Raw genomic sequence first — 102,772 nt, forward strand, 5'->3', positions numbered from 1 at the left:
TAGATATGAAAGAATATTTTTGGTAAAAGTAATTATTGATCATTTGTAATAAAAGTCTCGACCCTTACTACAAATCCATTTTCGAAACTTATCTTATATATCTTCTCACAAAAATTTCATTTTTTAGAAATTTAGTATTAAAAGAAACAAAATGTGTTGTAATATAAGAGAATTAATTTGTGTTATTTTTGGATTTCGTTTAATTATTATTATTATTATTATTATTATTATTATTATTATTATGTGGGCGGTAACTTAAGGCCCTTTTTGCTGTTATCCATGTTTATTTCGATATTAATCGTTTTCATTTGCAAGGTCATCCAGGAAGCATGCAGCAACCAAGGTTTTTCTTTTGCTTTAACACAAGTCTTCTTTACACTTTCTTTTAATTTGTGTTATTATTATTATTATTATTATTATTATTATTATCATGTAGGCTTTACCTTAAGCCTCTTTTTGATTATGTAGACATCCGGCCGACAAGAATTTTCTTATGTATCTTTTTTACTTTTCTGAACAATTTGGATATTTGACTTTGAACACTAAATATATTATCCATATTAAATATATTATTATTTGCACATTGATTTTTATTTACATCCACTTTACAAAACAAATAAATATACATGCAAAAGGCTTTGGAAAAGAGCCGTGCGTATCAATAACTAGTTACTATAAAACGTTAAAAAAAAAGACATGAATAACCATAAAGTGAACTTATTACAATACCATATCAATGAAATGAACTCAATACACTTATCTTTTCAAATGATGGGGCCAACCCTAGTGATGTAAAGCTACTATCGGGTAACTTGCTTTGGGTTAAAATTATGTGGCCAATGCTGCAAAGGACATCTCCACCATTCCAATACACTAACATTGTATTTGGATTAGAAATTTCAAAATTTCAATAAATTTAAAATACTTAGAATTTAAATTGTTTTGATTTTAATTTTCTTCATTTTTAAAATATTTTGTTTGAATAAATCAATTCAAATTTCTTCCATTTTGAGTTATTTGTTTGGATAGGGCAATTCAATTTTCTCCATATACAAAATTTCAATTTTATATTTTAAATAGATGAAATTTTAATATTAAACTTCATAGCAAAATAAACACAATCTAATTTTTAAATATTAATAAAAATATATTTAATTTTTAATAATTTATAAATACAAAATATTGATAATTTTATCTAGGATTGTTTTGTCTGATCACAACCAATGATGTTTTTAAACCGACATCAATCAAGACTATTTTTCGATCGACATCAAATAAGATTTTTTTTGTTAAAGTATGCTGGCAATATTTGTCAACTAGCGTCAGTTGGGACTATTTTTTGGCTAACGTTGGTTGAGTCTATTTTTCAGTCGATGTTGGCTAGATTTTTTTACCAACGTTAGCTAGGGTTTGTTTGGTCGACACCGACTAGGGTCTTTTCGAATGACATTAACCAAAGCTATTTTTAACCAATGCCTGCCTAAAAAATCCTAGCAGGCGTTGCCAAAAAATCCACCCAATATTGGCTAAAAAATAGCTTGATCGATGTCGACTAATAGAACCTACTCGATGTTGGCTTAAAAATATCAATGGTCAATGTTGGTCGAAAAATCCCTGGTCAAAGTTGGCTAAAAAATAGCCCAGACCAATGTCAGACAAAAAATCATATCCAACATCGGCTATAAAATAGCCTTGGCTAATGTTGCCTAAAAAGCCAATAAATGTATGATGTACTCCATATTTATCAATGCAACACGTGTTTTCTATCCTATATATTGTCTTTTCTTATTTATATTTCATGCATTACTCATCTTTATATTATGTTAGGGGTTAAATGCTTGACAGAGGGTAACTCTTAATAAAAATATAAAGAAAATATGCATGTATCAGTTTTAGGGATTAGGCGCTCGACAGAGGATAACTTCTAATAAAACAAAAAGAAAATATATCATAATAAAATCATTGCTAGACATAGGATGATAACATTATGCCCATGCATTAAATCACACATCTAGAATCAAAGTTTTATGCATTTTATCTATTGAATCTTTGCAAAGGTATTTGGAAGATAGGTAGGTAAAATAGGCTTGTCATCGTGAGGCATCATGGGCAAATAATCGAATAGATGTGGGTAGGATAAATTCACCTAATTGATAAAGAAAAATCTAAAATCCATACATCCTAGGGAAATAATGCATGTTAGGTCCTAACATTCTCATTCTATTGAATTCTCTAATTAATTATTTTGCTTTCTATTATTTTCTCTACCATTAGTTGTTATCTATTACTATTCTTTTACTTATTTTACAACACTATTTATTTCTTCCCTTACGAATTGAAAATTATACAATAAAAGTACAAAACAAAGTCCCTGTGGAATTTGACACTCGAACTTCCGAGTTTTACTACTTGGACATTTGATGCACTTGCCAAACCGTTAAAAGTTTTTGGCGCCGTTGTCGGGGATTTTGTCTTCGTACATGGTTGCCATACATTTTCAATTTGTAAGCAATAATTCTTTTATTCTTTATTTTACAATTTTTCTTTTCCATTTTTTTCTTCCATAATTTGAACGATAGTGCTTGTTTTTGTGTATGCGAGGTAGAACTTCCGGTGTCCCTGAAACTGCTATACGCCTTAATTTCTTTTCTTTTTCTTTAGCAGGGGAAGAAAAAAGGCGGCTACACTCCTTTAAGGGTAATAGCTTGTGGACTTGGGATGAAGTCATAGAAAACTTCCTAAAGAAATACTTCCTAGAGTCAAAGACTACTGAAGGGAAGATGGAAATATCTTCATTCCATCAATTTCCTTATGTATCCCTCAGTGAGGCGCTTGACCGTTTCCATGGACTACTCAAAAAGACGCCTACACATGGGTACAGTTAGTCAATGCAACTAAACATCTTTATAGATGGCCTACGACCACAATCAAAGCAACTCCTTGACGCATCCGCAAGGGGAAAATCAAGCTGAAGACACCAGAAGAGGTAATGGAGCTTATAGAAAACATGGCAGCCAATGATCACGCCATCCTTTGTGATCGAGCGTACATACCAACAAAGAGATACCTTCTGGAACTCATAGCCCAAGAAGCAACTTTGGCCCAGAACAAGCTATTATCTCAGCAGATAGAGGCCCTAACGGAGACCCTTTGCAAGCTTTCGCAACAACTACAAGTGGTGAGTCCCTCTCACTCTTTAATCATGCAAATAGGGGGATGCCACATCTACGGAAGAGCACATGAGCCAGGGCAATGCATAGCGCAAGAAGATTCTTCTAGGGGGTATAAACTACATGGGAGCTCAAAATTGCCACAAATTCCAAGGCTACAACCAAGGAGGATCATCGGGATTCAACCAAGGGAGAAATTTCACACAGGGCTCAAGCTAAAGGAATCATCCAGGGAACCAATTCAACAAGGAGCATGGAAGTCAACCAGCCCAAAATTCCAACCAAGGGATAGATCTTTATGAGAAGACTAGTAGGCTTGAGGAGACACTGAATCAATTCATGCAGATATCCATGTCCAACCATATGAGCACAGAAGCCTCCATCAAGAACCTAAAAATACAAGTGGGGCAATTAGCCAAACAAATAGCCGAAAGACCCACCAACACCTTTGGAGCAACCACAAAAAAAAAACTTGAAAAAGGAATGTAAGGAGTTTTTGACTAGAAGTTAGAAGAGAGCACAAGGAGAGGAAGAGAAAATTGAAGGAGACCAGTCTGAGGAAGGAAGGGTAGACAAAGAAGGGGAGAAAGAGGAAGAAGAGAAAGAAGAAGAAAATAAGTTCTTAACCTCCAAGACCAAAAACCAACTAGCCTGAAAGGCTAGGAAAAAAGACCCATCAGCCTCTCTAAAGGATCCCCCATATCCTTTGGTGCCATCAAAGAAGAATAAGGAGCATTACTTCAAGCATTTCTTGGAGATATTCAAAGGGCTAGACATGACCATGTCATTTGGGGAAGCCTTACAACAAATGCCTCTCTACACCAAATTCATGAAGGAAATCCTCACCAAGAAGGGGAAGTACATTGATAGTGAAAACATTATGGTGGGAGGCTACTGTAGTGTAGTGACACAGAGGAAGCTGCCCGAGAAATTTAAAGACCCCGGGAGCGTGACAATCCCTTGCACCATAGGGAATGATTCAGTAGGGAAGGCTCTCATTGACTTAGGAGCAAGCATCAACTTGATGCCATTCTCAATGTGTAGGAGAATTGGAAACCTAAAGATAGACCCTACCAAGATGACGCTCCAGCTAGCAGATCGATCAATCACTAAACCATACGGGGTAGTGGAAGATGTCTTGGTCAAAGTCTGCCATTTTACTTTCTCGATAGATTTTGTCATCATAGACATAGAAGAAGATGCAGAAATTCTTTTTATCCTAGGCAAACCCTTCATGCTAACTGCCAACTTTGTGGTAGATATGGGGAATGACAATCTAAAAATGAGTATCGACGACCAAAAGGTAACCTTCAATATTTTTTAAGAAATTAAATGCCCAGGAAAAGATAGGAGGTGCTTCAAGGTGGAGGGGGTAGATAAAGAAGACATCGGTATTCTCCAAACTACACAAACATCATTGGATAAAGCTCTAATCAATGTTATGGATTATCTACCCAGTGAAGAGGAGAAAGATCTAAGGTCTTGCTTGGAAGACTTAGATCACAAAGGAAACATTCTTGCCAAGGGGACCAATTGTGAAGAATTGAAAAGTAGGAATCCATCTGAGAAGACCAAGTTGGTCTCATGAAAATGTCGAGCAGTGCCTACTCAAAAAGGGGATTCCACCTAGGATTTTCCCTCGCTCCACTTCAGAAAATGTCACCCCAACATACTATGCCCCACCACTTGTTGTCCGCCGCCAACCATCCCCCACCTCAATCCTGATGGACCAACATAGTCAGATGCTTCAGTTCATCTACCAAGGCCAACAAATCATTGCCCATGGTCTTTGCAGACTCTCCATACACCTAGGGATGGACCCACCACTGACAACCCCGGAGGCCTTCATCTAGCAAGTTTCTTAGCTAGAAGGCCAGCCATCTACTGATGGGGGGAAGGGGTGAGCCCTCTGAGATCAGAAAGACTACTGAGGCTAGAGTTAGGAATGACATCATGGCAAAATTGGCAGCTGCTGATTGGGGCCCACGGCTAGAATTGGGTTGAGGAAGCAAAAAAATAATAAAAAAGAATAAAAAAATAAAATAAATAATAAAATAAATTAAAATAAAAGTAATTTAATAAATAAAAAAATAAGCTTGATCTGTAGATAATTTTTATTTCAATTCAGTCACTATGTCTTTAGTTTTATTTTCTCTCAAATAATTCCATGATATTTATGAGGCACTGTTGCTAAGGCTTTTTTTTTTAAAGGGCTTAAACACTTGAAATGTTGCATACCAATTTCATGGAAATGCTGGTTCCATGAAGGCCAGCGTCAGTCAAGTAGTGGAGTATGAATCACAACAAAGAGAGAAAATGTTAGTCTGTCTTAAAGAAATCATGGTGTTGTAAGCCAACAATTTTATTTTGTCCCGGTGAGTTGTGTGAACTTATTTGTGAGAGAACGTTTGTTTTTAATTTCCCAATTTTGCATCATCCTTAGATTGTTATATTGATTACATGGAATGGAAATGATCAAGGCCATGTTTCTTATTATTTTTAGCCACCTAGCCAAAAAGCCAACCTTTGATGATAAATTATCCCTTGCACCATAATTGAGCCAAATTTGATAATTATTTTTCTATAAAGACCCTAACCATATTTTTTCCTGATATCCATGACCTTGTTTTAAGGTTCTAAGAGAGCATAAGGGTTTTAGTCATGATATACCCCTAATTTGGGGGAGGGTTAGGATAAATATCATCTTAGGAAGGTAAAAACAATGCTCAATAAGGCACCCTCAAATAAAAAAAAGCTAATAAACCCAACGGTGTTTTCTTAAAAAAAGGGCAGAAAATAAATAGGTGCCATTAGTGCTGAGGCTGAAAGACAAATAAACCTAGGTTGAATAAGTGTAAGTTTTTCTAGGATAAATGCTCTCTTATAACCCTAATTTTTGAAATCCTAGAAAAATTATAGATTCTTGATTAGCTAGTAACCAACTCTATCTCCATGTTGCTTATGCTTCCATTACAAGATCGTGGCCAATGCAAGAAGACCCAACTGAAGGGATTTGAAAAATTGCAACTATTAAAAGTGTTGGAGCATTCAAAGCCCGCTCTTATGTTTATTTTTGCTTGTGGACAAGCAAAGCTTTTAATTTAGGGGATTTTGATAACTGCTAAATAAAATATGTTTTTTTATGAAAATAAAGTTAAAATATCTGTAAAAATAATTATTTAGCAGTTATCCATGCTTAATTGTTAGGAATTGATGTTTTTTGTTTATGGCTGCAGATATAAAAAAATGGAGGGATTAAAAGCAAAAGGATGCAAAAAATAAAAAATAAAAAGATGAAGATTTTAGCATCAGGTCCAGCCCAAGACGCACTCAGCGCACAGCACGCGCTAAGCGCGAAAATAGGAACCTGCACTAAGTGAGCAGAGTGCGCTAAGCGCGAGTACGCAGGCCCAAGTCCACTCTAGCAACTATAAAAAGGGAGTCAAGCCAAAGGGAAAAGACACACCAAGTCTTAGAATACTCTCACACATACCCAAAGCCTGAGAACTCTTCTTTAGGGAATTCTCTTCTCTCTCGTCATTTTTTCTATTCCCTTCTTCCATCCCTTCTCCTCCACTAATTCTTATAACTCCATTTCAGTGTATGGTCCTCAATGGCCATGGGAGGCTAAACTCCTAGTTAGGGCCTGTCAGGCCTAAAAAGCCAAAAGATGTATGATGTACTCCATATTTGTCAATGTAACACGTGTTTTCTATCCTATTTTCTTTTCTTATTTATATTTCATGCATTACTCCTCTTTACATTATGTTAGGGGTTAGATGCTCGACAAAGGGTAACTCTTAATAAAAATTAAAGAAAACATGCATGTATCAGTTTTAGGGGTTAGGCGCTCGACAGAGGATAACTTCTAATAGAACAAAAATAAAATATATCATAATAAAATCATAGCTAGACATAGGATGATAATATTATGCCCATGCATTAAAGCACACATCTAGAATCAAAGCTTCACGCATTTTATCTATTGAATCTTTGCAAAGGCATTGGGAGATTGGTAGGTAAAATAGACTTGTCATCATGACGCATCAAGGGCAAGTAATCGAATAGATATGAGTAGGATAAATTCACCTAATTGATAAAGAAAAATCTAAAAATCATAAATCCTAGGTAAATGAGGCATGCTAGGTCCTAACATTCTCATTCTATTGAATTCTCTAATAAATTATTTTGCTTTCTATTATTTTCTCTACCATTAGTTGTTATCTATTACTATTCTTTTACTTATTTTATATCACTTTTTATTTCTTCCCTAACGAATTGAAAATTATACAATAAAAGTACAAAACAAAATTCCTGTGAAATTCGACACTCGGACTTTCGAGTTTTACTACTTGGACATTTGGTGCACTTGCCAAATCATTAACACATGATAACTTGGATCAACTTCTTTTTCCAACTCAAAAGCCTTCCGAGTAAGTAATTGAAGAGCATGTTTCTCATTCAACTCTCTCACCTTATATGTTATTTTAATGTTGTGAAGTGCTAACAAATGTTCGTCCCGAGTGGTGATGATGACTCTAGTGCCACTACCAAACCAATCAAGGCTGCCAATAATCGCTTGTAATTGTGTCTGTTCATCAACATCATCTAGAATCAATAGAACCTTCTTTCCCTTGAGCTTACGCTTTATTATGTGAATTCCTTCTCTCCAATTCGTTAACTTAATTTCTCCAACTGTTTTGGAAAGAATGATGCTTTGGAGATCTTCTAACCCATTTATCTCGTTGGAAGTTCCTCTCACATTTCCAAGAAAGAAAGAAGCTTCAAAATGGCCACCAATGGAATTATAGACTGCGACAGCAAGTGATCTTTTACCCACTTCATCAAGCCCATGGATCCCCACCATGTGGATGACATCATCACGTCCAACATCCAAAAGCAACTTAACTTCGAGCATCGGTGACTCTAGCCTAACCAGGACATCCGAAACATGTAAATGATCACGATTAACCTTGCTAGACACCCATTCAACTATCTCCTTAATGAACTTGTATTCATATTTGTTCCTGTTCAACAAAGAAATTGTGTGAAGTCAGAGTAAACCCATCATGTCCATTTGTTGATATGTATGATGTTTTTTCAAGTTAACAAGTATTTTGATCCTAAGTTACAGAATTCGCTCACTTCACCATAAAATCGCAAATTGGTTCGTGAATACAAATTCACATGACTCATTTTTGAACTAGTTCGTTAAAATTTGTAAGCAAATTCGTGAAGAAGAACTAGAAACGATGGGGAAAATTTGCATATTATAACTCAAACAAAATAAACTACTTTAGAGGTGAGAAGAAAGAATAACAGATACAAAGAGAAGGGACAAAGCTAAGCTCTGCAGCGTGAAGACATAAGATGTGTAAAACAAAGATGAAACCAAAAAAAAGTAAAAGCAAAACTCAAACTGAGATGTCAAAGATTTGAAAAGGAGAAAATTTCCTTTTTTTTAGGATAAATATTCATTTTCATTCTTAAATGTATAGATGCTGACAAATTTATTCTCAAAAATTTGTCAGTGCTCTACATATTTAGTCACGAAAATAATTATTTATTCAAAATATAATTTAATCTTCATATTTTATTTTTAATTGTTGCAAACATGACATTACACTAAACACTTAAAAATAGAAAAACAACCATAAGTTAAAATAAACATAATAATAAGCATAATATTGATTAGTAAACCAAACATGTTTGTTGTTTTGAAATTTCTATTGAAACAACATTAGATAGTGGAAAAATCAAGTTGAGTCTCATTTTTTTTTGTAAGAATTAACTTAATAGTTATGTATTTTTGTTTGAATCTCATATTTTGAGTAAGGTACGGTCATACTAGATTCGTTCTAACCTATGTTTGCTTTTCTAATTTTTTAAAGTTTTTATTGTAATGTTATACTTACAACGATTAAAAAATGGGAGAAGATGAAGATTAAATTATATTAATAGAAATTTTAGATCAATCATGCTTATTAATCAATATTATGTTTATTATTGTATTTGTTCTAACTTATGTTTGTTTTCCTATTTTTTAAGTGTTTATTGAAATGTTATACTTGCAGCGATTAAAAAATAAGAGCAAATGAAGATTAAATTATATTTGGATAAATAATCATTTTTGTCCATAGATGTGTAGAGCTGAATTCTCCTGAATGCGTAGAGCACTAACAAATTTGTCCCTAAATGTGACATGTAGGCTCTCATTAATGGTAAAGAACGAAAGTTAACATATGTATTAATTTGTCTCAATTAAAAAATGACTATTTAACTTTTTATTTTAACAAATAAATAATTATTGAATTCATGGTTTCGGAAACTGTAACTGTTGGTTTCAAAATATATATTATTGTTTAATTTAGTATTAAAGACTAAAAAGAGAAAATATATATTATGGAGATTCTTTATAAAAAAAAGTTATAGAATATATAAATTTGTCCTAATCAGTAAGATCAAATAAACAATAATATTTTAAAAATAATAATAATTTATTATCTTTCCTTAGTCTTATATCTAGGTATAAAAGATAATATTATTTTTTAAATAAACTTAAAATGATAATAAATCTATCGATTAAAGTGCAACTAATAAATTATCTTAATAAAAAATATATCATAAAATTCAAATAAACTATCACAAATAAATAATATTAAGTCCAATTGTCAGTAATATTAATACTTCAAATATTTTATAAGAATTAAAAAATTTTGGCAGCTTATTAATTTATACATTAGAACATATTATAAATTTAAATAGTGTACCGATTGTATATATACATCCCCAAGGACCAGTTATTGGTAAGGCCGCTACTGCGTACCTAAACCCATGTTTCAAACCGGAGCATATTACAATTTATGTGATTATACTTTTATCTCTTTAAAATTTAACATTAAAGTGTGATTAGACAAGTCAAAATTAAAGAATTTAAAATAAAGTAAGTGAGGAAGGGTACCCATCATCTTGGAAATGATAGCCAGAAATGTTAGAAACTTGGTGCAAAGCCATCTTCCAGGTCTGAAGCTTCTCCGTGTTATTAGAGTTCAACTTCTTTTCATGATTAGCTAGTGCTTCTCCAAAACTACCTCTATGGTGTCGGACATCTGAAGGGTTCACTTTATGAAAAACTGGCAAAACCAACACATCATTCTTCTCCTTAGTAAAGTTAAGGATGTGAGTGAGTTCGTTTAAGCAAAAGGAGGAAGATGCGTAGTTCTCAGAGAGCACGATGATGAAAATCTTGGACTTCTCAATTGCCTCCTCAAGTGCTGTGGTGATCGATTTGGTCCCCTTTCTGGAGCTCGTCGTCATCAATGAAGGTGTGAACTCCCCTTTCCCGGTGAACATTGTAGAGATTGCCAGTGAAACCATAACGAGTATCTTCCCCTCGGAAGCTAAGGAACACATCGTAAGAGAATGATCGCACAGCCATCAGAACTTAGAATAAAGGTTTGTATGACTGTAGATGGAGGAGTGTTGGGTCTCCATAGTAATAAAACAAAGCAAACTTATAGCCTTAAGCTTATAGCGTTTCTGTGAAGCTTCATGTCTTTTTTTTTTTTTTTACTATGGCCCTACGATCTCTAGGAAACTTGGTTTTCTACGAAGCTTCATATGTCTTTTTCTTTCACTATGGCTCTACGCACATACTTATCTTCATGAAATAAAATCCAATTTGATTAATTCAAATATACATACCTAGCTACGCATACACAAGATATATTATTTCATTTTCGTTGTTTCTTTCTAAAATAGTCAATTGTTAAACTTTTATTTTTATTTCTTCATTAAGCTTTTGTGTGATAAATACAAGAACACGAATTCACTGATCTTCATATTATTTTTCTAAGGCAATTTTTTGTCCTTTTTAATTTTCTTTGAATTTTTTCTTATATATTTTGTTATTTTTATTTAGTTTTTATGAAGGGTAAATAAAAGTTACAAACACGAATTTATATTTTCTGATGGGGTGGATTAAGAGTGCTTGTTGTTAATAGATCGGATAAGTGCACCAATTTTAAATCCACAAGGATTTCGTTTGTATTGATTCAAATCCAATTTAAATTTAAAAGCAAACTAGAGATAAGTAAATAAAATAATAGATAAATAAGATAGGAGATAAGATAAATATTTAAAAGAAAAATAAAAGATTTAAAGATAAAAATAGAAGATAAAATATTTAAATTAAAAGATGATAAAGATAAAAGAAAATAGAAGATAAAAAAATATAAGATAAGAAAAATAAAAGATAAGATGAAGATAGAATCATAATGCAATGATGTTGGGACCTAGTATGCCAAAACTACTCATAGTATAATAATTGATTTTCTCTATTTTATAAAATTCTTGTTTCCACCCACATCTGCTGAGTTATCTTATCTTTAGTTTCCTGTATTTTTCAATGTGCATTAACCTCTAAACAATATATAGGTGATTAGACCCTAATAACATAAAAGCAAATAGAAGAATAATAGAAACAAAATTGCATTATAAATAGATAATAGGAAAGAATTATATTATAAGAGTTTGGCCTCTAGCTGACTCCCAACAAAAGAGATTTAGTCTTTCATAGCCATAAAAGATTTTACACGTTAGGGGGTTAATGGAAGAAGGTGATGGATGACTAATAACAAGAAAAAGGGAAATGACTAAAGAGAGAGGATTTTCCCTAAGGGATAGACCTTGTGTGTGGGTTGTGTGACTGTGTGTCTTTTCCTTCTGCTTTCTCCTCCTTATATAGGCACTAAATAGCTTACTTATCACGCTGACTTTGCGATTAGTACGGACTTTCGCGCTAAGCGTGCCTTTGGGCTTCTTCGTGAGCATTATGCGCGCTAAAGCCTGTAACGGGCTAAGTCTGGAGTGCATGCTAAGCCCGGAGTGCATGTTAAGCCTCTAACGCGAGCGCCCGATTCTTCCTACTTTTTCTTCAAGGTTTTTTTTCTTTCAGTTTTTACATCAATTTTTCCTCAAAACACTTGAAATCTTTTTTTTTTAATTCTACTAATCACAAATAACAAAGATGTTAATTTCTTCATTATTTCATTAAAAATAATAATAAAGTAAAGAAATTACAATCATTTTTAACAAAAATTGATTATCAAATTAGCTTATATTTCGCAATTATCACTTGGACATGGTTTATTTGCCATGCTTAGAACATGAGATAGCCAAGTCAACATGGAAATTATCAGCACATTGCGAATGTATCATCACTGCTCCTCATTTTTGTCTTAATTTTTAGTGGAAACAAGATAATACAATTTTCCTTCAGAGTCGTGAAATTTTAAAATAAAACCATTTGTGATATTCTCGATCTAGGCCAAAAATAGTGATGAAGATAGTGACTATTTCTCATGATAACAGCTTTGGAAAATAATTTAATAGAAATGCTGAAGGGTAAAGACTTGTTCTTATAGGGTATATAAAAGTCGTGCACTACATGTGTTGTTTAAAGGAGGGGGAAGAGGAGAGATTTTATTCAATGGGAGGAGAAGAATTTTAATAAAGGGTGGTAAATTCATGAGTGTGATTTTACAGTTCATCACTCACAACTCAATGCACACATCTTAATTGATCTAACAATTTAACCCATACTCAAATTATTACTTACACATAGTTCATCACATTTTCATAATCCCAAGACAACACGTTATCATGCCTTTTGCATCATATACATGTTACACAATAATAATATTAATATGTTATGTTCATATGATTAAACTCCTCAAATAATTTCACATAATCATGTCAAAATTAAAAGAATCACAATCATAGGTTAAAAACACGAAAAACGCTCAATTTTTTCAACCAAGTCACATTATGACATCAATTAGCCCGTCAAACACAACAATCTCGTAATTATCATTGTAAAAGAAGAATTACAACACATTATATATTCCAAAATGAACCTCAATTTAATCATTTAAGGATCTCGTTCTAACCCCAATTACGATCAATTAATCTCTTACCTTTTAATCTTAATATTATAAAATCTATAATATCACATAAATTTAATATTTTATATAAAAATTTAATCTGATGAGTAATTACTTAACATCATTTTGAGTCTACAACTGACTCTACATATTAATATTTTTTTATATTTTTCTATGTGAACTTGAAATATTATTTTATTTGTATGATAAATAAATTAAAATAATAAATATGTAACAATTGAAAAAAAATATTAAAAAAAAAAATACTATAATAGAAAAAAGAATCTCATCATTTATTCAAAGTGTTTTCTTTTATCAGCAAGAAATTACAAGTGATAGTTCTCAGTTCCACAAGTGTGACAAAAAACCCATATGCTGTTGCTGCCCTACAAATTGAGTCTCAACAACTTCACTGCCTACTAATCTTTGTTTTTTCCCCAACCGCAACCTCTGAACTACAAATATTTCTTTTTCTAAAAGGATCAGTGAATCGAATATCCCCCATGCTACTTTGCTGTTTCCATACATGGATTCCGTATTCGTCACACGAATCTTCACACACAATCTCTGCACGGTTCCATTCTTTCTCTAATAGTGTTTCATGTAAATTATCTTTCATTTGAAGACGAAAAACAACCGTACAAGGTTTTCCGTCGAAAAAGTAGCTACATAAAGGTTTATGTTTGTATTCATGTCCATTAATGATCACGCTGGGAACTAGATAACTAGAAAATTTCTTAAAATCTGAGTTAACAACGCAAACAGCTATGGCTGGGAATTCATTACGGAACCAGAAAAAAATTGACGGTCCCCGACTCTGGCATTCAAACCACTCTGGAATCTCTACTCTTGGCAAACTAAAGTTGGTGTCTCCAGCCTCGTGCAGTTCCTGTTAGTCATAAATAATTCATCAAGTTTAGTAACATCAAAATACTCTGTCAATGACCAAATTGAAAACATAAAAAACACTACCTGATTCAGCAACATGCTTATACTTGAGGAAGTCAAGGCTGGGCATCCTATTGCAGAGAATTTTTTCAAGTTTGGAGGAATCCCTCTAAATTCTTGAAGATGATTGCAAAAATCCAAAGTAAGGATAGTTAAAAAGCGGCATTCTTTGATGCATTCGGGAATAACTGTGAATTTACTCCATGATAGATCTAAATTGATCACATTTACAAAACATGAGAAAATTAGCGGAAGAAGCTCATCTCCCAGGTCGCAGTTTGCGAAACAAAGAAATTGAATGCTTGAACACGCGACTGAGGTCAATTTCAAAACATCGTCAGGCAGCCTCCATTGCAATTGGGCAGCTTCAACCCGAAACAGTTCTGGCATCATGCAAATATTCGAAATGAAGGTGGCAGCATCAAAGCCTCTTAACCGGTAAGTTTCCTGTCCCAGGTATAACACTTGAAGCCGAGTAAGATTTCGAAATGAAGGTGGGAGTTTTGTTATGGGACAATCAATCAAGCCAAGTTCTGTTATATTTTCCATCTTTCCTAATATTTCAGGAAAACTCTCGAGACTGACACAATACGAAAGTTCAAACCTTTCAAGAGAGGTTAACTTCAACGGTGGAAAACTCTTAAGCTCTCGGCAACCTTCAGCATCCAAGATTTTAAGCTTTTCCAATAAACCAACTGAATGGTGAATTGTAAATAAATTCCGGCACCTTGCAAATGACAATTTTTCCAATTTTGAGAGACAGGACACATCTGGTATCTCTGTTAAACTATCACACATGCTCAAATTTAAACTTGTCAAATTCACGAACTTCTGCAAAGTAAAAAGGAAATAAAAAAAGAGGTAAATCAATAAACAAGAAGTGATTACTAATATAAAATGAAAAAAAAAAAGAACGCATGAATAACCATAAAGTGAACTCATTAAAATACAATATCAATGAAATGAACTCAATACACTTGCCTTTTCAAACAATGGGGCCAACCCGAGTGATGTAAAGCTATTATCGGGCAACTTGCATATAGCAAGTTGCTTTGGGTTAAAATTATGTGGCCAATCCTGTGAAGGACATCTCCACCATTCCAATACTCTTAAAGTATTAGGAAGATGTTTGGGACCTTTGGAAAAACAATCACTCTTGATAATAAGTGTTTTGAGATTTTTCATCTTCTTGAAGGCATCTCCATCCCATTCTACTTCTTCTCCAAATGAGGAAAAATTCATACATATGATTTCAATCTTACTAGTCCCCTTTTAACACAAAAATCACGAATCAGCCACAATACATACATGAACATACATTCGGAGTTTAACATGCTTATTTAGAGAAATGTACATATGATCAAGCAAAAAATACTTGTCACAAGAGCATGTAATAATTCAAAGAGATAGTTCATGTTTAAAGATGAAAAACCAAACCATTCAATGTATCAATCTTACTGACCTTATTTTCTTGTAAAACTTGATTTATATCATCATGGAACCATAACCTACTACGTTTCCAAGGCTCTGTTGGTGATTCTCTTCGGACAATTTCTTTACCCATGTCTTCTATCAAGTTATGTAATCTGATGACCTTATGTAACCGATGAATGTTTATAAGAGATTTTTTAACCAACACCCCAATATGATATTTCATGCAACGACCATAATGAGCATAAAGTATATCTTGGACCTCTGCCAATTCATAATCTTTGAAGCAACAAGCAATATCAAGAAAAATACTTTTCTCATCTTCATTCAAAGCATCATAGCTTACTTTAAGTATTGCATAGATCTTTATATCAGGAATTCTTTCATATCCATTTAGAGCAGATTCCCATTCTTCTATACTTTTTTCAAATAAGTTGGAACCTATTACTTCTAAAGCTAATGGAAGGCCGGAAGCATAAGTTACCGCTCGATTCAAAATATCATGGTAACTTGGATCAACTTCTTTTTCCAACTCAAAAGCCTTCTGAGTAAGTAATTGAAGAGCATGTTTCTCATTCAACTCTTTCACCTTATATGTTATTTTAACATTATGAAGCGCTAACAAATGTTCGTCTCGAGTTGTGATAATGACTCTACTACCACGACCAAACCAATCAGGATTGCCAATAATCGCTTGTAACTGTTTATGTTCATCAACATCATCTAGAATCAAAAGAACCTTTTTTTGCTTGAGCTTATGCTTTATTATGGGAATTCCTTCTCTCCAATTTGTTAACTTAATTTTCTTCTCTCCAACTGTTTTAGAAAGAAGGATGCTTTGGAGATCTTCTAACCCAATTTTATTGGATGTTTCTCTCACATTTGCAAGAAAACAAGAAGCTTCAAATTGGTCAGCAATGGAATTATAGACTGCGACAGCAAGTGTTGTTTTACCCACTGCGGCGAGTCCATGGATCCCCACCATGTGGACAACATCATCAGATTCAATGTCCAGAAGCGACTTTACTTCTAGCACAGGTGACTCTAGCCCAACTAGGACATCCGGAACATGCAAAAAAGCACGATTAAACTTGCTAGACACCGATTCAACTATCTCCTTTATAAACTTGTATTCATATTTGCCCCTGTTCAATAAAGAAATTGTGTGAAGTCATACTAACACCTCATGTCCATTTTTTTATATGTATAATATTTTTTCAAGTTAACAAGTATTTCGATCCCAAGTTACATCCCCAAGTCACAGAATTCGCTCACTTCACCATAAAACTGTGAATTGGCTTGCGCATACCAATTCACGATTCATTTTCGAACTAGTAAACAAATTCTTGAAGAAGAAGAACCAGAAACGATGGGGGAAAATTGCATATCGTAGCTCAAATAAAATAAACCACTTTAGAGGTGAGAAGAAAGAATAACAAAAACAAAAAGAAGGGGCAAAGCTAAGCTTTGCAGCATGAAGACATAAGATGTGAAAACAAAGATGAGACAAAAAAAAAAAAAAAAGTAAAAGCAAAACTCAAACTTAGAAGTCAAAAGATTTGAAAAGGCAAAAGACAAGAGATAGAGAAATTTCCTTCTTTTTATTGGATAAATATTCATTTTCATTTTTGAATATGTAAGACGTTGATAAATTTGTTCCCGAAAGATGCAAATTAAAAAATTTAATCCCAAATAAAAGAAGTACAAAAAATTAACTCCGTTTTCATATTCATGGACGAAAATGATTATTTATTCAAAATATAATTTAATTTTCATCTCCTTATTTTTTAATTGTTCCAAACATAACATTAAAATAAACATTTTAAAAAATAGGAAAACAAACATAAAAATAAGTATAATATTAATTAATAAGCATAATATTGATTATAAATGGAAGAAAATAAAGATTAAATTATATTTTGACTAAACAGTCATTTTTGTCCTTAAATATGTAACACTAACAAATTCATCTTGAATGTGTTATATAGGTTCTTTCATTCGAGAACTAAAATTTAAATTTTTATTTTTTGAAAATGAATTTGTGAACGTTCTACACATTCAGAAACAAAATGATTATTTATCCTTTTTTTAACAAATAAATAATTGTTGAATTGCTGGTTTTGGGAACTATAACCGTTGGTTTCAAAATATTATTTTTTATTTGATATTAAAGACTTAAAAGAGAAAATATTTATTACGGAGATCGTTTATAAAAAAAAGTGATGGATTATATAAATTTGTGCATCTTAACAAAAAAAAATTCTTTTAATTCTTAACCAAATATCTTAAAGACACGTGTATCCAATAAACAATAATATTTTGAAACCAAAAATTATTTATTATCTTTCCTTAGTCTTATATCTAGTTACAAAGATAATATTTTTTTAAAAATAAGCTTAAAATAATAATAAATCTATTGATTAAAGTGTAACTGATAAATTATATTAATAAATTCAAATAAACTATCACAAATAAATAGTATTAATACCAATTGTCAGTAATATTAAGACTTCAAATATTTTATAAGAATTAATTTTTTTTTACAACTTATTAATTTATACATTAGAACATATTATAAATTTAAATAGTGTACCGGTTGCATATATACATCCCCAAGGACCAGTTCTTATTGGCAAGGCCGCCTATTGCGTAACTAAACCCATGTTTCGTACGGGAGCATATTACCATTCATGTGATTATACTTTTATCTCTTTAAAATTGAACATTAAAGTGTGATTAGACAAGTCAAAATTAAAGAATTTAAAATAAAGTAAGCGAGGAGGGTACGTACCCATCATGTTGGAAATGATGGCCAGAAATGTTAGAAACTTGTTGCAGAGCCATCTTCCAGGTCTCAAGCTTCTCCATGTTATTAGAGTTCAACTTCTTTTCATGATTAGCCAGTGCTTCTCCATAACTACCTCTGTGTTTTCGGACAATTGAAGGATTCACTTTATAAAAAACTGGCAAAACCAACCGATCATTCTTTCCCTCAGTAAAGTTAAGGATGTGAGTTAGTTCGTTTAAGCAAAAGGAGGAAGATGCGTAGTTTTCAGAGAGCACGATGATGAAAATCTTGGACTTCTCAATTGCCTCCTCAAGTGCTGTGGTGATTTCGTCCCCTTTTTGGAGCTCGTCGTCATCAATGAAGGTGTGAATTCCCCTTTCCCGAAGGACATTGTAGAGATTGCCCGTGAAACCATAACGAGTATCTTCCCCTCGGAAGCTGAGGAACACATCATAAGAGAATGATCGCACAGCCATCAGAACTTAGAATAAAGATTTGTATGATTTTATATGGAGGAGTGTTGGGTCTCCATAGTAATAAAACAAGCAAACTTTATAGCCTTAAGCTTCTTGCGTTTCTGTGAAGCTTCATATCTCTTTTTTTTTTTTTACTATGGCCCTACGATGTCTACGAAACTTAAAGAGAGTTTTCTATGAAGCTTCATACGTCTTTTTCTTTCACTATTGCCCTACGCTCATACTTAATTGGTATGACAGTGTCGTTGGATTCTTACAGTGGTTATACTAAACTTAAAAAGACTTTTCACTATGGCCCTACGCTCATACTTAATTTGTATGGGTGTGAAACAAGAGGTACATCATATCATACGATAATCTCATCTTTATTGTATTATCATTTCCAGGGAGGTGTTATTTATGGTACGGTCACTGTTATGGCGGTACTTGATAGTTTGATAGTTAGTCAGTGGCTTTGCTTGTGCATTTTGCGTGTTGCCTTACATTGAAGTTTACAGTAATGTTTTATATATGGAGGACTCTTAGTCTGCCAGTGTATTCTGTGTCTTTTTATTACTGTTTTCACTTGAAGTTTCAACATTTCCAATTTTTTTATTTCACATTATTGTTAATTTCTCTTAACTTTCAATTTTTATAGTCTTCTACATTTAAATGTGCTTCGGACTTAGAAATCAATTATGTCTAAAATTTTATTTAAGCCATCGTATTTTTTAATTTTCCCTGCACAAAGGCACAATTCTTAGATTGTTTATTTAGGGCGTGTTTGGATGAATGTTGATAAAATTAATTTTAAATCATAAAGTAATTTTTGATTAACGTGATTTTATATAATTGATTTTAGGTGATTTTTGTTTGGATAACATTATTAGAAAATTAATTTTTAAAGAGAATAATGTTTGAATATTTTTAGTCATAATTAATTTTGAAAGTAAAATTACTAAAATAGACCTTAAGTCTTTGAATACTTATTTGTTATTATAATTTACTATTTTTTTATATACATAAAAATAAATTAAAATTAAATAGATATATAAACTCATATTCATTGTAAAAAATTAAAATTAACATAAATACACAAATATATTTAAATTAAAAAGTACAAATAAGAAACATATATAAAGTCAATCAAATTCAATAATAAATATAATATTAGTTTTTTTTCTTGTACCGTATAATTTAATCTCGAATATAGTCTCGAATATGATCCATCTCTGATGCAGAAACTATGTTTAGAACTTGGGATTGGTCAAAGCTAGTCTCATTGTGATTATTATAATCTACATCAAGAAATATGTCTTCTTCTTCATAGCGTATAAAATCAAAATCCATTTCAACATTCCTTTATGTATAGTCATTATTGCACAAACTATTGGAACTTGTGTTTCAAATTTGTATTTAGGCATATGACATAAAATTGCAAACCTATTCTTCCACACAACAAAAGTTCTTTCTATTGTGCACCTTAAACTTGAGTGATAAAAATTGAAGACCTGATTATCATTTGCAAATCCAGATTTACGTCTAAAACCAGGGAGATAATAACGTTCACATCTATAAAGACCAAGATACCCCATTGGTGTTGGGTAGCTAACATCCACTAAATAATATTTACCTAATAAAACAATTAAAAAAGTGAATAAACATGATATTTTTATTCAAATTATTAATCATGTATATTATGTCTTTAACTGAGAGAACAAGTAAATATAATAATAAATTTTCAACTATCCAAATAAGTAAAGTCTTAAGAAAATATGAATGTCCAACTATAATATAGTCTATCACGAAGTTAAATAATAATATTTTATAATTTCTTGAATCAATTTAGGTTAAATTGAAAGCTAGCTCCTCCTACCTACTTTGAAGTCACAGTTATTTTGAGGATCGAATATGAAATTATAAAATAACATCCAAACATATTGATATAAAATCAAATCAAGTTTGATCAAAATTATCGTGATTCACAGGTTACACCGTCAAACCAAACATGCTTAGTCAAAATTTGATACCGTGATTCTGTTATATAAGCTTAACTTTTTTTTGCTTTTTAATGATACATTTTTTTGGACACACTTGGCAACACCAAGTGGCGAGTTAACAGAAGATTACTTAATGTTGTGGAGTCCCTCTAGGCTGACGGAGGTAACATTGCAGGTCTGACTGATGATAAAGATGTAAGCATAAACAGTAACAACTTTTGAAGATATCTTTACGTAAGTTCTTTTGACTTGTAGGTTCCTATACCAGAGAGGGGCTACCTTTAGTTCTTTTTTTAAAAAAAAAAAGACGTTACTTCAGTCAAAATGAATAATTTATTCAAAAAATTATTTAGGCACAAATATATAATGAAACTACCGGAACTGAATTGAACCAGCTGGATGAGAAAAAATATAAATAGCTAAAGATTTATTGAGATTTATTTCGTACAATGTAACTACATTACTAATTTATTTGCATCATGTTTCCATTCACAGGGACAACTATACTCATTTACACGTTTCCAATTTTATTAATAGCCACTTTAGCCAGTTTATATTTTCACCTGGAGCAAAAACGTTTTAATCACAATACTACACTATTTTATACCTTGTTTTCTCATCACTTTGAAATTTCACTAATATTTTTAATGCTTGACCAACCAAAAGTATGTTAATTTCTTGTTCTTACCAAGGTAGGCTTCTTAGGATTTGCATCATGGAAAAGACCATTGCTTGGAACTGGTCCTCTTGGGATAATCACTATGACAGAGCTCTCTTTCATTATGATGTTTGTTTTACTATTAATTTGGGTAGTTGATATATGATAGGCTGTGTCTCAGAAACCGGCTTCGAAGGCCAGGACTTCCAAAAGAACAAGGAAGAAGAAGAGAAATTATAGGTAAAAGGGCAATATTATTTCACACCTTGCTTGTTATTTACATAAATACTTGTAGTATTCCTAGTAACAGAATTATGTTCATAGGAATGTTACAAAATAACAGAAATTTGTTATACTTGTCTCCTCTGGACAGACAAGCATCAACCAAGCAAGATTACACTGAGATTGCTCTACCAATTCTACCCTCCACCTTAAACGTAGTCTCTGAGGTATGATGGTTTTGAAATTCTCCTATGGGGCTTTACTTCTTTTTGCACCTTGGTTCCATAAGTATGATGTTGTCGTTTTCTCTGTTTCTGATGCTGTGTTTTCTGCTTTTGGTTCCATATCAATATATATAGACACGGTGATATTTATTCAATGCATTTAAAATTATATTGAAAATTCATAATGCATTCAAATATAGTAATCAAATTATAATGCTTATATATTAATCCAGCTTTGTCTCCTTTAAGAGAAGCTCACGTCCACCTTGTCATGCCCTTTGTATTGTGGTTCAACAGTTCAGCTACAGCCTTTGCATGGAGAAGGAAAAAAGAAACACACCTTCAAGCAATAGTTTCTACACTATGTTCTCACAATTTAGCATGTGTTCTTTTGTCCTTTCTACCTCAGCTGCAATTGTATACACATGTTTAGTTAATGTACACTTGCCTCTTCAAAGTTTCTTTTTTTCCTGCTTGAATTACGTGTTGCGTTATTATTATACGTACCAAGGACCGAATCAGACTTGAATCACAGGGTCCCAAATTATAGAAATTAAAATTTATCTTTTTTGTGGAAAAATTAAAATTTATCTAACAAATATATTAACAAAAAATATGATACAAAAAATTCATAATTGTATTTTTCCAAAATGATAAAAGAATATATTATATAAAACCATAGAGTGCTTGAATCAATTGACAAAAAGATTGTCTCAATTTAATCAATGAGTCATAGAAATACAATTTCATTAAATAATTGCTTTTAGTGAAAGATATTTGTGGTTTGTGAAAAAATATATATAATATAAAATATATTTAAATAGAAAACAAAAAAATATATTTTATTATAAAAATATTTAAGATTACAAATGTTTCACATGTTACAAAGAATCATTATAGATTTATAACAAGAATTTGTATATACTTTAACCATAATTTTTTTAAAAATATCTTATTGATTATGTTATAAAAACTTACTCGATTAAAATAAATTATGTTAGTAAAATGCAATGACCAAAACAGAAAAAAGAAGAAAAAAAACAAAAAAGAATATAAAAATAGTAATAGAAGAGAATATTTGTTGATATATGTACTTAAAAATTTAAGCAATCAATTTCTTACATAGTTTTGTAAGTTTATCTCATTCACAGATGTTAATAAATTGTCTTTAATATGTAATTATCAAATCAATATAAAGGAAAAACTAATCAAATCATTTGAATACAAATGTAGTCATTTATAGATTTTAAAATAACAAATGGATTATAAAAAGAAAAATAAATGATACTTAAATATCTTATCTAAAATGAAAAAATGCAATTATCTTCTCAATAAAAACCATAAAAAGGGATACAATATTTTGTAAAAAAATATAAAACAAATAAATATCACTTAAAAGTTAAAAATTAACCGCCATAATTTTAAAATGGTAAGGAATTTATTTAATTGCACGTTTAGGATTTCAAAATTACAATTTTCGGTTAAAGTTGCATAAAACACTAGCTCACTTAATCAATTTGTTAGCCTCAGCAAATTCTCTCTAGACTGCACGGATAAGTTATGAATTCTGTATATGTTTGAAGGAATTTATATTGAAAAATAAAAAATAAAAATCTGGAGCCAAGGCCTCCACTGCGCACTTGGGTCAAGTGCAATACATCGAGTAGCATATAAATTTAAATATTTTACCTAAAAATTCACTCTAATTCATGATTACTTGACACAATTTTATGTGTATTGACACCATGTATTAGTATTTTTTATATTTTTCTATTTGAACTCAAAATATTGTTTTATTTGTATTATAAATAAAATTAAAATAATAAATATATAACAATTGAAAAAAATATAAAAAATACTACAATTTAGAAAAGAATCTCATCATTTCTTACAGAGACAATATTTGCCAACTTTCCTTTTTAAAAGCTTTACAGTATTTTTTTTAACCAAACCAATTTAAAATAATATTTTTTAAAAAGTAATAAAAGATAGAGCTTTCTGGAAAGAGTGAAAGACCAAGGCCGTTCTTCTTTCTTGTTTTCTATGCCTCACGTTTCAAAAGCTCTCTCATCTAAATTAACCTTTCTTTCACTTTGGTTACTCTATCCTACGGAAATGATCAAATATCAATTAAAAAACCCACATATATATATATATATATATATATATATATATATATATATAATTTTATTAATATTTTAATTTTAATTTTTGCTCTCGTATATTTATTAGTATTGGATGGTGATTGGCTATGCAATAGACATTGCTCCATCTGATGTAATTATTTGGTTTTGGATTCATTTGAATAAAATTCCTTTCTTTTAGTTCTTTAAAAGAGTACTGATTCAGAGGAATGTATTAAGAGATTGGAATGCTCGATCTATTTTCATTGAATCCAAAGCAAAATAGAATATCTAAAACCAAACTTGACTAGACAACAAGAATCAGTAGGGCTACTTACAGTGTTGTCTTTTATCAGCCTTGATACCATACAACTCCTCAACTTGATTCCTCTTTCATCCACACGTGTGAGAAAAAACCCATATGTTGTTGCTGCTCTACAAATTGTGTCTCAACAACTTCACTGCCTACTAATCTTTGCTTTTTCCCCAACCGCAATCTCTGAACTACAAATTTTTCTTTTTCTAAAAGGATCAGTTAATCGAATATCCTCCATGCTGCTTTACTCTTTCAATACATGGATTCCGCATTCGTCCCAAGAATCTTCACATACATATGAGTGATAATCGAATATCCTCCATGGTTCCCGACTCTGGCACTCAAACCACTCTGGAATCTTTAGTATTGGTAAACTAAAGTCGACCTCGTGCAGTTCCTGTTAGTCATAAATAATTGATCAAGTTTAGCTAACATTAAAATACTCTGTCAATGACCAAATTGAAAGCATAAAAAACACTACCTGATTCAGTATCATGCCTATGCTTGAGGAAGTCAAAGCTAGGCATCCTAATGCAGAGAATTCTTTCAAGTTTGGAGGAATCCCTCTAATTTCTTGGAGACGATCGCAATAATCCAAAGTAAGGGTAGTTAAAAAGCGGCATTCTTTGATGCATTCGGGAATAACTGTGAATTTACTCCATGATAGATTTAAATTTCTCACGTTTACAAAACATGAGAGAAATAGCGGAAGAAGCTCATCTGACAGTTCCAAAGAAAGAGATTGAATGCTTGAACACACAACTGAGGTCAATTTCAAAACATCGTCAGGCAATAGCTTCCATTGCAAACTGCTAGCTGAAATATCATATAGTTCTGGCATCATGCAGATGTTCGAAATGAGGGTGGCAGCATCAAAGTCCATTAACGGAGCAGTTTCGGGTCCCAGTCTCAACACTTGAAGCCGAGTAAGATTTCGAAATGAAGGTGGGAGTTTTGTTATGGGACATTCAATCAAGTGAAGTTCTGTTATATTTTCCATTTTTCCTAATATTTCAGGAAAACTCTCGAGACTGAAACAATACGAAAGTTCAAGCCATTCGAGAGAGGTCAACTTCAACGGTGGAAAACTCTTAAGCTCTGGGCAAAATTCAGCATCCAAGATTTTAAGCTTTTCCAATAAACCAACTGAATGGTGAATTGTAAATAAATTCGGACACCCTCTAAATGACAAATTTTCCAAATTTGAGAGACAAGATACATCTGGTATCTCTGTTAAACTATCACACTCGTCCAAAATTAAACTTGTCAAATTCACGAGCCTCTGCAATGTAAAAAGGAAATAAAAAAAAGAAGTAAATCAATAAACAAGAAGTGATTATTACTACAAAACGTAAAAAAAAAAAAACACAAATAACCATAAAGTGAACTTATTACAATAGAATATCAATGAAGTGAACTCAATACACTTGCCTTTTCAAATAATGGGGCCAACCCGAGTGATGTAAAGCTACTATCGGGTAACTTGCATATAGCAAGTTGCTTTGGGTTAAAATTATGTGGCCAATCCTGTGAAGGACATCTCCACCATTCCAATACTCTTAAAGTATTAGGAAGATGTTTGGGACCTTTGGAAAAACAATCACTCTTGATAATTAGTGTTTTGAGATTTTTCATCTTCTTGAAGGCATCTCCATCCCATTCTACTTCTTCTCCAAATGAGGAAGAATTCATACATATGATTTCAATCTTTCTAGTCCCCTTTTAACACAAAAATCATGAATCAACCACAATACATGAATATACATTGGGACTTTAACATGCCTATTTAAAGAAATGTACATATTATAAAGCAAAAAATACTTGTGACAAGAGCATGTACTAACTAAAAGAGATAATCCACGTTTAAAGATGAAAGCCAAACCATTCAGTGTATCAATCTTACTTACCTTATTTTCGTGTAAAACTTGATTTATATCCTCATGGGACCATAACCTGCTACGTTTCCCAGGCTCTGTTGGTGATTCTCTTCGGACAATTTCTTTACCCATGTCTTCTATCAAGTCATGTAATCTCATGAGCTTACCCCACCAATGAATGTTTATGAGAGATTTTTTAACCAACACCCCAATATGATATTTCATACAACGACCATAATGAGCATAAAGTATATCTTGGAGCTCTCCCAATTCATAATCTTTGAAGCAACAAGCAATGTCAAGAAAAATACTTTTCTCATCTTCATTCAAAGCATCATAGCTTACTTTAAGTATCATATAGATGCTTTTATCAGGAATTCTTTCATATCCATTTAGAGCAGATTCCCATTCTTCTATACTTTTTTCAAATAAGTTGGAACCTATCACTTCTAAAGCCAACGGAAGGCCTGAAGCATAAGCTACCGCTCGATTCAAAATATCATGGTAACTTGGATCAACTTCTTTTTCCAATTCAAAAGCCTTCTGACTAAGTAATTGAAGAGCATGTTTCTCATTCAACTCTCTCACCTTATATGTTATTTTAACATTGTGAAGTGCTAACAAATGTTCATCTCGAGTGGTGATGATGACTCTACTTCCACCACCAAACCAATCAGGGCTGCCAATAATTGCTTGTAACTGTTTTTGTTCGTCAACATCATCTAGAATCAAAAGAACCTTCTTTTCCTTGAGCTTACGCTTTATTATGTGAATTCCTTCTCTCCAATTTGTTAACTTAATTTTCTTCTCTCCAACTGTTTTAGAAAGAAGGATGCTTTGGAGATGTTGTAATCCCTTTTTGTTGGAAGTTTCTCTCACATTTTCAAGAAAGCAAGAGGCTTCAAAATGGTCAGCAATGGAATTATAGACTGCGACAGCAAGTGTTGTTTTACCCACTCCGCCAAGTCCATGGATCCCCACCATTTGGACGACATCATCAGATCCAACATCCATAAGTGACTTTACTTCTAGCACCGGTGACTCTAGCCCAACCAGGGCATCCGAAACATGTAAAAGATCACGATTAAACTTGTTAGACACCAATTCAACTATCTCCTTAATAAACTTGTATTCATATTTGTCCCTGTTCAATAAAAAAAATTGTTTGAAGTCAGACTAAATACCTCATGTCCATCTGTTGATATGTATGGTGTTTTCTCAAGTTAACAAGTATTTTGATTCTATGTTACAGAATTCGCTCACTTTACCATAAAACCGCGAATTGGTTCGTGCATACCAATTCATGATTGGTTTTCGAACTAGTTCCTTAAAATTTGTAAACAATTCGTGAACAAAAACGATGAGGAAATTTGTATACAGTAACTCAAACAAAATAAATAGTGTACTAGTTTTATACATCCCCAAGGACCAGTTCTTGGTAAGGCCGCGTAATGCGTACCTAAACCCATGTCTCGTACCGGAGCATATTACTATTTATGTGGTTATAATTTGATCTCTTTAAAATTGAACATTAAAGTGTCATTAGACAAGTCAAAATTAAAGAATTTAAAATAAAGTGAGGAAATGATAGCCATGTCTCGTACCCATCATGTTGGAAATGATAGCCAGAAATGTTAGAAACTTGGTGCAGAGCGATCTTCCATGTCTCAAGGTTCTCCATGTTAGTAGAATTCAACTTCTTTTCATGATTAGCCAGTGCTTCTCCAAAACTACCTCTGTGGTGTCGGACATCTGAAGGATCCACTATATAAAAAACTGGCAAAACCAACAGATCATTCTTCCCCTTAGTAAAGTTAAGGATGTGAGTGAGTTCGTTTAAGCAAAAGGAGGAAGATGCGTAGTTTTCAGAGAGCACGATGATGAAAATCTTGGACTTCTCAATTGCTTCCTGAAGTGCTGACGTGATTTGGTCCCCTTTCTGGAGCTCGTCGTCATCAATGAAGGTGTGAATTCCCCTTTCGCGAAGGACATTGTAGAGATTGCCAGTGAAACAATAACGAGTATCTTCCCCTCGGAAGCTGAGGAACACATCGTAAGAGAATGATCGCACAGCCATCAGAATTTTGAATAAAGGTTTGTGTGAGTTTTCGGTCTCCATTCTAATAAAACAAGCAAACTTATATATAGCCTTAATCTTATTGCGTTTCTGTGAAGTTTCATATCTTTTTTTTTTTTTTTTAGTATGACCCTAGGATCTCTACGAAACTTAAAGAGAGTATTCTATGAAGCTTCATATGTTTTTTTCTTTCACTATGGCCCTACGCGTATACTTAATTGGTTTGACAGTGTCGTTGGATGGTTAGGGTGTTGGGTCTCTACGAAACTTAAAATGACTTTTTCATGAAGCTTCACATATTTCTTTAGTAGAAAATGAAGAGTGATGACATTGGGGTGTGGGCTTCTTCTATTAAGCTTCATCATTTTTTATTAAGTTTGTTCAGATCGATACGTCAAGATGACACATGATTGTGAAATAATCATTAAAACATACATCGAATCTTCTAAATTCAATTCTATATTAAAATATCACATATTTATAATTATGAAGAAGAAAATACTCATATCAAAATTATCATTTGAGTTATAAATACTCATAGAAATAAAATCTAATTTGATTAATTCAAATATACATACCTAGCTACGCATACACAATATTATTTCATTTTCGTTGTTTATTTCTAAAATAGTCAATTGTTAAGCCTTTTTTTATTTATTTATTAAGCTTCTGTGGAGGATAAATACAAGAACACAAATTCTCTGATCTTCATATTATTTTTCTAAGGTAATTTTTGTCCCTTTTAATTTTCTTTGATTTTTTTCTTATATATATTTTTTATTTAGTTTTTATGAAGGGTAAATACAAGTTACAAACGCGAATTTATATTTTCCACTGTGGTGGATTAACAGTGCTTGTATCGAACATGGTTTATTTGTCATGCTTAGAACATGAAATAGCCAAGTCAACATGAAAATTATCAGCACATTGCGAATGCATCATCACTATTTCTCATTTTGTCTTAATTTTTAGCGGAGACAATATAATACAATTTTCCTTCAGAGTCGTAAAATTTTAAAATAAAACCATTTGTGATATTCTTGATCTAGGCCAAAAATAGTGACTATTTTTCATGATAACAGCTTTGAAAAATAATTTAATAGAAATGCTAAAGGGTAAAGACTTATTCTTATAGGGTATACGAAAGAAAGTCGTGCACTGCATGTGTTGTTTAAAGGAGAGGGGAGAGATTTTATTCATTGGCAGGAGAAGAATTCTAATAGAGGGGGCTAAGACTTGTTTAATTCATGAGAAGAAAATATGAAACAATATGGTAAATAATCAGTTTTTTATATAAAAAAATATTTTAAGTTGACAGACAAGAAAAAAATTATTTATTGCTCTTGAGGAACTTGATCTCTCCTTTTATATATACAGGGAACACTTTGCTTTGGACACAGGACGTATAAGCAGCTGGAGTTGTAAAAAGTTAAATTTTGTTAAAAGCATTTCTTGTTCGTTGAGCAGTTGTGCCACTTTGCCTCCACAAATGAACAAGGATATATAGATTTATTTTTTACTGATTCGATCTTCAAACGTTCATATATCATAAATATTCTATAGGTATAAAAAAAAAAACAATTACGAAATCACACAATCTACATGAACTGGTATTAGTTGTTCAGATTAATTTACACAAAGTCGCGGTTAGAAAGCAAGACCAATTCATTAACATTTTTATAGAACTATTTGCCTCGTTCAAACTTAAATTTTCTACTCACCAATTATTAAATTGTGTCAATGCATCATTTTGCAGACATTACAATTTTAAAAGATGGATATACTATTAGAGTGTGTTTTATAAAGAATTTTAATTAAAAAAAGTAATTTAATAAAAAAATTAAATTATTTTAATCTAAAACTCAATGTTTGGATGTTTTTCTATAAAGAATTTAAATTTTTGGAATTTTAAAACAGAATTTTAAACCACTAAAATTGTGAAATTTTAATTTTCTCATAAAAGATGAAAAATTGAAATTCTCTTTTTATAACTTTTATCTTCTCTTTTACATGAAAATTTCCAAAATCTCATTTTGCAGCAGAGATGCTCAACGATGATGAAGGCCTGAATCATGTTTTATGTCGTTGATTGAATGTCATGGTCAGGGTGTGGTGGTGTATGCAGTGTCTCGATTTTCCTACGACTTTTCATGTCACATAAGTATTCTTCTCCTTGAAAGCATCCTAACCATATTTTCTCTTCTCTTTGCATTCATTTTCTTCTACCCTCATAATTTTAATTTTTTTGTCCAAACACAATTTTAAAAATAAAAGAATTTCAATTGAAATATTTAAAATTTTTAAAATCCTTTGGTGCGATAGCCGAGAGACAAATTTGACTGAGAAAATCAAATTGGCATAAAAAAAATGTCGTTTTCAAATATTAGCGGGGAGAGAGAGCTTTTTATCCACCTTCGTGGAAGAGGAAACTTAGTACTTAACAACTTAATAATTGGACAAAATTTTTATAATTGTGGGTACGGCAGAATAGAAATAGTCAACAAAAGTTGCAAAAACTGAATGGTTCCAAATCACACGGTGCAGTAACCATTATTAGTAAATAATTGAGAAACACATGAAGGACCAAAGTCTACTACATAACCAAACTTGACCCCAAAGATGCATATCTAAAGCCCCACACTATGTTGTGCTATCCTCCAATTTATCTCATCTATAATCCCCAGCAACCCTTTTCCTCCACCTCTTTAATTACACTCAATATATCAACAAAGATTCAAAATCTTGTCTTTCACACACAACAAGATCCAACCTTTAGATCAATGACTACTTGGAGGGGGTATGAAATATTAGGTAAAGAATCTGCCACTACTGCACTTTAGCATGAGGGGTTCAAGAGGAGCACTAGTTTGCCTTCTCATGGATCCAATTCTTCAAGAAAAATGGCTCTGGATTCCAACTATGGGGACATCAATCAAAAGAGAAACCCCACAAAGAAGGTCAGTGATAATAATAGGGATAAGAAGAGTCACCCACTTCTAAGCTTCTTGGCTCTTCGATGGAAAAAGAAAACAACAGCAAGGTCTGAATTTGCAAGGTATCTTGAGTATCTCAAGGAAGGAGGCATGCATGTGGGATTTGAATTCCAATAAACCTGTGATGTATTACAAATCATCATAGCTATAGCTTGCTTTGGGTTTGAATGCAAAATTTGTTGGTATAAGAATTTATATAGTACTACTATTTGATTCTTAATTATGTCAAATTACTTTGACAAGATGTAGAGTATGGTTACTTTTACTATCAATTAATCATTCATTTGAATCATGCATTTGCAAACATCAAAAAGTTCATCGGCCTGTTTTCGATAGGTTCTAGTAATATAAAGAGACTACAAGGAAAATGACTTTTACCTACAGTTAAAATCTATCACTAGAAGTCCAAAATCTGTAGATAGATGTATAAAGGACTTTGTCCTACAGACGTTTTTTATGTCAACTTTGAGGGGGTATATAGTGACAACTAATAGTCTGTCACTATAGGCTTTACCTACGGATATATTTTTACCTACAGTCAAATTTAACTATCACTATGTGTAGGTAAAAAATATTAATTTATACATATAATCTCTAACTGTAGGTAAAAGTCAGTTTACTTGTACCTACGGTCTTCTGTAGGTAAATGTTATATAATAATAATAAAACTAGTTCCTAATTACACTCTTTGTTGATTATAATTTTTAATTAAATATACATGAACTTGTTACTATGCTGCACAAAGTTAGAGATCTGCTGCAACATGGCCTTTGAAAAGTTACAACAACCTGCTACATACAATTAAATTTTTGTTAGCCTAATTTGTGATTATACACTTTAATTAATTAAAATTCACAAACTAGAAAAAGAGATATAGTTCTCATAATACCAACTAATTCATCTCAAGGAAAAGAGTAAAAAGAAAATGAACAAAAACATGAAACTTTGAAGGTATGAGGAGTTAAGTTCAAGAAGAAAGGTACCTGTAAAGAGGAATTGCATTGTGGAGTTAGTGTATTTTATAAATTCTATATGATTTCTATAGGTTTTCATAATGGAGGAGAGGTTTGCAAAGATGCAAAAGAGAGTGATTTATTTTGTAAAAGGGAAAGAAAACTATCAGTCTACAGCATCCATTTCTCCTTTGCCTTTGGCTTTATACATTTAGGTAAGAGTTAGGACTATCATGTATAACACAGAAGAAAAGACACATCAAATCTGCTCTTACTGGTTACTACAAATTACATAAATGTTTGGTTTCTTGGAAGAAAATATGTAAACTAGTGGAAGAAAACATACCTTTGGAAGATATGAAAAGTGGTCCACTCTTGAAAATCTGCAAGATATGAAATTACAGGAAATTAATTTAGGTATCAGAGGGGCATGGAAACTTTCGCTTCAAACTAGATAAATTTTATAGTATTTTTTTCTTCCCAAATTTGCAAGCCTCTCATCACCTGGGTAAGGACAATTATGATATGCTCAAACAAAATTCCATGTCTGCAAAGGACAACAATTACCATATTGCCGCTTCCACCTTGAGAACGTAGATTTTGCTCTTGTGGCCCAAACACTAATAAAAAAATTGGCTTTAGATCTCTAAAAATATCATAAAACCATCATAATTATATAAATCCTGTTGACCAATAAATGCTACAACCATGGTCCTAATATTAAATATTAAAATATATTTATTTTATTTAATTAACATTTTTTATTAAAATTAAGCAAAAGTATAACATTGTCTCAGTTTGCTCAATAGTAGTTATATGGTACACCTGAAAATCAATTTATATTAATTAACAAAACAAAAAAATTCACACATTACAAATAAATAAGCTAATAGTAAATTTAATATAGTATGTATAAAACTGTTATGTTATATTAATTTATAATTATTAAGTTATATAAATATCATAAATTTTAGTTATATAACAAATAAATAAATAAGCTAATAGAGGCTGAATAAATCTAGTTGGTGAGCTGTTGATCTAGTTTGTCCACTCCTAACAATGCAAATCAACGGTGAGCTATTGATCTAGTTTCTTAAATAATAGTATTATAATGGGAACACACATAAATAAACAATGATTCTTATACTGTGATATCTGTTATATTACATGATTAAAATTTTATATTACACGATTCAATATTTTGTGCTGAAAATTGTTATATTACATGTATAAAATTTTATCCATATTATTGTCAAATAAACAAAAATATTCATATTGTATATGATTTCAATTAATTACTAGGTATAAATTGCATAACCTATAGTATAATTTTAGAAAAAAATATAATTGATGAATTGTGATTGAATATTAATATAAAATAGTTCTAATTATCATAAAAAATTATATAAGTTATGATTTGTGGTTAAATAATAGTTATTTTATTAAAAAAATTGAATGTAAAAAAAATTAGAACAAGTCAGGCACTTTCATTTAACAAACTACAAACTACGCACTAGACTCGCTTATGGAGAATGTTTGGTACCTACATTATATAAAAATGAATATGAATATGGAAACAGCCTTACAACCAATAGAGTTTTAAAAGTATTTTCAAACATACACTTACTTTTGGGAAGCAAAACAATCACCTCAGGAAAGAAGCGAGAGAAACCAAACTTAGTCAACAAGAGGACATGCTCCATGATTAAAATTGTTGCAAGTCCAGGCTCTATTTTCCATTTTCCCTCCTCATCATATAGCCATGCTAAAATAGCACAGTTGGTGCATATAGACATCAGTATAAGAAACTACAAAATGAAAAAATGTTCTCAAATTAGAGTTGTATACAAATCAAGTGTATAATTCATGGTGTAGAAATCTTTCATATAGTTGGTTATTTGGTGAACATGTTTTCCAATTTATAATTAATATGAAGTGGATTATCAAAAATAATTGACAAGCACCTTCCAAAGTCTGTATATATAAATAAATACCTGAAATATGTTAAGCCAGACTCCTACTGTTGCAGCGGCACGAGGAACATGCCGCCTCAAAATTACTAGCAGCTTCAATGCATCTGTCCTGATCTCCATAAGGTTGTTCTGATCAAGTAAGTTGTCAACGATGTAATATTTTATAAAAGCCCAAAATGAATTAAAGAGCATTTATAGCAATAGTGAAAGCAAGTGCAAAAAAGGGAGGTAGATAAAAGCATTTATACCACAGCAGCAAAAGCAAATGCAGGTGGGAATGCGCAAGCAAACATCAAAATCATTCCAAACTGCAATGCCAATTCTAAGAAATCTGCAAAACAGGTTAGGACAATGTCAGTCTTGGGACGCTTCTCAAACATGATGAGAAATCAAGCCTTTTTAGTTTAGAATGCCACACACATATGTATATCTAAATGCAACTACTTATATTCCATATGTTCAAGAATTAATTAAAAATCATATACAATTTAAAAGTATAATGAATTTGGAAGTACCATCAAATAGCCCATCTTCAAGCTCCTCACCAATGCTAGCAGAGTAAGAGGGGCTTCAGGTATTCTTTTTGTACTCTAGAAGTAAATTGGAACTTTTCTCTTGCTTCTCCTTTCTCATTCTTCTTGTGTCTTGAGAAATAAAAGATAAATTAGCTATTGTATATTGGTAACAGGTAACATGGTTAACAAAATAAACCCAGCATAGTCCATGTCCAAGGGATGAAAAGGCTTACCGAACCCTGTACTTTTTATAGCTATACCTGAGATAAGGCAATGAATTTTCTACCAAGTTTTCCAACACCTGGAAAGATGTTTTCTTTTACTCCACTATTTTAAAGGAAAAGCCCCAAACTAAAGAAAGGGAGAAAAGTAGAAAAGTAACGGGTAAAGGAGAATGGAATAAATTAGCAGTAAATAATACACATTTACATAGCAGTAGGTGACTCAGTGAGAATAGATAATATAAAAAAAAGGAATCTTTGGAAAAGGATTAGCAAAACCAAGAGTAGCACACCATGAAAGCCAAAAGAGCCAATAATGTCTTCAAATCCACATCTCCTAGAACAAAGGTGATCTTTGGTGTGCTTGAATTTGTGTTATCCCTAGAGTGGAAGCATATATAGCAATTTCCTTAGGCAACACAAAGATGCCACCAAAAATTGAGCTCAAGCTGCTTGTTCAGTGAATTCCAAAGATAAAGTTATTCATGAACCTTATGTGGTAATAACTAATGAACAAACACATCAGTAAAACACATGGATAGTTAAGATTGAAGCAACAAAAGAAATTTGTGATAACTGATGATGACTAAGTTAATTTAAAAAAAAAATGCAAAACTTTCATGAAATTTGGGTTCCGGAAAACATTAATGTTATCATATAACCGTGATTCAACTTACAGTCCTCATCCACTTGTCTGCAAGTCCCTTTGCTTAGCACTTTCTGTTTAGTAAGCCTAAAACAAAAAACTTACAACTTTAATGCATAGCCCATTACAGACCCACATGTTACTTGTCCTACTCCAATAGAAATTCTAAAAATCAATATAACCCAAATAGCAGATAATCTCATAACATAACAATCCCTTCTACAAATTCATGGCAGAACTCAATTTTGCTATTCTAAAGCCTTCATTAGGATTTTCCAATTTTGGATGACAAAACTGTATCCCAATATATACCATTTTAGCATCCAGTACCTTCTAGTTACCTAGAGAAACAAGTCAGTTTGAATCTTCAGCATCATATCATAAGATTACACAAAATAAATTATAGAGCAATCTGAAACTAATACTGAGGTCTAAATTACACAGACACACATAGGTTATTAATATAATTATGTTCAAGCCAAGTTATTCTATTTACTTTATCTCCCCTGAGCTTTGACATTATCATTTAGTGGGATCATATCACCAGCCAATCTCTCTCTCTCTCTCTTGAGTTTAATATTATCACTTAGACACTTGTCAGGGACTTTATCTAGTTGAAGGTAAAAATACATTTAAATTTCAAATGATCTAACACTCAACCTGAAATTTAATTAAGGCCTACAGAGTACAGACAATTTCATTTTACCTTTTTAGAGTATAGAAGTTCTTCACACATAATCATAAAATGAAACGAGAAACCATGAACAAACAAGGAAGAAAACAGAATGCAACACCGTTTTAAATAGGCAGATCCCTCCCTCACTTCTTAACATGTAAATTTCTATAATATTTTGTTCCACTTTCAATACAATAGTTTGACTGCATAATAGAATTCATAGTTGACCATTTAATAAAATAAATAGAAAAATAATCAACACTTTTTGATATCTTACCAACATGTCATGTCGTAACAGCCTTGAGTAAGCTCAATCATTCTACAACACTTTTTGATATCAATCATTCTAGGAAGCCTCATTAATTCCTTGTGCATCCCATTTAGACTAGCATTGTTTAAGCCTTTTTCAGGTTGCACTGCTTTCTTTGTTGTGCTCACCTAATAATGTATTACAATTATTCACAAGCACCATACAGACAAAAAAATAGAGAGAGAGAGAGAGAGAGAGAGAGAGAGAGAGAGAGAGAGAGAGAGAAGGGATTGTTATGTTATGAGGAAGTGGACCAGTGATTCTCCTAACTCTTACTCAAGTTCTACATGTTATAGATACCTGGGTGCGAGTATCACTGGTCCACTTCCTCTGGTTTTTAACCTCCACTTCATCAATGCCATACAAAGAAGGATCTTTAGAGGCTATAAAAATTGCTTTGTCCAATTCATCCACCTTTATATCAAAAGAATTATATTTCAATAGTTTGAATAGGTTGCATTGTAGAAGGAAAAACCATAGTTAAGATGTGTGCGCATTTAGAAGAATTAGTTATTAGATATTAGATGATACGAACAATCTTAGAATATGTTTGCGCATTTAAAACATACCTAGAAACTAAAAATTCAATAACATATAATGAGTCGGAAATGTAATTAGGAGAAGTTGGCTAGCCTGTAAATCCATCTCTGCTTGCACTATGCTCCATCCCATTCTGGGAACCAAGAACAGCATGAAAGTCAATTATGCATTTAATATCATATTCCCTGCAACATGATAATTAGGCATATTTTTTGTTAGAAGGAAAAACAAAGTTCCAATTGTGCTATAAACCTTGAAGATAATGCTGCAAAATCAAAAACTATTGTGCCCGTGAAAATGCATTATCTAGAGCTTCAAGACTTCCTCCAATAAATGGACTCGGAGCATCAGGATTATAAGCAATCCACCACCCAACTGGTATCCTCACAGTATTTATTCCATGTTTATATAGAAATTTGAAATCCTCTATGGTGATAAAGCTATTTCTATGTCTTTTCAGTTACAACAATGAATAGGGAACACATTTGTATGTATTATTATGTATGTGATGGCGTTCATGGATGCAAAAGATTTGCACAAACAAAATATATATAAGTTTCATGAAAGGAAGTTACAGAAAAATATATGGAGACTTATTCCTATTCATCAAATGAATGACAAACTAAGTTGAATTCGCGTTCTTTCACACTTGGCTTGTTACAACCATTTTTACTCACAAATTTCATACTCACGCAAAAAAATATAGCCCATACTGCTGCAACATGAGGACTTGACTAGTAGGGCCGTACTCCACTATCAAATTCTCGAGGATTTTGGCTTGCCACATACTACTGCAACATTAGCGCTTCCTCCTCTGCCTGTACAGATATAATAATGCATGCACACACACACAAAGTGAAAATAAAAATAAAGTTGAAACTAGAAATAAATACAGAAATTCACTCCATTTCCAAAATCGATTATACCGAACACAAATTCTTAGGTGAAACACTGAAACCTGCAAGAGTCTGGCCAATTCCTCATCGGATTTCAACAAATCGGCAGCGCTTGGTTCCGGTTCGGAGTCGTTGACCGAGACTAGTCGTAGTTTGTCAGAAATGGCGACGAGATCAGAGTCATTGACCACTGGAGTATCTTGTTCGGCTCCGAAAATCTATGCAAAATTTAAGAAGAGAATCAGAGTCTAGGAAATAAATATATGAAAATTTAGGAGAGGAATTGAAACCTTTTGTTGATGAGGTGGAACGGAAGAGAGGGAATAGAGCTGGAATTGAAAAACCTGCAATAGCGGAAGAATGAATGAATTGGAAAATGAATAGGGAGAAAGATGAGTTATGGAGAAAGAGGCGCACTTCGAAGCCGTCGTCTGTGTCGTAATGGAGATCAAGAAATACCTTTGAAATACCTTTAAAAAATTTCTATAGAAGTTAATCTTTTTATTCATGTCATGGTTTTAAATTGCTGGTGAGTTAGAAAACTTTTATATTACAAAAAAAATATGGTTGTGGTTGTATTGTAATGTGTCAAAAGACATTTAATGTGTCAAGAAAAATATTATCATATAAATTTTTTATAAAAAATAATTTTTTTATATAATAAGAATAGTTTTATCTACACCAAGTAGTTGTATGTATAAGTTTTTTGAAATTTTACCTACACTCACCATTTATATGTAGAAGTCTTTATGATTTTACTTACATTAATTGAGTGTAGGTATATGTTTTTTTTGGAATTTTACCCACACCAAATGACTACAGGTGCAAGGAGATTTTACATACACTCACTATTTGTAGGTTGATTTTTTTTTTTATTGAGTTTTTCTTACACCAAACAATTAAGGTATATGTCTTTGATTTTACCTACCATAAGTATTTGTAGGTAAATGTTTTTCCTAAGTTTTACCTACACTAAATTAAACATGTAGATAAAAGTGTTTGTAGGCATAGGTTTTTTTTTTTTTTTGTAGTGGAAGTTAATTAAGTAGACTCTTTTTTTTTCCACTGAATTATTGGTAGTTGATAGTGATTTTGTTTTTAATAACAAATTCTTTCTATTCGATTTTGGATAAATCAAACTTCATAAATATTTTGGATAAATTACAACACAACTGATGTCTTAAGGTGCAACTGGTTATAATTAGATAGTGGTTTATATTTGATATATGCTAAAGTAATTCATGTTTTTGAAATGTGTATGTTTGGCTATCTATCAGTATATAAAATTTGAATTTTTTTTAATATCATGCTAGCATGTAAGTAAAATTAGTGATATGAAAGAAGAACATCCTACATATATTCCGTTATTGCGTTCTTAAAATTAGTGATTTAGAGGAAGAAAAACATTTTATATTTTGTCATTATACTAATTTAAAGTAGTACGGATCAACAACTATTGAAATATTTTAATAACATCAATAATTTTTCATGTTAATAACAATTTAAATTATTTCTACTATTTAATTTTACATATTGAATTAATATAAAAGAAAAATTATTAAATAAAATAAATGTAAAATTTTACACTAATTTAATATTATTATCTATGCATAATTTATTTATTTTTATAATTAGTTACTTTAAAATATATTTCTGAAAATAATAATATATTAAATTCATGACTTTAAAATTATAAAATAATATAATATAAAAATAAAAAAAATTAAAATTAGATATATATATATATATATATATATAATTAAAATTAAAAATATTTATATTTATATTCAATGTTAATTATTTAAATTATAACTAATTAGATAAATGTAAACTGATGATAGAATACTAATAGTTAGTATAAATATAAGAGTTTTTACATTATTTTTATTGTAAACTTTATTTTGTAAACTAATTTTTAAAAAAACTATAAATGTAATAATTAAATAATAAATATTGTTGTCTTCACTTTTATATAAAAATAGTTATATATAAAAATATAGGTTACAAAATTTATGGTATGATAAAGTTAACAATATTTTTTAATTTTAAATTATGTTTTTTAAAATAACCTTTTGCTCTATGATAAAAAAATTAATTATATTTTAGATTATTTTAACGGTTATATATATTGTAATACTATTGAATCATATTAAACAAGATTAATATCAAACCGTTATATATACACAAATGAGCTTTAGGATTGAATTTTATGTAAAATAAATAAATCTGAAATTTAAATTAATTTATTTGTAAAATATAATTTTTAATTAAGTTCATCTATAGTCATTTAAAGGAATTAACCCTAATTATATAGTTTTGAGACTATTTTAAATAATAATCTTCACATCAATAATAAATTAAACAATATTTGACTATGCTTAATTATATTTTTTTTAAAAATAATGTACATTCAAGTATATATTTCACAAAATAACTAAAAATATTTATAATATAATATACTGCTAAATAATGTATACTAAAATTGTCTAAGTCATTATTATTATATATAATAAAACAGTATACATTATTACTTTTACTACTATTATTATTATTATTATTATTATATATTAATATAACATAATATATTGTTCGTTTCTAGCTTTTTCTTACTTGGTTTTTTATGAGAATTTACTATTGTTTAAAGCTTTTAATAATGAAATTATTTTTAAAATAAATACTATTTATAATCATTAGTTATAATTAAAATTATATGATCATTTTCGCCGTTTATTATCAAATTGATGATTTCATTTTCTATATAAACTCTACTTCAATGAATTGTAAATATCCACCCAATTTTATTCTAGTATACTTTCTATGTTCTTCTTATTCTTTTTATTATAATATCATTTATTTTATTCTTTATTTTTATTTTTATGTATGAAAAATGATACTTGAATATGTTATTGATCATCAACAAAAATGAGGATTTAACTATGTTAGATCAAAGCTATAAGGTGGATTTATATTAATAATTGATAAAAAAAATTCATCTAGTAGCAAAATGAAACGATAACGAACAAGAGAACATCGAAAAGATAAAAGAAAAAATAAACGAAGAAAAAGTCATGATAAAATTACACACTCGATCAAATGGTTAAACTCTGTAACCAGTCCACAGTGGAGTCACTATCTGTCATCACGTAAGTAACAACATGACGACGAAATAAAAAAATAGATAAATCAGATAAATTCTTTCCCAAAAAAAAAAATTGGTGAGTCGCCACCAACGTGTATTTAAAGAAAATGTCGGAAAAACCAGAAAGGATAAGGGATGGTAGATCTACGATTGGAGAAAAAGGATTCGGAAATCGTTTACGCACGGGAAAGGTTTTGCACCTCGCACATCTGTCATGAAAACGATAATATTTAATTGAGTGTGCTAAAAAATAAAGTGACTTTTGATTATTTATCATCCCTTGAAAACATGAATTATATTTTTTTTTAGAAAAGGAAATCAAATTTTTATTTTTAGAAATAGAAGAGATTTTAATTTTTGTTTTTTTGGGTCGACTAGGGATTTACCCTCACTCTTACATATTCCCAGGTGCAATGAGAAAATAAAACTTACGTAGTTCTTTGTAGAAAAAGAACTTGTGTGTTGGTTGATTTTTCTTTTTGAAAGATTTTGATTTTGTGATAAACTTTATGGAAGCAAGTTGGAGACCCAACATGACATTTATAAAATTTACTCACACTTTATGGAAGCACCGCCAATCAGTTCGAGACCCAACATGACATGGCGAGCCTAGTCACCAACCTAAGTGGTAGGGGTAGATATATAAAGGAGGGAGTGTAACCATCAATTTAATTTTACTTCAGACTTCACAAAAATGACCTAAGCCCAAAATAGAAAATATGTGCATGTGTTAAAAATGGGGGTGTAGATAACAAATTTATTTTATATTGTAAATAGCGGTTTTCATTTTATTTCAGACTTCGTAAAATTAGGCTATTCCCAAAATGAAAAAAAAAAAGTGCATGTGTTAAATAAGGGGGCAGATAGTGGTTTCTATTTTATTTTAGACTTCACAAAATTAGACTAGGCACAAAATGAAAAAAAAGGTACATGTGTTAAAAAGGGGATGTAAACAACAATATATTCTTTTTTGCTAGGGTTGGAATCGGATTAGGGTGACCCAGCCCAACCCGTAATTAGCCAATAGAGTTGGAAAACCCTAAATGTCTAAGCCCTCTAAACGGTGCGGGAAAGGAGTCATCACTGCGGAGGGTGATTAGCCTCTCTGGCACCACCAGTGCAAGGCCTGGCAGCGCAAGGCTGCCATGGGGATGACGACGGCACGATAAAGGCACAGGGAACGCAAACAAAAATATAACAAATGGAGGAAACACAAACCACTAACAACGAAATAAAATAAAGCACAAGAAAATCAACAGTGTCGACCTATATGAATCTCGTCGGCGGCCAAGACACCCTCCGCCGAGATGAAACAAACCAAATAGTGGACTACACAAGGAAAAATGAAAAGAATGAAGGAGAAGAAGTAAGAGAGAGCCAAGGAGAGAAGAGGAAAAAAGAATATGAGACACTGAAGGAATGAGGGATACCTTGGAACCCTTCCTTTCTCTGACAGTGCTACCAAATATCACTTCTTTGTTGGTCCCTATGACACCTTCTACCCCTCACATATATACTAATAAGGAATAAAAAATTCAAATATTAATTAAAAGTATTTTTAAAACATTTTTTTACAAGTCTTTCAAAGGGGAAAAATGTTCACATTCATTTTCTTTTACATCATATTCAAACTTGTCCAAATAAATAATAAAGTATTCTCGACTCAACAAGGTCGTCTAAGCTTCATACAATTAATATAGAACATATATCCTAATGTCACATCCTATCAGAGCGTTGTGTTTCCGTGTCCTCTAGCATGAGATTCTTCATAGTCATCCACCTATTTTCTGCTCCCCCGAACACAAGTTCAAAATCATCACAGGATCCAAACACAACAACAAACAGAAAGTGAGTTATCACATTCCTAGCTAATAGAGAAACAAGACAATTAAATATACATATTATATAAATGAGATACCACTTGCTTAAACATAGCTCACGTAACTTCACCACTTCATCATTCAAAATTCACTTTTCAATCATCAATCACATTACACAATAATCTCACACTCCGATCAAGATATAATAACGCATCAATTAGCAAGCATATGCAACAGTTATGCTAAGACTCAATCCTATATGCAATGTGGTACCATGTCAGTGAAAAACCACCCTGGGGCGCTTAGGAGTACATAACAAGACACACCACACCATGGGTTTGTCATGTCACTCTCACTAAGTAAGATCATAGGGAGACCAGTCAGGGTCACGATGTTTTGCGAGAATGCTCAAACCATATGGGATCAGCATAGGCTTAAAGGAGCACTCAAACCCGATGACCCCCAAGGTCTACACTCCGAAGAGTCCGTCAGGGCCTCTCCCTCCTGATTCAGGTCCAACCCCTAAAATAATTTTTGCATGCAGACACTACTCATGAATTATACAATACCCACGACCTTACACTCGTGTTTTAAACACGTTCAACACCATAGCACTACGATTTAACACTGGTTCCTAAATAGGAAACCTACATTTTCTCTTTAACACTGCGCATCAACGCTTTTCTCAAGATAACGCTGGTCGGGTTATTGTACAATTCATAGCTTAAATCCACCATCACATGTTTACACGTATCTCACAAATTAACACATGTTCAACTTTACACTTATACTCAATCTCAATAACAATATTATAATCTCAAAGCAACATGTTATTCTACAATTCATCACATACTCACAATTTGAATCATCATTTCATATCCTCAATATAACAATTTATAATAAAGACTATCACAACATGAGGACTAAAACCCCTCAAATAATATTACACAATTATATCAAAATCATAGGTCGAAATATACAAATATCAAGAGCACAATTTATCAAGCAATTTTCATTAGGACATCAATATTTTATTTATAATCATAAAGGAAAAATTGCAATTTAACAAACATCCCAAAACAAAACCCCAATTTAATCCTCTAAGGATCCCTACACATGTTCTCACTAATCCCCAACTGTGAATAACTCATCCCTTACCTCTAAGCGGACTCACGTGTCTTCAGACAACGATAGCAGCATCTCTAGCGGTTCCCTAAGATTCCTCCAGTTTCCAAACGTCAGAGAAACGTAGAAGGGATTGAAGCCTCAATTTGGACTATCTTCATGAAATTCCTTTTTCTCTCTCCACGAACATCATCTCACAAATCCCAACGGTCAAAGCGTGCACAATTGAATTTCGAACAACATATCCAAATTTTACAACAATCCAACGGTTAACGAAACCGGGATCATAATTTTACCAAGACAGCTCTGGGTTTTTGCGGGAAAGAAAAAGGCTACAATTCGAAGGGTATTTCTCTCAGTTCAGACATGATATCGAAATTCCCAACGGTGAGAATTCTCGGAATTTGGTTGCTAACGTGGTGCTCAAATTTCACGACGATCCAACGGTGAATGAGTCCGAGATCATCGTTTTTCTGAGACAGGTTTGGTGGGCTGCGGGAAAAAAGAAAGGATTTTGAGAGGAGAAGGGAAAAAACGAGAATGAGGGAAGGAAGAGACAGCGTCAGTGTGAAAACTGACCTAACACTATTTATAACTAGGTTTACTCTATTTATTTATTTATTTATTATTTTATAAAATAAACTCTATTTTATTCTCTATCAAACCCTTTTTATTTTCTCTCAAATCATTATTTAAATTAATAATTATATCTCCTTATTTATTTATTTATAGAATCTCATCATTTTTTTAACTCTATTTATTTATAAATAAAAATTATTTTTTTAAATTAGTTTACAGAAAATGGGATGTTACAATCCCTTTCTTCTTTTTGGGATCTATGTCGCTATATCTGTCAAGACCTTTCTCTTTTACTCTTTTATGCATTGTGTTGTTTCTTTTGACCTAATGGACATTCCTTGAGAGCTCAATAGGTCGTACAATGTATTTTTTTTTTTCATTTTCTTTTTTGTTTTTTTTACTGTTTTTTTAATTTTTTTTTTTACAAAAAACAAAGTCACAATTTGTGTTTATTGATACAACGAAAATAAGTGAGTGTTGTTTGTCTGAATTGTATTTATGCATGTGTTGGCTGTGATTGAGTGTTGGAGTGAATTCAAAGAGAAAATAATCATTATTGTATTTTTTTAATCAATTAAGAGTGATTATTATATATATTTTATGTTTTTATGATTTTTATGTCTCATCATACATAAACAAAACGTAACAGAACGATTCATGCGCATTCACGGTTCAAGGATTTCGGTTAAAGTTGCATAAAACACTAGCTCACTTAATCAATTTGTTAACCTCAGCAAATCCTCGCTAGTCTGCACGTACGAATGAGTTATGAATTCTATACATAGGGCAAAGGCCTCCCACGCACTTGGATTAATTCCAATAAACGATTATTTAACCGAGTTCTTAATCTTAATATTATAAAATCTATAATATTACATAAATTTAATATTTTATATAAAAATTCAATCAGATGCGTAATTACTTAACATAATATTGAGTCTACAACTGACTCTACATATTAATATTTTTTTATATTTTTCTATTTGAACTTGAAATATTATTTTATTTGTATTATAAATAAAATTAAAATAATAAATATGTAACAATTAAAAAAATATAAAAATACAACAATTTAGAAAAGAATCTCATCATTTCTTGCAGAAGACAATATTTGCCCACTGTCATTTTTTAAAAGCTTTATAGTATTTTTTTAACCAATTTAAAATAACATTTTTTAAAAAAGTAATAAAACATAGAGCTTTCTTGAAAGAGTGAAAGACCAAGGCCCTTCTTCTTTCTTGCTTTCTCTGCCTAACGTTTCAAGCGCTCTCTCATCTAAATTAACCTTTCTCTAGCTCTATCCTACGGAAATGATCAAATATCAATTGAAAAACCCATTTTTGCATATTTTTTTATTTAAATTTTTGCTCTCGTATCTTTATTAGTATTGGATGGTGATTGACTATGCAATAGACATTGCTCCATCTGATGTAATTATTTGGTTTTTTATTCATTTGCATAAAACTCCTTTCTTTTAGTTCTTTAAAAAAAGTACATTCAGAGGAATGTATTAAGAGATTGAAATGCTCGATCTATTTTCATTGAATCCAAAGCAAAATAGAATATCTAAAACCAAACTTGACTAGACAACAAGAATCAGTAGGGCTACTTACACTGTTGTCTTTTGTCAGCGTTGATACCATACCACTGCTGAACTTGAATTCTCTCTTTCATCCAATTATTGATTGCCGGATCTGCGAGACATTACAAGTGATAGTGTCCAGTTCCACACGTGTGACAAAAAACCCATATGTTGTTGCTGCTCTACAAATTTTGTCTCAACAACTTCACTGCCTACTAATCTTTGCTTTTTTCCCCCAACAGCAACCTCCTCCGAACAACAATTTTTTCTTTTCCTAAAAGGATCAGTGAATCGAATATCCTCCATGCTACTTTGCTCTTTCAATACATGGATTCCGCATTCGTCCCACGACAGGTTACATACAATCTCTGCATGGTTCCATTCACTCTTTGATATTTCTTCATCTAAATTATCTTTCATTTGAAGACGAAAAATAGATGTAGAAGGTGTTTTGCTGAAGCAGCCATCATGGAAACGGTCATGTTTATGTTCATGTTTCTTATTAATGATCACGCTGAGAACCAGCGAATCGGAAGAATATGCCTCAAAATGTGACTTAACAATGCAAAAAGTTATGGCTGGGAATTCGTTACGGAACCAGAAAAAAATTGATGGTCCCCGACTCTGGCACTCAAACCACTCTGGAATCTTTAATATTGGCAAACTAAAGTCAGTGTGTCCAGCCTCATGCAGTTCCTGTTAGTCATAAATAATTGATCAAGTTTAGCAACATTAAAATACTCTGCAATGACCAAATTGAAAACATAAAAAACACTACCTGATTCAGCAACATGCTTATGCTTGAGGAAGTCAAGTCTGGGGATTCTGTTGCGGCGAATCTTTCCAAGTTTGGAGGAATCCCTCTAATTTCTTGAAGACGATCGCAACCACTCAAAATAAGGATAGATAAAAAGCGGCATTCTTTGATGCATTCGGGAATGACTGTGCATTTACTCCCTTCTAGCCGTAAATTCTCCACATTTACAAACCATGAGAGAAATAGCGGAAGAAGCTCATCTGACAGTTCCAAAGTGAGAGAATGAACGCTTGAACACACGACTGAGGTCAATTTCAAAGCATCGTCTGGCAATAGCCTCCATTGCAAACGGCGAGCACTAATATCATATAGTTCTGGCATCATGCAGATGTTCGAAATGAGGGTGGCAGCATCAAAGTCCATTAACTGATCAGCACTTTCGGGTCCATGATCCAACTCCAACTCTTGAAGCCGAGTAAGATTTCGAAATGAAGGTGGGAGTTTTGTTATGGGACATTCGCTCAAGTCAAGTTCTGTTATATTTTCCATCTTTCCTAATATTTCAGGAAAACTCTCGAGACTGGAACAATACGAAAGATCAAGGCTTTCAAGAGAGGTCAACTTCAACGGTGGAAAACTCTTAAGCTCTGGGCAACCTTCAGCATTCAAGATTTTAAGCTTTCCCAATAAACCAACTGAATGGTGAATTCTAAATAAATTCAGACACTCACTAAATGACAAATTTTCCAAATTTGAGAGACAGGATACATCTGGTATCTCTGTTAAACTATCACACTCGTCCAAAATTAAACTTGTCAAATTCACGAGCGTCTGCAACGTAAAAGGGAAATAAAAAAATAAGTAAATCAATAAACAACAAGTGATTATTACTACAAAACGTTAAAAAAAAAAAAAAAAAAAACACATGAATAACCATAAAGTGAACTTATTACAATACAATATCAATGAAATGAACTCAATACACTTGCCTTTTCATAGAATGGATCCAACCCGACTGACGTAAAGCTACTATCCTGTGAAGGACATCTCCGCCTTTGCTTTTTCCAGACCCGCAACCTTTTCTTAGTGAATCGAATATCCTCCATGCTACTTTGCTCTTTCAATACATGGATTGCGTATTCGTCCCACAAATATTCACAACCAATCTCTGCACGGTTCCATTCATTCTTTAATAGTTCTTCATCTAAATAATCTTCCATTTTAAGACGAAAAACAGCTGTAGAAGGACCCATGCAGCATTCGGTAACATCCAAACTTACATGATTACTTTCATCTTCATCATTAATGAACACGTTGACAGCAAGCTCATCAAAGCAAAACTCTGTATCAATGCAAACAATTATGGCTGGGAATTTGTTACGGAACCAGAAAACAATTGACTCTCCCCGACTCTGGCACTCAAACCACTTTGGAATCTTTACTCTTGGCAAATTAACGTAGATGTCTCGAGCCTCATGCAGTTCCTGTTAGTCATAAATAATTCATCAAGTTTAGTAACATTAAAATACTCTGTCAATGACCAAATTGAAAACATAAAAAACACTACCTGATTCAGGAACATGCTTATGCTTGAGGAAGTCAAGGCTGGGCATCCTGTTGCAGAGAATTTTTTCAAGTTTGGAGGAATCCCTCTAATTTCTTGAAGACGAGCGCAACCATCCACAATAAGGGTAGTTAAAAAGCGGCATTCTTCGATGCATTCGGGAATACTCTCGAGATTGACACAATACGAAAGTTTAAGCCATTCAAGAGAGGTCAACTTCAACGGTGGAAAACTCTCAAGCTTTCGGCAACCTTTAGCATCCAAGATTTTAAGCTTTTCCAATAAACCAACTGAAGGGTGAATTGTAAATAAATTCCTACAATCTTTAAATGACAATTTTTCCAATTTTGAGAGACAGGATACATCTGGTATCTCTGTTAAACTATCACACTCGTCCAAAATTAAACTTGTCAAATTCACGACACTCTGCAACGTAAAAAGGAAATAAAAAAAGAAGTAAATCAATAAACAAGAAGTGATTATTACTACAAAACGTAAAATAAAAAACACATATAAATAACCATAAAGTGAACTTGTAACAATACAATATCAATGAAATGAACTGAATACACTTGCCTTATCAAATAATGGAGCCAACCCGAGTGACGTAAAGTTACTATGGGGTAACTTGCATATAGCAAGTTGCTTTGGGTTAAAATTATGTGGCAAATCCTGTGAAGGACATCTCCACCATTCCAATACTCTTAAAGAATTCGGAAGATGTTTGGGACCTTTGGAAAAACAAGCACTCTTGATAATAAGTGTTTTGAGATTTTCCATCTTCTTTAAGGCATCTCCGTCCCATTCTACTTCTTTTCCAAATGAGGAAAAATTCATACATATGATTTCAATCTTTCCAGTCCCCTTTTAACACAAAAATCATGAATCAGCCACAGTACATGGATATGGGACTTTAAAATGCCTATTTAGAGAAATGTACACATTATAAAGCAAAAAATACTTGGGACAAGAGCATATAATAATTAAAAGAGATAATTCACGTTTAAAGATGAAAACCAAACCATTCAGTGTATTAATTTTACTTACCTTTTTTTCTTGTAAAACTTCCTTTATATCCTCATGGGACCATAACCTGCTACGTTTCCCAGGCTCTTTTGGTGATTCTCTTCGGACAATTTCTTTACCCACGTCTTCTATCAAGTCATGCAATCTCATGACCTCCTTATCATACCATGACCTATGAATGTTTATCAGAGATTTTTCAACCAACACCCCAATATCATATTTCATCATAATGAGCATAAAGTATATCTTGAACCTTTGCCAATTCATAATCTTTGAAGCAACAAGCAATATCAAGAAAAATACTTTTCTCATCTTCATTCAAAGCATCATAACTTACTTTAAGTGTCATATAGATACTTTTATCAGGACTTCTTTCATATCCATCTAGAACAGATTCCCATTCTTCTATACTTTTTCCAAATAAGTTGGAACCTATTACTTTTAAAGCCAATGGAAGGCCTGAAGCATAAGTTACCGCTCGATTCAAAATATCATGGTAACTTGGATCAACTTTTTTTTCCAACCCAAAAGCCTTCTGAGTAAGTAATTGAAGAGCATGTTTCTCATTCAACTCTCTCACCTTATATGTTCTTTTAACATTGTGAAGCACTAACAATTGTTCATCTCGAGTGGTGATGATGACTCTACTACCACGACCAAACCAATCAGGGCTGTCAATAATCGCTTGTAACTGTTCATGTTCATTAACATCATCTAGAACCAGAAGAACCTTCTTTTCCTTGAGCTTACGCTTTATTATGTCAGTTCCTTCTCTCGAATTTGTTACTTCAATTTTCATATCTCCAACTGTTTTAGAAAGAAGGATGTTTTGGAGACTTTCTAACCCCTTTTTGTTGGAAGTTTCTCTCACATTTTCAAGAAAGCAACAGGCTTCAAAATGGCAAGCAATGGAATTATAGACTGCGACAGCAAGTGTTGTTTTACCCACTCCGCCAAGTCCATGGATCCCCACCATGTGGACAACATCATCAGCTCCAACATCCAGAAGCGACTTTACTGCTAGCACCGGTGACTTTAGCCCAACCAGGACATCCGAAACATATAAAAGATTACGATTAAACTTGCTAGGCACCGATTCAACTATCTCCTTAATAAAATCGTATTCATATTTGTCCCTGTTCAATAAAAAAATTGTTTGAAGTCAGACTAAACACCTCATGTCCATTTGTTTGAAGTATTTTGATCCTAAGTTACAAAATTCACTCACGTACTTCACCATAAAACCATGAATTGGTTCGTGCATACCAATCACATGACTCATTTTCGAGCTTTTTCGTTAAAATTTGTAAGTAAATTCCTGATGAAGGACCAGAAACGATGGAGAAAATTGCATATTGTAACTCAAACAAAATAAACTACTTTAGAGGTACAAAAGATATATTTTGGAGATTTTTTATAAAAAAAGTTATAGCTCTTGCATATTAAAATGTTTAATATATCCAAAAAAAAGTTATCCCTTTTACCATGTTTTCTAATATTTATATTCTCACTAGAAGATGGGAAAGTGATATTTCTCTAATACACAAGTGACTTTCTTTTTTATTTTAATTACTTTAAATTTTGTTATAAAAAATACTAATTTTTATTTAAATTATTTTAAAATTTAAAAATTATTCTCATGCATATTAAAATGTTTAATATATCTAAAAATGATATTATCATGTTAAATTCCTAAAAATATAAAAAAAAATTCTGTAAAACAAACACACAATTTTATGTAATTAAAATTAATAATATATATTATATTATAATTAGAACTTATAATAAATAAATTTATATAAATTTATTTTTATATTATAAATTAAAATATATAATTTGAAAAGTGGAATTTTCTTCTCTTTACTTTGTGAATTAAATATTCTTAATTTTTTATATATAATATTCTTAATGTTTTTCTCTTCTCTTATTCGAAAGCATACACACCATCTTACAATAAAATATATAACCTTATTTTTTTGGATCACCAACTAATAACCTTATTAATATGTTCTCTAAATACTTAATTGGCAACTATATTTCAACTCCTTCAATAAGAATATTTTAATAGAAAAAATATTGTCATAATAATCAATAATTTGGATAAGTAATAATTTTCTTAAAAACAATGCATATCTCCTTGAAAGACAACATAAAGTAGAGCATCTGCCATCTAAGTATATCATTACAATTGCCCATATTAGGTTTTCTTTTTCTCCATACTACACGCTTTCTCTCTCCAAAATCCTTAAAATACACTTGTTTCAAAACTAATTTCCAAACTACACCCGATTTTTAAGATAGTTAAATGAAATTAAAACATAATAAAAGAAATATAATAAAACAAAAATAACTGAACTAACAATAACGATTCAAACATCAAAATGACAAAACTAAAAAATTACAATGTTAACTAAATTTATTTTAAGTTTTTTATTAATACAAAAATATTATTTAAAAACAAATAAAATGTTAACTAAAAAAATTAAAATTCATTTTTAAAATTACTATAATAAAAAAAATGGTCGTTGAGAAGTCGGATTGTCAGCTCCCGACTTCTCATAGGCTTGAAAATCAGATGTACTTTGGGAATTAATTTTGAAACTAGTATATTTTAAGGATTTTGGAGAGAGAAAGTGTATAGTACTAGAAAAAACCGCTCATATGCCCTGTTTGCACGAATCAGGAAAAAAAAACATTAGATAAATTATAAAATATAATGAAAGACATTTAAATAATTTTAAATTATGAATATTCATAAAATATAAATACCTTTCTATTCATCTTCATCGTGTTAAAAATTGAAATCGTAACGGATTTCACCTAAGGCTTCTAGTTTTCTTGTCATCGCTATATGTGGACCTACTACACCAAGCACCAGCTATACATAGTACATGTTTCATCTACCCAAAATTTGATAAATGAGGGCTACAGCTATAGCTTGTACAATTTACTATTTCCAGTATAAAAAAATATATATTATGGAGATTTTTTTTATAAAAAAAGTTATAGAAAATATAAATTTGTCCTAAAGAGGCTCGTTAGTAAGATCAAATAAACAATAATATTTTAAAAACAATAATAATTATTATCTTTCCTTAGTCTTATATCTAGGTACAAAAGACAATATTATTTTTTAAATAAACTTAAAATGATAATAAATCTATCGATTAAAGTGTAACTGATAAATTATATTAATAAAAAAATATATCATAAAGTTCAAATAAACTATCACAAATAAATAACATTAAGTCCAATTGTCAGTAATATTACCACTTCAAATATTTTATATGAATTAAAATTTTGTTGGCAGCTTATTAATTTATACATTAGAACATATTATAAATTTAAATAGTGTACCGGTTGTACATGATTATAATTTGATCTCTTTAAAATTGAACATTAAAGTGTGATTAGACAAGTCAAAATTAAAGAATTTAAAATAAAGTAAGTGAGGAAGGGTACGTACCCATCAGGTTGGAAATGATGGCCAGAAAAGTTAGAAACTTGTTGCAGAGCCATCTTCCAGATCTGAAGCTTCTCCATGTAATTAGAGTTCAAGTTCTTTTCATGATTAGCCAGTGCTTCTCCAAAACTACCTCTGTGGTATCGGACATCTGAAGGATCCACTTTATAAAAAACTGGCAAAATCGACCGATCACTCTTCCCCTTAGTAAAGTTAAGGATGTGAGTGAGTTCGTTTAAGCAAAAGGAGGAAGATGCGTAGTTTTCAGAGAGCACGATGATGAAAATCTTGGACTTCTCAATTGCCTCCTCAAGTGCTTTTGTGATTTCGTGCCCTTTCTGGAGCTCCTCGTCATCAATGAAGGTGTCAATTCCCCTTTCCCGGAGGACATTGTAGAGATTGCCAGTGAAACCATGACGAGTATCTTCCCCTCGGAAGCTGAGGAATACATCGTAGGAGGATGATCGCACAGCCATTAGAACTTCGAATAAAGGTTTCTAAGATTGTAGATGGAGGAGTGTTGGGGCTCCATTCTAATCAAACAAGAAACTTATAGGCTTAAGCTTATAGCGTTTCTGTGAAGCTTCATATCTTTTTTTTTTTTTTTTTAACTATGACCATGCGTTCTCTACGAAACTTCAAAGAGGTTTCTATGAAGTTTCCTATGTCTTTTTCTTTCACTATTTCCTTGATGGAGGAGTGTTTTTTTTTTAACTATGACCATGCGTTCTCTACGTAATTGGTATGACAGTGACCATCGTTTGGATGAAAATGAAAAGTAAACACAGACATGTCAGCCTTTTTTACTAAATTTTTCCTTTTTTTCTAAATAAACATGTCAAGATCTAGTTAATATATGATAAGATTTTAATATTAATTAAATCTCTCATATTCCATTTCAAATTCAAAATATCGTATATTTATATTTTTATAAGAAGAAAAAAATATATTTAAAATTTAAAATTTCAAATATTTTAATATTTATAGAGATAGTAAAATATATTTTAAACTTTTTTTATTTCATGGATGCAGTGTTGGGTTTGTTCCCATGATCGAAGGGGCCCAAAAAAAATTTAGACAGTTATAGTGTGGAAGAAAGAAAAATTCAATTCCTTTTAACGATAGCTTTATTTTGTTAGTTTTTCTATAAAAAAACTAATTCCTAAATTTTAACTTTTCCAACACTCAAGCTAACAAAATGATTTTTAAAAAAAACTTATACGAATTATTAATTTTTATGACACAAGTTTTTTTTTAAGCCATACAGATTAATAATGCGTATGACTTTCAACTAACAGAAAATACATTTTTTTTTAAAGACTTAAGCCGGCCGGATGGTTAATCTACTTGTGACTTCGACCTCAACTAGAAGATAGTAAATTTCAGTTGACCGTGTAATAAGATAAGATTACGTTAGAAATTCATCTTGTACAAGAAATGAAAATTAAGTTGGCACTTTTGGGTGGGGTGAAGGAAGCCATGATTTTTCATCTTTGGCTGGGACCAAAAGGCTGAAAAAGAGAAAGGTTATCTGGCAGAGCAGTTAATATTGACTAGGGGCAGAAGGCATACAATTTTAAGGTCACTTTCGAAACAAACAAACCCGTGACCAAACACGGAATCATATACCTACTTTACTTTGGATCAAACACCACAAGAAAAAGGCCCTTAATAAGGGAAGGACATTTTTTAACTAGCCTTACTTTCGGCTTTTGTGCAAGTGCAACAACGTTCAGTAGTTGAACTTGAATGCACTAGGATGGATTATCCGGTCAAGAAAAACTATAGCTGGTCAACGTTGTCAGCGAATACGTGCGTGATCGACACTACAGAATTTAGCAATAATTGCCCCTACTAATATATTGGTTTCATAGATTCCTTAAGGATGATGATAATGATCTGGACAGAACCACTGTCGGATCTAGATCTTAAATCTTAATAACTCGAATTTATGACGCGTTCATGAAAGTGACAACCATATCGAACCTAAACCAAACTATTATGTTCACTAGTGGAGAGTCCGTCTAATGCACGGGACGATATTTTACTGTAAATGTTAAAAATACTATTAATCAAGATCCTGTTTGTATATAATAACATAAAAAATGTTTGTAAAAAAAGATGATGATGTCTGAAATATTTTGAAATTGTTGAAAATAATATAAAAGAAACATAGGAGATGAAGGAAAAAATATTGCGGGTTTGCAGTCTAATTATTGGTAATAGTTACTGTTTGATTTCTATTTTAGATGTTGTTCATGATTTTTGAGTATTTACATGTAAGAGGGGTCAAATTTGTATAATTAGTGGGCACATGTGACTGTGATCTGCTATACTAAATTAACCAATCATTTTTTACCACGTTGAAGCAAAAGTTCACAAAATAAATATAAATACAAAAAGATAAACAAAACACTGAACAAAATTAGCAGTACGAAAATGTGGATAATATTTAAATTTTAGTGGTGCAAAAGGGCAGTAGTAGCAAACATATTGTTTGATAACAAAAGGAAAAGTAAAGATATTGTCTGATAAGAGGACGAAACAAAAAAGGCAAATTATTGAAGCTTTTTAAAATTAAAGATGGTTATAAAAGAACTCATTCGTCGAAGTTGATGTCGTCGTTGTCCTATTCAATAACTTTTCTGATGAGCAATTCCCATGCATGCTCGTCAAAACGGTAGTAGAAGGCTACCTAATCTCCGGGTGTCAAATTTTTGTCATGAATAAAGTTGAACCATGATTGTGTGATTGCTGGGATGTCATTGTGGATGTTGAGTTGCCACTGGGTGCGTTTTGGAAGGTCGTGCTGTATGGTAATACTTTTCTTTGAACCATAGATGAATCTGGAAGCTGCTGCGGGAAGTATCTGTATGATCAACACAAAGGATGGGCAAAGAATTTGATGAGGAATGGAAAGAAAAAAGCAACAACAAACTATTATATATTGAAAAAAGTGTAGTAAAACTCACCAAAGGCTGGTTGTTCTGTATCATGTCATCTATGATATCAGTTGTAAAAATGTATGTACATACAACCGGCTTTAGGCGGGACTGGCAGTGTGTAGGTCCGTCAACATGAACCGTGAAAGTTGTATTTTTGTCAGCAACAACGAAACGTAGAATGACACTCTCATTTAGATTGTGTGCCTTTCTAAAATCGTTTAAACCATCAGCAAAGAAACATTTGGTACCAAGTGTCCTTACTCTGATGAAATGTATATTTCCATCAAAGTGGAATAACACATATTTTGGGTAATTGCGAATCCATTGCCTATGATAAGAGTATGGAACTTGTAGAAGGTTCTGCAGGCAAAAGAAGTGAAGCGAAGTAGTTGATAAAAAATGGAAATGAAGTTAAGTAGAAAATAGTTGTGTATGTGAATTGTTACCTTTTGAACACGGAAGGGTGCCATAAATCTGATGTTGTCCATTGGATCGGATGGGAACTACACGAATAATGTGAAAATAGTAAGTAACGAAAGGAACAGAGCAAATAGATATAACAACGATGAAAATGAGAAGCACACGAAATAAGTTACAATTGTGGAGCGGGAACCAGAAGTGGCCATAGTTGTTTGTTTTGGTAAGATGCGAAGAAGTTGAATAGGGAATGTAGTATATACATAGATATATGTGTGTGTGTGTGTGTGTGTGTGTGTGTGTGTGTGTGTGTGTGTGTGTGTGTATATATATATATATATAGTGGATATGTAGTATTTGTTGGGGTTGTAACTGGCGATGGTGTTAGATCGATATAAACACCGATTTAATTAACAAATTAAATGGTGACTCTCCGTTGATGGTTTCAAAAAAGAGTTGTGAAGAGTCACAACTGGTGGATGTATACAGCGCTGACGTCTCCCGTTATTATTATTTTAGAGTACGAATGTATGTTAATGATTACATCTAATGTAGTATATGGAGATACAACTGCAGTAATTGTGCAGTGCATTTATTAGAAAGGTTCCTGAGTGGTATAAGTCTTATTTGGGAGGAGAAAGCAGTTTTTTTTGTAGACAAAGTGGAAGTTCAGAAGGCAAACCAATAGCAGAGTAAGCAGGGATAGAAAGCGTGTATGTAGTGGGAAAAGTAAGCGTTCAGTAGCAATTGTGCAGCGTATTTATTAGGAATGCGGTTTCGCTGCTGATGCTTTGATTTGGAAGTAGATAAGTTGTATTTTTTTGTAGACTCTGGAAGTTTAAAAGGCAATCGAATAGTAGTGTAAGCACGAATAGAAAATATGCAGGGGTGGTCTAGGGAGTTGGAAAACATTATGATTAAATCACATTAAATTTAAAAAGGAGTTTAATTTAATTGACCATAATATGCATTTGTATGTGTAATTCATAAATGATTATGTGATTTGTAATTATATAAATAAATTACTATCAAATACACAATTTGATATTGACCATTTGATATAAATTTTCAAATAAGATTTGTAGTATTGAATAAATTGGTTGAAGTTGCATTGATTTCCCGGAAATCAGCATAGCAATTTTGCAATGCAACAACATACATGGTACATGTGTTATATGTCAGAGTGAATAAAACAATCAAACAGAAAGGTTAAATGAAATTGTATTGTACGATGAAAGAATACATGTTTATAAATTGGCAAAGACTTCCTTGTAAACAACATTAGTGGTAATATTTTTTGGATTACCGTCATTGTCATGTATGAGAATATGAAGTTCGTCTTTGCTTTTAACCCTTGAAAGTGCAACATATAGTTGGCCATGGCTAAAAACTGGGTGTGGCAAATACAGTCCTACGTGTTGTAATGATTATCCCTGAGACTTGTTTATAGTCATAGCATAAGAAACTATGAATGGAAACTGCCTCTTGATAAGTTTGAATGGCCATGGAGATTCAAAAGGAGACATATTTATTATGGGTATGTATGTCCTATTTCCTGTATTAGGCCCAGTAATTACTTCGGCCTCAATCACATTAGATCCAAGTTTTGTGATGATGAGCCTAGTTCCATTGCACAGTCCATCAGTTTGGTCGAGATTTCATATTAGCATGATTGGAGTCCCGACCTTAAGTTTTAATTTATGATTAGGTATACATGATGTTTGCAATGAATACAAGAATTCAGGTGGCAATAATGCGAAAGCAGGATTGAGCAGTTCATCTGATTTATCGATACTATCTGCGCTGCAATACTCCCTTTCGTTATTGGGTATAAGTGATAAGACATAATCATTTATTTTGTCAACAATTTCCTTTTTAGTAGCAAGAACAACTCTTTTTTGCAAGTAATATGTGTTACTATAGTTATCCATCAAGTTGGGATAAGTGGCTTCAACAATAACATGGATAGGATCACCATAATCCATTATAAGAAACTCATATGGGATGGTGATTTCTGAAAATCCGTCATTATGTTGTCCAATTTTTCCATCTCCTATGTCAAGTAGCCATTCTGAAAATTGTTTGAGCTCTTCATTGTTGGCCTATTGGGGAGCAGTTGATAGCAATCTCATGTTTTTTGTGAGCTTAAGAATTTGGCAATGGTCCCAAATGTATGATGCATTTATAGTTGCATGAACGATGTCTGAGTGATTACCGTTTGGAACAATTGGCAAGATCTGTCGGAAATCTCCACCAAAAACAATAATTTTTCCTCCAAAAGGCACATTGTTCTGCATGATGTCTTTAAGACTTTTATCTAGTTCCTTAAATGCAAATTTGTGACACATTGGAGCTTCATCCCAGACTATTAGTTTTGTAACCTTTAATAATTCAGCTAACTCACTGCCTTGATGAATATTGCATGTTGAATTTTGTGTTGCAGGGACTGGTATAGCAAATTTGGAATGTGTTATCTGACCACCAGGCTAGAGTAATGAAGCAATTCCACTTGAAGCAACTGTACAAACAATTCCACCATTGGAGCATATAGCAGATGATAAGGTTGTCCAAACAAATGTTTTGCCAGTTCCACCATATCCATAGAGGAAGTAAACTGCAGCTGATTGAGTGTTAACTACACGCATAATGATATCGACAATAGTTTTTTGCTCATCTGTAATTATATATTGACATATTAAGAAATAGTAATATATGCTACTATGATTAAGGACTTGCTGAATAAAATATGTTATAATTTGTGAATACCTGTGAGCAAATGGTATGCTGTGTTGAATTCTGCTGCTAGCATTTCTTTGTCATATGCCATTTCATTATGGATCAGTTTATTATGATGTTGGTTGGGTGCATATCCTATTGGGTATGGCATGGATGGAAAATCTCGCAAGCTCCTTCTATTGGCTTGTAGCATATTCTCAATCTCAGTCAAGCATAAATGAATTGTTTCCTTTTCAGTAAGGTGGATACCTGTGATTAGTAAAATAAGAAACACAATGATTATGAGTAAACAATAATTATTGAGAATATATAAGATTACCTTGTTTTCTATGATTGAATGTGATATCATCTGCCATCCATTGCCATGTCTGCTACCAAACATATTCTGGTCTGTCCATGGTGTTCATAAATAAAAGCTTGACAAATAATTTTCTTAGGTAGTGTGCAGTACCCCAATTATTAACTTCTTGTAAAGCACTAATAAATTCTTGATCACTACCTAGAAAGCCTTTTGCAAAACATGCTTCCCTAAATGTAGCATATAGGACACCATTGACTGTTCTAATGTCACTGTAAGACTATGCACCTTTGGCAGTGGATAGCATCATTCTAAGGTAAAACAGTTCACCAGCTGAAGGTAGGACCCATATGAGTCTGCTTATTGTATTCCCTTGTTTTCTTGGTTGCCAGCATCTTTTGCGGGCAACATAAACAAATCTTGAGATATATTGATGATATGTAAGATCCCGTCCATAAGAACATACTATGTTAGAATGCATCTAGGCTATGAACATGGATTCTTTGATTGTGTTCTTTGATAGGACTTCACCTATTTGTTGATCATCTGTCCAGTAAACATGTTGTTGATTTTCAAGGTGGAAATATAGCCGCTCTACTGCTGGGGAACGCCCATGCATTGGGAATGCGAAAATTTTCCAACATGCTTCTGGGGGAGATACATATCTAATGATTCAAGTAGCATAGATATATTGTTGAAGATAGAGTCAGACGTTGGTAAGTTTGAGTAAAATATATAACATTTAATAAATGAATTTATGTAAAATGATGTTTTTATTTTAATCAGGTAAGAATAGAAGCATACCTGCAATCAAGATATGGTTGAATTTCATCTTGAATCTGAGAGTGATCACCATTCGTGCTGTGATGATTTTGAAGAGTAGCTCTGATACGGTCAGAACCTTTGTTGATGTATTTGAACAGATATTTAATGGATGTACTTTGATTACACCATTCCACATTTAGGTGTGTTTTATACTTCAATAAGAGTTGTGGATTGTATGGTACAACAAATCTGTTATCTAGTTCAATTCCATTTTTCATTACTGTACGTCCATCATTTCTCCTCCTATAAATTAGGAATCCAGCCTGGTCAACAATTGTTGCTCCATGAAATTTTTTTGGAAAACATCTAATACACTTTCCATTGACCATACATGGTGATCTTTTATTTGCAAACCCACATGGTCCATGCATCATATGGTTGGAGACAATTTCAAATAATTCTGGCTGGGTGCGTTTGTTAGGTATTTTTGCTGAAATGATTTGATCAATATCCTCTGGATTTGGTAATTTGTTTGAAGGGTGCAGAAAGATTAAAATGTGGGCGTGTGGCAATCCTCTTTTTTGCCACTCAATTATATAAATAACTGCAATAAACTTGCATCAGTGATACTATAAACATCAATTTAGAAAGTAGGGAAAAAGTTGCATAATTTTTTATCACTTACATCCAATAATGTTACCAAAGATATTGGCATGTTTTAAGTCATTCATCAAATGATTGAGTTTTATTTTGAAAACTTGTGTGATAATATCAGGGTAATTATTGGGGGTGAGATTGGATTGTGTGACCTTGCATTGTATTTCTGGCCATGTTGGATTACATGTTATTGTTAAGAATAGGTCTGGAAATCCAAGATGTCCACAAATTGTCATGCTATCAAAATGCAGTTGCTCCATATATCTTTGACTACCAACAAAACTACTTGGCAGTATGATTCTCTTTCCTTTGTCCCTACCAAGTGTTTCAGGATGATCATTAGAGGCAGTTAAATTGATGTATTTGTCAACCCTGAGTTGTTGTTGATGTTGTCTCACATAGTTAAGTTTTTGAGACTCAATCATATAATATCCATCAACAATCCATTGCTGAAATAATCTTCTGGAATGAAGTATAGTCTGGGGTTCGTTGGTTCTTGACTGTAGCCTGTAACAAAAATATTTGCGCAATGTGACTTTTTTCCTCTTTGCAGTATGTATATTGGCATGATCTTTGTGAGGTATATCTAGTCTGTAACCATCTTCTCCTTTTGGGTATAAAAGTGGATATTGCAAAGGCAATTATGCAGGATGAAGTTCATGTATTCTCTTCAGAAGTCCGGATTGTTTTTCTATTATGATATCTCTTTTATCAGCTGAGTGTTCATCACCAACAATCAAAGCAGCAACTTCAATGGTTGTTGGTAAGTTATACAACCTTCCGTATGTTTGCCTTTGACTAATCAATTTTATCTTTAGGTCTGGAAGTGTAGCAGATTGCAATTTGTCCCTAGCCATCATAAACTTTTGGGCATAATGATTGTGATGATCGAGCATGTCTTTAATTGCAATGATAATCTGTTCATCAAGCATATCGTGCATGCTGTAAATTAAAAATTAGTCAGAGCAGTATAGGCAGCTATTTGAATATGTAAATTTATATAGGTGTAACATAAGTATAAATACTAACGGATTTTGTGAAAGTCTGTTGATGATTTCATTGTCTGTATCATAAATATATAGTTGTGCAAACTTAGGTGGGTTATTAGGCATAGGGAGGAGGCTGCCAATAAGATGATGTGTTTGGCCATGTATACGGAAAGTTGGAGGTCCCTTTCCAGTGTTATAGGATGTGTCATATTTGATACCACGAGATGTGAAAGCAAACATTAGATTATACATTCGTATGTACTGCTAGAAATTCCTAGCTTTAGGATCCTGGTATTTGAAAAGTAAATAATTCAATGGATGAGGTGGTTCATGCAACAAAGGCAACTGTATTTTTCCATCAGAACAACATAATGAAAACCTTGGTTTCTGGGTTTGTTTGTCTTTATTTATCCTCTCATCATACCACATCATAACTTTACAATGTGGGCATTCCCATACAGGATCTCCAATATCAATGTAAGCACCACCTATAAATAACATATGAATAATAATTATATATATCAAACACATTTGAATACATTTTATAGTTGGAAGATAAAACCTGTATTTTGGTATGCAAATGAGGCAGATAGAAAGCTCTGTTCATCGTAATCATCAAAGATCATCTATTGTTGGGTCATTGAATGAGTATTCTATATATATTGATATAGTATAACACACATCAGCCGAAACTATTTGATTTATTTATTTGATGATGGAAGAAACACAATAAAAATAAATATAAATAATGGATAAATACCTATATTGATGTTTTCCTGTGTGATATTTACATCATCATTGGTGGAATCTGAGATGTCATGGGTGACAAATTGATCATCGTGTGTAGTGTTAGTTGGTGTGTGATGTTCATCTGCATAATAAACAGACAATATGACATCCTATATATAAGTTGACTGTAGAATAAAATTTGAAAAGGATGTAATAATAAACAAAATGTGCGTATGTAGATATTTAATAATAGCATAACAAAAAAAAATACCTATATGAATGTGAGACTGTGTGATATTGGAATAACGATCAGTGGCTTGGCATGTGGATGTACAAGGAGTTGTTATATTTTTTTATTGTCATAACATGACATCAAATTCCTCTGGATGGAAGAAACATTGACTGTATGTTTTTTCGAGCAATGTCCAGAATCATTTATAGATAAAGTTCTGTGTGGTGGTGGTGTACATTGGAAGCTTGTAGCGGGGTTATTATTATCGTTAATGGTTGGACTACATTGTGAGATACACTGCAAGTTGTCTATAACAATATTTTTTGTAAGTATAATATTAATATGAAGAATAATGTACAAATTAGAAATCTATATTAATTGTTACCATTAGTGGCTGAACGTTGTGTTTTTCGTTGTAAAATAGTTTTCCTACGCTTCCTTCGTTCAACATACTTGTCCATGAGTAGTTTGATTTCTGCAACAACTGGCTTATAATTGCCAACCAACACAAAAATCAAACGTTGAAACCGAGTTAAATAAGTTGGTGTAGTAGGTTGATTTTGAAATGATACCAATATTATAGTTATTTGCATTTGTATGACTGAGTAAAGGGGTATCTATTTGCAATCGAAAAAGCACAATAACATAAAATAGTAGAAAAATTTGTATTGAAAGATGCATTAAATTTCATACTCAATGTTTTAGTCTAGTACGAATGGTCCGCTGCTGTAAAATGTTAGGTTTGCAAATTCTCTGCTGTGCGAACATTTATGATCATCTTCTTTCTTTTTGAAGTCGAAAACATGTAGTGTTTGATGAGGGAGGAAACAAAACGTTCGAAATTAAATGGTGCATTTCTGGATGAATTGAAAGTAACAAAATTTTTTAACAATTGTTTTCACAGCACTAATATTGATATTGATTGATGGACATCAATGGGGGATTGACAAAGGCCATCGAATGAGGGAAATAAGTTTATACAGTTGGTGAATCCACCTAACGAATCAAGCTTAGTCAGTGTTGCTGGTAAAGGTGTATCTAAATTTGTTTCATTAAATGCATTGAGTGTGACATCCCAAAAAATAGCCGCCTATAAAACGCAGAACAATCATACCATATGTTTTTATAGCTGTACACATTAAATGCATTTGCAGATAATGAGGTCAGTAACAAAATAATAATAATTGTAAGCATTGAAAAAATCAGAAAGCAATAGACATATATTAGCGCCATTATTGTTAGTGTTTTGTATATATGTGAATAATAATAATAATTTTTGGAAGCCTGGGATACGTTAAGCATGGGATATTCATTTAAAATATGAATAAAATTATTATAATTATTAATATAACTCATGTAATGAATTCATGAATTTTAATTGTGTTGTGTTATAGGCTAAGTAAATAAAAATGATTTTGTGTGTCGGTCCACAATGTTTTACGTAGGTAGATAATAATACTAACACTAATTGAATTAAAATTTAATACTACCAAAAGCAAGACGTTAAACAGCCGATTAAGAAAAATGTTTATTCAACCATATATAATATTGATTCAAGTGGTTCAACAAATATGATATTGTGTAATATGCCAACATATATGAAAGTAAAAAAGAATATCGATTTTGCGATGGACAACCAAAGAAACGAAACACTGTTATAAGTGTTATCCGTCTTATATATAAAAATATAAATATGAATATAAGAATAAGAATAAATAAATAAAAGCATTAAATGAGATAAGCTAATATTTGGATATATCCCAACATTTGGATATATATAATATTAAAACGGTAAATATGACAGGAGGATATTCCATGAAAGGTAGTATTTTGCATGTCATACAGTCAAAGTTGACTTAGTAACATCCAAACAAAGCAAACCAAATCGATTTATATGTTATCGTATCGCAATTTGAACAGTTAATTGATATGGTCCGATGTAATCGATTTAATAATTGTAATGGCATTTGCGATAGTAAAGAGTATGAGACGGATGAATACCAATGAAAAGTCAAAGTTTAAATAAATATTCACATATATATTTGACATTCGATTGTTTATACATCATTGCTATCAAATGATGGTGGACCGCACAAAATATATTGTCATATGTACTCAGTTAGCACATTCAATACGATGGAATTGATGTTAAACAAAACATAGAAGCTGATACCACAAGATTGTGCAACCACTAATTACTCAGCTTTGATATGTTTGTTAGTTGATAACTGATACTGTGTATACTTATCAAAATCAAAATCAGAACTGGTTTGCTGACAACTAATCCTTTTGGTTGGAGTTAAACAGGTCGAGTTCCCCGGATCATAATCAGCGGAATGTGACAACGATGGTTGTGGACAGATTTAGTAATAAATATATTAAGAACAATATGATAACTAAATATTTGGCATCATGCAATAATAGTTAAAAACATCTGCCAATCCCCCACCCATGAAAATATTGAAACAAAAGACTCACCGTGGGAACTAAAATTGGTGGTGAACTTTCTGGCTCAACAACTATTGCTTTTCCCTTACTTGATTGTTCCTGTATGAAAAATATTAACACAGGAAAAACACCATTTATTGTTGTTGACCTTATATTGTGATAAACTTATTTAGTTATTACCTTGAACCCAAGGGTGGCTGTCAATGATTCAATATGATGGAGTTCTTCACTCACATCCAACACAGATGATTGGCGCAATTGCGAACGGAACTTAAATCTAACAGCCCAAGTTTTGGACAGAATTTCATCAACACAGGTTGGAAACACCTTAATATCGTCCCCAGCCTAGACAAGTGAAGTAATTGGTGTCAATGACAAACCACAAAATCAATATTTAATATATGGTTGTATTGTGTATAACATACCGCTATCAATTCATCTCGACATTTTGCAACAATCTTACCGAACAGCTTAATACATGTTGCATCCCAGAGAAGGAAGTTTCCTTTGTCCTCATTATGCTCCATCCTAACATTTAATTTATACCTTGGCATCCATAGAAGTTTCAGGAAAATTTGGTAAAACAGGGAAGCGCGTAAGTAAATAATTAGTGCAAAAAATGATGATGACTAACCGTGGAACTGTATCGATGACAGTGGTATGGAAGGAATGGAAAGCTGAGCCACTTTTTGATGGATCAAATGTGGTGGTACAGTTAGGACAATTGTCATAACTCCATGGAGCATCAATGATGATTTCATCAATTATTCCAATAGTCAAGTAGTAACAATCTTGTAACACGATAAATAATAGATGAGGTAACAAAGATGCGGTAAAGCCCACATTAACAAAAGCATTGTTCAATTATTAACCTGTCTGAGATTGTTGATTTCACCTATACTGACCACCCGAGCATTGTGCAAAAACTTCTCCACCATATTACTCTGGCTAGATTGGGACTGAGAACCACCTTTATCATGGATTATCCTACCACAATGAAATGGGACAGACAAACTGAATGGACGACAATATAAAAAAATAGAATGAGACCATTAAAACGTATAAAAAATGCAAAGAAACAAAAAAAATGAGCGTTGCAGCATCGCAACACTTCCAAAATGTTAAATTAATGACAAACCTTTGACGAAATTGGTGTATCTTTGCAATATCAGCGTTGACATACAATCTAGATCCAAATTTGTTATTTTGCACGCTTAGCGGATACTCGTCTGGAATGATATGCATCAATATCATCAACAACATACGTTTTTATCACCCAAAGTGAATAAATATGCAAAACAAAGACGAACCAATATCAGACGTACCTGTAGCATCCTTGATTTTACCTAGGGTCAACATAACAACCAATGGTTCCTGAAGCAGAAGGTTTTTGTCAATAGCATCATGTAGCTGAATATCAAAGTCCTCCCAAACTGTCATTAAAATGTCGCAGTTACTATGACCACACAATCACAATCAGCATGTTAGTTGTTGCTAACCCATTCATCATATATCATATATCATATATCATATTCATATAAAATAATAAAGAGAAGCTGGAATGGTCTGATTTGGTTAGTGTGAGAAGATATATATATATATATATATATATGTTAAATTAGGACATTTGAATACCTGTTATCTCTGAGCCTGACTGTCATCCTGTGAGGGGGATTAACTATCTTAACATCGATGAGATCAGCAACCACACCAACAATGTCTTGTCAAACATGGCCAGCCAAGACAAACGTTAGTCTGAGACAAAGATGCATATCAAGTTGTTGGTTAAACGAAAAAGTAAACAATCTGACCCACTAAAGTATGGCGGGGTGCCAGGCCAGAGATTATATCAGTAAAAGGAGTAATCAGATAAATATTAGAAGGAATTTTTGGACGGTGGAATTCCTTGACAGATGTAGTTTTCAGGAAATAAACCAAATATGGAACTGGGCTGACTCAGTATTCAGATTGGTTGTCAACAATCCTCAGGTTCTGAATCAAATACGAAGAACCACAATGTAACTTGTCCCGCAACTCAGTGAACAGTTCTTGCTAGAGAGTAGCCCCAATTTTTGAACCCTGAAACACTTAAACCATAAAATGAAGTGACATCACATACAATACAAATGAGTAATAACAACAAACAGAAATAACACAACAATAACCGTTTGGTCCATAAACACCATCTCAATTGCTTGTTTACTATTTTTCTTTCGAGCTTGCCAAAGATCTGTGATACGAACAACTATTTTCTATGTCCCTTTTCTGGTGTGTAAGTCAGATATGAGATTTTCTTTTCGAGACATGGCTACAACACAGATAATAATGACCATTGGGAATGACAATAAGACAGACAAATACAGAGAAAAAAGGATGCACATTAAAGCAGGATCAAATAGTGGGAACAATGCCAACGTCGAAAACCTTTTTGTCTTTTCAAAAAACAGAGTCAAACAGGAGCAAATAAGGGGAACAATACGAACATCGAAAAACTTTATGTTCAGAATAAAACAGAAAAGAACAGGGAAATAGTAGAAGACAAAATAGTATTGACAATGGAAAACATAGTCAAACGCAAACCCAAAAATAGTGTACTTGCATCATTTTGTGAGCAGAGACATTTTTTAAAACCAACAAACAAATGGGCAGAGAATCAAAAGGAACCAAATACAAATTTGGTCAATGAAAGGAATGGAAAAAGAAGAGCAAATGCATAGCTCAAAACGTGGTTAGAACAAAATAACAACAGACATTAGCAAACCTTATTAGCAAAGCTTATTGGTTTTACAAACAGTGGCAAACAGGAGCAATCCGAAAAAGAAAGTTGTAGGAAAATAGAAACCTGGATAGGAGAAGTAAATAGCAACACACGTCACAAAAATCCAAGAAAAAGGTAAAGGGTAACAGAAAAGAAGGATGGAAGAAAAATAGAGGGAATAAAATCAATCAAAACGGACAGAAACACAAAAACCAAATACAAACCTGGAGAAAGAATAACGAAATGACAATTCGAGAGCTGGATATAGAAGAAGTTAAACAGTAGTAAAAAAAATGAGAATGAGACAAAGGTCACATTTGTTTTCAGTCCAAAGCAATATACAACCAAAACAAATGAAAATCAAAATGAGACAAAGGTGATGATTTTTTTTCAGTTTTTCAGTACAAAGCAATATACACAAAAACCAACTACAAAGGTAAAGCTTTAAATAGATGACAACCAACATAAAGGCCAAGAGGAACCAAATACAAACCTGGAAAAAGAAGAAGAAAATCGGAGCCCGAGACCTGGATATAGAAGAAGAAAATAGCATGAGACGTTCGCAAAACCGAAGGATAAAAGATCATCTGTAACCGGAAAATAAATATGCAGAAGAATATAGGGAAACACAAATTTTGATACATGAATAAATACGAACAGAAACGCAAAATGGCAGAGGATGGTTGGTACACAGTCGCGAACTAAAGCATAATCAGACAAAGGCGACGCCTTTTTCAGTTTCCCAGTCCAAAGCAATACACATAAAAAACAAAGAAAAAGGTGAAGGTTTTTAACACATGCATGCAAACGACCATAAAGGCCAAAACGAACCACATACAAACGTCGGAAAAGAAGAACAAAATAGAAACAGTAATAGGCATCAAAACGAACAGAAAGGCATAAACAGTAGCAATGTAAATCAGAATCAGACACAGCTAACACATGTTTTCAATACTTCAGTCCAAAGGAATATACAAAAAAGGGAAAAAGAAATAAAACAATTACATGCAAAGGAGCGACAATGAAAGGGAATGAAAATACAAAAAAAAAAGTGAGGCAGCAGGAAGCAAAACAAAAACCCATGAACAAAAACCGAAACCGAAAAAGGTAAACAGACAATGAACACATAACCGTTTAAAAAAAAGCAAATGCAACGCAAACCGAAAGTTCAGAAAGCAAGCCCAAAGGAGAGAAAGAGTGAACGGAGTGAGAACGACAATAGAAGAAAAGAAGAAGAAATGGGAAAAAACCCAGGAGAGTTGGAGGTACGGAGTAGGAATGGCAAAACAATGACAATATGGGAAAAGAAGAAATCGCAAAAAACCCCGACAGTACAGCTGTAGGTACGGGCAAAAAATTGGAAAGCGATTTATGAGAGGGTTTATGATTTTTTTATTGGACAGGTGTCAACAGGACAAAGATCCGATAGTCAGGGCCTTGTTTGTATAATTATAGAGATTACGAAAACAAAAACTAAAAGAAGAATGGAAGCAATAATTGGAAATAAAAAAAGAGAGAAATTAAATGAACTCACTGAGTAAGCCAACAAAGTTTTTTTAACATCTCATTTTTCATAAGCCAATTTAAAAATAATTTTTATTTTTAAATAAATAGAGTTTTAGAAAAATGATCAGGTTTTTATAAATAAATAAATAAATAATAAGAAATAATGATTTGAAGGAAAAAAAGGAACATTTGATTTATTCATTTGATAGGGAATAAAATAGAGTTCTTTTTTATAAAATATTAAAAACAAATAAATAGAGTAATAATAAGTTGTGTGTGCTCTAGGTATAAATAGTGATATTAGGTCAGTTTACAATGCATCTCTTTCCCTCATTTTCGTTTTTATCTCTTTTTCTCTCAAAATCCTCTCTTTTTCCCGCAGATCACCAAATTTGTCTCAGAAAAACGACGATCTCGGACTCATTCACCGTTGGATTGTCGTGAAATTTGAGCACCACGTTCGCAACCCAATTCCAAGCATTCTCACCAGTGGGAATTTTAATATCATGTTAGAAATACCTTTCGCATCGTAGCTTTTTTCTTTCCCGCTTAAACCTAGAGCTGTCTCGGTAAAAATATGATGCCGGTTTCTCTAACCGTTGGATTGTCTTGAAATTTTGATATGTTGTTCGAAATTCAATTTCTCATGCTTTCACCGTTGGGATTTGCGAGATAATATTCTTGGAGGGAGAAGAAGGAATCGTATGAAGATAATACAAATGAATGCTTCAATCCATTGTCCGTCTCTTTGACGTTTGGGAACTCTATCGAAGCAGTCGAAGGAAAAAACTGGAGGAATTTCAGGGAATCGCTAGAGATGCTGCTATCGCTGGCTGAAGACACATGAGTCCGCTTAGAGGTAAGGGATGTGTTATTCACAGTTGGGGATTAGTGAGAACATGTGTAGGGATCCTTAGAGATATCAATTGGAATGAGTTTTTGGGTGTTTTTGCAATTTTCATTTTATCCTTATAATTATTACAGTGAATTATATATGTTTCATGAATCAATTGATGTCCCAATTAAAAACTGCTGTGAAATTGATGTGTTCTTGTGTTGAGTGTGAATCTCTTAGAAAAATTAAGCTCCTTTTATTAACGTAAATTATATTTTAAATAATATTATTCAATGACTTATTTTATACAAATTATTATTTTGTTCTAATTTTTCTACGATGATGATCAACATGTTATGTGTATATAATCATTGTAATACTAGAATAATAAATTAAAGAAAATTGTAAGGTTAATGCCTAGTAGTAATTTCTTTTGATGTAATATTAAATTAATTGTTATAGAAATTCTTTGATTAACAATAATGTAGTTTAATTTACTATACACATATACATATATATGTTTTGTATCATGCAAATATTATTATGGTGTGATGTGTATATGAGTTATAAGGTGTAATAAGTTATTATAATGGTATTATAATATTATAGTAAAAATTGAGTGGTACAAAATTGAATGTGTCAATTTGTGAGATACATGTAAAAATGAGATGGTTGATGTGATATTATGAGATGTTAAATTGTGGGCATGATATTTGATTGTGAATAAGTGTGTGTGTTTGATACTTAATGTGACAATAATTATATTGTGAGTTATGAATTATACAATAACCCGACCAGTGTTATCTTGAGAAAAGCGTGGATGCGCAGTGTTTAAGAGAAAATGTAGGTTTCCTATTCAGGAACCAGTGTTAAATTGTAACGCAATGTGTTAAACGTGTTTGAAACACGAGTGTGAGGTCGTGGGTATTGTATAATTCATGAGCAGTGCTTATAAATGAAATATGTGATGAATTGTGGAATAATATGTTGCCTTGAGATTATAATATTGTTATTGAGATTGAGTAAAAGTGTAAAGTAGAACAGGTGTTGAATTGTGAGATACGTGAAAACATGTGATGGTGGATTGTGACATTATGAGATGTGAAATTGTGAATGAGTTTTGGTTGTGAATAAGTGTGTGATTAACTCTTAATGTGACATTATTTGTGTTGTAAGCTGTGAATTGTACAATAACCCGACTAGTGTTATCTTGAGAAAAGTGTAAATGCGCAATGTTAAAGAGAAAGTGTGGGTTTCCTATTTAGGAACCAGTGTTAAAGAGAAAGTGTAGGTTTTCTATTTAGGAACCAGTGTTAAATTGTAGCGCAATATGTTGTACATGTTTAAAACACAAGTGTGAGGTCGTGGGTATTGTATAATTCACTAGCAGTGTCTGTGTGCTAAAATGATTTTAGGGGTTGGACCTGAATCAGGAGAAAGAGGCCCTGACGGACTTTTCGGAGTGTAGGCCTTGGGGGTCTCCGGGTTTGAGTGCTCCTTTAAGTCTATGCTGATCCCATATGGTTGGAGCATTCTCGCAAAACATCATGACCCTGACTGGTCTCCCTATGATCTTACTTAGTGAGAGTGACCTAACAAACCCATTGTGTGGTGTGTCTTGTTATGTACTCCTAAGCGCCTCAGGGTGGTTTTTCACTGACTTGATACCGCATTGCATATAGGCTTGAGTCTTAGCATAACTGTCTCATGCGCTTGCTAATTATTTATTATGAAATTGATGTGTTATTATGTCTTGATCAGAGCATGTGATTCTTGTGTAATGTGATTGATGATTGAAAAATGCGATTGATGGATGAAAAGTGAACTTTGAATGACAAAGTGGTGGAATTACGTGAATTACGTGTAAGTAAGTTTTATTTGGTTTATATTATATGTATATCTAGTTGTCTTGTTTCTCTATTAGTTAGGAATGTGATAACTCACTCCCCGTGTGCTGTTTGTGTTTGGATCCTGTGATGATCTTGAACTTTGTGTTCGGGGGAGCAGATGACTAGGTAAATTGCTTTAAGGAATCTTGTGCTGAAGGACGTCGAGACACAATGCTCTGATAGGATGTGACATTGGGGTATAGGGTTTTATATTAATTGTATGAAGTCTTAGATGGTCTTGTTTGAACCGAGATGACTTTATTATATGATGTAGAAGAAAGTGAATGTGAACCTTTTATCCCTTTGAAGGGCTTGTATTTAAAAATGTAAAAAAATACTTTTAATTAATATTTGAATTTTTATTCCTTTGTTAGTATATATGTGAGGGGTAGAGGGTGTCATAGTTTGTGACAGAGGCCATTGAATAGTTATCACTCACAACTCAATGCACACACATTTCAATTGATCTAACAATTTAACACATATTCAATTTGTTACTTACACATAGTTCATCACACTTCCATAATCCCAAGACAACACATTATCACGCCTCTTGCATCATATACATGTTAGACAATAATAATATTAATATGTTATATTCGTATGATTAAATCCCTCAATCAATTTCACATAATTATATCAAAATCAAAAGAATCAAAATCATAGGTCAAAAACACGAAAAATACTAAGAGCACTCAATTTTATTAACCAAGTCATTTTAGAACATCAATTAGTCCGTCAAACACAACAATTTTGTAATTATAATTATAAAGGAAGAATTACAATACAATAAATATTCTAAAATAAACCCCAATTTGATCATTTAAGAATACTTACACATGTTCATTCTAACCCTAGTTGCAATTAATTAATCTCTTACCTCTAAGCGGACTCACATGTGTAATCCGACAGTGATAGCGATGTCTCTAGCAGTTCCCTAATATTTCTTAAGCTTTTTCTTTGGTTTCTCGTCTAGGGTTTTCAATTATTAGAGAGAAGGAGAAGGGATTATAACCTAAAATTTACTGTCTCCGTGCGAGAGACATTTTTTCTCCGTAAACATTATTTCACAAATTCCAACAATGGGGATGTGAGAAAATTTTAGGATGATCCAGCGGTGAACGAGTCTGAGATTGTAGTTATACTCAGACAGGTTTGGGTGTATAGAGAAAAATGAGAGTTTTGAGAGAAAAATAAGAGAAAACAAAGTCAAGAGAAAGAGAAAGCATATAAACATATGGTAAATATAAAAAAACTAACTTAATATGTTTCTATTTATAACTAGGGTACTTATTATTTACTCTAATTTTTTTTATTTTTTATTTTATAAAAATAAACTCTATTTTACTCTTTGTTAAATGAATAAATAAAATATTTTTTATTTTCTAAAAATACATATTTATTTTATTTACCTCAAAAATTATTTTAATTAATAAAATTATTTCTTCTTATTTATTTAATTACAAAAACCTCATTATTTTTCTAAAATTATATTAATTTTTAAATAAAATTCTTTTTTTTATTTTAAGAAAAACAAAGTCACAGTTTGTGTTTATTGATACAAGAAGAATAAATGAGTATTGTTTGTCAGAATTGTGTTTGTACATGTGTTGGCTCTGATTAAGTGTTGGAGTGAATTCAATGAGAAAAGAATAATTATTGTATTTTTTTTCTAATCAATTAAGAATAGTTATTATATATATTTTATATTTTTATCATTTTTATGTCTCATCATAAATATGTAGCATGTATCAATTGCTATTGTAAGAAAAAAAAAGGAGGGGGGAATGACTCTTAGACTAAGAGAAAAAGATCAATCATTATGGGAGTGATTCTTGATCTAATCACAATTTCAATTAAAATAAAATAAAAAATATAACAAAACGTAACAGAACGATTCATGCGCATGCACGGTTCAAGGATTTCGGATAAAGTTGCATAACACACTAGCTCACTTAATCAATTTGTTAACCTCAGCAAATCCTCGCTAGTCTGCACGTACGAATGAGTTATGAATTCTATACATAGGGCCAAGGCCTCCCACGCACTTGAATCAATTCCAATAAACGATTATTTAACCGAGTTCTTAATCTTAATATTATAAAATCTATAATATTACATAAATTTAATATTTTATATAAAAATTCAATCTGATGCGTAATTACTTAACATAATATTGAGTCTACAACTGACTCTACATATTATTATTTTTTTATATTTTTCTATTTGAACTCGAAATATTATTTTATTTGTATTATAAATAAAATTAAAATAATAAATATGTAACAATTGAAAAAATATAAAAATACTACAATTTAGAAAAGAATCTCATCATTTCTTGCAGAAGACAATATTTGCCAACTGTCATTTTTTAAAAGCTTTACAGTATTTTTTTAACCAATTTAAAATAACATTTTTTAAAAAAGTAATAAAACATAGAACTTTCTTGAAAGAGTGAAATGATCAAATATCAATTGAAAAACCCATTTTTGCATATTTTTTATTTAAATTTTTGCTCTCGTATCTTTATTAGTATTGGATGGTGATTGACTATGCAATAGACATTGCTCGATCTGATGTAATTATTTGGTTTTGGATTGATTTGAATAAAATTCCTTTCTTTTAGTTCTTTAAAAAAAGTACATTCAGAGGAATGTATTAAGAGATTGAAATGCTCGATCTATTTTTATTGAATCCAAAACAAAATAGAATATCTAAAACCAAACTTGACTAGACAACAAGAATCAGTAGGGCTACTTACAGTGTTGTCTTTTGTCAGCGTTGATACCATGCCACGTACTGCTGAACTTGAATTCTCTCTTTCATCCAATTATTGATTGCCGGAGCAGCGAGACATTACAAGTGATAGTGCCCAGTTCTACACGTGTGAGAAAAAAACCCATATGTTGTTGCTGCTCTACAAATTGTGTCTCAACAACTTCACTGCCTACTAATCTTTGCTTTTTCCCCAACCCCAACCTCTGAACTACAAATTTTTCTCTTTCTAAAAGGATCAGGATCAGGATCACTGAATCGAATATTTCTCTTTGTTTATGTTTATGTTTCTTATTAATGATCACGCTGAGAACCAGATCATTGGAATATTCCTTAAAATGTGACTCAACAATGCAAACAGTTATGGCTGGGAATTCGTTACGGAACCAGAAAAAAATTGACGGTTCCCGACTCTGGCACTCAAACCACTCTGGAATCTTTACTATTGGCAAACTAAAGTAGGTGTCTCCAGCCTCGTGCAGTTCCTGTTAGTCATAAATAATTGATCAAGTGTAGCAACATTAAAATACTCTGTCAATGACCAAATTGAAAACATAATAAACACTACCTGATTCAGCAACATGCTTATGCTTGAGGAAGTCAAGTCTGGGCATGCTATTGCAGAGAATCTTTTCAAGTTTGGAGGAATCCCTCTAATTTCTTGAAGACGATCGCAACCATTCAATTTAGGGGTAGATAAAAAGCGGCATTCTTTGATGCATTCGGGAATAACTGTTAATTTACTCCCTTTTAGCTCTAAATTTATCACATTTACAAAACATGACAGAAATAGCCGAAGAAGCTCATCTGACAGGTCGCCGTGACAAAGAAATTCAATGCTTGAATTCAGAAGAGAGGTCAATTTCAAAAAATCGTCAGGCCATAGCCTCCATTGCAAACTGTTTGCTGCAATTTCAAACAGTTCTGACATCATGCAGATGTTCGAAATGAGGGTGGCAACATCAAAGTCCATTAACGGAGTAGTTTCGGTTCCCACATATAACACTTTAAGCCGAGTAAGATTTCGAAATGAAGGTGGGAGTTTTCTTATGGAAAATCCAATCAAGTGAAGTCGTGTTATATTTTCCATCTTTCCTAATATTTCAGGAAAACTCTCGAGATTGGAACAATACGAAAGATCAAGGCTTTCAAGAGAGGTCAACTTCAACGGTGGAAAACTCTTAAGCTCTGGGCAACCTTCAGCATCCAAGATTTTAAGCTTTTCCAATAAACCAACTGAATGGTGAATTCTAAATAAATTCCGACGCTCTCTAAATGACAAAATTTCCAAATTTGAGAGACAAGATACATCTGATATCTCTGTTAAACTATCACACTCGTCCAAAATTAAACTTGTCAAATTCACGAGCCTCTGCAACGTCAAAAGGAAATAAAAAAAGAAGTAAATCAATAAACAAGAAGTGATTATTACTACAAAACTAAAAAAAAAACACAAATAACCATAAAGTGAACTTATTACAATACAATATCAATGAAATGAACTGAATACACTTGCCTTTTCAAATAATGAATCAACCACAATACATGAATATACATTGGGACTTTAACATGCCTATTTAGAGAAATGTACATATTATAAAGCAAAAAATACTTGCGACAAGAGCATGTAATAATTAAAAGAGATAATTCACATTTAAAGATGAAAATTAAACCATTCAGTGTATTAATCTTACTTACCTTATTTTCTTGTAAAACTTTCTTTATATCCTCACGGGACCATAACCTGCTCTGTTCCGCAGGCTCTGTCGCTGATTCTCTTCGAACAATTTCTTTATCCATGTCTTCTATCAAGTCATGTAATGTCACGACCTTAGGCAATTAAATGTTTATCAGAGATTTTTTAACCAACACCCATAATGAGCATAAACTATATCTTGGACCTATGCCAATTCATAATCTTTGAAGCAACAAGCAATATCAAGAAAAATACTTTTCTCATCTTCATTCAAAGCATCATAGCTCACTTTAAGTATTTCATAGATATTATTATCAGGAATTCTTTCAAATCCATTTAGAGCAGATTCCGATTCTTCTATACTCTTTCCAAATAAGTTGGAACCTATTATTTCTAGAGCCAATGGAAGGTCGGAAGCATAAGTTACCGCTCGATTCAAAAAATAACAGTATCTTGGATCAACTTCTTTTTCCAACTCAAAAGCCTTGTGAGTAAGTAATAGAAGAGCATGTATCTTATTGAACTCTCTCACCTTATATGTTATTTTAACATTGTGAAGCACTAACAAATTTTCGTCTCGAGTGGTGATGATGACTCTACTACCACGACCAAACCAATCAGGACTGTCAGTAATCGCTTGTAACTGTTTATGTTTATCAACATCATCTAGAATCAAAAGAATCTTCTTTTGCTTGAGCTTACGCTTTATTATGGTAATTCCTTCTCTCCAATTTGTAAACTTAATTTCTCCAACCATTTTAGAAAGAAGGTTGTTTTGGAGTTTTTCTAACCCATCTATCGTGTTGGAAGTTCTTTTCGCATTTCCAAGAAAGCAAGAAGCTTCAAAATGGCCAGCAATGAAATTATAGACCGTGACAACAAGTGTTGTTTTACCCACTCCACCGAGTCCATGGATCCCCACCATGTGGACAACATCATCACGTCCAACATCCAGAAGCGATTAGTGACCCTAGCCCAACCAGCACATCCGAAACATATAAATGATCACGATTAAACTTGTTAGACACTGATTCAACTATCTCCTTAATAAACTTGTATTCATACTTGTTCCTGTTCAACATAGAAATGGCTTGAAATCAGACTAAACACCTCATGTCCATTTGTTGATATATGTATGGTGTTTTTTCAAGTTAACAAGTATTTTGATCCTAAGTTACAAAATTCACTCACTTCACCATAAAATCATGAATAGGTTCGTGCATATCAATTTACACGACTCATTTTCGAACTTGTTCGTTAAAATTTGTAAGTAAATTCCTGATGAAGAACCATAAACATGGAGAAAATTACATATTGTAACTCAAACAAAATAAACTACTTTAGAGGTTCAAAAGATATATTACGGAGATTTTTTATAAAAAAAAGTTATAACTCTTGCATATTAAAATGTTTAATATATCCAAAAATAATATTCTCATGTTAAATTCCTAAAAATATAAAAAAATTCTGTAAAACAAACACACAATTTTATGTAACTAAAATTAATAATATATATTATATTATAATTAGAATTTATAATAAATAAATTTATATAAATTTATTTTTATATTATAAATTAAAATATATAATTTGAAAAGTGGAATTTTCTTCTCTTCACTTTGTGAATTAAATATTCTTAATATTTTTTATATATAATATTCTTAATTTTTTTCTCTTCTCTTATTCGAAAGCATACACACCATCTTACAATAAAATATATAACCTTATTTTTTTTGGATCACCAACTAATAACCTTATTAATACGTTCTCTAAATACTTAATTCGCAACTATATTTCAACTCAGAAAAAATATTGTCATAATAATCAATAATTTGGATAAGTAATAATTTTCTTAAAAAAAATACATATCTCCTTGAAAGACAACATAAAGTATAGCATCTGCTATCTAAGTATATCATTACAATTGCCCATATTACCTATATGCACGAATGAGGTAAAAAAACACTAGATAATTATAAAATATAATGAAAGACATTTAAGTAATTTCAAATTATGAATATTCATAAAATATAGATACCTTGGTATCCACCATGATCGTGTTAAAAATTAAATTCGTAACAGATTTCATCTAAGGGTACTAGTTTTCTTGTCATCGCTATATGTGGACCTACTACACCAAGCACCAGCTATACATAGTTAGGGGTGAGAATAGATCAGACTAGCTTAGACTTTAAAAGGCCTAAGTCTAGTTTATCATGAATTTTTTAGGCTTATCAAATATTTTTATTTTGACTCAGTTTGTCCTTTTTAAAAGCCTAGCCTGACCTTATAATCTTTTTAAAAGTCTTCATCACATTAAAAGGAACAGGAAAATAAGCCAATAAAAAGGATACGATATTTTTGTTTGCTCTACAATTTTTTGTTTACTCTGCAACTTTTCAAAGGAATAAGAAGATGAAACACAAAGTTTTAAAGTTTTACCTCTATAAAAGCTTGAAGTGAAAATGATACGATTTTTGTTTGCTTTTTGTTAGTTGTGTTCTCTATGACAGAGAAAGAAACGTAATAGGAAAGGAAAACGTTAAAAGAAATAGCTAAATAAGCCAATAAAAATGATGAGGAATATAAAAAGAATGAACTGGATCTCTTAAAACTACTAATAAGAATGAAACGACAGTCAGCACATGATTCACACCACTTAAATTGTAATTAAAGTCTTACTTGATATATAGTGTGTAATCAATCAAAGTCTACAAGTTAAAAAAAAAAATATTAATTACACAGTGTTTTGTTCAATGCAATGACACATATATATATTGGTATCCAAAAGAATAATACAAATATATACATATATATAGGCATATCTATCAGACTTACAAGACTATTTAATAAATTTGGCTTATTTAATTTAATAGGTTTTTAAAAAAATTTAAGTCTAACTTTTTTATTAAATAGGTCAATCTAGACCAGACTTTATTAGGTCAGGTCGTAGGATCCTATAGACTGGCCTGACCTATTCACACACCCTTATATAGTAAATGTTTCATCCACCCAAAATTTGATAAATGAGGATCAGAGCTATTACTCGTACAATTTAGTATTTGCAGTTAAAGAAAATATATATTATGGAGATTTTTAATAAAAAAAAGTTATAGAATATATAAATTTGTCCTAACGAGGCTTGTTAGCAAGATTCAATAAACAATAATATTTTAAAAACAATAATAATTTATTATCTTTCCTACAAAAGATAATATTATTTTTTAACTAAACTTTAAATGATAATAAAACTATCGATTAAAGTGTAACTGATAAAATATATTAATAAAAAATATATCACAAAATTCAAATAAACTGTCACAAATAAATAAGATTAACTCCAATTGTCAGTAATATTAACACTTCAAAAATTTTTGAAGAATTAAAATTTTGTTGGCAGCTTATTAATTTATACATTAGAAAATACTATAAATTTAAATAGTGTACCGGTTGTATAATACATCCCCAAGGACCAGTTCTTGGTAAGGCCGCCTACTGCGTACCTAAACCCATGTTTCGTATCGGAGCATATTACGATTTATGTGATTATACTTTAATCTCTTTAAAATTGAACATTAAAGTGTGATTAGACAAGTCAAAATTAAAGAATTTAAAACAAAGTAAGTGAGGAAGGGTACCCATCATCTTGGAAATGATAGCCAGAAATGTTAGAAACTTGGTGCAGAGCCTTCTTCCAGATCTGAAGCTTCTCCATGTTATTAGAGTTCAAGTTCTTTTCATGATTAGCCAGTGCTTCTCCAAAACTACCTCTATGGTGTCGGACATCTGAAGGATCCACTTTATAAAAAACTGGCAAAACCAACACATCATTATTCTCCTTAGTAAAGTTAAGGATGTGAGTGAGTTCGTTTAAGCAAAAGGAGGAAGATGCGTAGTTTTCAGAGAGCACGATGATGAAAATCTTGGACTTCTCAATAGCCTCCTCAAGTGCTGTGGTGATTTGGTCCCCTTCCTGGAGCTCCTCGTCATCAATGAAGGTGTGAATTCCCCTTTCCTGGAGGACTTTGTAGAGATTGCCAGTGAAACCATAACGAGTATCTTCCCCTCGGAAGCTGAGGAACATATCGTAGGAGAATGATCGCAGAGCCATCAGAAGTTAGAATAAAGGTTTGTATGATTGTAGATGGAGGAGTGTTGGGGCTCCATTCTAATCAAACAAGCAAACTTAAGGCTTAAGCTTATAGCGTTTCTGTGAAGCTTCATATGTTTTTTTCTTCACTATTGCCCTACGCCGCGCATACTTAATTGGTATGACATGACAATAGTTGGATGGTTAGAGTGGTCAGCCTTTTTAATATGGTTAGAGTGGTTAGAGTTGGATGGTTAGAGTGGTCACTATTGCCCTATTGCCCTACGCCGCGCATACTTTTCTATGAAGCTTCATATATTTAAGAAAATGAAAAGTAAACACAGGCATGTCAGCCTTTTTTACTAAATTTTTTCTTTTTTTCTCAATAAACACGTCAAGATCTAGTTAATACATGATAAGATTTTAATATTAATCAAATCTCTCAGATTCCATTTCAAATTCAAAATATCGTATATTTATATTTTTATAAGAAGAAAAAATATATATTTAAAATCTTAAATTTCAAATATTTTAATATTTATAGGGATAGTAAAATATATTTTGAACTTTTTTTATTTCATGGATGCAGTGTTGGGTTTGTTCCCCTGAGCGAAGGGCCCCAAAAAAATTTAGACAGTTATAGTGAAAGAAAGAAAAATTCAATTCCTTTTAACGATAGCTTTATTTTTTTAGTTTTTCTAAAAAAAATTAATTCCTAAATTTTAACTTTTCCAACATCCAAGCTAACAAAATTTCAATTTTTTTTAAAAAAAAAATAAATATTCATTTGTATGCAATATTCTAATTTTGTATGTATTTAAGAGCATAAAAAATATTTTATATGTAATAAAATATGTTATTTTTAATAAAAATGTGTGTCTATTTTTTTATGAAATATATATTTATCTTGTATAAAAAATTCTTATCTATTATTTTTTCATGCACCTATAAAAATGTTAGGATTCAACACGGCTGTTGGGTTCTACGAAGCTTTATATATAGTAGGTAAGGCAATGAATTTTGATGAAACAACAGATTCAATAGTTTTATATAGAAAAATAATTTATGAAATTTCTATGTTTTGATAAAAAGAGTGAGTTCCAGCTTCTTCCCGAGTTCCTCAAGGTAGCTAACTTGTCGTGTAGCATATGAATTGCAATTCATGATGATTTGTGAGATAATAAAAATGATTTTTGCATGAAAATCATCTACTGGTTCCTGGATGAACAAGAGTTACATCATATGATAATCTCATCTTTATTGTATTATCATTTCCAGGGAGGTGTTATTTATGGTCACAGTGTCATGGCGGTACTTGATAGTTTGATAGTCATGGATGCTGCTATTCAGATTTTTGCATTTTGCGTGTTGCCTTACATTGAAGTTTACAGTAATGTTTTATATATGGAGGACTCTTAGTCTGCCAGTGCATTTTGTGGGCAAATTTTTCCATTTGGGGTAGTTTTATAAACTATTTTTTCATATGGGATTCTTTTAAAATATTTTTCATTAGGAGGCTCTTTTTGTACGTATTTTGCATGCATGCACCACCCAAACCGTCAGTTCCACTGACGAATTTGGTCTCCGTGAACAAATCGTCATTTCCACTAGTGATATATGCATGTATAGGGAACCACCTGGCGAGTTCCACTAGGTAGGCGCAGGAGGTTCAGCTTTGCAGGTCATGCAGGTGTAGGAGGGAACCGCCAATACGGATGGCGAGTTGTGTGTTGCGAGGTGTGTGTGTGTGTTAGGTTAGCTTTAGTTAATTTGATAATATTATTTTCTTAAAATTTTGTTAATTAGTATGGTATTAATTGTTTTATATATACATATGGTACGTTTGTTGATGTTAGGTGGAACTTTTAAATTTTAAGTAGTGCGTTGGAATATTAATATTATTTGTATTATATGTATATGTTACAAATTTGAGTTGGTATATTATTATTTGTATGTTAGTTGTAGTTGATTTATTAATATGATTTTGTTAAAATTTTTTAAATGTCTGTTATTATTTGTGATAAAATTATTTGTATGTTAATTTTATTTGTTATGATATTATTATTTGGTTTAGATTTATTAGGTTTGTATAATATTATTTGTATTTTATATATGGTATTTTAGGTTTAGTTAGAATGTGAATATTATTTAGTTTACTTATTTATAGTTTTTATTGAAATATATGATACTTTATTAATTTTATATATATACGTTGTTTAACTTTTTTATTCCATAGTAATTTTTGGATTTATTACCATTTTTTTATAATATATGCTATTTAATTTACATTTTAATAATTGGAAAAAAATATGGTCATTTATTTAAATTTATGTAGGTATTTTAATATTTAATTTTATTATTTGTAGAGTATTTTAGTTAGTAAATTAAGTTTTGTTGTGTTAAATTTATGTACGTGTTTTATTTTATAATTTTTTTATGTACGTATTTTAATTTGGTCATTTGTTTAAATTTATATTGGTATGTTAATTTTTAATTTTGTTATTTGTAGAGTATTTTAGGTAGTATTATAAGTTTTTGTGTGTTAAATTTATGTACGTGTTTAAATTTTTAATTTTGTTATGTATTTTAATTTGGTTATTTATTTAAATTTGTGTAGGTATTTAATTTTTAATTTTGTTATTTGCAAAGTATTTTAGGTAGTATTTTAAGTTTTTTGTGTTAAATTTATGTACGTGTTTAAATTTTCAATTTTGTGTTATATATTTTAATTTGTTCATTTATTTAAATTTGTGTAGGTATGTAATTTTTAATTTTGTTATTTGTAGAGTATTTTAGGTAGTATTTTAAGTTTTTTTGTATTAAATTTATGTACGTGTTTAAATTTTTAATTTTGTTATGTATTTTAATTTGGTCATTTTTTTAAATTTATGTAGCTATTTTATTTTTAATTTTGTTATTTGTAGAGTATTTTAGGTAGTATTTTAAGTTTTTTGTATTAAATTTATGTACGTGTTTAAAATTTTAATTTTGTTATGTATTTTAATTTGGTCATTTATTTAAATTTGTGAAGGTATGTAATTTTTAATTTTGTTGTTTGTAGAGTATTTTAAGTTTTGTTGTGTTAAATTTATGTACGTGTTTAAATTTTTAATTTTGTGTTATGTATTTTAGTTTGGTCATTTATTTAAATTTATGTAGGTATTTAATTTTTAATTTTGTTATTTGTAGAGTATTTTAGGTAGTATTTTAAGTTTTTATGTGTTAAATTTATGTACGTGTTTAAATTTTTAATTTTGTTATGTATTTTAATTTGGTCATTTATTTAAATTTGTGTAGGTATTTAATTTTTAATTTTGTTATTTGTAGGGTATTTTAGAGCATTTATTTAAATTTGTGTACGTATTGTTATTTTTAATTTTGTTATTTGTTCAAATTGATGTATTTTGATATTTATTCAGATTTTAATTATGTGGTATGTATATTTAATTGATTTTTTGTAAGTGTAGTTAATTTTTTTAATGTAAAATTTTTGTTGTCAATTTTTTGTATTATATTTTATTTTACAGTATCAATGACATCTTCGTCATGTTCATCTAGTATACACATTAAGTCTGGTCCAATAGATGAAGACGTTTTATGGATGCAAGCTAAACATGTTTCAGAACATGTTTGGAATGAGGAACCAAACAGAAAACTACACATTAGACGAGTTGTCCCCATCTATCAAGGACAAGAAGAAATACCAGAGGAAATTATTCCTTTGCTTCGACAATCTGAATTTTATTGGATAATGAAAATGGGGTACCTCAAAATAAATTCGTCATTAATTACAACCTTGATTGAAAGATGGAGGCCCGAAACACACACGTTTCACTTGAGATGCGGAGAGACTACCGTTACTCTTCAAGATGTGTCAGTTTTATTAGGTCTTCGTACTAACGGGGCACCATTAATTGGTTAGACTAATCTTGATTGGTCTGAATTGTGTGAAGAATTGTTGGGAGTCAGACCACAGGAAGGTGAACTTCAAGACAGTGTGGTCAAATTAAGTTGGCTGGCTCACCATTTTTCACAAATAAATATCCATGACGGTAACGTAGAACAATTACAAAGGTTTACCCGTGCATGGATCCTCAAATTCATAGGAGGTGTTCTATTTGTTGACAAAAGCAGCAGTAAAGTTTCCCTAAGGTACCTCCAATTTTTACGGGACTTTGAACAGTGCAGCACGTATGCATGGGGACCTGCCGTGCTTGCTTATTTATATAGAGAGATGTGCAGCGCCACTTAAATCAATCGGAGGTATGTGCATCTTAATCCAAATGTGGGCATTGGGAATGCTGCACGACTTTGGCTCCAAAGAGGACTCCTCCTGTAATAGAAAATAAACCACTCGGACACAGGTTAGTTGTTTTAAAAATAAGATTTCATTTGAAAATAATCAATAATGTAATGCGTCGTCACTAATTATTTCATATTTTTTTGTAGGTGGCTGCGACGTGGAAACCAACATATTGGAAATGATGATCTAATAGTTTTCCATCACAAATTGGATATCATGAAACAACATGAGGTAAGAAGATCATTATGTATTCGTTACATAATAAGTAAAATGTCATGTTTAAGTCAAGATTAACAATTGTGTTATTGTATGAAGTTTCTGTAGGAGCCTTACAAAGCAACTGTTATGTCGATGTTGCCTCCCATTTGTTTGGTTGGTAGTGTGGCGTGGTGTGCAGTGGTGCCACTCATTTGTTTCCATGTTGTAGAGTGGCACCAACCCGATAGAGTGTTGCGACAATATGGAGTTGATTATGATGAAGTGTTTGCACCGATTGCCCTCATGGAGACCATTCGTCTTCTTATTTCCTTGGCAGCTCAAATGAAGTGGAGAATTTTTCAGCTTGATGTAAAATCGGCATTTCAAATGGCTATCTTGAAGAAAATGTCTATGTTGAACAACCAATGGGTTTTGTCATCAAAGGTCAAGAAGGAAAAGTCTTGAAATTGAACAAGGCATTGTATGGTCTAAAGCAAGCACTGAGGGCATGGAATACTCGCATTGACAAGTACTTCCAAGACAATGGGTTTGTTCGTTGTCAAAATGAGTATGCTCTTTATGTTAAAACTTTTAATAATGGTGATGTCTTATTTATTTGTCTTTATTTGGATGACCTTATCTTTACCGGCAATAACCCAAATTTGTTTGAAGACTTCAAGGAGTCCATGTCTCGTGAATTTGATATGACAGATATGGGACTCATGTCATATTACTTGGGAATGAAAGTGAAGCAAACAGAGAATGGTATCTTTGTCTCACAAGAAAGGTACACAAAAGAAGTGTTGAAGAAATTTAATATGCTTGATTGCAATCCGGTGAACACACCTATGGAAGGTGGCTTGAAGTTATCAAAGTTTGATGAAGAAGAGAAGGTAGACTCCATGATCTTCAAGAGTCTTGTGGGGAGTTTAAGGTATCTAACCAATACAAGGTCCGATATTCTATATGTGGTGGGAATTGTGTGTCGCTTTACGGAGGCTCCTACCTCTCCTCATCTAAAAGCCGCAAAAAGAATTCTTCGTTACTTGAAAGGTACAATTGATTTTGGATTGTTTTATTCTCCCTCCAATAATTATAAGCTTGTGGGATTTTGTGATAGTGATTTTGTCGGAGATGTTGATGATAGAAAAAGTACTACCAGATTTGTATTTTTTATGGGTGATTGTGTTTTTACATGAAGTTCTAAGAAGCAAGGCATTGTGACACTTTCTACTTGTGAAGCCGAGTATGTAGCTGCAACTTCTTGCACATGTCAAGCCATTTGGCTAAGAAGATTGTTGGAGGAACTTCAGTTGTTGCAAAAGAAAAGCACAAAGATCTATGTTGATAATAGATCTGCACAAGAGCTTGCCAAGAATCCGGTGTTCCATGAACGAAGTAAGCATATAGATACAAGGTATCATTTCATTAGAGAGTGCATTACCAAGAAAGAAGTAGAATTCACTCATGTGAAAATTCAAGATCAAGTTGCGGATATTTTCACCAAACCTCTCAAATTTGAAGATTTTCGAAGATTGCGAGCAAGACTTGGTGTGCAGAATAATTTTTCCAATTAAGGGAGGATGTTAGATATTAATTAGAAAAATAATAATAACAAGTTTTATGAGCCTTAAATTGTGGAAGATGAAAGTTGTAAGGTTGTAAGTTACAAAGTCTTGAATAAGCAATTATGTGAGCATTTAGTATTTTTAAATAAGCAAATTATGTGAGTGGTCACTCTATTTTAGTATAAATAAGGGCTCTTGTATTTTGTGTGTCAAATAAAATAAAATCTTCTTCTTCCAATAGGCATGTCAGCCTTTTTTACTATTTTTTTTCTTTTTTTCTCAATAAACACGTCAAGATCTAGTTAATATATGATAAGATTTTAATATTAATCAAATCTCTCATATTCCGTTTCAAATTCAAAATATCGTATATTTATATTTTTACAAGAAGAAAAAATATATTTAAAATTTAAAATTTCAAATATTTTAATATTTATAGAGATAGTAAAATATTTTTTAAACTTTTTTTTATTTCATGGATGCAGCGTTGGGTTTGTTCCCATCAAGGGCCCCAAACAAAATTTAGACAGTTATAGTGTGGAAGAAAGAAAAATTCAATTCATTTTAACGATAGCGTTAGTTTGTTAGTTTTTTCTTAAAAAAAATTAATTCCTAAATTTTAACTTTTCCAACATTCAAGCTAACAAAATTTCAATTCTTTTTTAAAAATTAAATATTTATTTGCATGTAATATTCTAATTTTGTATGTATTTATGAGCATAAAAATATTTTATATGTAATAAAATATGTTATTTTTAATAAAAATGTGTGTCTATTTTTTTTTATGAAATATATATTTATCTTGTATAAAAAAAAATTATCTATTATATTTTCATGCACCTATAAAAATGTTAGGATCCAACACGGGTGTTGGGTTCTACGAAGCTTTATAGTGGGTAAGGCAATGATGTTTGATGAAGCAATCGATTCAATAGTTTTATATAGAAAAATAATTTATGATATTTCTATGTCTTGATAAAAAAAGAGTGAGTTCCAGCTTCTTCCCGAGTTCCTCAAGGTAGCTAACATGTCGTGTAGCATATGAATTGCAATTACATGATGGTTTGTGAGATAATAAAAATGATTTTTGCATGAAAATCCTCTACTGGTTCCTGGATGCTGCTGTTCGATCAGATTGGTATGGGTGTGGAAGAAGAGGTACATCATATGATAATGTCATCTTTATTGTATTATCATTTCCAGGGAGGTGTTATTTATGGTAAAGACCATTGCTTGGAACTGGTCCTCTTGGGATAATCACTATGACTCAGCTCTCTTTCATTATGATGTTTGTTTTACTATTAATTTGGGTAGAATGTAAAATCAAATAGGAAATCTTAACATTATAATATATTTTCCTATGAATGCACAACTTATCTATAAATGTAATAAACATGTCCAAAATATTATTTCATGTCAAGCTGTGATTACTCTCTTTTCTTTTTCAAGTTTTATTTTCTGGTTTTTATTACTTTGTGCTTATGTTTTGTTTTTATTACTTTTTAAAATCTAATATGCTTATGTTTTGCTTGGCTTCGCTTACTTTTTTTTACAATTGATGCTATCTTCTACAAGGTATGTGTTCAATATTTTTTTTTTCTTACATATTTCTTGCCTTGCAAAGGAAGAGATTCGTGCACAAGGTGACATTTAGTTCTACTTTAAAAATTAACTCTGACTGCTTTAAATATTTTTTTATTTTTATTTATAGAAAATAGGTTCTCTTTTTCAATAAAAAATACTGAATTATAATGATTCCTCCTTATTCAAAAAAAGAAAAAGAAAACATTTAACTAGTTAAAAATATTTTAATCTATAAAAAAAACTCTTAGGAAATAGTAGTTAATTATCCTTTAGTGTCTCTGTAATTTCAAAAAACTATTAGAAAATGTTCATCTATTATTACTATTTCTTAAACGACTCTCTGAAAAATCTAAAATTATTTTAAACAAAATCATATTAGAATCTTAATTTTTTATTAAAAAAATAATTTAAGACTATTCTCAGAAAAATCATCTTAAAAATATATTTTAAGATAATTTTACCCAAAAATCAGAAGATATATTTTTCCTAAGATGATTTTTTAGGCACCCTCATAAAAAGTATTAATAGATGGTTAAAAATAATCATAAAAAAAACCTCAAAATTGTCATAAAAAATAATTTTTTAGTAGTAACTGTCAAAATAAAATAAAAAAGTGACACAATTGCTTAACGAAAATGCATTTAACAAAATTTAACTTTTTTTCAACTCCAGCCAGCTGCTTATACGTCCTGTGTCCAAAGCAAAGTTTGTTATGAACGTTCCCTACCACTTACTTAAAAGCAATAAAAGATTCAATTAGACGATGTAATTTTTAAAAATATTTTTCAATTAGGTCTCTTTACTTTTAAAATATTTAATTAAGTCATTTATTTTTTAAATGAGTTTAATTTAGTCTCATATTTCTTTCATTTGCTTTGAAATTTTTTAAAATAAAAATAAATTTGATTTTAAATGGAACAAAATTGAGCCTACTTTAAAAAAATAAGGAAGTTAATTCAAACTTCTAAAAATAAAAGGATTAAATCAAAGTATTTTAAAAAATTATAAAACCTAATTGAACCTTTTATTAATTAATAATAAGAGAACTAAATTAAATTTAAAATAAATTAAAATCTATTTTTTTGGGGAGTAATTAAATCCAAATTTTAGCATATATATCACCTCTTGTGTGGCATCAATTACATTAAATTGTAGTTGATATATATAGACACGGCGATATTTATTCAATGCATTTAAAAATATATTCAAAATTCATAATGCATTCAAATATAGCAATCAAATTATAATGCTTATATATTAATCCAGCTTTGTCTACCCTGACATCCCTTTGTATTGTGGTTCAACAGTTCAACTACTGCCTTTGCATGGAGAAGGAAAAAAGAAACACACCTTCAAGCAATAGTTTCTACACTATGTTCTCACAATTAATTTAGCATGTGTTCTTACAATTAATTTAGCATGTGTTCTTTTGTGCTTTCTACCTCAGCTGCAATTGTATACACATGTTTAGTTAATGTACACTTGCCTCTTCAAGTTTCTTTTTTTCCTGCTTGAATTACATGTTACGTTATTCCGTATCAAGGACCGAGTCAGACTTGAATCACAGGGTCCCAAATTATAGAAATTAAAATTTATCCTTTTTTTGTGGAAAATTAAAATTTATCTAACAAATATATTAACATAAAATATGATAAAAAAAATTCATAATCATATTTTTCTAAAATGATAAAAGAAAATATTATATAAAACCATAGCATGCATGAATTAATTGACATAAGATTGTTTTAATTTGATTGGTGACATCAAATTTGAGTCTTAAGAATACAATTTCTCATTAAATATTTCTGGCACTCGCACTGCTTTTAGTTTTAGTGAAAGATATTTGTGATTTATGAAAAAAAATATAATATAATATATATTTAAATAGAAAACAAAAAAGATATTTTCTTAAAAAAATACTTACAAATGTTTCACATGTTACAAAGAATCTTTATGGATTTATAACAACAATTCGTATATACTTTAACCATAATTTTTTCAAAAATATCTAATTAATTATGCTATAAAAACTTATTCAATTAAAATAAATTATGTTAGTAAAAGGCAATGATCAAAACAGAAAAAACAAGAAAAAAACAAAAAAGAATATAAAAATAGTAATAGAAGAGAATATTTGTTGATATATGTACTTTAAAATTTAAGCTATCAATTTCTTACATAATTTTGTAAGTTTATCTCATTCACAAATGTTAATAAATTGTATTATCAAATCAAATTAAAGGAAAAAGTAATCAAATCATTTGAATACAAATGTAATCATTTATAGATTTTAAAATAACAAATGGATTATAAAAAGAAAAATAAATGATACATAAAAATATTATCTAAAATGAAAAAATGTAATTATCTTCTCAATAAAAACCATAAAAAGGGATACAATATTTTGTAAAAAAATATAAAAGAAATAAATATCACTTAAAAGTTAAAAATTAACTACTTGATAACCGTTAAATAATAGTGAATTAATAGTGGAAAATCGATCTAAAATTAACTTAGAATTAATTATTTAGCAGTTATTTATGCTTTAATTTGGAAAGATTTAATTAATTTTGAATTTTGATTGCAGATGTGAAAAAAGGAAGTACAACAAGCAAAAAAGAACAGAAATAAAGGAAAAACAGAAGAAAATCAGAAGAAGCCCAAGTTCAACAAGGCGCTAAGCGCAGGACGCGTCCAACACGCAAGAAGTCGAGGCGCTAAGTGCACGACACGCACTGAGCGCGACGTGGCGCTGAGCGTGAGGCTTTGCGCTCAACGAGACTACGAAAAGCCCAAACCCAAGTTTGCACCAATAAATAAGAGGGTCAGCCTAGGAAAACGAGCACACTTTCTCAGAGCTCAGTTTTTAGACTTCTGGCACTGAGTCCTCTCCTTTTCCCTCCCTTTTCTTATATTATTATTATTCACTTTCTTTCTTTCACCCCTCTTTTCATTGTAAAGCCCTCATGACTATGAGTGGCTAAACCCCCTAACTAGGGTCTGGAAGGCCTAAAAAAGCCAATGATGTATGGAGCATTTCAAGAAGTTATCAATAAAATGAGGATTTCCTTCTAGGTTCTTTTATTTATTTACCGTTCTTTCTTTTTCATCATGTATCTCAGACCTTACTTTCTGGTAGGGTTTAGTCCACTCGGGAGAGGATAAAGTCTAATTAGAGGTAGGGAATGAATACTTGAATCTGTTTTAAGGGTTAGGCCACTCGGGAGAGGGTAACGCTTAGTAGAACACTAAAAGGAAGAAATTATCAGGTTATCTTTTAGAGGGTTTTCCTTCCAGGTTCTTTTATCTGCTTTTCTTTCTTATTTATTCTGCATCTCGGACTTTATTTTCTGTTAGTCTTTAGGCCACTCGGGAGAGGGTAAAGCCTAATTAGGGATAAGGAATGAATGCGTGAATCAGTTTTAAGGGTTAGGCCACTCGGGAGAGGGTAACGCTTAATAGAACAACAAAAGAAAGAAATCATAGGGTTCGCATTGACCCAATGCCCTTGCTTTAGCAAACATCTAGAATATAATCTTAATGCATCTTAGTTATTGAGTCTTCGCAAAGGGCATTTGGAAGATAGGTAATTAAGGTAGGCTTGTCATCATGAGGCATCAGGGGCAAGTAGATGGATAAATGTGGGGCAGAATTGTTCACTGGTATTGATAACAGACAAATCATTGTCCTCTATTTAGGAGTAGGTATTTAGGCTTACTAGATTTAGACTTTATCCTTCCTTTATTTAAATTTCGTAAAAGTAGTTATCTTTGTCACAATTTAAATATTTTATCTTCTAATTTTATCTTTTAATCTTAAATCTTTTATCTTATCTATTATTTTTATCTTTTATTTCTTATCCTTTGCTAGATTTAAATTACATTTACTTTTATACACCCAATTTACAAATTGCAAACTGAAAAGTATTTTATCTAAGTGTAACAAAATCCTTGTGGTACGATACTCGGCCTACCGTGAGATTATTAGTACGAACGATTTGGTAAACTTGCCAAAGAGCTAATACTACTCTAATCTTAAAATGGAAATGATTTTATTTAATTGGACGTTTAGGATCTCAAAATTACAATTTTCGGTTAAAGTTGCTTAAAACACTAGCTCACTCAATCAATTTGTTAACCTCAGTAAATTCTCGCTAGACTGCACGGATAAGTTATGAATTCTGTATATGTTTGAAGGATTTTAAATTGGAAAATAAAAAAAATCTGGAGCCAAGGCCTCCACTACGCGCACTTGATCAACTCCAATAAATTGATGGTTTAACTCAACTCTTAATCTTAATATCATAGAACTTATAATATCATATAAATTTAAATATTTTACATAAAAATTCACTTTAATTCATAATTACTTAACACAATTTTATGAGTATTGACTCCATGTATTAGTATTTTTTATATTTTTCGAATTGAACTCAAAATATTATTTTATTTGTATTATAAATAAAATTAAAATAATAAATGTAACAATTGAAACAAATATAAAAAATACTACAATTTAAAAAAGAATCTCATCATTTCTTGCAGAAGACAATATTTGCCAACTGTCATTTTTAAAAGCTTTACAGTATTTTTTTAACCAACTTAAAATAATTTTTTAAAAAGTAATAAAAGATAGAGCTATCTGAAAAGAGTGAAATGAAAGACGAAGGCCCTTCTTCTTTCTTGCTTTCTCTGCCTCACGTTTCAAACCCTCTCTCATCTAAATTAACCTTTCTTTCACTTTTGGTTACTCTATCCTACGGAAATGATCAAATATCAATTAAAAAACCCATTTTTATATACTTTTTTATTAATATTTTTGCTCTCGTATCTTTATTACTTATTATTATTGACGTTAAAGAAATGACCTTAAAGAAATGCTTACCGGGAGGTAATCTAAGATTTCTTACTTTATCTTTCTTTTAGTTAATTGCAATTTATTTTTTTAGGATAGTTGTGTTATTTCTTTTCTTTATTTTGAATTTGTGCATTTTGATTTCAGCAATTTAATTCCGGTAGTTTAAATTCAGTTATTGAATAAAAATTGCATGATATTTGTGAAGTCACTATTTAGGCTTTTTCTAAAGGATTCAACACTTGAAATGTTACATGACAATTGTGAAAATACTGGTTTCCTGAAAACAAGAGTCAGTCAAACAGTGAAACATGAATCACAAAGAGAGAAAAGGTTAGCTTGATGGAATTATATCATGGTCCGGTAAGCCAATAACTTTATCTTGTCCCGGTGAACTGTGTGAACTTAATTATGAGAGAATGTCTATTTTTAAATTCCTAATTTTGCATCATTCTTAGACTGTTAGATTATTTACATAAGGTGGATATGATCAAGACCATGTTTCTTTTTTATTTTAGCCACTTAGCCAAAAAGCCAACTTGTAATGAAATTTATCCCTTGCACCCTTCTTGAGCAAAAATTAGTAATTATTTTTCTAAATAAAACCCCTAAGCCTAATTGTGATATCTCTAACCTTATTTTAGGGTTCTAAGAGAGCATAAAGGTTTTAGTCATAATAAACCCCTAATTTGGGGGATGGGTAGAATAAAGATGGTCTTGGGAATGTAAAAGTAGCACATAATAAGGCACCAAAAACAAAAAAGCTTGTAAGCCCAAAGTCTCTTTCCTAAAAAAAAAAGAAAAAAAAGAAAATAAGGGCATAAAAAAAAAAAAAAAAAGAGGTACCATAAGTGCTAAGGTTGGAAATAAGAAAAATAGATTACATATGTGTTAAGGCTGAAAAACAAATAAAGCCTAGGCTAAGTATAAGTTTTTCTAGGATGAATGCTCTCTTATAATCTTAAGTTTTGGAAATCCCAGAAAACCATGATTTCTTGTTTAGCCAGACCCCATTACAAGCCAATAAAAGTTCTTAGTGATCCACCAAATGTAAGTAAGAATAACTTTAATTGAGATGAAGTGCAAAATTTGGAAATCTTAGTTACAGGTCGTATAAATTTTAAACACTCACCCTAGACACTTGTGCGCAGAGATAAAGACTAACCATGTGAGGAAAGTGAGGCAAACCAACTTGATTGATTTCCGATACTAACCAATTTCACCTTAATATAATTTATGCTTCCATTGTGAGATTATGACAAATGCGAAAAGGACCAGTTGGAGGAATTTGAGAAATTGCAGCCAACGAGTTAACAAGAACTCAATTAAAACTTTTGGAAATAAAAGGATAAGTCAAAGTATTTTTAAAAATTATAAAACCTAATTGAACCTTTTAATAATAAGAGAACCAAATTAAATTTAAAATAAATTAAAATTTATATTTTTGGGGAGTAATTAAATCCAAATTTTAGCATATATATCACCTCTTGTGTGCCATCAATTACATTAAATTGTAGTTGATATATATAGACACGGCAATATTTATTCAATGCATTTAAAAATATATTGAAAATTCAAAATGCATTCAAATATAGCAATCAAATTATAATGCTTATATATTAATCCAGCTTTGTCTACTCTCCTTTAAGAGAAGCTCACATCCACCTTCACATGCTCTTTGTATTGTGGTTCAACAGTTCAACTACTGCCTTTTTGCACGGAGAAGGAAAAAAGAAACACATCTTGAGGCAATAGTTTCTACACTATATTCTCACAATTTAGCATATGTTATTTTGTCCTTTCTACCTCAGGTGATGCAATAGTATATGCTGGTAAATATTTGTATTTTAATTTAAAATTTATAAATATATATTAATTATATTAATTCTGTTTTATAAAATAAAATATTTATTTTAGATTTTCTTAGAATTTTATTTTAATGAGTCAACTAGTTTGTTATATTTGTTGTGACAATTGTAGGTTGATTTTCAATGGTCATATTTCCAACGGTTATATTTTGTTGTTGCAAAAATGCTTATATATATCTCTTTTCTTTTTTCTAAAAAAAGACACAGAGCGTCTGGTTCCTTTTTCCCAAAAAATTGTCTCTTCCTTTTTCTATAAAAAATTTATTTTTGTGATAGCAAGAACATTGGTGTTCAAAAGGTTTGGGGATTCTTTCGCTACATACCATCGGAACCAACGAGTTGTCGTATCTTGAGAAAGGAGCACAATCAGAATTTCTTACCCATGCGTTTACGTGCTTCAACCCCGAGACTATTTCTTTCCCTAATTTATTTTTTCCTTGTACTTATTGTATGTTATAATGCATATTCATGTGCTGTCAATTAAATTTATTTTGTTATTGTTAGTTTATTATTTAATTTAAGATTATGCATTTTTTTTCGTATTTATTTTCTTTCATTTTTATTTTATTTTCTAACAGTATACACATGTTTAGTTAATATACACTTGCCTCTTCAAGTTTCTTTGTTTTCTGCTTGAATTACATGTTACGTTATTATTACGTATCAAGGACCGAGTAAGACTTGAATCAAAGGGTCCCAAATAATAGAAATTAAAATTTATATATCCTTTTTTTGGAGAAATTAAAATTTATCTAACAAATATATTAAGATAGAATATGATAAAAAAATTCATAATTATATTTTTCCAAAATGATAAAAAAAATATTATATAAAACCATAGAGTGCTTGAATCAATTGACATAACATTATTTTAATTTAACCAGTGACATCAAATTTGAGTCATAGGAATACAATTTCATTAAACAACTGCTTTTAGGAAAGATATTCGTGGTTTGTGAAAAAAAATATAAAATATTTTTAAATAGAAAACAAACAAAATATATTTTATTATAAAAATATTCAAGATTATAAATGTTTCCCATGTTACAATTTACAAAGAAGCTTGTTGGATTTATAACAAGAATTTTTATATACTTTAAACATAATTTTTTTTAAATATCTTATTAATTATGTTATAAAAACTTACTCGATTAAAATAAATTATGTTAGTAAAATGCAATGACCAAAACAAAAAAAAAACAAAAAAGCATATAAAAATAGTAATAGAAGAGAATATTTGTTGATACGTGTACTTAAAAATTTAAGCTATCAATTTCTTACATAGTTTTGTTAGTTTATCTCATTCACAAATGTTAATAAATTTTCTTTAATATGTAATTATCAAATCAATATAAAGGAAAAACTAATCAAATCATTTGAATACAAATGTAGTCATTTATAGATTTTAAAATAACAAATGGATTATAAAAAGAAAAATAAATGATACTTAAATATCTTATCTAAAATGAAAAAATGTAATTATCTTCTCAATAAAAACCATAAAAAGGGATCCAATATTTTGTAAAAAAATATAAAACAAATAAATATCACTTAAAAGTTAAAAATTAACCACCATAATTTTAAAATGGTAAGGATTTTATTTAATTGCACATTTAGGATTTCAAAATTACAATTTTCCGTTAAAGTTGCATAAAATACTAGCTCACTTAATCAATTTATTAACCTCAGCAAATCCTCGCTAGTCTGCACGTACAAATGAGTTATGAATTCTATACATGTGTGAAGGATTTTAAATTGAAAAAAAAATCAGGGCCAAGGCCTCCCACGCACTTGGATCAATTCCAATAAATGATCATTTAACCGAGTTCTTAATCTTAATATTATAAAATCTATAATATCACATAAATTTAATATTTTATACAAAAAAAATCAATCTGACGCGTAATTACTTAACATAATTTTGAGTCTACAACTGACTCTACATATTTATATTTTTTATATTTTTCTATTTGAACATGAAATATTATTTTATTTGTATTATAAATAAAATTAAAATAATAAATATGTAATAATTGAAAAAAATATAAAAAATACTATAATAGAGAAAAGAATCTCATCATTTATTGCAGAAGACAATATTTGCCAACCGTCATTCTTTAAAAGCTTCACAGTATTTTTTTTTCTAACAAATTTGAAATAACATTCTTAATCTTTCCTTCATTTTCGGTTACTCTCTCCTACGTCCGACAAAGGGTTTGACGACGAGATATGATCTACTATATCAATTAAAAAACCCATTTTTATATATTTTATATTTTTTCTCTCGAATTTTTATTAGCATTGGATGGTGATTGGCTATACAATAGACATTGCCCCATCTGATGTAATTATATATGGTTTGACCATACTGGTACTGCTTGTACCGATTTTGGATTCATTTTAATAAAATTCCTTTCTTTCAGTTCTTTAAAAAAAAAATACAGATTCAGAGGAATGTATTAAGAGATTGAAATGCTGGATCTATTTTCATTGAATCCAAAGCAAAATACAATATCTAAAACCAAACTTGACTAGACTACAAGAATCAGTAGGGCTACTTACACTGTTGTCTTTTATCAGCGTTGTTACCATATGCTTAACTTGAATTCTCTTTCATCCAATTATTGATTGCCGGAGCAGCAAGAAATTACAAGTGATAGTGCCCAGTTCCACACGTGTGAGAAAAAACCCATATGTTGTTGCTGCTCTACAAATTGTGTCTCAACAACTTCACTGCCTACTAATCTTTGCTTTTTCCCCAACCCCAACCTCTGAACTACAAATTTTTCTTTTTCTGCAAGGATCACTGAATCGAATATCCTCCATGCTACTTTTCTCTTTCAGTACATGGATTCCGTATGCGGCCCACGAATCTTCGCATACAATCTCTGCAAGGTTCCATTCACTCTTTGATAGTTCTTCATCTAAATTATCTTTCATTTGAAGACGAAAAACAGTTGTAGAAGGTATTGCGTTGGAACCGTTACTATAAAAACGTTGATGTCGATGTTTATGTTTCTTATTAATAATCACGTTGAGAACCAGATAATTGGAATATTTCTTAGGACCTGAGGTAACAATGCAAACAGTTATTACTGGGAATTTGTTAGGGAACCAGAAAAAAATTGACGGTCCCCGACTCTGGCACTCAAACCACTCTGGAATCTTTACTATTGGCAAACTTATTAAGTGAATGTCTCGAGCCTCAAGCAGTTCCTGTTAGTCATAAATAATTGATCAAGTTTAGCAACACTAAAATACTCTGTCAATGACCAAATTGAAAACATAAAAAACACTACCTGATTCAGCAACATGCTTATGCTTGAGGAAGTCAAGGCTGGGCATGTCCTTGCACGGAATCTTATCAAGTTTGGAGGAATCCCTCTAATTTCTTGTAGACGATCGCAATAATCCAAAGTAAGGAAAGTTAAAAAGCGGCATTCTTTGATGCATTCGGGAATAACTGTGAATTTACAACTTGTTAGCTTTAAATTTATCACATTTACAAAACATGAGAGAAATAGCCGAAGAAGCTCATCTGACAGGTCGCAGTAATAGAAACAAACAAATCGAATGCTTGGACACACAACTGAGGTCAATTTCAAAACATCGTCAGGCAATAGCCTCAATTGCAAACCGCCAAACTCAATTTGACTTAGTTCTGGCATCATGCAGATGTTCGGAATGAGGGTGGCAGCATCAAAGTCAATTAACTGCTCAGTTCGGTGATGGGGTCCAAGACATAAGGATCGAAGCCGAGTAAGATTTCGAAATGAAGGTGGGAGTTTTGTTATGGGACAATCAGTCAAGAAAAGTTCTGTTATATTTTCCATCTTTCCTAATATTTCAGAAAAACTCTCGAGACTCCAACAATACCAAAGTTCAAGCCTTTCAAGAGAGGTCAACTTCAACGGTGGAAAACTCTTAAGCTTTGGGCAATCTTGAGCATCCAAGATTTTAAGCTTTTCCAATAAACCAACTGAATGGTGAATTGTAAATAAATTCCGACACTCTCCAAATGACAAATTTTCCAAATTTGAGAGACAAGATACATCTGGTATCTCTGTTAAACTATCACACTCGTCCAAAGTTAACCTTGTCAAATTCACGAGCCTCTGCAACGTAAAAAAGAAATAAAAAAAGAAGTAAATCAATGAACAAGAAGTGATTATTACTACAACACGTTAAAAAAAAAAAACACATGAATAACCATAAAGTGAACTTATTACAATACAATATCAATGAAATGAACTCAATACACTTGCCTTTTCAAATAATGGGGCCAACCCGAGTGACGTAAAGCTACTCTCGGGTAACTTGCATATAGCAAGTTGCTTTGGGTTAAAATTACGTGGCCATTCCTGTGAAGGACATCTCCACCATTCCAATACTCTTAAAGTATTTGGAAGATGTTTGGGACCTTTGGAAAAACAATCACTCTTGATAATAAGTGTTTTCAGATTTTTCATCTCCTTGAAGGCATCTCCATCCCATTCTACTTCTTCTCCAGATGAGGAAAAATTCATACATATGATTTCAATCTTTCTAGTCCCCTTTTAACACAAAAATAATGAATCAACCACAATACATGAATATACATTGGGACTTTAACATGCCTATTTAGAAAAATGTACATATTATAAAGCAAAAAATACTTGTGACAAAAGCATGTGTAATAATTAAAAGAGATAATCCACTTTTAAAGATGAAAACCAAATCAATCTTACTTACCTTGTTTTCTTGTAAAACTTGATTTATATCCTCATGGGACCATAACCTGCTACGCTCCCCAGGCTCTTTCGGTGATTCTCTTCTGACAATTTCTTTACCCATATCTTCTATCAAGTCATGTAATGTCACGACCTTAGAATATGTAAATTTCTCCTAAAGACACTCGTTAGTAAGATTCAATAAACAATAATATTTTAAAAACAATAATAATTTATTATCTTTCCTACAAAAGATAATATTATTTTTTAACTAAACTTAAAATGATAATAAATCTATCGATTAAAGTTTAACGGATAAATTATATTAATAAAAAATATATCATAAAATTCAAATAAACTATCACAAATAAATAACATTAAGTCCAATTGTCAGTAATATTAACACTTCAAATATTTTATTAAGAATTAAAATTTTGTTGGCAGCTTGGAACCTAAACCCATGTTTCGCACATGAGCATATTACGATTTATGTGATTATAATTTGATATCTTTAAAATTGAACATTAAAGTGTGATTAGACAAGTCAAAATTAAAGAATTTAAAATAAAGTAAGTGAGGAGGGGTACGTACCCATCATCTTTGAAATGATGGCCAACAAAGTTAGAAACTTGGTGCAGAGCCATCTTCCAGATCTGAAGCTTCTCCATGTTATTAGACTTCAACTTCTTTTCATGATTAGCCAGTGCTTCTCCAAAACTACCTGTGTGTTTTCGGACATCTGAAGGATCCACTTTGTAAAAAACTGGCAAAACCGACAGATCATTCTTCCCCTCAGTAAAGTTAAGGATGTGAGTGAGTTCGTTTAAGCAAAAGGAGGAATATGCGTAGTTTTCAGAGAGCACGATGATGAAAATCTTGGACTTCTCAATTGCCTCCTCAAGTGCTTTTGTGATTTCGTCCCCTTTATTGAGCTCCTGGTCATCAATGAAGGTGTCAATTTCCCTTTCCCGGAGGACATTGTAGAGATAGCCAGTGAAACCATAACGAGTATCTTCCCCTCGGAAGCTGAGGAACACATCGTAGGAGAATGATCGCACAGCCATCAGAACTTAGAATAAAGGTTTGTATGATTGTAGATGGAGGAGTGTTGGGTCTCCATTCTAATCAAACAAGCTAACTTATACAGGCTTAAGCTTATAGCGTTTCTGTGAAGCTTCATATCTTCTTCTTTTTTTTAACTATGACCATACTATCTCTTCGAAACTTAAAGAGAGTTTTAATTTCTATGAAGTTTCGTATGTCTTTATTCATTCACTATTGCCCTACGCGCTTACTTAATTGGTATGACAGTGTCTATCGTTGGATGGTTAGAGTGGTCATACTAAACTTAATAAGACTTTAATTTCTGTGAAGCTTCGCATATTTCAGAAAATGAAAAGTAAACAAAGCCATGTAAGCCTTTTTTACTAAATTTTTTCGTTTTTTCTCAATAAACCCATAAAGATCTAGTTATAGGGATAGTAAAATCGTATATTTATATTCTTATAAGAAGAAGAAAATACATTTAAAATTTTAAATTTCAAATATTTTAATATTTATAGGGATAGTAAAATATATTTTATTTTATTTTTTTGTTTCATGGATGCAGTGTTGGGTTTGTTCCCATGTTCGAAGGGGCCCAAAAAAATTTAGACAGTTATAGTGTGGAAGAAAGAAAAATTCAATTCCTTTTAACGATAGCGTTAGTTTCTAAGTTTTTTCTTAAAAAAAAAATTAATTCCTAAATTTTAACTTTTCCAACATTCAAGCTAACAAAATTTCAATTCTTTTTTTTAAATAAAAAAAATTTATTTGCATGTAATATTCTAATTTTGTATGTATTTATGAGCATAAAAATATTTTATATGTAATAAAATATGTTATTTTTAATAAAAATGTGTGTCTATTTTTTTTATGAAATATATATTTATCTTGTATAAAAAAAATTATCTATTATATTTTCATGCACCTATAAAAATGTTAGGATCCAACACGGGTGTTGGGTTCTACGAAGCTTTATAGTGGGTAATTGGCAATGATGTTTGATGAAGCAATCGATTCAATAGTTTTATATAGAAAAATAATTTATGATATTTCTATGTCTTGATAAAAAAAGAGTGAGTTCCAGCTTCTTCCCGAGTTCCTCAAGGTAGCTAACATGTCGTGTAGCATATGAATTGCAATTACATGATGGTTTGTGAGATAATAAAAATGAGTTTTGAATGAAAATCCTCTACTGGTTCCTGGATGCTGCTGTTCGATCAGATTGGTATGGGTGTGGAAGAAGAGGTACATCATATGATAATGTCATCTTTATTGTATTATCATTTCCAGGGAGGTGTTATTTATGGTAAAGACCATTGCTTGGAACTGGTCCTCTTGGGATAATCACTATATGACTGAGCTCTCTTTCATTATGATGTTTGTTTTACTATTAATTTGGGTAGTTGATATATATAGACACGGCGATATTCATTCAATGCATTTAAAATTATATTGAAAATTCATAATGCATTCGAATGTAGCAATCAAATTATAATGCATATGTATTAATCCAGCTCTGTCTCCTTTAAGAGAAGCTCACATCCACCTTATTGTCATGTCCTATGTATTGTCGTTCAACAGTTCAACTACTGCCTTTGCATGGAGAAGGAAAAAAGAAACACACCTTCAAGCAATAGTTTCTATACTATGTTCTACCTCACAATTTAGCATGTGTTCTTTTGTGCTTTCTATCTCTGCAATTGTATACATGCACATGTTTAGTTAATGTAAACTTGCCTCTTCAAGTTTCGTTTTTTCCTTCTTGAATTGCATTTACGTTATTATTACGTACCAAGGACCCAGTTAGACTTGGATCACATGGTTCCAAATTATAGAAATTAATTTTTTTTTTGTGGAAAAATTAAAAT

General features: G+C 31.4%; 1 protein-coding gene, 1 long non-coding RNA gene and 5 pseudogenes across 33 annotated transcripts; all 7 read right to left on the reverse strand.

Moving 5' to 3' along the window:
* Positions 1-7,138: 7,138 nt before the first annotated feature.
* Positions 7,139-10,686, reverse strand: LOC114389609 (annotated as a pseudogene).
* Positions 10,687-13,386: 2,700 nt separating this feature from the next.
* LOC114389611 lies at positions 13,387-18,781 on the reverse strand (annotated as a pseudogene).
* A 2,847-nt stretch (positions 18,782-21,628) lies between these two features.
* Positions 21,629-28,357, reverse strand: LOC114390531 (TMV resistance protein N-like). 3 transcript variants are annotated; one of them, XR_003661945.1, is made up of 6 exons: positions 27,761-28,357; positions 26,187-27,300; positions 25,711-25,998; positions 24,761-25,561; positions 24,302-24,676; positions 21,629-21,945 (listed from the first exon to the last, which is right to left on the reverse strand). XR_003661945.1 is itself a non-coding variant. In XM_028351286.1 (5 exons), exons 1-5 carry the CDS (start codon positions 28,273-28,275, stop codon positions 24,524-24,526), a joined length of 2,871 nt encoding a protein of 956 aa, XP_028207087.1. In that variant the 5' UTR covers positions 28,276-28,357; the 3' UTR covers positions 24,199-24,523. The 3 variants fall into 3 exon arrangements, 1 of the variants encoding a protein (XP_028207087.1); XR_003661944.1 differs by having other exon boundaries at positions 21,629-22,249; XM_028351286.1 differs by lacking the exon at positions 21,629-21,945 and having other exon boundaries at positions 24,199-24,676.
* Positions 28,358-30,727: 2,370 nt separating this feature from the next.
* On the reverse strand, positions 30,728-38,470 carry LOC114390535. Of its 28 annotated transcripts, none has more exons than XR_003661962.1 (15): positions 38,374-38,470; positions 38,247-38,300; positions 38,019-38,174; positions 37,753-37,878; positions 36,821-37,245; positions 36,488-36,648; positions 35,182-35,621; positions 34,928-34,968; positions 34,668-34,796; positions 34,401-34,483; positions 34,174-34,281; positions 33,807-33,987; positions 32,747-32,799; positions 32,526-32,562; positions 30,728-31,345 (listed from the first exon to the last, which is right to left on the reverse strand). It is a non-coding gene; the product is annotated as an uncharacterized LOC114390535 (long non-coding RNA). The 28 variants fall into 28 exon arrangements; XR_003661961.1 differs by having other exon boundaries at positions 34,901-34,968; XR_003661963.1 differs by having other exon boundaries at positions 34,928-35,018.
* Positions 38,471-46,046: 7,576 nt separating this feature from the next.
* LOC114390529 lies at positions 46,047-53,610 on the reverse strand (annotated as a pseudogene). The gene is made up of 7 exons (XR_003661943.1): positions 53,015-53,610; positions 49,570-50,684; positions 49,099-49,386; positions 48,526-48,948; positions 47,948-48,442; positions 46,980-47,789; positions 46,047-46,897 (listed from the first exon to the last, which is right to left on the reverse strand). The product of XR_003661943.1 is annotated as a protein SUPPRESSOR OF npr1-1, CONSTITUTIVE 1-like (transcript).
* A 21,263-nt stretch (positions 53,611-74,873) lies between these two features.
* On the reverse strand, positions 74,874-80,851 carry LOC114390533 (annotated as a pseudogene).
* A 16,759-nt stretch (positions 80,852-97,610) lies between these two features.
* LOC114389944 lies at positions 97,611-101,244 on the reverse strand (annotated as a pseudogene). The gene is made up of 5 exons (XR_003661811.1): positions 100,388-101,244; positions 99,883-100,035; positions 99,417-99,704; positions 98,451-99,266; positions 97,611-98,367 (listed from the first exon to the last, which is right to left on the reverse strand). The product of XR_003661811.1 is annotated as a TMV resistance protein N-like (transcript).
* Between the last annotated feature and the right edge of the window lie 1,528 nt (positions 101,245-102,772).

This window comes from Glycine soja, chromosome 16 (assembly GCF_004193775.1).
Source record: "Glycine soja cultivar W05 chromosome 16, ASM419377v2, whole genome shotgun sequence".
Lineage (NCBI taxonomy): Eukaryota > Viridiplantae > Streptophyta > Magnoliopsida > Fabales > Fabaceae > Glycine > Glycine soja.

Excerpts from the sequence above, each read along its gene's own strand:
- LOC114390531 (XM_028351286.1), bottom strand. The coding sequence starts at position 28,275 with ATGGAGACCGAAAACTCACACAAACCTTTATTCAAAATTCTGATGGCT. Across the intron at positions 27,301-27,760 it reads TATCATTTCCAACATGATGG|GGACAAATATGAATACAAGT; the intron begins GTACGAGACATG and ends TTTATTGAACAG. Across the intron at positions 25,562-25,710 it reads TGGCCCCATTATTTGAAAAG|AGGCTCGTGAATTTGACAAG; the intron begins GCAAGTGTATTG and ends TTTACATTGCAG.